Genomic DNA, 144,179 nt, shown 5'->3' with positions numbered 1-144,179 from the left:
AGCTGCCCTCGCTGCCAGCCTAAGCAACCGTTGCTGAACATAAACCGCAGGCCTTTCAGAAACTGGGACGGACATGGGAGTAAGTGCTGGAAATCCTGTCGCCGGTGTGTGTCCTGTGCTCCAGCCCAGGGATAGAACACCAGGTCAAGAATCCCACATCTGGCCCCTTTGCAGGTCAGAAACACTCTCCTGGCCAGCAGCCTGAATGGCAATCCTGGAGGGGTTCTGGACTTGAACTTCATGAAGATATGGCAAGGATTTAATGACATGATTGCAGCCATGCTTTTTAAGGAAAGCCGCATATTCGGGGCGCTGTATACTTCATATTTTTGTATATAATGAGCTGTATGGGACACGGAGGGAGGACGTTCGCTTTCCAGTCCCTTCTCACAAAGGGGCTGCACAGGACTTTTAGTTCTGGAAGCTTCTTACCAGGCCAAGAGTACAACTCACACTTCCCAGCAGGTCTGCAAGGCTTTGCGTGACTCGCCCTGCCTGCTTCCCTAGCTTTGTGACTCACCTGTCCCTCCTTGGCCTTTGTCCTGTACCTCATACCCATGGCCTCTTCCACGACGAGGCCCCCACACAGTGGCCCCTCTCCTTCCCCTGGGCGCTTGTCTTCCAGGTCTTCACAAAGCAGGATCCTTGTCCTGTTGCTCTCAAGGAGGCCTCCCCGCACAGTCCCCCAGCCCCAGGGCTGGTTCCCTGGGCCCTTATCACGGGTGGTCTCTCTTACATACTGGTTTTCCAACATCATCATCCTCACTGTTGTAACTTCCATGTAGGAGGGGCCTGGCTCTGAGCAGGTGGACTGAATACGGACGTTTTTACTTGTCGATGATGCAGATTTGGAACATTCGAGCAGAGACTTCAGGCAGACGTGCCTCCAGGGTCTTCCTGACTTGGTCCAGCTCCATCTCTCAGGGGTAGTCCCTCTCTGCCTTGGGCAGGTTCATTTTATGTCAGAACAAGGTAGTTGCAAAAACAAAACTCCAGGCTTCCAGAAGATCTCTCAGCTCCAGTGCCATTGATACATTGGGCCAAAAATTTCTTTGTTGTGGGGGCGACCTGTGGTTTGTAGGATGGTCAGCGGCAGCCTTGGCCTCCACCCACTAGATGCCAGTAGCGCCCTCCTTGGCATGACAGCCAACAAGGTCTCCAGACATATTCCCAAAGAGCCCATGAGAAACAGAGTCACCCCTCGTTGAGACTCCGTGGCTTACATCATGACTTTTCAACCACTCCAAAAGAAAAAGCACTTCTTTTTTTCCAATATTTATAAGAGGAGTACTTGGAATTGAGGCTCACTCCCTGACTTTGGTCACATGCCCTCCCCTGAACCTGTCACTATCGCCAAAGATAGGGGAAGCACAGCCTGAGTCATGTGCCCTCGAATTAGGTTTGGTTCTGTCACACTCAAACCTTCAATGGGTAGGAAGGAGATGTTCCCCAAAGGGGAGTGAGGGAACTGCAACCACAAGGGAAGAGTTATCGCGGGGTCTGGAGGAAGTCTTTTCCTGAGTGCATGTCGCTGTGCCCACACACACATTGGTCTACACTGGGTCTGCTTCATGCCCAGGGATGGTGGCCACCACGCTCTCACGAAGGGCAGATGACTGCAGTACTTTCATCCGTAGAGTGGCGATCCTTGGCTGGGGCTGGGTACTCTCTAAACTGCATAGCAAATTCCCTTGCATTTATTTTTCCTGGTGAGATGATCCATTTCTTCCATCAAATCCCCAAATTTATCATCACCCTGGGATATTAAAGGCAATTGTTCTAGAAACCGAGCTCCTAGTTTCAAACCTTTCACTTAAAAAGATTATTTTTTCCCAAAGTCCCCAAAGTATGTATCCTCATTTTCCCAATTTACCAGATGAGAAAATTAACAAAAATCACCTGTATATTTTTGAATAGCTTTATTGATGTGAAATTTACAAACGTAAATTTTGTGGGTTTTTTAATAAAGATTTTATTTATTTATTTGACAGAGAGAGAGCACAAGTAGGCAGAGTGGCAGGCGGAGAGAGAGGGAGAAGCAGGCTCCCCGCGGAGGCAGGGAGCCTGATGTGGAACTCCATCCCAGGACCCTGGGATCATGACCTGAGCCAAAGGCAGACGCTTGACCGACTGAGCCACCCAGGCGCCCCAAGTTTATTTGTTTTTTAAAAAAATTTTGAAACTGAAGGATAGTTAACATACAGTGTTATAGGAGTTTCAGGGGTACAATATACTGATTCTACAACTCTGTGCATTTCACGGTGCTCATCAAAATAAGTTTCAAACCTTCTTCTTTTTTTTTAAAGATTTTATTTATTTATTTGACAGAGATAGAGACAGGCAGCGAGAGAGGGAACACAAGCAGGGGGAGTGGGAGAGGAAGAAGCAGGCTCCTAGCGGAGGAGCCTGACGTGGGGCTCGATCCCATAACGCCGGGATCACGCCCTGAGCCGAAGGCAGACGCTTAACCGCTGTGCCACCCAGGTGCCCCAGTTTAAAACCTTCTAATAGTAAATCAAGTTCAGACCTAGGAAGAGTCGTCGTGCTTTCCCAAATGGTGCTCTAAACATTTACCCGAAATCTGTTGCTTTGGGCCCCTAGTTCATCCATGGGAAACTGACTCTGCTAATAGTTAGTAGATAAAAGAGTTACTAGTTTAGATAAACCCAAATATTCTCTGAATATATTAATCAAGGCTTTCAAACTTTTCTAATGAAGCCAAGAAATGTAAACTAGGTGATCCTGAACTTACTGTTTATGATTCTCTCCTCCCCGGGTGTTCCAGAAGATGTGATTTCAGGCAGAGAGCACTGGTGAGGGAGGTAATCAGCACCTGCCAGCCTGCGTCTGCTCCGAGAGGCTACGAAAATCCAGGTAGTGAGTGGGCATAGCAGTAGCAGGCACTGAGTCAACAGAATTATTTGTTTGTTTGTTTGTTTGTTCGATTCATTCATTCATTCATTCATTCATTCATTTATGTATTTATTTTAATTGTTTTATATAGAGAAACAGCCCTGTAGCATCTTCCATGAAATGGAAGCCATGGGGGGGGGTCAGATGCAAACATATCACCTGTTTGCATTATGATTTTGACCTCGTGTGGCCCCTTGGTCCTGCTCTGTGACGTCTTCGGCTCCTCTTGGCGAGTGTTTTACACATGGACACAGTTGGCTTCACAGGGTACGAGGGAGACAGTGTGAGTGGACTGGGGTAAAGCCAATGCCTGCCCTTTAGGTGGGCAGGACCCGTTCTGTGCCTTCTCCCCGGAGGAAGAGCCCTGGCTAACTCTTTGCTGGAAAGGGCAGCTTTGCTGTGATTTTCACCATAATCCCTGCATATACCCGAGAACTTTCACTAAAGAGAGTTTAAATAGTTTTCCCAAGACCTCTGTGACTTTGACAATTATGTCCCTGGATCACACGGTTCACACGGTTTTGTTCTTTCTTTCCCAGCCTCCCAACATGGCCCCTTGTCTTTTTTCTCTCCTCTTTCTTCAACCCCCCACTCCATCCACTTCCTGGCTCCTCTTCCATCCCAGAAAAAGTTCCAGGGAAATAGGAGAAATACGGACATACAGAATTCCTCTCCTACCCAGTAACTGCAAGAACAACCAGACAATCTTTTCCTAATATTTCTGGAGTGTTCCAGACACCATGACAGTGATGGGGTGCCAAGGAACTTGATGTCCCAGTGAGGCTGAAAGTAGCCCTGAGGGAGTTACCGGATGGAAATGCAGAAGGGGAGGATGCGAGTGCAACTTTTTTATCTTAGAAGGATTGCTCTGATTTGGCGGAGAAGGATCTGGATGGGGAGGGGGGCTGCCTGCAGAGAGACTGGAGCAGCGCAGGGTCTGCAGGCTGGTTAACATCCTTGGAGTGCTGGACAGAAGTGGAGAGAACAGCCCTGGGGCCAGGACTTGCCATGGCTGCTCTGGCCAGCACGCCGGCAGGGAGGGATGAACTTGAGCGCTGGGAAGGGTGACGGGGGGGGGGGGGGGGGGGGGGGGAGTCGTGGGCAAATCTCACACTTATCACAGTGAGATAAAGCCTTCGGTGGCAAAAAGCAACCTCCTGCTTGGAGAGGTGGGGGGTGAAATCGAGCCACATTGATCAAATTGTGGGTGGGCAAGATGAACCCACCTTGAGGTCAGAAGAGGGGAAAGTGACTAAGCCCAAGCGGTTGAGCCTGGACAGGGAAAGGCTGTCGGTCACTGGCGGGAAAGACTTAAATCTTGGGGTACATGAGAACTCGTCCACCAAGAGTGAACCCAGCAAGATGCTTCCCAGCAGAGCAGGGTGACACGTGAGTGATGGGAGGGTCAGGCTTCTGGATAAGGAAGGGCCAGAGCACTGGGGACGAACCCTTCCACCCCCCACCTCCTCCATGCCCCCCCCATGCCCCCCCCCCCCCCGCTGTCTCTTCTTGCTCATCTTTGCGCATGCTCCCTCTCCCCGAATGCCCCACCCCCATAGCCGCCTGCTGAGGTCTCCTTCCTCATTCCAGAACCATCTCAGAACTCAGTCTTACACGTTTTAGAGTGCCCAGGTCGAAGCTTCAGAACGCTTCTCTTTCTCCCCCTCTCTGGATGAGCTCCTACGGCCTCATGACTCGAGGTGCTGTGTCTGCTTAGGGTATCAATGGAAGTAGACGGCTCCCAAGGCGCACCTCTGGTTGACCCCTTCCCTGGGCTCCAGCCTCTGCTTGGGTGCACAACGACCACCTCACACTTAGCGTGCCCCCCCAAGCAACACCAAGCTCCCTATTATGCCATGCATCAAATTCAAGTCCAATGGGTTCTATCTTCAGAAAGTGTATGAAAGCAGTTCCGGTCGCATGGCCGCCAGCAATGCCCCTAGTGTGATCCCTCCACAGGCTGTGCAGCGGACAGCTTTGCTGACTACCAAACATCCCCAAGCCGGAGAGGCTTTCGACAGCCAACTATTGCTCATCCACACTTCATGCGTTCTGTGTCCGGCCCTGTGTTTGCTGCTTCTAGATCCTGGGTTGAAGAAGGGCCTGCTCTTTGGGACTTCCACTCTTGCAGACAAAAAAAAAAAAACCAACCAGGCAATGGCCCTTAAAACTCCTGTTAAGATGTGGCTTCTGCTCATGTCCCTCGAGCCAAAGCAGGTTACATGGTAAAGGGCACATCAGCAGGTTACCTTAATTTTTGAATAATTAACATGTTCTCATGATTCAAAAACTTGGAAATATAAAAAAAATTGGAAATATAAAATAGCATATAATGAAAAGCTTTATTCTTACCCTGTCCTCCACCCTCCCAGGCCGCCCTCAACATTTAATGACTATTGTTCAATTCTTGCGTATCTTTTTATACAGTTCTTTAAATGAATATACAAAAAACCCATGAATATGTACTTCTGTCTTCCTTCACCTTTTCTGTGAAACGTAGCAGAATATGTCCCCTGTATGCTGCTGTGTGTTTCACTGTTTCCACTGACAAATGTACCCCAGAGACATTCGCAACAGTTCCATGAAAGCTGCCTGGTTTGTTTTCACGGCTGCATGGTATTCCAGTGCTTGGATGTGCAATGTTTTATTTGACTTCTCCCCTATTAAAGGAATTTTTGGTTGTTGCCAACCTCTTCATTATACAAATAACACTGCAATGAGTAATCTTGGACACACAGAGGAGAATGAGCAGAGGCCAGAAGTGGTAGATGGATTCGTGTTTCAAAGGAATACTTTTAAAAATATTTAGGGTAAAGATTTCAACCCGAGATGCATATGAAATCACCTCGGAGCATCTAAAAACTAGTAACGCCCAGACCCAGCTTCCAGAAATTCCGATTTCACCCATCTGAGCTGGGACCCAGGGGTTGGTCCTTTTAAGAGGTTTTCGGGTGCATTGAATGGACAGTCAAGACTGAGAACCATGAGTGTGAGGAAGGTCAAGAATGCATGGAAAGGAAAGCATTTGGAGGGGGGGACACTGGAGGAGGAGGAGAGGTTTGGGACAGCTGCCTGCTGTGTGGACTTCAGCAAGGAAAGTGGGTAACAGGTTTTTACAATGTTTATGTAGTATATTTAGTTGTGTATTATGTGGCTCCGCTCCCCCCTCTTCAAGTGACAAGGAAAGGCCACATTACTTTTCCAGGGCTGTGGATTCCACTCCACATCTGTTCCATGTGTTGCTAAGGAAAGTCTGCCTTTCCTCAGGGAGACACATACTGCTGGCTCGTCGGGTCACCATTGGGAGGCGCACACTATTTAAATATTCATCTTGTGGCTAAGGAAGCTGGGACTCAGAGAGGTTAAGGGGCCCATCCAAGGTCACACAGCTCAGAAGTACGAGAGATTCACACCCAGGCCTGAGAGCTGAGGTTTCCTGTCAGATGGGACCAATTTCCTCCCCTGCAGCTGTCAGGATGTCTGTTTTCCTTTATCTTTTCTAAATCCTGTCCTTCCCTGGCCTCTTGTAACTGACTTCACATCAGCTCCCTGCAGGGTAAGCCAGGCTCTGTGAAGGGCGGGCTGTCATCGCTGGCCTGCAAGGGGACTTACCCGCCCCGCATCTCCCCTCTCACCGGCTTCAGCAGGAAGCACTCTCCCGCTTGGTGGGCCAGCAGCCTCCCAATAGGAATGCGGGGGGTGACCTGTCCCCAGGACCTTCCGCCACAACCCCATAAGGGCCCGGCAGGCAGAGAATGTGAATGCAAACCATCAACCTCCGTGGCTCAGGCTGGGAGGATCCTAGGCCGTGGCATGGCTCCCCCTGCCCCCCCGGGACTGCCCACCCTCCTCTGTAGCTGAGATTGGCAGAAAAGGACACTCAGCTTTAAACCAGGGCAGGACCTTGATCAGGCAGCTTGGCCATTAGGGCTCCTGGATGTAATGTTTCTCCCCCACTCTAGAACAGAGCAAGATCTGGGGGGGCCAGCGTGCAGCGTGCAGCCCCCTCCCCACCCTGGAGAGAGATGTGGGATTCAGCCTCTGGGCACACACTTCTCTTTTTCACTGTCTGTGGGTGTGTGTTGTGGGTCTCTGTGTGTGGGTGTCCTCATTTGTCCCTGTGTGTGTCTGTGTGTTTTTGAGGGTGTATCTGTGTCTGTGTGTCTGTGTGGATCCCTGCGTGTGTATGTGCGTGTGTGTCCCTGTGTCTGTGCGTGTCTGTGCGTGTTTTGTGGGCTACAGTGTCAGAGTTCTAATTCCTTTGAAACATGTTTTCCGTTCACATCGACGGGGAGAATTTGGAGTTGCTCCCCCTCCTTCCTGGAGCAGGCGCCCAGGTTAAACCCCTTCTAGAAGGGAGGGCGCGCGCTGGAGGGGAGCTCTGGGACGGAGCGCCGGACGAACCGCAGCCTGCCACCAGGGGGCGCTGGAGCCGCGTGCACCGCTGCTTCGGTCGGCCTCCTTCGCCTTCCCAACCTGGAGCGCTTTATTTTTAAGGTACCTCTCTCTCATCACTCCGGAATACAGAGACCACTTGTTAGGTCATCTCTGGGCACTCCCTAAACACCAAAACCCCGTTTTATGGACGTTTAAACTGAGGCCCAGAGACACCGTATCTGAGACAGAGTGAGGTGAGGTTCACTGCTTCAGATTATGAATGTAAATCGAATTTTGATCCCCTTGATGAAAGCACATTCTACAGGTTCTTAGAAAAATTTTGTCATATTGGCCCTGATTTCCAAAGGTTGGGTATTATGTGCCACTGGAGGTGGAGGGTGTAAGGTTGGGGGCTGTGCACCTGTCGGGTGCGGGGGAGACCGGAAGTAGAGCTTTGAGTGGGTGCCAGTCACACAAACCGGGCTTAAAGAGGGGACACAGGAGTGAGACTGGGCAAAGGGCTTTCGTGGCCTCTGCTTTACTGCAGCCATTCCCACCCCCCCCCCCCCGGCCTCCCTCTTCCAGGAACCTGAGACCCCTATCCCCGCAGAACCAGCCTCCTTGCCCAGCCAGGGTGCCTAGCCTCCCTCCTGGCTGCCTTGCTCTGGCTGTCTGCGGGGCCCAGCGCCCAGGACAGTGCAGTTCCCGGGCCCAGCACTGCAGGCCGAGTCAGTGCAGGCCTGGTTCAAGACCCCTCAGGCACCCCACCTAAGCCCTCCTTGACGGCCTTCAACGGGAAACGTCCTTCCGCTGGCCCCCAGTATACAGCAGCTCCACTCACCTGGCACAGGCCACATTCACAGCCAGGGTGTCTGTACCTGCCTGCCCACAGCTTCCCCGCGGAGAGGGAGGCACCAGAGAACCCTTCAATTCCCTGTTGTCTCCAACGGTCCTGCGACAAACCCTGGGCTTCAAGGGATGTAGGAAACGTTTATAGAAAGAGTTCATGTCCAAGCTCTTCCTTCCCCTACAGAGACTGTCTCTCAGCCCTCCCCTCCCCTCCTCTGTGTTCCTCCCTCCTTATGTGAAGTTGGCAGAAGAGGAGGGCAGAACCTTGATCAGGGAGCTTGGCCATCAGGGCTCATCAGTGTGACGTTTCTCCTCCACTTTGGCATATGGAAGATCTAGGGGGGCCTGTGTGCTCCGAGCAGCCCCCCACTATGAGCCTGGGCAGGGCCTGGCAAGAGACTTGGGATTGAGCTTGTGGGCATATACTTCTCTTTTTGAATGTCTGTATGTGCCCAGGTGTGTGTTGTGAGTCTTTGTGTGTACCCGTGTGTGTGTTGTGAGTCTCTGTGTGCCCATGTATATGTGTGTGTTGTGTCTCTTTGCATGCCTGTATGTTGTGAGTCACTGTGCATGCCTGTGTGTGTGTTGTGAGTGTGTGTGTGTTGTGAGTCTGTGTGTAGCTGTGTGTGTGGTGAGTCTCTGAGTGTGTCCACATGCCTGCATGTGTGTCGTGAGTCCCTATGCGTGCCTGTGTGTGTGTTGTGAGTCTCTGTGTGTCTCCATGTGTGTGTGTGTCCATGTGTGTGTGTTTGCGTGTGTGTGTGTGTGTGTGTGTGTGTGTGTGTGTTGTGGGCTGCAGTCCCAGAGCTCTGATGCCCTGGAACTGTCCTTTCAGTTCAGACTGATGGGGAGAACTTGGAGCAGGTCCCCCAGGGAAGAGCCACCGCTGGGAGCTTTGGGTCAACAGACTCCTGATGTCCCCTGGGGTCTGGGAGTATCAGGCACGGAAACTGGGAGCCTCCTGCAGACCCTGCCCCGGCTGTGACTTCAGGACACAGACATGGTCCCTTGTGGGTGCATTCGAATCCCTTCCTGTGTGTGGGCTGTGTGTTCTCCTGCATCATAGGAAGGAGGTGTGAGGTGCCAAGAAGAGCCCTGGGTTATCGACTGAGGGCTGCGGTCACGGTCACATTCCCCAAGAAGAAACAGAGAAGGATCTCCCTTGGTGGATCCCGGGTGAGAGCACGCAGGCGTGGTCCCCTGTTGTCACTGCCCCGGCCGGTCACACCGGAGGTGCGTTAGGAATCTGGCCCCGGCACACACTCTGAAGGGTAGTCTGGCTCCCCCCGCCCCTCAGTCAGATGTCCTTCAGTTTAAAGAGCAAGTCCACGTGTGGCGGTTGATGCAACAGGGAGACATTCCTTTGTTGTCAAACATCTTGAAAGTCGGAGCCAGAATCCCTATCACCCTCGCCAATAACCCGCTCCATAGATTTGTGTTGTGAAAGACCCATTTATTATTTCATCTCCTTTTCAGACAGAGTGCATGAAAATGGCTCAGCTCTAATAGGGAAAATGTATGCACATGTGTTCTTAATGGAGTAGGAAGAAGAAAAGAACGCTGAGATTGCCCAGTTGCCCTGAAATGTCCTATTATTTTAACATAATGTCCAGTCCATCTGGCATTCGTTCATTCAGAAACTGTTTCTTAAAGGAGATGGAGGAGGAAACCAACGTGAACCGAGCACTTCCTTCCAGGGGGCTGGGTGCTCGCTGTCTGCAGGTGTTGGGGGGCTGGAACGGTAGGGCAGTCCCTGCCCCGGGGGCTCCCAGGGGGAGCAGCCGTTCTAAAAATGAGGATGCAGACCTCCTGTATCCAAATCACCTCGTCTTTGTGTAGACAACGTGCATTCCCGAGTGTGGCCCTCATCCGCTTTTATAGCACGCTCTGCAGAAACGCTGGCCTGGTGGGCGACCCGACAAATCGAGTGAAATCCTGTCCCTGCGTGCTAAGTGCTGCACGAGAGAACAGCCACTGAAGACCGTTGACGGCATACACGTAGCTCTCAACCCGCCACGGACCTCTTCTAAGTGCCCTACGTAGTAACCCACCTAACGCTACAATAAGCATTCGAGGCGGTTTCCTCCAGCAGCTAGTTTTCTGGGTCAGGCAACTGAGGCACAGAGAGGTTAAGTAACTTGCCCAAGGTCACACAGCAGGAGAGGGACAGGGACAGTGAAATAGCCAGCCCGGCAGCGGAGTCCAGGATCTTAACTGCTCTGCTACTCTGCCCCTGCTAAGAGGCAAGAAGGAAAGTCCTTTGTGTTACAGGGCTAAACATAATCCTCTCAGAGAACTAGTCTTTGAAGGTTTGGGCTGAGTTACAAATTTAGAAAATAGGATGGAAACTTGGAGATACTGATCACACACCCGGTGAACCTAGGAAGAAGGAATGGTTTGGGTGGAAGGGAGGGGAACAAAGGTATTCGAGACCCTTATAAGGAAATAGTTAAGACCTTTTCTCTGGGAAGAAGCCCTGGAGTTCTGGGTTGAAAGTACAGGTGAGGGGCGCCTGGGTGGCTCAGTCATTAAGCGTCTGCTTTCGGCTCAGGGCCTGATCCCAGGTCCCTGGGATCGAGCCCCGCATCGGGCTCCCTGCTCTGCTGGGAGCCTGCTTCTTCCTCTCCCACTCTCCCTGCTTGTGTTCCCTCTCTCGCTGGCTGTCTCTCTCTGTCCAATAAATAAATAAAATCTTAAAAAACAAAAAAAAAAAAAGTACAGGTAAGAGGATCCCAGGGAGCGGCCAAATGGAGTCAGGGCCGCTCTCCTCCAAGATGGCGCTGTGTTCCCTATAAGGGAGGTTACGGAGGGCTGCCGCCTCGTTCCCAGGCCCCCCCCAAGTGCTTAGACTCCTGTTTTGTTTGTGGTGTTTTAGAACAGAAACACCTCTCCTGGGATTCCCCCCAGCCCCCCAGGGGGGATACACCCTCCTGCAGGTATTAGCTGGACACTGGGGGGGGGGGTCATCATCAAAGCTCTCGGAGCCAAGGTCTCAGGCCTTGGGGCCAGCCTAGGGTCCCCTTCACCTCGTGCAAAGGCAAGGATGTGGGAAACAAAGGCAAAAGAAAAATGTCCTTAGTCCCTCCAGCCCACTGACAAGTCCCTGAAGCAGGCAGAGTGACCTTCGTCTAGGAGCTCGGCTGCCTCGATGTTAATACTTCGCTAAGGGCAAAAGGCAGTCCTAGCCTGATCCCAGGATCCTGTAAGTCTACCTAAACATATAAAAATTCCTCTGGAAACTTCCTTAATCTCTACCTCCCAAGGTAAGTGTTGGCCGTCATCCTCCAAGCATTTGATGCGTCGATTTACATCTGCAGGGTCTCACGGCCAAGGTTTTATTAGACGGTAATAAATGACCTTCTCCCAACAATAGCCAGCCCCCCTCAGGGTCCTGGAAACCTTGCTTCCAAAATTCCTTAGACACTCATGCTCCCCCTGACCCCCTCTCAACTTGAAAGTATACAATCAGTCACTTCTCAGGACCCCAGTGCTGCTCTTTCTGCCCACGGGTCCTGTCCCTGTGCTGTAAGAAAATCACCTGTGTGCACCAAACACGTCTCGAGAGTTCTTTCTCGGCCGTGGGCTCTGAACCCTCAATTTTTGCTACCTCAGCAACCGCGTGCAGGAGCTGAGAGCGGTGCTCAGCCCCGTGGCCTGGCTACCAGGTGGACAGCCCCACAAAGCCTTCATCTTCCCAACAATGGCTCTACTGAATAGGTGATTACGTTTTAATCCCCAGTGCCTGGGCCAAGAAATCAAGACCGAGCGGTAAGCAGCTGCCAAGGGGACATGGCCCGTGTGTGGCAGCTCGGGATGGAAACCCTGACGCCGAAGCCAAGTCCCTTCCCGCCAGCACACCCCGCCTCGGAGCACTGGGACGTAGATGGCTGTGCCCCTGCCCCCAGCCCCAGCGGCACTCTGAATGTTACAAAGAGGAGACATCCCAGGTGCCAATTTGTTTTCTGGGTATTTGCTTTTCCCTGAAAGGTGGAAGCCAATCGGATTAATTGAGGGTTTCAGTGAGCTGCGTGCAGACTCACCCTGGGGTCTGATGTACTTCCTGCTCCGGATTGCTGGGTGACCAGTCACCCCTAATCCCCGCAGCTTCATATCACTTACAGGAAAGATGAATAAGGCCTTCCTTCTTAGGAAGTGGAAGGCAAACGAAGAGGTCTTTTGTTTCAAATTTCTTCAAATTCCCCACCCTCTGGTTCTAGTTTGCATCATGGAAGCTTATGTGGGGAAAAAAGAGAAAGAAGAAGAAACAGTGTGTCCTGTGATTTGCACTAAGAGAGTAGGTCTGGGCTTTCTGCGTCCCTTCCTCCCCCCTTCCATCCCCCCTTCCCCCCCCCCCCACCTATCAACTTCCTCCCTCCCTGCCTTCCTCTTTCCTCCTCCCTCCTCCCCTCCCCTCCCTTCCCTTCCTTCTTTACCCTGGGCAAGGGGTGGGAGAGTGCCTTTTCCAGCCAGCCTAGGAGGCAGAGGCCAGAGCTTCTCAAGCTTTAATGTGCTCACACATAAATCCCTGCAGGTCCTGGTTAAAGTCTGGGGTGAGCCTGACATTCTGCGTCCCCAGCAAACTCCCAGCCCCTGCCACTGCTGGGTGATGCTTTGGGCAGAAAGGCAGCGGAGGCATCCAGGAGCAAGAGTGGCTCTTGGCCTAGCCATCTTGGTCTGGCGAGGGCCCGCCTGGGGCTGCTGACTGACTGGGACGCAGCCTGGCCAGCTGGTGGTGCAGGACAGCCGGCTGGTGGTGCCCCTCGGACCCGCTCCTCTGAAAGCTGCAGCTTCCGTCTTGGTTCTTGGGGATCTTTTGAGCTCAGCAGGCTCTCATCAGGTTCTGGGAGATGGGCTGAGGCGAGCAGAAAGGGGGGAAAGAAAACTGATGTCCATCCTGTTGGGAGACCCTCATTAGATGGGGGGAGGGTGTGGGGAGGCGCGGGGTGCCCCTCTCAGGCTGGACACCAGCTCCGCCCGCTGGGCTTAGAACTCCTTGCATCTGAGGGGGTTGGACAACACTTGGGACAGGCAATGAGGGTGCCAGCAAGTGTTGTGCAGGGACAGAGGCAGCCCCAGACGGCACCGGAACCTCCAGGGGCGGGTCCCAGCTGCCCCATCTCTTGTCATACTGCCCAGGTGATTCCGACCTACGCTTGCCTCTGAGAGTCACCGTCACCGAGGTCACGTCCAGCTCTGCAAGTTTCTCTCTCCAAACTGGTCCAGCTGGCTTCCCCACAGTGGCTCAGGAGGCTCACAGGAAGTGGTGCTGCCCTCCTCAGGTTTCCCATGGTGCCATGGATGCTGCCCAGGGGCCGGAAAGTTCTCTGTGCTCGGGGGTGGGGTCAGACTCAACTTGCAGGGCCCACAGGCTCGCCCAGCGCCAGGCGTCCCGCAGGCACAGATGCACGTGCATAGGCTGGAGGAACGAACGCACCATCGAGCAAGTACCGTGCAAGGAACGACCCGTCCTGACCACTGGAGCTTCCAGATCTGCAGGGATTTAGGATTTTTCTGATTAGTGAAGATAGGTAAGAAATTTTGAGTCTTTAACCCAAAATATCAAGGCAAACGTGCCATGCCGTCAGCTTTTCTTTCTCTAAAGTGATAGTCAGAGACACAGGACATCACCCCGGGGCCCCCAACGATCCACCAGAGAGAAAAAACTAATTCTGATGGTCAAACAACTAACATTCTCTGCATTTTCCAGTCATTATGATGACTCCATGGATTGATCCAGAGAGACAGAAACCGTTCAGGCCTTTAGGCTACACCTGTAACCACCTAGAACCATCTTCGAGGCAAACAGTTTGGCTGACCTGTAATAGGCCGACCTTATTAATAGAGCAGGAAAATCAGTCCTTTGAGGTTCGTGGTGGGTAGACATCAGAGACCTGAGCAACGTTCTTCTCTAGGGAGTGTGGGCAACAGCTCAGATTAAGTAGCTTCTCTTCTTTCATTTCAAAGTCTAGCCAGGCTCCAGAAACCAGAACCTTCCCACCTCCCACCTCAGAGTAACTAACCGCATGCTCGGGCCGCGGAATTATCCTGATCACTGAGACAGAGTGATGTTTCCTTGGCTCAGGCCGTCTCTCTCGGTTGTTCCCCCTGCCCGCGTCCCCCAGGTAATTTGGAAACACTGTTCCACTTTGCTTCCTGTAACTCTAGCCAGAGACATGCGGGACAGTGAAGAGAGTCATTATTTCCATAACTGTCCACGAGCAATTTTCTTACTTAAACCACATCTCCGACCCTCCCCTCAGAAAACAACCCAAACTGAGAACATGTTTTCTTAGCAAACCTCAGTCAAATATCTTGGCCGGTTTGGCATATTCTTTTAGCAGATTCCAGGAAGCAGGGACGCAGGGGAGCCTTACGAAGCCCCCGCTTGTGAGGCTCCAGACATGGTCCTCCCATCCTGAGGAAGGGTAGCAAGGGGTCAGGTGCATGGTTTGGTTTTGTTTTTTCCTTTTTCTTCCAGTACACACAAAAGTGTAAGTTCAGGCTTTCTTTCCCCCTCTTTTTTCTTAAGAAAATGACTGTTAAAAAAAAAAATGAAAGAAAGAAAACTATTAGAAACTGTCCTCCCATGAGTTCTTGCTCCCTCTTTGGGGCAGATGGTGAGAATTACTGGGACACTGAGCTACTTATTTCTAATGCAAACAGTGATAGAATCTTGAGGCATCTCAGTGGACACGACACGCTTCCCTGTGGGTTGCTGGTGCTGTGGGCTGCAGGGAAGGGGAGCGCCCTGCTTGCAGTCCCTTCCCTCTGAATTCCTGTCCCCAAATCAGGCCTGGTTGTGCTCCCCAGGGCTTCCTACACAGGGACATTTTCTCTTCTAGGAATCCCTCTTTCATTCAGACCATTAGACTGTGAAGCCAGGGTCTAAGGGACTGAGCTGTCTCATTTCCTATCCTGCCGTCAAAGTGAGAGCTCTCCAGCATCCTGGGAGGCAAGAAAATGTGTGACTCAGTTGCCTGTTTTGTCGTCACCCCCCAGGAGGGGCCACCGCACATGGGACCCACCACTTTCTGAGACCAGTGTTAGTCTGGGAGCCTCAGCAAAGAAAATGCTGAATGGAAGCAAGACAGCACTGCTGTCTCTTTCGCAAGGAAAGACTCGTCGGGGTTCACAGAGGGTGCGGCCATTTTCCCTGGGAACCTACTGTGAGAAAAGAGGGAGTCCCTGCAGAGGGGATTGCCCTACCCATAATTCCCATCAGTTTCTGGGGCACTCTTCAAGTAGACTCCTTCCCCCCTCCCCTAAACTCTTGCTCTCACTGAGCAAACGTCATAGGGGGCTTCGTGTTCACACAAGGCAGCAAACGCCACACATGGTTGTGCCTGGACAGGGACGAACCATCTTTGGGATGATAAGCCGTCCTGTCTGGGAAGATACCTCAGAACTGGCTTCACAGCTCATGGCCACTGTTTTCGCAGGTCAGACACAGGATTAAAAGAATAAGAGCAGGAGGTCATTGGAAGGGATTGCTCTGGGTCCAGGGATCTGAGCTCTGAAATGCACAACAATCGGAGAGGGATTATTACTATACGTCCACTAGAGAAAATAATCTCTACCAATGCTTGACTACAGGCCGTCTACATCTTCTGCGTATTATCTCACTGTATCTTCACAGTGACTATATTCACAAGTAGAAAAACTGAGATTTAGAAAGATGAGTACATTGTACAAGGATGTAATTTCACAATTTGTAAATGTGGGGCTTAGAATCTGTTATGGACTGAATTGTGTCCCTCCCCCTTCAACATTTATATGTTGAAGGCCTAACCCCCAATGTGAATTTATGCAGAGACAGAGCCTTTAAAGAGGTAATTAAGGTTAAATGAAGCCATAGGGTGGGGATTATCCTAATCCAATAAGACTAGTATCTTTTTTTTTTTTAAGATTTTATTTAATTATTTGAGAGAGAGAGAGTGCAAGTATACGAGTGAGGGGGAGGGGCAAAGGGACAAGCAGACTCCCCACTCAGCTGGGCAGGGAGCCTGATGTGGAGCTCCGTCCCAGGACCCCTCCCAGGACCCCGGAACCATGACCTGTGCCAAAGGCATATGCTTAACCCACTGAGCCACACAGGTGCCCTAGGACTGGAATCCTTTTAAGAAGAGGAAGAGGCACCAGGGATCTTTCTCTCTTCAAAACACACAGGAAGGAGTCCATGTGAGGACATATTGAGAAGGTGGCCATCTACAAGCCAGAAAGAGATTCCTTACCAGAAATAAACCATGAAGGCACCTTGGTCTTGGACTTCCAGCCTTCAGAACTGTGAGAAAATAAATGTGATGTTTAAGCCACCCTGTCTGTGGTATTTGTTATGGTAGCCTGAACTGACTAACACAGAGTCTGACTGAAAATCCCTGCTCTGAACCATCCCTGTGTTCAGCTGTTTCCTCATTGCATAGTGGGGATTTTCATGCTTGATGGCGTGACTTCATGCTGATATCCGGTGTCGATGGGGAGTCCTCTTGCCCCAAGAATGAAACTTTAAGGGTGATAGTGGCCTCTTCCCTTGTGTGCACACTAGTTATATTAACAGATGAACATGTCAGATCAGATGGATCATAAACAAGCAAAATGGGCTGGAATCTCGTGAGAAGATGGAACCATGTCTCCTTTTGAGAATTCAATACTACCAGCTCCATCCCTAAGGCACCTCAGTGATCTGCAGGTCCGAATGGACTCTGGCTGTCCCCTGCCTCCTTCCCCTGCCCTCAAACACCACAACCCTGGTTCTCTACCCATGCTCCACGTCTCAGTGAGTGGCACCGCCCAGTTCCACCCTGGCCCTATCCCTGAGACAATCTCCTCACCTCTCTCTGACCCATCTGTGACTGAATTCTGATCGCTTCCTTTTTTTCTCTTTTTTAAAGTTTTTATTGAAGTATAATTAACCTACAGTGTTATATTCATTTCAGGTGTACAATATAATGATTCGACAATTCTGTACATTGCTCAGGGCTCATCACAAGTATACTCTTAATTCCCTCTCTCAGTTTTTTCTTTTAATATCCTACATATCTTCAGAATATATCTACTCCTCCCCAGCTCCATTGCTCCACCCAATTTAGATTACTGAAATAGCCGTCCATCTGGTCTACCCATAGCAGAGTGTTGTGTGGTGGTTAAGTGTGTGACTTTGCAGCCAGATAGCCTGGTTGGAATACTGGCTATTTATTCTCTCTGTTTTAATTTCTTTATAGTTAAAATACGGATCACAATAGTACCTGCTTTATCAGGTGCCTCATTTAAACACTTAAAATGAGTGTGCCAGACTCAAACTAAATCAATCACTCTGGCCTCCTCTCATCTGTCCTTCCCTGTGTACCCAGAATACTCATTCGAATGCTCTACATAAAGCCATGCTTGGCTCCTTCTTGCACTTAGGATACAGATGAAAGTCTTTAACTCACCTATCAGGGATTGCTCCACGTGGTTCTCACCTACCTCTCCAGTCCTGCCCCACAACTCACTCCCCCACTTCTCCAGGCTTCACCCTCATGCTTCCAGACTTTGTGCTCATTGCTCTCGTTACCAGGGGGATTCCTTTGCACTTGCATTTTCTCAGATTGGGAATCACCTTCCCTCCCTTCTTTGTCAACATAACTTCTGCCCATCGTTTATTTCTTAGTTCAAGTGCCACTTCTTCAGGGAGGCCCTCTGTGACTTCTCTTACTTGGCTCATTTCCATGCGGGAGGTTTTTATTTGTGTGTAAGATTCTTAATAATGCCCATGACCCCTATGTGAGGAGTACGAGGGCCTGGCCTGACACCTGGCAGGCAGGAGGGACTCAAGATTACCCTATTGCATAAGCGTTTAATGAGACGACAATGCCCCCCGCCTCCCATCACTTCCAGCCTCCAACTGTTCCCTGCAATCACCTTGCCATCCTGAGAATTGAAGGGCAGAGGAGAAACTCTTCCTTTTAGGCTATTGTTTTCAAGCTCCTACTGGTGTTTCAAGCTTTGGTTGGAGGGGAGAGAAATGGTCACTAATAGGTGGAGTGTCATGGTTCCCTGTACTCATTCCCAACATTACCCTACTAGACCCTCACAAAGACTCAACTGGAGGTGGGGTCATGAGTCTCCCCTCTTGCCAATGGGTAAACAGAGGCCCCAAGAGGTTGTTCTGTCCAGGATCATACAGCTAATGAGTGACAGAGCTGGGGTGAGACAGACGCCCTAGGAACCCAGCTGTGCTCCAGCGTCTGGCTGCAGCCATAACCCAGATGAGGACAGGTGACAGCAGTACCAAGGAAGGAGGTCTGTCCCTTGTCCTTCTCATTCTCCTCTTTGTCTTGGAGAAGTCCATCTGTTCTATTTCCTAGTTGTCACAAGTTGGGTTACCTGGGCACACTCTGAGATGGAGTTTAGGGTAGAAGCTGTTTATGAAAGGGTGACCTTGGGATGGACACAAGAGGAAGGGAAGGGAAGAAAAGCATGATTGGACTGGGGGAGAAGCTGAATTGTGGTGCAGGACCCTATGGGGAGCTTGGGAACTAAAATGGCCAAATGCTGAGCCATTATACTCCCTCCTCCATCCATCACTGGTTGTGGGCCATCTCTCTGTGACTGAGGCCATGCAAGGGAGGCTGGTAGCCGTCCTGGCAGCTGGGGCAATATATCCAACATCGAAGGGGAATCTGGGCTGGGCATCATCATGTCTACTTAGCTAGTCCCCACTTCCTGCTTTTTCTGCCTGATTTATGGTTCCGCCCGTTCTCTTATTCTTTCCCTGCTGTTCAGTCACTCATCAGTCTGGAAGGAATTTTCCTGAATGAGTCTCTAGTGATATGTGCCTATGATCCTGGGGTGGTTGTGTGTCTGAGTGTGTGGGATTTTTGAGCTATGATACCTGACACTAGAGTGATTGCTGGGCCTAAGGAATTAAAACCAAAGAAAGAACAAAAGCAAAAAGAACTTACCTGTCCTTTTCCATTAGAGGCTTTATATTCCAACCCATAACTCTTGTTCTTATGGGGATAAATTCTACAAAGCCGAATAATTACATAATGCATATCCTTGCAAAAGGCTCAGCTGTGAGAGGACTCATGCCCCATGGACCTTGCTTCTGTTTGGCCCTCTGCCCTTCTCAGAAGGCTTCCACATGTGCTTGATTTCTCATATCAAGGCAGGCACAGCAGATATCAATCCCTTCCCGAACCTGAGAGGGCATACAAAGGTCGGTACCATGCTCAAGACCATGGTGCCAAGTCATGGCAGAACCTGGAGGAAAACAATGGGTTTCTCAATACTCCTTTTGTGTGATAATTCACTTTTTGTGCAAATATCTGGATTCCTTTTATTGTCCAATTAGATTACTCAGGCTTTAAACTTGCGAGAATTTGCTTTCTTTTGGTGTTCAGAAGAGTCCAGGTTTTTGCCACGTCGCACCGGGTAACCTCAAGGGAGACAGAAAGTGTAGACACCAGTAGAAGTGAGCAAACAGCTCGGTGGATGTTTATTAATGTACAGTCATTAGATCATTATAATAATAACAATAATTATAGTAATACTAGTAATCACGATTTTTTTTTTTTTTTTGCCTTTCTGGAAAGACAGGCTCTAGTCTCAGCTGAGTGAAGCTTTAAGTTGGCTCTTATTTTCTTATTTTGTCTCCCTTTTTTCCCTACTCCCCTGCACTCCCAATCTGAAAAGATGTCTATGAATCCATTCCCCGGTCTGTGTTTTCAGACAGTCTGAAGATTATTCCAATCAGGCTAAGGACTGATTTTAATTTTCCACAAGTAGATACAAGCTCACAAAACCTTAGCAGCTGGCAACTCCTGAGACTTGGGACTGCTCTTTTTGTCCCTCCCTGTTCTTTCCTGCCAGCAGGCTCCTAATCTCTCTTGGCATAGGACTCGGTCTCTCGCTAGGGGACCTGCACTGGTGGACACACTCAGCCCGAGTGACCCTGAGACAGACTCAGCATAAACATGGCCCCTCGTGAGTCCAGTTTCTGGGGTAAGTGAACAAACATGGGGCTGGAAACCCGGAACTGGGCATTGTTCAAGGACTATCACCTGCTCCGTGGCTCTCTTTGTACCCTGGGGCTGGCTGGGTTGTAGAGTGCATGCCTCGTCCAGGACCACACAAAGGCCAACATTTTATCAACACTCAACAGCCAAGTAAACACTTGATTCACTTACTTTTTCCTGGCTTTGCTCTACTTGATAAAGAGGAAGTGTCCTGGGGAGAGAGAGTGAGGGCAGTGTCAGCAGAAATAACTGTTCTGGGCTCTCTTGTGGCAGAAATAGTGCGCACCAGGGCTTACATACGCTGTGGGGCCATTTTCACAGGTGGGAAAGGGCATTTCTCACCCAAGTCAACTGTGGCCTCTTTCACTGTGTAAAGCTGTTGCATTTGAATTCGTTGAGGTTGAGGAAGGGACTATTTAATTATTATGAAATGGAAAAGACTGAACAGAAGGATCGTTTCACAGTCTAAGTTACCAAGACTATCAGATTAAAGGGGCTGATTCTTTAATCTTCATACAATCCCCATCATTCTTGAAAAACCTTAACTCTAGTCTACTATGATGTTTTGGGGGTATTTATGAGGTCAGCATCTCTCAAGAAAATGCAAGGCCAATACTTTGTAGTTATAAATATGATTATAAATATGTTGATGACAATGTATTAAAGTAGATGGCCTGGTGTTTCACAGACACCTTTTAATCCTTAATTCTGTTTCTATTTCGTGATCATGTTGGGGAAGTGTGGAGTTTGAGGTTGGAAAATGAAAAGGAATTTGAGAAGATCATTGTGGAGGGATTGTTCTGTCCCTGCCAGCTCAGGAACTCCTGGGCTGAACCTCTCTATATATTCCTGATTGCATTTGGAGATCAACTGTGGGAGCAATGTAATAGAAGAGATTCAACCCATGTCACACCAGTAAGAGTGAGTGAGGTGGTCATTGAGTAGCATATTTGGAGACACTACCCTGGTAATAAAGAGCTGAAATTTTCTCCCGGGGCAAAAGACCTGACATCTGCTTTGAGAGATGTTCTGAGGCTGGCCTATCAGAAAGTGGGGCACAAATCAGGGTGAGAAACAGGATGAACACAACTTCATACTTTCATGATCCTACTAGAAACAAATTCACCTAAAGAAGCTGGAATTTTCTGATCTTTCTGGTCTACCTGGATCTTATTAGAAGAGGGTCTTCTGTAAGATGCATTGGAGAGCCTGAGTGCTCAGAATCAAAGGTGGTATAGGTGAGTTGGGTGAGGGAGATCACCATATCTTGTTGGGGGTAGTGATCAAGCCTTGGCAAGAAATCTTTCCAAACTCTGAAAAGTTAAAGCAAAAGCGGTAATAATCAATGGTCTCCTGTGTTTGTTGGAGTAAAACACTTGATAAATGCCCTTTCAAATCATAGTGATTGTTCATTCTGTCAATATTTGTTTAACACTTACTGGTGCCAGGAATGATCTAGGCATTAGGGATAAAATGGTGATGAGACGGATGTCCGTGCCCTCACTGAGCTAATGCACTGTTCCATGGATAGCAGTAAACTGAAGATGTGACCACCACAGACAATGGTGTGTGCTTTTCTGGAAACCTATCAGGTTTCAAACCTTTTGGTTGAGAACATAAGAGATCTGAGTGTGAGACTTCTCATGCTTCACTACTTGTACGACATCAAGGGTCAAGATGCAACGGCGAAAACTCAACATCAGATGTGTCCATTTAAGCCTACTGACTCTTGACTCGAGGAAATGGGAACTCTCGGTCACTCCAGGGACACCTCAGGCTCGACCAGGGTTGTGTTTGGAGCAGTAGGGACTGTTGATGACTTCATGTCTCTGTTCTTGGCTTGGGCTTGTTGCCTTTGGCCCTAGGTCTAGGCTCTGCCCACATGTGTCCTCTGGCTGAAGTTCTGATGATCACATGAGGCACTTTTCCTCAGAGGCCAAAACAGAGTTGTTGGTTAGTTAGCAGAGTGGGCTGGTGGCCCACTAGCAAAGATGCTGGCTGTGACTTAAAGCACCAGGAGTGGGCAAGGGAAACCCTCCTTTATGAAAACCAATGAGGGTCCTCGGGGAAAAAGAACAAAGACTTATGGTAGGGAATCTGCAACTCTGGGCAAAGATACACCTGGAAGCAAAACACAGGCATAACTGCCAGGAACCAGGTCTGCTGGGAACTGCCGGGGATAGGGCCAGCCAGGAGCACCTGGTCAGGAAGCCAAGGACAGGAAGCTTCTGTGTTTCAAGGTTCTGTAGGCTGGAAAAGAAGGTGCAGGGTTACTACAAGAACTATGTGTTCCATATTCCTTTCCCAAGGAGGACAAGTTATCCAATTGCCCTGCATGCTCTTCTAAGGGTAATAGATCAAAAGAGTGGAATTTGGGATCTACCCAGAAAATCTAGAATATGTGGCTGTCATGTTGTGAGTGAGGTGATGCTCCTTCCCCGCCCCATGTGGAGGGATACCTCTTATGTACTTTGGCCTCTTGTTTGTCGTCCTCTTTTTTCTTATTTACTGATTGCTTGAAAACATGGGCAAGTACGAGTGGCATGATTTTTCCTGTTTGTAGTTACACTTCATATTGTTCACATACACCTTAAAAGAAAGATGAAAACTCTACCTACCCCTGTGTATATTTGTAAGTTAGGACCTAAATGTTTTCATCATAAGTTTGAAAAGTTATTTCTTGGCAACAAATAAGACAAATACACAATATTCTATAAGCTGAAATAAGATGATGATTGATTATGATTAGAATATATGTTATGTGACTTGATAAAATAAGTTTTAACTATTTTATTGAAGAAAATCCACCAACTATAAAAGGAATCTCATAAAATCTTTCTCTGCACATTTTATATAATGTATCTTGAAGAATTTGCTCATTCCACAAAACATTCTGCTTATACACAAGAACAAGTGGCAATGACCTGAACCTCTTTGGCTGTTCTACATTCAGAATATCACACAGGTCAATACGCCATTTCTAATACCAAGCTTCATCATTAACAGAAATATCTATCTATCAGACAGGGAAAGACAGGAAGCCCTATGGCTCAATGGTCTTTGTTTAATCATCAAAATGGTCTTTTTTTTATGCTGCCATAGCTGCATTTTGGCCAAGGGCAATGAGCCACAGTAATATTTGAAGTGGGTGAGGGACACCCATTTTTATTGTGGGAAAGGACTATCCTGAATGAAGGATCACTCTCAGACAGACACATCTTAGGTAAGGGTACCGTCTTAGCATAGGTCCTTTGAAAACAGACTCAGAGAGTGGGATGGAGAAGTTTACGGGGGAACATTCTGGGGAAACCTACATCTAAGGAAGTGAGGAAGACAAGAGTGAGCAGTAGGAGAGGCCGAGACTCAACAGCTACAATTGAACTGATACTTATTGCCCCCTTACCCACTGCCCAGTATAGATTCCCTCCTTCTCATCTGTACCTCTGCTGGTGTAGACCGATCACCTGATAAGATGATCCAGACTCTCGTCTCTGACGAATCTAAGTGCCTGGGTACCCTACCCATTTAGGCCATGGCTGCTGCTCTTTGAGCATTGAAACTGAGCATAAGAGCATCAAGAGACGCTCTCGTTTGTTACCCAAGTGCCAAACATATTTTTCCCTGTGCCCACTTCTCTTGAAGACCAGGACTTATCACTGGCAGTGTGGCACCCCCTTTCTTCACCTGCTGGCCCTTGGCATAAGGAAGTTACTGGATGGCAGCCATAGCTTGAGTTTCAGTGAGGCTTTTCATATCCCCTGGGGGAAGCATTTCGACACTCTGGGAACTAGGACCTCTAGACCCAGAAATCCTCAAACTGTAGGCACATCAAAGCACAAATTCCTTACGTTGGTCATTAGTAGCAATGGTGAGGGAAGGGCCATCCTACTGCCCACCTCTGGTTCCCAGACTCAGATATTGGACCTGTTTTGGACAGAGCACCATATGCTGGTCATTAGTTAGGGTGTACCACATCCTGCACGTTGGCACCCTATCCCTGCAGCATATCCTCTCCAAGTCTGTGCCTCAGCTTCAGGAGACCATTCCCGTTTCTCAGGCCAGTAGCGTCTGGGTGGGTGCCGTATAGGATACTCAGCCCTGCCTTTGTTCGCAATCCCTGCTTTATGGATCAAGCAGTCCATAAATACTCAGATAGTGGGGCTTGCTGGGGCCCTGGGGGCGGGAAAGGTGAACCCATACTTGCAACATATGTATATGTCCGAAAATGAAATGATTGCTTACGTGCAAATATCTCCTGGAAATCTCGCCCTCTGGTTGGTTTTGCCTTCTGTGCATGTTGTTTAAGCTCAAGCTTTTGGCTGCCTGTCTTTTTCCTAAGTGTGAGCCAGAGAAGGGTCTGGAATAGTCAGTGAGGTTAATGTCTTATATTAACCTGCTTTCAAACTGGGGCATTTTTACTACAGGGCACACAGCCCTTGGTGGGGCAACACGAAACCACAGGGCACAGCTTCCTGGGGCATCAATATTTTTGAGGTTTTGGGCAATCACTAATTCTATATGCAATATAAAATAGACATCAGTATATTATGGAGTGGGACATAAAATTATCACGAATTACTAAGGTAAATACAAGACTTCAAAGACATTCCATGTTCATTATGGGACAACTCCAAGCTATGCTTCCAGACCCTGGGTGTCTATTCACCCTCCTTTATAGCTGGAGGTACTCAGTAGGAAATTAAAAGAAATGTGGCCCCATATACACCAATAGCCTTGCAAAACTTGGCCTACTATCAGTGATCCTTACCTAAGTCACAGGAGCTAGACTTATGATAAGGCAGGCATTTGGGGCACTGTGGAGATTTAGTCCAAAGTGGGGTGCAGAGTCACAGACTCCTGAACTCCTAGCTTCACTTGGGGTCTCCTGGGGGGACTTGGGCTCCAGAACCATCTATGTTATGTGGGAGACCACTCCAGGCAAACCACTGGTATGGGCCTGCCTCTGAGGCTGAGGTGGGGGATGAGCCTAGCCTCCTGTCTGCCTGGCCTCTGCCTTCTGAGATCCACGCAGTAAGGGCACATGAGCTGGGCCTTCGCTTTTGGCGCTTGTTATTCTAGCCAAGTCCTGAGCTCAAGCATGTTCTATGCTAAATATGTCACCTAAAATACATTCTCAGTTACATACCCAAAATGCAGCCTTAGGAGAATGTACTGCATGAGATTTACATATGTAGTTATCTCGAAGTACCGGAAAGTGCTCCCTGACTGACTGAGTGTTCCCTGCCTGGGGTATTTGAGATCCTGGGCCCAAGGAAGGCTGGCCTTGACTCATGGATCCCGCAGTGCAAACCCACAGTTTGGTAGAGAGAAGGGAGAAGAAGGAGACGGAGCTCAGAAATTTCAGTAACCACTCTCTTTGAATCAGGAACCCCCACTTTCACACAACCTGTCTGCCAGTGAAAACGAGAAGGCAGCAAAAAATCAGGTTTGGGCTGGTATTTCCTGGAGCTCTCTTTCTGGGCTTCCGGCCTCACAGTTTCCTGGCTGTGCGATCTTGGGCAATATTCCCATATTCCCATCACCCCCCCTCCCAAGCCTCCATTCCTTCATCTGGAAGGTAGGAAATCATGCATACAAATAATAATAATAATAATAGCTGCCACCAGAATGAATAAAATGAGTGCATGTAAATCCTTAGCAGCGCGCTCAGCACTTTGGAAGTGATCAATACATCTGAGATTTCACTTTTTCCTTGATCACGTTACGCTCCTGGCTGTGGGATCGGAAGGTTGGCAGAAGCAAAGCAACGAGTATGAACAAGTATGCCACCCAGGCGAGTGCCTGGGCCCGCTGGCCTCTGAGGTCCTGTGGGTGTCTGGGGAGGGTGTTGGGCTGGGTGGGGCCCCAGGGAAGGTTGGGTGGGAGCAAAGATTCAAAGATGAATGAGGGTTCCTGCCCTCGAGGAGCTCAGGCATTGAGAAGAAAGAAATACGTTCTAAAGGAGGAATGACTGGCGTTGGGCATATTCTAAACTAGAGGCTTGTAGGAGGCACGAAGAGAGGCAGGAAGAGGAATTCACTGCACAACCGGGGAGGCAGCAGGTGAACTTGAGTGTGAGGAGAACAAAAGCTCAGGACCAGGCGGTGGGATGAGAGAGGCAGGGAAGAGAGGAAGGGAGGAGAGTCACAGGAGGTGCCTGAAGGGGGAGCCTGGTATTTGATGGGAGTAGAGCTCTCAGCAGGCACCAGGCTTCTCCATGGGTGGGAGGGATGGAGTGGGGTGGTTGGCCCAGGCAGGAGACAGAGGTGCAGGCAGCCTGTGAACTGGGCCAGGGTAAGCTTTGAACTGGTGGCAGGGCTAGGGCACAGTACTGGAACGAATCCATCTCAGGCGCTGACATAACATAATATAGATCATCCCAGGACCAAGGTCCTGCTGAGAGGCCTCCAGTGGCTTCAGAAATCCTGAGTGCATGAACCCAGATACCCTTTTGAACTAATCTCCATAGAGCCCACATTGCCTCCAAATACCTCTCTTTCTGTAAATCAAGCTCCCTGGGACTTGATTAAACCGTGAAAGATTGAAGGTAACATTGTGATTGATAACAAAAATGCCTGGACCTGGAGAAGCAGAGTCTAAGTCATGGGCTTGGTGCAGGGGTTGAGGTTTGACAGTGATGCTGCCAGGATGTCCGACTCCAGGAATGACATCTCATGAGTACCGTGATGTCCGGGCATGACATTAGAGCAGATCCACCAGCTGGAAGGCTGAACAAGCAGGGAAGAGACCAAGAGGGCCTTACAGCTTCACTCCCCAAAGTGCAGTCTGTGCACCAGCAGCATGGCCACGCCCTGGGAGCGTCCAGAGATGGAGTCTCAGGCCAAGTTGCCTTGAGATTCTCCTCATGGTTGAAGGACACCTTCTCTGGCTTCAAGCATCATGTCCTCAAAGGCCATTACAGAAGCCGGGGAACAGGGACTGAGGTCTAGTGTCCTAGGGCTGCCATGACAAAGTAGCATAGACAGGGGAGGTTCAGCAGCAGAAACTTATTGACTCACAGCTCTGGAGGTTGGAGGTCCGAGATGAAGGGGTCAGTAGGCAGGGTTGGTTTCTGCTGAGGCTTCTCTCCTTGGCTCATAGATGCTCTCTTTTCCATGTGTCCTCGTGTCATCTTCTCTCTGTGTCTATCTGCATTCTAATCTCTTATTAGGATAGCAGTCCTATTAGACTAGGGCCACTCTAATGATCTCATTTTAACTTAATTACCTCTTTAAAAAATATGCCTCCAAATACTGTCACATTCCAAGTACTCGTGGTTAGGATTTCAGCATAAGAATTTGGGGGTGGGGACAGTTCTGCCCCAGACAGGTGGCCAGGGAACACAGAGCTCTCTTTGCTTGCCTCTTTTCTTCTATCAGAGAGGAAAAGTCTGTCCCAGATTCCCTCCAGCAGATTCCCTCATGGCATCTCTGGAACTGGGTCATATGGTCACCCGAACTGTGAAGGTCTTTGAAAAAGAGAGCAACTGCCTTCTTTGACCTTTATAGTGAGAGTGCTTACTGGAGGAGTAAGTTGGCAAAGGGTTAAGAAAGGGATTCAAGCAGGTCCTGCCCTAACTGGCTTTGTGACCTTGAGGATACCACATAAGCTTAGTTTCTTTTACAGTGAAACGAAGGGGTTGGATTGGATGAGATTTAAGGTCTCTTTCAGTGCAGAGGAATTTATTCTAGAAACCCAAACCCCATTGGCATGTCCAACATGCAAGTGCAAAAGGGTGACTGATTCAGGGCAGTCCCTGGCTTGGGAGTTTGAACTACTTGGGAGCTGGTTGATCAGCTTGGATGGTTTCTCTTCCCTGGACTGTGTAATCAGAAGCGTGTCTGGAACAGTTGGGCTTGTAGGCATTTCAGGGACCACTGATTAATGTACGAGGTTGGACATCTGAAGTAGAGCCTGGCTGCTAGTGGTCAGTGGGGCCATGTTATTAACCCCGCTGCCTTGGGGACGGTTGTGTGGGACTGGAAAAGTCAAACGGTGGGTGAACAGAGAAAAAGGCTGTGTTTAAATGGAGCTTCATGGGTATCGGGGGAGGGGGCGTGTGGTGTATTTGCCTATCTGCGTTCATTCTTTCTCTTCTCCTCTCTCAATCCACTTCTAGGGTGAACTGTTACATCTGCCCTGGAAGCAATGGTTTATGGGGTCAGGCTCCAGGATTAACAAACAGATTTGAATAACACCTCAGTCACTTACCAGCTGGCCCACGTTGGACGGTTTGCTAAGCTCGATTTAAGCTCCGGATCCACCATCTGTAAAATGGTGCCATGATATTTCACAGGAGCATTTGATGATGACGTTACTAGATGTGTGTGTGGCATAAGGCCTAAAACTGGGGCTTAGTATTATATGCTGCCTTAAATCTGTTCAGATCAGGGGAGCCTCAAATGGCCTAACCTCTAGTCCCTCCCCATTCTGTTCCTGCAGATAAGGTCCTCCTGAGAAGCAACGCTTTTTATCAAGTGGACCAGGTACAGTTCTTGCTTCTTCCTCAGTAGTGGGCTTCATTCAGTTCTCTGCCAGCTCACAGAATTCTTCGAGCAAGGCAATCACGTCCTGGTGCCTATTCACTGATGTCATTGGGGTATTAAAGTCCCCAGCTATTATTGGATTGCTGTAAATTCCTGCCTTTAGGTCTGTTAATACTTGCTTACATGGAAGCCTCATGGTAACCACAATGTCAAAATCTATAATAAATAGACAAAAGATAGAGAGAAAGGAACATAAGTATATCACTAAAGTATGTCATCAAACCTCAAAGGAAGAGAGCAAGAGAAGAAAGGAACAAAGAGGAACTATTTAAAAAGATCAGAATCTTTTCTATTATCCTTTTAGTCTCTATTTTATTTTTTTTCTGCTCTTATCTTTGTTCTTTATTTCCTTCTACTAATCTTGAGTGTCATTTGTTCTTTCTCTAGTTCCTTGAGATATAAAATTAGGTTGCTTATTTGAGACTTTACTTGTTTCTTGCCGTAGGCATTTATCACTATGAACTTCCCTCTTAGAATTGCTTTTGCTGCATCTCGCAAATTTGGTATGTTCTATTTCCATTTTCATTTGTGTCAAGGTATTTCTATTTTTGTTTAAAGATTGTATTTATTTATTTGTCAGAGAGAGAGAGAGCACAATTAAGGGGAGCAGCAGGCAGAGGGAGAAGCAGGCTCCCCACTGAGCAAGCAGCCCCATGCGGGACTTAATCCCAGGTCGCCGTGATTATGACCTGAGCTGAAGGCAGACGCTTAACCAACTGAGCCACCCAGGCGTCCCTGTGGCAAGGTATTTCTTGATTTTCTTTTTGATTTCTTCTTTGACCCATTGGTTGTTGAGTAGCAAGTTTTTTCATCTCTACACGTTTGTGATTTCTAAAGTTTTCTTCGTGTAATTAATTTCTAGTTTCATATCACTGTCATCAGAAAAGATGTTTGATATGATTTAAATCCTCTTAAATTTATTAAGACTTATTTTGTGGCCTAACATGTGATCTGTCCCGCAGACTGTTCCACATGCACTCGAGAAGAATGTGTGTTCTGCTGCTTTTGGATGACATGCTCTGTATATATCTGTTAAGTCTGTCTGGTCTAACGTGTCATTCAGAGCCAATGTTTCCTTATTTTTTTTTTTTTCTGGTCTGGATGACCTATTGATGTAAGTGGGGTATTAAAGTCCCCTACTATCACTGTATTGCTGTTAATTTCTTTCTTTAAGTCTGTTATAATATTTGTTTTATATGTTTAAGTGATCCTATGTTAGGTGCATAAATGTTTGTAAGTGTTAGATCTTCTTGTGGGATTGACCCTTTTACCATTATGTAACACCCATCTTTGTCTCTTATTACAGTCTTTAAAGTCTACTTAGTCTGATATAAGTATAGCTATTTCAGCTTTCTTTTGGTTTCCATTTGCATAGAAAACCTTTCTCCATCCTTTCACTTTCATTCTCTGTGTGTCCCTACATCTGAAAGGAGCCTCTTATAGGTAGTATATAGATGGATCTTGCTGCTTTTTTCCCATTCAGCCACTCTACATTTTTAAAAAGATTTTATTTATTTATTTGAGAGAGAGAGCAAGAGAGAGAGAGCAACAAGTGGGATGAGGGGTGAGGGACAGAGGGAGAAGCAGGCTCTCCACTGAGTGGGGAGCCAGACGCGGGGCTCGATCCTGGGACTCGGGGATCATGACCTGAGACGAAGGCAGATGCTTAACGGTCTGAGCCACCCAGGCACCCCATCCACTATACATTTTTTGATTGAAGATTTTAGTCCTTTAACATTTAAAGTTATTATTAATAAGCATGTTATCTATTTCCACTGTGTTCCTTGCTCATGGGTTGAAAAGATCAATGTTGTTAAAATGTCCATACCACGAAAAGCAATCCACAGGTTCGGTGCCATCCCTACCAAAATTCCAAAGGCATTTTTCAAAGAAATAGAACAAATAATCCCAAAATTTGTATGGAACCACAAGAAACTCTGAATTGTCAAAAAAAAATCTTGAGGAAGAACAGAGCTAGAGGCATACTGAATCCTGATTTCAAACTATATTACAAAGCTATAGTAATTAAAACAGTATGGTATTGGCATAAAAACAGAAATGAAGATCAATGGAACAGAATCAAGAGTCTGGAAATAAATCCGCACATATATATGGTCAATAAATTTGTGACAAAGGATCCAAGAATATACAATGGGGGAAAGACAGTCTCTTCAATAAATGGTGTTGGGAAAACCGGACAGCCACATGCAAAAGAATGAAACTGGACCACTATCTTACATCGTATGTAAAAATTAACTCAAAATGGATTAAAGACTAGAACATAAGACCTAAAACCATAAAACTCCTAGAAGAAAACATAAGCAGTAAGCTTCTTGACATCTGTCTTTGTGCTGGGTTTTTTAATCTAACACCAAAAGCAAAAGCAAAAATAAATAAGTGGAACTGCATCATACTAAAAAGCTCCTGCACAACAAAGAAAACCATCAACAAGATGAAAGGCAACCTACTGAATGGGAAAAAATATTTGCAAATTGTGTATCTAATAAGGCGCTAATATCCAAAATACATGAAAAACTCCTACAACTCTACAGCAAACAAAACAAATAATCCAATTAAAAGCTGGGCAGAAGATCTAAATAGACATTTTCCAAAGAAGACATATAGATGGCCGACAGGTACACGAAAATATGCTCAACATTATTAACTATTACGGAAATGCAAATCAAAACCGCGATGAGATATCATCTCACACCTGTTAAAATGTCCATTACCAAAAAGACGAGAAATAACAAGTGTTGTAGGGGATGTGAAGAAAAGGGAACCTTTATTTACTATTGGTGGGAATGTAAATTGGTGTAGCCACATGGAACACTGTATGCATATTTCTAAAAAAAAAAAATAGAATTCCTGGTGATCCAGCAATTCTACTTTTGGGCATTTGTCCAAAGAAAAAAAAAACACCAACTTGAAAAGATATCTACACCCCCATGTTCACTGCAGCATTATTTACAGTAGCCAAGATATGGAAACAACCTAAGTGTCCAGCAATGAATGAATAAAGAAATTGTGGTACATATATACATTTCTAGCTAGCTAGCTAGCTCTCTAATGGAATATTATTCAGCCATAAAAAAGAACGAACTCTTGCCATTTTTTAAAAATTGTTTTTAATTAATTAATTAATTAATTTGAGAGACAGGAAGAGAGAGCAAGAGCAGGGGGGAGGGGCAGAGGGAGAGGGAAAAGCAGACTCCTTGCTGAGCAGGGAGCCCTATGCAGAGCTTGATCCCAGGACCCTGAGACCATGACCTGAGCTGAAGGCAGATGCTTAACCAACTGACTCACCCAGGTGCCCCGAAATCTTGCCATTTGTGACAACATGAATGCACATTAAGGACATTATCCTAAGTGAAATACGTCAGGGGAATACAAAGACTTTATGATATCTCTTACATGTAGACGTTTTAAAAACCAACAAAACAAAACAAAAAAACCAAAAAGCAAGTTCATAGTTGTAGACGACAGATTGGTGGTTGCTAGCGGCAGAGGCAGAGTGTGGGGTATGAGGAACAGGTGAAGAAGTTCAAAAGGTAAAAAGAAAAAAACATTAGTTGATGTAAAACAGACGTAGAAATTTTAAATCATTTTCAAAATATTGGCTTCACACACACATTTATATAGTGAAAAAAAGAAAATAAACTATAAACAAACAGACAAATAAAACGTTCCCTGAGGCGCCTGGGTGGCTTAGTTGGTTAAGTGTCTGACTCTTGAGTTTGGCTCAGGTCATGATCTCAGGGTCATGAGATCGAGCCCCGTGTCGGGCTTTGGGCTGAGCATGGAGCCTGCTTAGGATTCTCTCTCTTCCTCTTCTCTTGCTCCTCCCCTCACCTACACTTTCTCTCTCTCTCTCAAAAAACAAACAAGCAAACAAAAAACAAACCAATAATGCTCATGAATGATGATATAAACAAAACAAAAACAATAAAAACTCAAAACTTCCCTCAACAACCTGCACCATCTTCACCTACTCAGCAGTCTCTTTGGTCTTCTGCATAGCATAAATTCTTGAAAATATCTATGCTCATTGGTTTTATTTCCTAATCTTAAACTTTCTCCTCAACCCATCCCACCCATTATTTATTTTATCAAAACTGTTCTCCTGGGATCATGAGTTCCATGAGAGTGAAGTCAATGGAAACATTTGGTCCTCATTTTTTGGCTTTTCAGTGGCATTTGAGACTGTTAACAGTGACCTTGGCTTCTGTGACATCACACGCTGCTTTTTTCTCCTCTTGATATTCAAACAAACAAAGAAACGTCAAACCAGGATGTCTTACTTTATCAGTCTGTTGTCTCAAACTTTAGCAACCAGTGCTGCACATGCCCAGATGAGAAGGAAGTTCATTTTCCCCTGGCTCCTTATCTGTCTATTTCTAGAGAGAGGAGACCAAACTCAGCTATGTTCCCTTGAGGCTGGAGGACTTCACAGCATGACTACTGGCAGCTCAGAATGAGTGTTGCTATACTGCTTATATTGTCCCAGAGCCTAATGCTGCTGCCCAATCTGGGATGGGGGGGGTGGGCAGATGGCCACCAGTAGCTCCTAGGGCCTGGCAGGCTAATGGGACATAGCCAACTTGACCACACTCACCAGCTGTCTCCAATGGCTGCTTTCCCTGGCTGCTGAAGAAAAGTATGGTATCTGGCTGCGTAAACACCATCAGCCTGAGAAAGTGCGGCTTGACTGAGCTTTCATCTCTGGCGTTTGCCCTGCCTTTTGGTGCAGATCCCACAGTGGGCTCAGCCAAGGATGGGCCACAACAGAATTGGATTAAATTCCAATGTGATCCCTATATAGGCACACACACAACCATTTCCCCAGGGTGCGAGCCTATCACTAATATGCCCAGGATGAGAAGTCTCTGACACCAGCAACGTAACTTAGAACTTGAATCACTACCTTCTCCTCCATCATGAGTGCTATCTCATTCAATGAATAAAAAAAAAATTCAACCAAGTGCTTATTACGTAGGGCATACTCTCATAGACACCATGGATACAGGAGGGAAGAAGGCAAATCCCAATCCTACGGAGCTAGTATTTCCAGTGTTAGTGCTATTTCCTGCTATTGAGCTCAAGTCAAGACCAGCTTCATCCGCCTGCCATGTTTTGTACAAAAGGAAGCATTCTTTCTATCTATCCCATTCTATTCTATTTTATCCTATCCTCTTATGCAAACTGCCAGAACTTGTCCCAGCAAGCAGCATGCTGTATCACACTGGGCAAACTGGGAAGTTGGGAGGTTGTGGATATGTCAGAGAGAAGCTACCTCTCCACTTGCCTACACAACCAGGGTCCCTGTTTCATAAGAATCCATTTCCTTTGCATCGTGTCAAATGCAGCTTGTCATTCACAGGGTAAATGACCAGCAAGCCTTCTATGCTCACCTTGACATCTCGGTATGCAGCTGCATGTCAGGGACTCAGTTTATTTAGTCTCACTAGAATGGCTTGACCTTCTTCCTTTGCTCAGGAGACCAGGGAATATGGTAAGAAAGGAGTAGTCACATAATTAAACTCCGTGAACCTGATCTATGATGGATCACTGAAGCCCCTCCCCTGCAACCTTAGGTACGACACATTGTTCCATTCCCCTCAGCTACCCACAAAGCTGTCCTGAAGTGTTGGGGTGGGTGTTGTCTAAAATATGGCCACAGGGGCGCCTGGGTGGCATAGCGGTTAAGCGTCTGCCTTTGGCTCAGGGCGTGATCCCGGCGATCTGGGATCGAGCCCCACATCAGGCTCCTCCGCTAGGAGCCTGCTTCTTCCTTTCCCACTCCCCCTGCTTGTGTTCCCTCTCTCGCTGCCTGTCTCTATCTCTGTCAAATAAATAAATAAAATCTTTAAAAAAAAATAAAATAAAATATGGCCACAGATCCTTTGACACTCTCTTGAAAAGGTGGAGTCTATTCCCCTCCTCTTGAGTGTGGGCTGACTTAGTGACTCACTGCTAGCGAACAAGGAAACAAAGCACAAGTGACAGAGGGTAATGTCAGGGGCAGGGCAATTGAAGGCGTGGTGTCTTCTTGTTTGCTTTCTCTCTTGGATCACTCTCCCTGGAAGATGTTAGCTTTCATGTCATGGGAATCACTATGCAAAGGCCCATGTGGTGAGGAAGTGAGAACTCTAGCCAATAGCCAGTGAAAACTCGAGTGCTCCCATCGATGCCGTCTTCTTCGGTCCCAGCTGAGCCCTCAGATGACTGCAGCTCCTGCCAACACCTTGCCTGAAACCTCATGAGATACTTGGAGTCAGAACCACCTAACTACGTCACTCCCATATTCTTGACCCTCAAAAATATTGAGGTAATAAATGCCGGTTGCAATAAACCACCACCTTTCAAGGTAATTTGTCATGGAACAGCAGATTACTAATATAAGGCACCATTACATTTTCAAAAACTTCTAAGAATCTAGCATAAAATCACCAGTTTTATTAATGTCAGCACATCATAATGACATGTCTTAAGTCAGAAACTCGAAGTTTACAGCTTGTGTTAGTCAGGCTAGTTGTTACCAGCTATTATAACAAACAAGCCTCCCCCGCCCACAAATCCCAGTGACTTATCAGAATAAAGGCTTAGTTCTCCTTTGCAAGAAGTCCAACGTAGCTAAGCCATCTGCACAGCCATCTGCAGTCCCAGATCACTGATGGAAGGGAAGGAAGGAATGGAAGAATTAACCGCCTTGCTCAGAAAAGGAGACACATGATTCGTGCTGGTACTCTGTTGGTCAGAACCAATCACATGTCCTCAACCCAGCTACAAAGAAGACTATGAAATGCTGGAAAGTCTAAGAATATTGATGACTGCTATTGCCACTGCAGCATGGCCCTGTTGGGGTCTTCTAATTTCAAAGCTGGAGTAAACATGGTTTTAAAGAGGTATGTAATCTGTATTTGCTCTTTGTACACAGCCTGGGGATTGAAATGGGGGACATATTAACCATAATAAACCTTATTATCTTATTCTTTGGATTTTGTCAGTATTCTTTGGATATTGTTTCCTGTATAAAGTCCCCACCACAAATTGTTTTTCTGAGAATCCTGTAGGCACTTGGGACAAACTTTATCAGATACCCAAGGAGTCTGCCATTGCTTTCCTTTCTCCTACTGGCAGCATCCAGCACTCCACGATCTGCTCAGGCCAGTAGGAACAGAAGTAGGTGCATTAGGGCTTGGTGAGTACTGTACCTTCAACAGAAGGCAAACCGACTGTTCCATGAAAGGGGAGACAACTGCCTGTCTCCCCTTTGTGTCATACTTGGTCTCTTGGAACCTCAAACTGAGCTTTAGATGAAAACAGCTCTTTAGGACTTACATGTGAGTCTTCGCTTGGAACCACATCTCTGAAACAAAGATGGCGCTGGCATTCCCCCTGCACTCCTCTCCCTTTGCACCCACCACCTCTAAAACATTTTCCCTACCATCACTGGTCATGCGTCCACTCTTAAGCAGTCCATAAGCAACTCTCTTATCACATGTTTTTTAAAACAAAGAGTTTCCTGGAGAATGGTGGAGATCCATGCTGGTGGGTGATGTTAAGATGCCATGGTTCTTTTTTTTTTTTTTTTAAGATTTTATTTATTTATTTGACAGAGAGACAGCAGGTGAGAGAGGGAACACAAGCAGGGGAGTGGGAAAGGAAGAAGCAGGCTCCCAGCGGAGGAGCCTGATGTGGGGCTCGATCCCAGGACTCCGGGATCACTCCCTGAGCCGAAGGCAGACGCTTAATGACTGAGCCACCCAGGTGCCCCAAGATGCCATAGTTCTGCTTCATTCTCTTATGGCTGCTAGGGATACACAGCCTGACAGCTAGAGATGAGGGAACCTGGAGTGATCTGACACCACACTTTCTAGACTCCTCCAAGCTTGTCCTTATTGAACTTACCCACATTTCCCTGCACTTTCCAAGAGGTTTTTGAATAGACTCCTTTAGCACATTGTGACCGTGCACCTAACGGGTATGTAATTCTGGGCCCTAGAACTACCTAAAGTGTGACCTTTAACCCCAACCCACATTTTCTGGCATACAATTTTCCCAGACGTCCCCATTGTCTCCTTTCCCAAAGTTAGATGTTTGAAAATAAAAGTTATAAAGTATTTCTCAGACCTCCAAGAAATCTTATTAAACATCTTGATGAGTGGAATATAAAGAAGTTGAAATATGCAGATCAAATTCTCTTTAAAATACGCGAAGACTCATATAAATGTGGAGAAACACGCTTTACAGAACCATGATGTTGGTTTTTCTGAACCAAAAGCACTTGAACAAAATAGTTTGAGACATTCAGTAATTCCAAACTGTGGCTGGGCTCACCCATCCCTAATTTCAAGGGAAATTAAATCCATGTGTTTCTCATTCATTTACACTCAGCTCACCAAAATACTGTTCCATAAGAGCGACGGGACTACCAGGAAGCTGCCCAGGCTGTTTTTAAGCCATGTCCTCAGCTGGGAAGTGGGCCTGGCCAACGTCCCCTTGGATCAGCTTCTCCGGCGGCTGATATTCCACTTTGTGGAACCCACAAAGTCTTAACAGACTCAAAACTCTCTGAGGTAGCCTCGTAGAAATGTGAGGGCTTGGAGAGGTCAACAGACCAGGTCCCTGCCTCAGAGAAGACAGTTAGAGCCCTTGTTACTCCAGTTTGGTTCTGTCTTCCTTGCTAATCCGTTCTTATCAACAACAACCTTGCCCTTCAGGAAATGCCTCTTTCCAGCTGCCCTGACAGGCTCCTGTGCTATACTGGACACCGTCAAGGCTTCACTCAGATGCCCTTGGACACCGTCCCCAGTTCCCAACTTCTACAAGCTTTGCTGCTAGAGACTCACCCTGGGAGCTTGGAGTTCTCTTACCCTCAGTCCAGGCAGGAGAACCATGTATTGTAAGGAATAGTTATGTCAATTAAAATGGGTTTCTTTGGTGACTTATCTGGGTAGACACAGAATAACACAACAGAGAGGCATATGAAAGTAAAGAGGACTGATTATCCTTGCAGGTCCTGGAGGAGGGAGGCACAGCATGCAGCGGCCACATAGGCAGAACACCCGGGGAGTGGGCTCAACCAGGCAGGTGGGAAGCTCAGAGGGAATGCCACCCATGGACAAATGCCTTTAGTGGGGTCAGGTGGAGTACACCAGGGGGTTTTACTGGTGCATTTGAATGTCCCTAGGACACAGTCAGGGAGGACAAGGAAGGGAACTTGTGGCAGGGGCCAGCCTTATCACCCTGGTGCACCTGATCTCTTGGGTGGGGTACTCACAGCCTATTTGTGGGCATATTGAGACAACAGGAAAACAGGAAGTTTTAAAAATTTACAATCAAGAGGCTTCTTGGAGGGCAGATGATGAGCCCAGGGTGTCAGCTCTCTCCCTAGAAACTGACCCGATGGAAACGTTTGATAGGCCTCTAGAAAGAAACTCCAGAGTTTTCCCTGTCTTCTATCTCACCTAACAGTCTCCCTTACAGCAAGAATCTTTGATCAACACTCCATTCCATTGGTAGCAGGGATTGAAAGATCAGAAGTCCCCAGAATCTCATATCAAGGCTCTCTCACAGCCTGGGCTCTGGTCCGAGGAGACACTAGGGAAAAGCGTGGTGCTGATTCTGTTCTGACACAACACCAAGACTAGGGGAATGGAAGAGGGGTGAGGAATGTCAGTAGGCATTCTCAGCAAACTGCTCAAAGAGCAAACTGCCAACGGATGCCATGCTTTCAGGGGAACATGCCAAGATCACCACCATCTCGTGGATAAAGACTGACACATGGCAAGTGCTCAATAAATATTTGATGTTGAAATAGGAAAGCTCTCCACAAAGAATGACAAAGTGGGAAGATTCTTGGCACAGATCAGCAGCTCTGACTTTCAGGCCAGAACCTGTCACACTTGGAAAATGGTAGTTCTTTTGAGGAGAAGCCATAAAACACAATGATTACGTGAGCAATGCCTGGGGCTCACTCTGCCATTTCTGGGCATCAGCTGGTTGATCTTGGGCAAGTTCTGTAAACTCTCTGTGCTTTGGTCTTGACATTGATTGTGATGGGATAATAATAGTACCTGGCTTTGCACTGAGGATTAAATGAGAAAATTCCTGTGCAGCTGTGAGGACAGTATCCACACTTATATGCGCTTAATTAATACCAGATATGATTGTTATTGCTATTAAAGTCTCACAGATTGATAAGGCTGTATAGGAGAGGTTGTGGGACATGTCACAGCTCTACAAGAATGGAATTGGTGAGCCAATCACACATGAGAAAGGGATTTATAAAATGCTCCTTGACAGTATCTTATCTAGATTTAGTCAGGTAGTCTCAGGCTCCCTTAAGGGTAGAATTGGACTACCAGCTTCAGCATCATCTGGGAGCTGGTTACAAATGAAAAATCTCAGGACCCATGCCAAGTCTAGAGAATCAGAATTTTCATTTCAACTAGCTCCCAAGTGGTTAGCATGCACACTAATTCTTTAATCCTATTTATTGTGGCAAAATTAAGATATAATAACTTCATTCATTTAAGTTGTCCTGGTTGAGGTGTGTGTGTGTGTGTGTGTGTGTGTGAGTGTGAGTGTGCGCGCACACACGCACATGTGTGTGTGTATTTAGCTTATTGAGATATAATTGACATACAAAACAGCATACATTTAATACATACATCTTCATGAGTTTGGACACGTGCACACACATGATACCATCACCACAGCCAAAGTTCTAAACGTATCCATTATCTCAAAAAGATTTCCTTATGTCCTATTTTATGGAGATTTTTTTGTAAGACCACTTAATGTGAGATCTACCCTCTTAACATATTATAAATTTCAGAATAGTGTATTGTAAATTATAGGTTCTATGTCATACAACAGACCTCTAAGACTTCGTTTTGAGATATAAAGACTATGAACAATCATCACAACAAAAATTCTGAATATTTCCATCACCCCCAAGAGTTTCCTCATGCCCTTTTGCTTTATGTTTCTTTATCCACCTTTGACCCCAGGCAGCATCTGATTATCTTTCTGTTAGTATAGATTATTTGGGATATTTTAGAATTTTATATGGAATAAAACAGTATGTATTCTCTTTATCTGGCTTCTTTTTTGTTCCTCACAATGACTTTGAGATCCATCTATATTGTCTTCATCAGTAGATCATTACTTTTTATTGTGTTCCATTGTACAGGTAGGTTACATTTTGTTAACCCACTCACCTATTGATGAACACTTAGGCTGTTCACAGATTTTCTGGCTATTACAAATAAAGCTTCCATGAGCAATGATGTATATATGTCTTTGAGTGGATATAGGTTTTCATTTCACTTGGATAATGCTTAAAAATGGAATGATTGGGTCTCTGCTTGCCTGTAAATTAGGCATTTAACATTATGCTACATGTCCCTGGGCTTTGTTAACTTTTTAAAAAGTCTTTTTTTGGGGCGCCTGGGTGGCGCAGTCATTAAGCGTCTGCCTTCGGCTCAGGGCGTGATCCCAGCATTCTGGGATCGAGCCCCACATCAGGCTTCTCCACTAGGAGCCTGCTTCTTTCTCTTCCACTCCCGCTGCTTGTGCTCCCTCTCTCACTGGCTGTCTCTGTCAAATAAATAAATAAAATCTTTAAAAAAAAAAAAAGGTCTTTTTTCTCTCTTTTCTTTAGTTTGGATAATTCTGACATATTCAAGTTTACCTATCCTTTCCTTTTTCACTTTCATTCTGCTATCCAAGCCATTAGTAAATTTGTTATTTCAGATATTTCCCTTTTTCAGTTACAAATTTTCAGCTTGGTTCTTATTTATATATTCTATATCCCTAGTGAGTTTTCTTATTTTTTCATTCATCACCATCATATTTTCTCTACCTGATTGAGCAGTTTTAATATTTTGAGTCATCTTAGGGTCAACCTCTGTTAATTGTCTTTTCTCTTGAGTACAGTTCACGCTTTTCTGGTTCTTCTGGTTCTTTAATTTTTTTTTTTAAGATTTTATTTATTTATTTGACAGAGATAGAGACAGCCAGCGAGAGAGGGAACACAAGCAGGGGGAGTGGGAGAGGAAGAAGCAGGCTCATAGCAAAGGAGCCTGATGTGGGGCTCAATCCCAGAACGCCGGGACCACACCCTGAGCCGAAGGCAGACGCCTAACCGCTGTGCCACCCAGGCGCCCCTGGTTCTTTAATTTTGGACTGTATCCTGAACATTGTCAAGGACATGTAGCAGAGAATCTGAATTCTGTGTTCTTCTTATAAGGCGTGCTGATGCTTTTCTTTTAACAGGCAACAACTTGGCTAAGATTAAACTTCAAACTTGATCTCACCAGTGGTCATGCAGTGCCTGTGTTCTCAGTTTGGACTTTTTAGTCTGCCCCATGTGTGAATGGTTCAGTGGTCACCCACAGACTTTTCTAGATTTTATGAACAGAATTAGAGATTCCCATTCCATGCTCTCTCCTTAGATTTTTTTTTTTCCTCCTTAGATTTTTGCCACCCTCCAGTAACCCTGGTTGCCCTGGGCACCTTCTCTTTTCTCCTGGTGACTTTTCATACGAGTTTTAGTTGACCTATGATATACCACAACTGCAGTTGCCTTCGGGTAAGGCAGCAAAGATGGGAACTTCTCCCATGCCCGTTGCTTCCTGTGAGTTTCAACTCTCTTTAAGAGTTTACGTGCTTCTGTTCACTTTGTAGAATCCTTGGGTAATTGATTTTATGTATTCTTTTCCCAGCATATGTAGCTGTTATCTGTGGGAAATTAAATTTGTTACCTCAAATAGAACTATTGTTTGTGTACTTTTTATTTCATTGATTTCTGTGTTGTTTTTGATATTTCCTTCCTTCCATTTATTTTGGGTTCAATTTACTATTCTTTTTCTAACTTCTTGAGGCTAGAGCTTAAATCTTTGATTTTAGGCTTTTCTTCTCTAAAATAAAGACCTAAAGCTATAGAATTTCCTTTGAGCACTTTTGCTGATTCTATCTTTATTTAAATTTTTTATAGTTTGTCCATCACGGATTTTTTGCATTTTGATTTTAAAAAACATTGCTTCAAAATATTTGTCTTGATTACTTAGCCTTTCAGCACCTCTTACATTTAGCACCCAAGGCAAATGTCTCATTATCTTACCTCACCCCACCCTAGTATTATCAGAAGAATCCCTGTTGAGTCACTTATCTAAGTGACCCAAGGTCTGGAAACAGCCCAGTTGCAAGGCCTGGCTCTGGAGATACAGCTGGGCAATTGTGGACTGTTATCTAGAGGCGTGGTAAGTTCAGTCACGTGACAGGGAAACCTTCTGAGAGGTGGGAGCTCTGCGTTATGGGGAGTCAATAAAGTGGCCAGGAGCCCTTATTAGGGATATCATAGACATTGTCAGGAAAGCTATTCATATAAGGCAGTGAGCAGACCTAGCAGGACTTGGCCAGGGACATCCCAGACAAAGGGAAAAGCATAACCAAAAGCCTAGAGGCTAGAAAGAGGAGGAAGCATTCAAGGAATTGCAAATGGTTCAGAAAGTTTGAAGACAGAGTGCAAAGCAAAGGGATGACAATGCAGGAGGTTATCGGGAGCTACACCTCAGAAAGCCATCAGTCCCATGTTAGGACACTTGACTTTTATTTTGAAGAGTCAGGTTTGGTGTGAGGATGTAATATGATCAGATTTTACTGTCATGTATTCTAGAATGACCACCCTGAGTACAATGTGGTTGGTGGATTGGAAGGGAAAAAGACTAGATACAGTGCAGCCACTGCAAAACTTTATGGAAAAACCAGATGAGGAAAATGGCTGCCTAAGTGAAGGGTGGAGCGATAGAATGAGACCCATGTCTGGGTGCCGTGGACAGGGACTGGCAATGGATTAGATGCTGGTGGAGAGAGGTGGGAGAAGCAAGGTGGGTCTCAGGTTTCCAGCACTGGAGGAGGAAATGGTTTAGGAATGAAAACAATGTATAAGGTCATCATTCTCAGAACATGTGATGCCACTTGATTCAGCAAAATGATGCAATTCCAAGAACCCAGCAGGTGTCCCTTAGCTTCTAAACTGATGGTCCCTGTAGAGCTGACTCCATTAAGCATGCCTTAATTGAAAGAAGGGTTTTCCCTAGCCTTTGTGGTAGGAGACACAAAATGCCAAAAAATTATAGACACGGACTTATGAAATGCATCTAAAAATCAAGTACTTTCAAGTCTTGGGAAATCAGCAAGCTCTTCGTGATAACAGTAGGGGTGGCGAAGAGCCCAGTATATGATGAACTTGTAGAGGCTACAGCTAGCCTCTGACTATTTGAAAACCAGTGTCAAAAAGTCCTCCTGTGTATGAAGCAGTGGAGACGATTCCTAGGAAGAAGACTTTTTGTTGTCTACGCTGAGAACCAGAAACCCTCTCAGAAGGAGTGTCTAGGAGTGTGCCCTGCCATAGCTTGCACACTGCTGTGATCAAATCACCACAGAACATCTGCCAGAGGTCTGCTTTGTCTGTCTGTCATGCAGCACTGGGAGATCTAGGGCAGCCACTATAACCGAGGGGATCCTTCATCTCATCCAAGGAAGAGAATAAGAGGAGGGTTGAGTATAGACAAGCTGGTGATGAAGTCGATAGGAAAGAATAGTGTTATAGGTTGAATTGTCCCTTCAAAAAGATGTGTGGAAATGACAGTCTAAATTAACCTAAGGCTTAGATTCCAGGATGCATGATTTCCATGAACTTCCTCCAAATAAATAAAATACCTTTGCAAAAAAAAAAAAAAAAAAACATGTGGCGGTCCTAACTTCTAGTACTTCAGAATGTGACCTTATTTGGAAATAAGGTCTTTATAAAGATTATCAAATCAAAATGAGCTCGTTACGTGGCCCCTAATTCAATATAACTTGTGTCCTTAAAGAAAAGGGAAAGACACACATTGAGAAGAGACAGTATGAAGACACAAGGAGAGGCCATGTGAAGACAGGGCAGAAGTTGGAGAATTGTGGCCACAAACCAAAGAATGTCAGGGGCTCCCAGAAGCTGGAAGAGGTCAGGAAGGAAACTGTCCTACAGGTTACAGAGGGAGCACAGCCCTGACCACTGATTTCAGACTTTTGCCTCCAGAATCGAGACAACAAATTTCTGTTGTCCTAAAGACCAAGTTTGTGAAAGTTTATTATAGAAGCCCCAGGAAAAGAATACGAAGAGCGTGGCTCTTTCAGGAAACTGCTTTTAACTCCTTAGAGCAAGGAATGTTGTCAAATCAATCGTAAGGTGGAGGTCATAGCACTGCAAGGATGTGGCTTTGTAATCAGGTGATTATTAAAGTGTCTGGCTTGGCTGAGCAAATATTAAGTGAAGCAAGGAACCCCTTATTCTGTCAGTAAACTACACACCAAGTCTGGAAGGGTGTGGCTTGCCTTCTGGCCTCCCAGCTTTGCCTTAGGGAGCACTGAAGCATGAGCTCTGCTTTCCAGCTCTGACTCCTCCTACTCAGGGAAAGTGAAGATGTGATGGGCCATTGGGTCCTTGACCCTGGTCCTCCTCGCTTTGAACTCTTCTTTCCGGGGAAGAAGCCACAATATTTTACCCAGTACCATTTCTATCTCAGCCAGCCTCTTTGTGCTGGAGTTCTAGCCTTAGGTTTTTTGTTCCAGAAATAAGATTTGCTTTGCTTTTCTTCTTCACTGACTCCCTCTTAGGGACAGGGTTCTGGTCCTGATTTGGAGAACCTGGGCCTGCTCCTGAAACTTCACTCTCTTGATCTCGTCCTCTGTTGTGGATTCATACCACCCTTCCCTCCCATTTGCCCATGAAATGGGGAGATTTGCAGACCTGTCTTCCCTGGTGTCGGGACCCATCCTTCGGAACTTCCCTCTGCAGTCAGCTTCTAGGAATTCCCTTGTGATCTTGTGCTTCTAGCTTTTCTTGGTGTCTAGGTCCTAATCACTCCCACTCCATGGTCATTATTACAGCAGTGATGGCATGTGCTGGGGCCATTCATTTGCCCCCAACAGGCCCCATCTACTCAGTATCAGATTCCAGAGAGGTCTGCTGATTCTGTAGTGTTTGCTCATATCTACAAAGCTCTCTTTGTCTCTTGCTCAATTAGCCAAGATCTTGAGTGATTATCCCCACCTTACAGTTCCACTGAAGATCCCAGTTTCAATCCTTACAGCTCAGGTCTGTAGAAGTCAGCAAAATAACCACATGGAAACATACTGCTCCATCCTCAGTAGGCAACTCTTGAGCAAAATCCTTGATTATCTGTGGTGTTCTTCAGCATTAATTCAGCACTCATGGGCCAGTTCTGTGGTGATACAGCAACTCAACCATGCTTTTGTTTTCACTTGGCAAAAACACTTGAGGGCCAAGCAAATGCTGCTTTGCTCCAAAAACATCAACCACTAAATCCCCTGGGTTCCTTTGAAGGCCTTGTGTAAGGGCCCACCCGGGATGCAGGATAGAGCCTGGGGAAGAAGACAGGCTTTCACTGTGGTCAGCCCTGGGTTTTACTTCTGGCTCTATCACTTACTAACTACGCAACTTTGGGCAAGTTACTTAATTTCTCTGAGCCTCCGTTTTATCTTCTGTAAGATGGGGCTCCTAGCAATGCTTACCTATGTTGAGATAGGATGCAATTATTCATTATGACAATGAATATGAAGAACTTTGAAAGAAGCAAGGTACATTTGCTTGGTCACCATGACCTTCCTTCAGGATTTCTTGATTCTGGCCACTCCCACATCTATTCTTTGGCTGTTTGTCCCTACTTGGATGAGCAACAGGGCTGTGGATTCTGTTTCAGTCTTGGCGAGTGGCATCCATACCCCTCTGTCCTTTCCTTCCAGGATGATTGCTGCATGTCATTCATTTCTGCCTTCTAAATCCTTATCCTGTGTGCTCAGCTCCTGAATAATGGGCCCCTGGCCGCAGGCTAGGCCCTCATGGAATTCATCCAGACTCCCAGCCTTACGCTTTCCCTGAGTGATCCATTCTGCCCAATTTTGACCTATACCCCATAGACATCAGCTCTGTAATGACATTCCATGTTGTAAATTGAGCGGAACGTACACGAGAGCAGGAAGGAAAACTGTAGATGACTGCACTGGCTTGCTAGTCACTGGGTGAGGCTCTGTACCTCAGTGAGCAGTGGGGTCCTTCTCCTGTAAACTATAGGTGATCAGACATGTCCTACCTCCCTCACCAGGTATATAATGGACTAGTAAATGTTCGACATTGTTGAAGTGTTCAGAACTCTACAAGCATAGTATGGTTTGTTCTCTGCAAATTCAAGACATGGCCGGAAGTCATAAAGCATGTGTGTGTGTGTCGGGGGGGTGTTGTATGAGCAGAAGAAGCATACTGACAATAGAACATATGCTATGACACGCTTCATGTGTAGCAGGTCAACCAGATGCACTGGGTGGAGGGGTAAAGAAAAGCACACAATGTTCTGTGTGTCCTGGGATCGAGCCCCGCATCGGGTTCCCTGCTCAGCGGGAAGCCTGCTTCTCCCTCCCCCATGCCCTCTGCTGTGTTCCCTCTCTCACTGTCTTTTGCTGTCTCTCTCTGTCAAGTAAATAAAAAAAAAATATTTAAAAAAATCACACGTAAAGGGAGTTTATAAGAATGTGTGCTACCAAGAGCAAGAGTTTCTGACAGATTCAGAAAGGCTAACGAAGAAATACAGAAAGCGGTCCTTGGGTGAAAATACATTTGGGACATTCAGATATGCTACAGGCTAGGCACTGTAAGGGGTATGTTAAACTCAAGTAAAGATATAGAAAATTTGGCGAAACAACTCAAATGAGTAAGAATTTCCAGGAAGAATATGGACTTTTGCATGAAACATTAAACCATTAAACTTGTTTGTCTGACATTTTTGAAGGCAGGTTACCAAAACCCAGGATTTCTGAGAAGAGAAATGACAGCTGCCAGGATGCCTTGTTTTCAGCCCAGAAGCAAAACTTCCCATGCTGCTGTGACAAATGCCCGTATTCACTGCCCCAGGGATATGGTGTGGTGAAGGCAAAGCTATCTTATGTCTTCAATTCTTGGCCAAGGTGACCCCACGAGGGCAAACAAATCCTTGAATAATGGCATCAAAAAAAAATATATATATATATATGGGTCTGAGAAATTCAGTGCAAATTGAAATTAGTAAAATGTTGCCTGCTCCCAAGCCTCATTACTTGTTCTAAATTACTGTGCACTTTCTGGAAAACATTTTGTTTTCTTGCCCAGACAGCATCCTCAGTTTGACTTCTTACTGTATGCACCAGTCTTTTTTATTTCCAAGTGTCATGTTCTTGCTCAAAGAACAGAGTCTTGCCACCACTGAGAACACTAGAGTGGATGAACCAAGGTCCCAAAAGAGAAGGTTCCAAAGAGAAACCTGTAGCAGGTTTGGAGCTATGGCTACTACTCTTTTGTATGTGTGTGTGTGTGTGTGTGTGTGTGTGTGTGTGTGGTTTCCCCAGCAAGGTGATTCCAGGACAACAGCTGTCCCCAGTGCCCATCTCTGCTGTGTGGCTTTTAATAGTTGTGTTGTTCCACGGTTACCCCCAGACTGATGCTTTTAAGGATTATGTAACCATGTGTTTTCTTTCTTTTAATCCATCAAAGTAAAGAGCAATGGAACATAAGGCACATTGGTAAGGGATGAGGTGCCGAAAGAACGTTGTTAAATAGCTACTTGATCTTTAATCAGTGACGAAAATGAACTGGTCGCTAGAGCACCGAGGCAAAAGAAAGAGATGAGACAGGGGTTTCATTTTCTTTTCTTTGATTAAAAAGGAAGGAAAATACATTCTTTCAGGCCCTTACAGACAATCCCATCTTCGCAAGGTTTTAGGACCTACTCAGTCCCAAATTAATGTAGTTGCTGTCATCGGAAACAGCCTCTGAGCTCTCCAAGGAAATACTAGATCCTTCTTCACCAGAACCCCCTGGTGACACCATTACCATTCCAGTGAAATGCAAAGCAACTCAAGACCCTAAAATGAGCTTTACTGTATTTGCTATTGTTTCACAGACTAGAAGGATTCCGTATATAAACAGGAAAAGGAGGAGATACCTAGGAAAACAAGAAATGCCTTGACGAATAGAGGTGCGGGTTTCTGGAAGATGAAAGTACATATTTTGAGTTGATTGGTCATAGTCTGTTTGGGCTTGGTGGTGTCAGAGTTTACGTATCAGTTAGTGTGAGATTTCCAACATTCACCAGTAGTAACTCAATTCTGAGAAATGTAAGTCACGATTCTGCTTAGACAAAGCCAAGCGTAAGACCAGTTCAGAAGTCAGAGGGAAGCAAGGGCAATCACCTTGTGACACAGTGGAACAATCGGGCGTAGGGTCGTAGGGCTGTACGTAGCAAGAGACTGAGGCGAGATCGAGATTTCGCTATGCGCGTACTGCCAGGGTTTGTAAGTTGTGGGACTGTTTGCTTATAAAGTCTCCATGTCATTTGGAATTTTGATCTCCATAACATTCTCGTGGATTTGATTTAGTGCTATTTTGGAGTGGGTCCTTTTGGAATGGAGATGTCTGTTTACCAAAGCATACTTTTTGTAACTTACAATTCCATGACACCCTACAGAAATAATTCTTCCAAAATAGATCCAAGTTGGCTATTATCCTGCCTTCCTGTCCTGCCTGCTATTTAATACTCTGTCAGCACACACACACAGCTTCCTCTGGTGATCTGGAAGTTTGTTTTTGTAAAAAGTCCCTGATAGAGTCATACTTCCTGCAATGATTTGATTTAATACAACATCCTTAATCCTAAGATTTGATTGCAGATGAAAGAGTATAGTTAAATTACAGTGAATAAAAAGAAAAATCACTCTTTTGAACTCCCCTCCAATCACCTTCTTGGAAGCTTTTTAGTTTTTCCATAATATTGAGGACATTCGCAATAATAACAATAATAGTAATGATAAGCTAAGAGGTCATATTTCCGAGCTCAGAATCAAGAGCTTCTGATTTATTTTATTATTAATTATTATTATTATTATTTTAGGGAATAGGTACTTTTTAATCAATTGTGGTTGCTTCCTTGAAGTCTAATTTTGAGTGGGTTCCACCTTTACTTGAATATTTTTGAGGGGTGAAATTGGGTGTCTTCAGGGGGTGGGAATGCCTGGATACTAGGTATGGTTTGGCCTCGAATGAAGCAAAGCCCCCGGTGAAGTGAAGTACCCATCATGAAGTGGGGGCTGCCAAGCAAAAGCTGGTGATGGACTCTCCGGTTGACTCCCCCATCTTTGGCTTCGCCCACCCAGCGGTCATTGGGAATCCATCCTAACCATCAGCCTGATTCTCTAGCACGGGTTGGGAACCAGGACTCCTGTATACCATGTGGCAGAGGGCTTTGAACCCATTATTCTAGGCCTTTCCTCGATAGACAGCCTCAAAGAACATGCTGTTTTGTGCTGCACAGACTGTATCAAGAACCTCCGTGTTTTGCTGAAATTTACTTCTTTAATGGAGCAAGCCAGGGAAATATCTTTCTGGAATACTCCCTTTCCTTACTGCCAGTTGTATGAAAACTGTTGCTTCCAAATGAAGGGACATTTGTTTGCTGCTCTTCTAGAGATGGGCATAGTTTAGGATTATGTAAGTACTCTCTGCAGGGGTGTCAGACTTAGCAACTAAAAATACAAGACATTAAATTTGAAATATTTTCTAATTGGCTGTGCAATGTTGTAATTTTTTTTTTTTGGAAGGGGGAATGAATACAGGACATTTACGGCATCTTAATAAAGTCCCTACAGGATGCAGGACAAAAATCATTAAATACAAGACATATCCTGTAGACACAGCATGCCTGGCATTCTTTGCTCTGGTTTTATCATTATTATTCAGAGTTACATGGCTTTACCTACACATATGACGTCTTTGGCTTTTGTACTCCTGTATCATTAGGTCCTTTGACTGCCACAATCAATTATTGTAATTTAATTAGGAATTAACTAGCTACTGCAATTTTCAGCTGTTTCTTGGTTTTCTATTTCCTATACAACGGCAACATACCAATTAAAAAATAAAAATCCTTGTCCCTAAATTTTGGCCACCTAAATGTTCCCAAATTACTAATTTGACTTAATTCTTCTTAATCCACAGGATCATTTGATTTGGTAGAGTAGAGAACAAAGATGAAGAAGGGCCAGTGAAGCGCGTGTGAAACAGAAAGGAAATTGAGCTCGGCAGAACTGGCAGAAGATACAGCTGAAATGGACTGGCTGAAGCCTTATTTCTGCCTCCTGTTTCTTTTCCACTGAGTATTCATCGGAAAACTTTGGTGAAAAAGTTGGACTTCAGCCATCAGTGTTTCTTAAAGGCTAGAAAATTGCTGTCCACAGGCCCAAAGAGGGGTGGGCGGCCCATTCTGAGTAAAGATAAACTGAAGTTCACAGAGGGTGAAATGTAGGTAGTTAATCAATTGGGAGTGAAATGTTAAACTTTAGACTTTCAAGTGTGTCTTCCCAGAGGAAGAAAGCTAAGTGCATCTTGGACCTATCCAGAGTCAAATGCTGGAATTCAAGTGCACACCACAGAACATGGAAACCAGGAGTTGACATGCTAACATTTCATTAAAAAAAAAACACCATCCCAGTAGGCTTTGATAAAATAAATTGCATTCAAAATGACTTGCTTCAAATGTTTAACAGGCAAAGAAAATTCTAGCAAGAATGAAAAACCAAGATTGAGAGACTAGCAGTCTTCATGATGCCACGCGGTCAAATGTCTGACCCTTTGACTATAGTGACAAAATACAGAACCAAACCCAAAGGTGAGGATGATTCTTTACTGAGCTACCAAGGCAAAGGCCTAGAGCCTTCTTTGCTTTTTGACTCTCTTTCCTTCTTTCTCCAGATGACATGAGCACTGAGGATCCAACCAAGGGAGAAAGAATCATACAGGAGTAGAAGTGTCACTTATTTATATATCTTAATTTACATTTAATGGTATCAAAATCACCGTCAATTAAAATAGAAGATTCAATTCAAAGAAAAATCAAATGAATCATTGTTTAAAGTCATCTCAAATCTGGTCCACTGGTTCACGGCATTTTTCACTTTAAGCCAGTTATTTTACATTTCTGGAGTGCCGTCTGCTGCTGTGATTTCCCCTTGTGTGAGGAAGGGAACCAACATGTGACTCCGCCCCAACTCCAAAGGGGTCTTCTTGGGAGGATCAATGAGTGAATCTTGGCTATGCTGTGTGGGACCACCGACGACCAGGTACCAGGCACGTACAATATATTTTCTTATTGAAAGAAGACACAGCTTGCAGATTTACACTGATTTGCTGCTATTTATTTTGCGGTTTTTCAAACGGAACGGGGCATTCTTGAGTGGTCTAACTGAGAAGACCTGATGCATTGGAAATGTTTCAAAATGCAAAAGCCTTTTTGGGTCAACAACATTCCATTAGTTTGATTACTTCTTCGTTAGCTGTTGAGCGTGAGTCTGTTGCCGTCAGAAGACTGCCCAGATGTAATCAAACAAGTTTGCCACCTCCATCTTTTGTGAGTATGTTAACACCGGAGTATTGTGTACAAAGTAATAATAAGTAAGGCAATGCTAACTTTCAAACCAGATGCAAGTTTAGAACTATTTACAGAATATTATATTACAATATGATTTATTGACTTATACGAGTTTTGGCTTTTAAGATACTGCATATTTGTTTTGCGTATAGTGCAAAAGATCAAATGATCAAGTCCTCCAGATTTGGCTGAAATAGTTATGCTAAATGAATAAACCAAAGATTTCTCCATCTCACGCTACATCAGTGTACCAAATACAATGTAAGTATGGAGATTCCTAATCTTGATCACATTCAAATTAGCACTGATGTAAATCGCGTAAAGAATTTAATAGTGCAACAGAAAACCTGTAAACATGCCTCTGGCATTATTTTCCTGTCGATTATAGCACAATAGACAAAAAAAAAAAAAAAAAAACACCCCACATATAATAACTAAAAGAGCTAATGTCTAACTAAACTAACACAATTTCTTTTAAGAAATTAAAACAATCTGCCATTAAATTATCAACAGAATGAGAGAAAAAATTCCTGAATAATAAAAGAAAAAGCCTCTCGTGCATTGAAATTGCCCCTTCAACCTCTAGAACCAACTTTACCCCGGCTGTTCTTACATCTGTGTTAGATGGTCGGCTCCAGGTCAGAGGTATCAGCCACATCTTCTCTTCCATGGAAGGACATTTGAAAATGTGTAAGCATAAAGATAGGACCACATTTGCTTTAATCCATAGCATCATTTCACTGATAACCTGAATCCAGATTCATGTCCCCTTTTTCTGAGCCCCAATGTCCCCATTTTTATAGAATAAAACATATGTGAGCGTATTGTCGAGGACTTGCTCTCTTAATGGCAAATGTCTTTCAACTTCCACAATTATGCTTGAAAAGCCAGGGTGTGCACGCATGTGTGCGTGTGCCTGTGTGCACATGTATGTGGGCTCACGTGGACGTCTATGCAGTGCCGACCCACCTACAGTCACGTTCTTCTTGCGTGAATACACAAGTCTGTCCTGGTTTGAATGAAATGAGAATTCACTCTCTACACAGACAGCCAATCCCCACCCATGTATATTCTTTGCCCTAAAGAAATGTGGCTCCTGGCCCCTAAGCTCTGCCAGGAGCAAAATGTTACCCTGTACCACTTGGCTGCATGAGATTTATTTAAATACTGAGCGCATTCTTCACATAGCATCAGATTTTCAAATTTGGTTCATGCTTCAAGGAATCACCTGTATATGAATTCATTAACCTCAGCTGTTCTTGTTCCTCATGGCCCCGTCCAACCCTGTGGACGTCAACATCTGAGCAAATTTCCGATTATAATGTGACTTCATTTTTCTTTTGTGCTAACTCTAGTCAACAAGCATGTGCTTGGCATGAGTGAGACAACCATTGCTCTCGAGCAATTTTTCTCAATCTTGGGATATCAGTGGCAGTTCCTCGGCAGACAAGGTATTTTAATAGACAAGGAGCGAAATGGCTGATAAGACTATTGGCCCATAATAATAAGCTGCAGAGAGAAGGACAGGTCTGGAGGCCATGTGGGTTTGGGACGCAGAGGGCGCTGTGGCTTCAGGAAGTTCCCTGGAAAACTTTCCAGAGTGGACATTTTTCAGACTTTCATTTGTATACATATGACTTGGCGGTCTCGTGAAGATACAGGCTCTGGCTCTCTAAGTCTGGGTGAAGCCTGAGAGTCTATATGGCTAATAAGCTCCCAGATGGTGTTGATGCTGCTGGTTTGTGACCTAAGGTTTGAATAGAAAATGGCTAGCACATTCCAACAAAAAATTACTGTGGACAAAAGAGTCAATTCCATTTGTATATGTTTTCACAACTGTTAAGTCCTGATTTGTTCAATTTCACTGTGTACAATTAAACCTGATGAAAACAGGTAAGAATGGAATTATTATTTTTGTGAGCACAGGGTCCCCTCGACTCTATTACCAGATAGCCTCCAATAAAGATAATATTTTCTGCTTGAAAAGAGGGTGTTGTGAAGCAATGACAAAAGGGATACTGAACTGCATTTCAACTTTCGTCTATAACGTCTTTCATACCTGTTTTGAATAAATACCTTAAGTTATAGCTGATATCCAGTATAGAAATGCATTTCCTTTCAAAACCAGCATTGCTAAATGCCTGTCCACCCAGAATGACATATTTCAATTGTCCTACACCAAGGTTTTGGAAATATAGCCCCGTATTAGAAAATAGGAATTTTGAGAGTGTGCTTCAGACAAAGCATTTTAAAAAGGAACCTTCTCAAAGGTGGAAATGCTTGCTCAGGCACCAGATCAAAGGGAAAAAATGGATTTTATATGTCTGCATAGTTTTTTAGAGTGAATCCACACAATTTCATTTTCACAGTGACCTTTGCATTCGAAGGGAGCTCAGACGTGGAAACAGCTCACAGAGTTAAACCCGGGGCGACCACCGCCATCAGACGTTGCTCTGTTGTAACAAAAGTGTTCTCAGTTCCCTCTCCCTCTGATCCTCCTGCCTATACTTCTCCTCAAGTTTCTGCTTCTCGGAATCCGCGCAGTAAAAGGTACAATCTGGGCTCTTTCGGATCTGTTCAAACTGACTGAAATCAGCCACATACTTTCCATTTTTTGAGAGAGAAACCACAGGCACGAACTCGAAGCCCCAGTAGATCTCCTCTGGAATATAAGACGTGCGGCTCTGGCATACAGCGCTGGTGGATTCCACAGTGGCATTGAGGAGGACCACGAGCTCGAACTCCTTCTCCTTCAGGTTTTGGGGTGTGAGATCTCTCAGGGGGCTTGTCTCATCCAGTACGTGGTAGAATGTCATGGGCAAAATGAGGAAGGGGCTCTCCGAAGAGGAGTCCACGTGGAATTTGACGGTGGCTTGGTTGAGCAGAATCCGTTCCCCCTCCTTAGTGACGTGGGTCTGGAGGAGCTTGCCGGAGAGCTGGCACTGAATCAGAAGGCTCTTCCTCATGTTGGCCACCTGAATCACCAAGCACAGCTTCCCATTCTGCTTGGTGATGACCGCGCAGTGGCTGAACTTGATGGTCTCTGCCCGCTTTTTGGGTCTGGCGATCTTGGCCAGAAAGGTGCCCGTGATGAAGATCTCAATCAAGGTTGTGATGACCAGCTGAGCAACCAACAGGAAAATGGCATGAGGGCATTCTTCCGTGATGGAACGGACTCCGTAGCCAATGGTTGTCTGGGATTCCAGGGAAAAGAGAAACGCTCCAGTGAGAGAGTCCACTTTCATGATGCAGGGGGTGTGATTCGAAACATCCTCCCGCAGTTCTAAATCCCCATGAATAAAGGCAATGGCATAGTAGATCACTCCGAAAAGGAACCAGGTCATCACAAACGTGGCGGCGAACAGGGTGAGCTTGTATCTCCACTTCATGTCGATGACGGTCGTCCACAAGTCTTGAAGGTAGAGTAAGTATATGCCATCCACTTTGTCAATTCTCACGTTGCTGTGCCCACTCTTGGACATGACTCGGGGTCTGCTGGTCTTGAGTCCAGCTCCTGCAGTGTGCTTCACCAGGGGAGCACTGGACATGCCGATGTGAATGGCGTCCATTGTCAGGCTGTGAGAACCACCCAAGGAAATAGCAAAGAAAGATGTTCCATTACTGTCACATGTAGCAGAACATCCAGAAAACAGAAATAGGATAATCACGTGAAATACGTAAGAATGTATACAGACGTATGTAAGACAGGAGTATTTGGAAGGCAAGGTTGGTCTACTAGTACTTGAGGAAGATGGGAGGGTGGAATGGGGAGCATGGATTCTGGAGACAAGCCAACCTGGGCTAAATGCCAACTCTCCAATTTGTTTGCTGTGTGACCTGGGGCAAGCTATTTAACTTGTCTGGATCTCAGCTCCCTAATCTGTGAAATGGGAGTACAACCTACTTCTCAGGTTTTTGCGATAGTTAAATGAGATCATAGCTAGAGAGCCAAACAAAGCCTTATGCTCAAAAAATGATGCCAATCTTCTCATTGCGAAATCACACTCACATGCACCTAATCCACTGAGTATTATGAATATTTACGTATAGTCAGCAAGCACAGATTTCCAATTCTAGAAAATTTACACATAAGTTGAGCATAGGGTCAGTACTGATATAACTAAAATGTACTATCTATAAGATAATTTTGATATAGCAATAGAGAATATTAATACAAATTTTTAAAAGTTCAGTAATATTAATAAAATCTTTAAAAACTTACCCTTTCGTGTGACATTCTCTGCAACAGAAATTCATTCCCCCCTCCATCCAATGAATAATTTAGAACCCATGACCTCTTTAGTTCTTGAAGACATTAGAAAGGACTAAGTTATCAACCAAGCAACAACAAACAGATAGCAAAAACACAACCAATCAGTAGTTGGTTGATATGCTGGTTATCAAAATGTCACATTAGGTATGATGTTTAGGTATGTTACAAAATTTCTGCCTTACTCCTTTCGAACTGACTAGAACCCACATAGGAATCTCTCGTAGGGGCGCCTGAGTGTCTCAGTCATTAAGCTTCTGCCTCCCAGAGTCCTGGGATCAAGCCCCATATTGGGCTCCCTGCTCCGCTGGGAGCCTGCTTCTTCCTCTCCCACTCCCTCTGCTTGTGTTCCCTCTCTTGCTGGCTGTCTCTCTCTCTGTCAAATAAATAAATAAAAAATCTTAAAAAAAAAAAAAAGCTAAAGAACAAGTAGGTAAGGACAGGCACCCAACATTATGGCAGAACAGACCCACCTAGAATCTGGGCTCCCACGCTGAGTGCCAGGGAACGCTCCCCTCTGCACCAGCAGACAGGAACAGGCTGGGCGTGAGGCCCTCCAGCGTCTTATACTACCTGCCTGGTGACTGAAATCAGTCACCCTACGTTCCTTGAAAAAGATAATGTCAGTGATTACAGGGTAACCCTACCTGGTTGGCATGGTTTTGTTCTGTTTGTTTTGTTTTTTCACCTCATTGGTATTTTAAGGATAAAGGAAAAATCCCCCCTTTAAAAAGGAACTGGATACAGTGGTCTGTGATTCATGCAATAATCTTTGCTGTTAGAGCAGCATTAGCTCAATAGAAGTTTTGGAAGTAATCTTCTGGGCAAACCCTTTCAAGGAAACTGAAACCATCCATCAGAGGCTAACACTTGTTGAGGGTGCAGGCAGTTGTTGTGCTTTTTAATTTTCCTGTTATATTAAGAGCGTGTCATTTACTGAATGGCCCTTGAAATGATTTTTTTTTTTCTTGGAAAGGAAAGTTACTTTTTCATTTGCATTGCAAAGAAGGACCCGAAGCAATTCAGAATTTATTTTCCTTGTTGAAGGCTATTCCACTTCCTTGGAGATCAGTTTAGAAGAAAAACACAGGCTGTAACTGATGAGCCTAGACTTTACCAGCCCCTCAGCAGCATTTCTCAGGAACCAAGAGGAAAGGGCCCACCACGGAAGCTTGGGAACGAAACGCCATGCGGCCATGCCCAAACGCCTAGGCAAGCTCAGAACACGAGCACCGCCAAAAACAAACGCATCTTATGCACAAGCAAATGCATGCACTTTTGAGAGAGAGAGAGAGAGAGAGAGAGAGAAACTGCTAGGGGAAAGTGCATGCCATTCAATCCACTGAATAAAAACAGAGACTTATGTTTTCAAGTGTGAGTGACACACAAGTGTCCTGAGGGCACGAGCGAAGCTCCAAGCTCAGCTGTCTGCCAGATTCTGGAAAACTTGGCCCTGTTTACGTGAAGGCAGTGCCATGAAGCTTCTGTTTTAACCTCTCATTAAAAGGGGCAATGGGCCAGGCTTGGGGTGAGCTGGATCTTTTCCCTCTTTCCGCCGAAAGCTCTTTTGTTGCACTTTTGCACGTCTAGTGTTGGAGGTAGAGACCCCAATAGCTACCCGAGGTTGGTGGTCTTATAGGGGGAACAGACCTAGAGCCTCTGGGGCGGGAGTCTCGGTTTTAGCATCTCTCTCTGTGGAAAAGAGTGGCTGCAGGACCACACTCAGAAGGTAAACACCTTTTCCCTCCCTCTCAACACCCTGTGCCCTCAGACTGTTTACTACCTGGTCACTCCCTCCGCGGGTCAGAAGGCGTCTTCTTCAAGGCAGGTAGGACGTCCTCGCTCCCCTTCACTCACCTGGCTACCATGGGATTCTGCTTCTGCCTGAAAGAAAGAGGCACGTGTGGAGTTCACAGGTGTTTACAAGGAGACCGACCCAGGGAAACTGACCCTTAACCGTTCCCCCAGGGCTAGAGCCCTAACATTCACCTTTCAATCCCTGATAATCTGGCATGCTGCCCGGAATAGACCAAAGGCTCAAGGAATGTTTTAAGAATCAAATTGAAGCCCCAACCACTGCCTTCCCTATAGAATTCCCACCCTCTGGAGGGATCTCAATAGTAAAACACCCTGGAAAGAGTGGGTTAACTCACCCCCATTGAGGCCCACTATCAACTGACCAGCAAACAGGGAGGCAGGAAGGGGAAGTGCAGAGGAAGTAAACAGTGAGCATTGGAAGGGAAGAGTCTAGAATATTTTTACCGCCTGTGGAAATGCATTATTACTGTTGAGTCACAGAACATCAGAGCTGGAAAGACTGTCAAACCCGAGGCATCAGACCCACATTTTTCAAACAAAGAAATAGACCTGGGAGGTTGGAGTGACTGGTCTGCATCACAAAGATGGTTCCAGGCAGAAAGAACAAGGTCCAAAGTCTTTAAAAGGTAGACCGGAGTTCTTGTCAGTACGCCACAAATGCCCCTTCAGCCTCCAAAGTTTAATGTAATGTCTTCTAAATTCAAAAGGCTCTTTTGCCTCCTCCTTAGATCTCCCCACATTTTTGTCTGTCTTACACATAGGGGTACACATACCTTTCACACTTCCTTTCTGATCCACCAATTATTGTAAATAGTTACAATAAATACTCTCTGATCATGCCAATAGTCCCCGTTACCAACCTGGGTAGCCTCTCGCACACTCAATTCCCCCAGTGTGTTTGCGGTCTTTGGCCAACAATGTCTCATCTATTTCCGGCTGCATCTATTCTCACTGTAATCCTCATCTGTGAAGATCCAGCATCTCCTTCTATGTGCCCATCAATCTTCCCCATGTGCTTTGTCATTTACACTTCGCCATATGCTCTGAATTTACAGTATTGTGTTCTGCAGCACCCTTCCTTCGTGAAGTCTGCTTCATTGTTTATACACACTCTCATTTCATATAATTTTATGTCACTGCCTTAGATATTTTTTTCCTTAGTGATTCTTCAATCTACCTGGCTTCACTTCTAAAGCGTTAAGAAATAAGAGCAGTTTCCCAAAGCTAAGGATGGAAAGAACACTAAAAGATATTCCCCTCTCCTCTAAATTCCCCGATCCTATCTCCACAAATAAGCAATAGTCCCTAGAAACCATTACAGTTTTCTTTAGTCACTGGAAATTGTATTTATTTCTCCAGTGTTCATTATATTTGTTCCAGCCTGTGGGTTGGGATTGTAATCTTACAACGGTGATATCTTTATTGAAGTGAAGTCCTGGAAACTACTGAATGGAGAGGTCAACATTCCTCTCCTACTTCAAGCCAATCACACACACATGGAATGAAGTCATTGATTGCCTATGCTGTGGAGCATTTGTTTTCTAGAGATTAAGGAAAGAAAAACATATTTTGAAACAGAACTAAAGGGTTGGCACATTGAAAAAGGTATTTAGTTATATGAAGAACCGAACTTCCAGTCTTGGGGACAAAACAATGAGAATGAAAAAATGAACGAGAGTTCCCAACATTTCCTCAGAGAGGACAAAATTCTGTCAAAGAAAGAGGGTCTTAACGAGAAGATGATCAAAGAAATCAGCCACACTGAGCCCGAACACTCTGACCTATCAGAGAGAAATCGGTCTATAAATGACCAGGAAGCCACTGACCAATTAGAAGAAATATGCATGCCAATAATAAGCATGAATAGAATCAGAATAGAGTCAGAAGTGGTCCAATGTAGGAAAGATGTCGATGAATAATAACAATGACAACAATAAAATCAAGATTCTGATAAGTTACCATCATCGTCATTATAAAGAGATAACACTACAACACCGTGTGCGACCATTGTTTTCAATGCCTTCCGTGCGTGAACGTAATGAGCCCTCACCCCAGCTCCATGAGGCAAGTGCCATCATTATCCCCATGAGGAGGAAACAGGCACAAAGAGGTTAAGTGTCTCACCCAAGTTCCCAACAGCTGGTATGTGGCAGCAGCGCCCCTGTGAAGCTCCCAGGCCTACCCTCCCTGCCCCCTTGACAAAGGTGCTCAAGCTTTAGCTGCATCAGAATCACCTGGAAAGGTCAGAGTTTCCGATTTCAGTAGGTTTGGGATGGAGCCCAAGAATCTGTGTATCTAACAGCTTGCAGGTGATGCTGCTGTTCCAGGAACACACACTGAAAACTACGCACTGGGATACACAGTTCAGATGATAGCAATAGCTTTCCCTCTTGCTGAAGACCCTTAGCCCTCATTTCCCCTGAGCATCCTAAAATAGCACTGTTGCGCATAGGTACGGAAAACGTCTGGTTGTTCATTTTCAGAAATGTCCTATCTCCACCATCCTTATAGATGAGTGCCAACTACCCCGTGGGCCAGTGATAAATACTGATTTTTTAAAGCATTAAAGAATGATTTTTTTCCCCCTCCTAGTTAGTACAACACTGATTCCTTCTAAAAACTTAGTGCTCTGTTGAGTCAAACTTTGGGAGTTTTCAATTTGCCCGTCCTGATAAAAACTTCATTCTGTGTTCCCTGATGGGCAGAAAAATAACTCACTTCCATCTACAGAAAAATAGCTAATAACAAACTAGGGAGACGGCAGAGTTCCTCAGCCAAAGCTCGAGACATTATTCCACGTACCTTCACAGGGGTGGGGAGGCACTAAGTGATGAAATCCAAATCAAACCATAACTTTGGATTTCCAGATGCAAATTGCAATTTGAGGGGATCTGACTTTAAATCTCTATCGAAACAGTTTCCTGTTTGTAAGAAAAGTTGCTTAAAAAGCTTCTTTGGACATCAAGTATTTCTAACAAAACAGTCTTGGCATGATCTGTCTCTTAGCCATGGATCCCAAATACCTGGATTAAATTTCACTTTAAGGAACCATGGGTTTAACTAGTAAGTAGAAAAAGAAATGCTCGACAAGAATGTACTTGGGGTTCACTGAACTCAAGAAGTTTAAAAATAATTGAAAATAAAATCAGTGAGGCTTGGCTGTCCTTTCTTTGGATCCTGTGTCTGTGGCCACACAAATCTATGTGCTGGGACCTTTGGCTCTGGCCTCCCGCCATAGTCTTCCCTGCTCTTCAAAAGCAGTCTAAGACTTGCTTCAGTGCGGCTGGTCTGACTGTTCTTTATGAAGTCGTCAACTCCATCCATGTCAGCCGAGGACACGGTTGCCTGCCCAGGTGGCCTCAGAAATGGGCATGTCTACTGAAAACAAAGATGGTGGACAAAGTTGACTTTCAGCAGATTCCCAAAGGGTGGCTCTTGAGTTCTTATCTATTGGGGAAATGACTCTTTTCTTCTACAAACTCATTTTTCCCATCAGGCCATTGAGTACTGAGGATGTCTGGGAGTAATGACAGCTTCTGGGAAGCAGTGGAATCGGTCCTTCTTGTCAATAAGAATCTTAAGGATCTGAGGGGAAGCACCTGTCGAGATGATGGGAAATTTGCAGTTGAGTTTCCTCTATCTTGCTCTGTATTTTGAAGTTAAGAACCTGGATCCCAACTGACAAAGTTAGGGTCATTGTTGGTTATTATAGCTGATTGTGGCTTCCAGTTATGCTGCTCTTCTCTGCTGGGTCCATCTATAAGGAATCCTTCCCTGGACCTGCCCTTGGGGGTGGAGGGTGGAGAATCTGTTTCCACCCTTTTGTGTCAGATGTAGTCATGTGACTGTGTTGGCCAATGGGGCGTGAGCTGCAGTGACTCACGCCACACCTGAACAGAGGTGTCAGACTCCTGGCAGGGTCTCAGGTGGGTCTCAGATGGGCTGTTTCTTCTTCTGGGGAATGGGGAGGAGGAGGCACTGAAAGCCGAGCTGCAGCTGAGCCAAAGCTGACTTGCAACACGAGTGACAAAAAACTCTGGTTGCTTAAGCCACTGGATTCTTGGAAGTGATTGTTACTGAGGCAAAATCTAGTGAAAGCCTGACCACAAGGACACCCTTGCTACATGTTTTTGTGTCTTAGGATTATATGCCTGACCTAAAAGATACTGTATTTTAAACGAAATATGGAAAGTCTTGAAATACCCTAATGTAAACTCTGAATGTTGGTCTATGACTAAACACTGAATAGAAAAAGAAACTCAAATCTAACAAGATTCAAGTAGGAAGAAAGATCTGCCTGATCTCTAAGGACAACATAGGAAAGGCGAACAAATTCTCACTAAATTACTTCTAAATCAACATTTGAGTTTATCTTGACAAGACAGCTTTGCAGGGCGAGACAGAAGGGCCTTAGATGCTATCACTCTAATATTCTGTCGAACAGGAAGCCCTCAGTTAAGGCGATGAGAGACACACGTTATCATTATATCCCTGACAACTTTCATTCGGGAAGGGGTACTTAAAAGGGAACAGGAACTTTCCAAAGCAATTACAGCATTTCATCCTTCTCTTTACCTTGTGAAGAAAGTATTTTCTCAATTTTCTAAGTGAGGAAACGAAGCTTAGAGATATGAGATAATTCACACATTTCGTAGAGTTAATCCATGGAGGGCCTTGTTGGCAAACCAGGTCTACCTGTCTCTATAGCTGTGTTCCTATCTGGCCACTGTACTCCTAGGTCATCAAATTCAACTCAAAAGAGCATCTCTACTCGTGATGAACTTTGGTGCAGCATAAGGTAAGTTCCTGCTCATTACATGTTAGTATCCGTTACAGAATAAGTTGTTATATTTGATTTATTGTTGATACCATGGTAGACATTATAGAGGTGCCATATATTACTTTAATTCTCACATCGATTCTGAAAGAGGTACTGCTACTGTTTGAGGATTCCAGGTTAGGAAACTATGATGCAGCACGAGGTTTGCTGGAGCCTGTACCCCATGCCTCTCATCTCTAATCCATGACTTCTCTAACTTCAGTGGGCGTCAGAATCACCCAGAGGCCTTGAAACAGGGCTGGGTCCCACCCAGAGTTTCTGATTCAGTAGGTCTAGAGTGGAGCCTGAGAATCTGCATTTCTAATGAATTCCCAGGTGACGCTGACCCTGCTGGTATCGAGACCACACTTGGAGAGCATGACCTGTGCTCTACTCCACTTAATGAATTATAAACATACGTAGGAAATTCGTAAGCACATAAATTGGGTTGTCTCAAAGTTCAATCTCATTACCTTCAAACAAAAGACTTAGCCCTTTGGTGTAAGAAAGAAGAGAAAGTCAATGGGGTTAAACATACAAGTATGGTAGATGCCCGGTAGAGTTTTCAATTGCCGGAAGTGATCTAAGGGATAGAAGTTCAAGTATGTGATCGTGGGAAAAAATGAGAAATTTGGGGGGAAAGGAAAGCAACTGATTGAAAATTGCCCAAAAGTTTCATCCTTCGATGGTGGGTATCATCCTGGAGTTGGATTTCAGGGTTCACTGGCCAAGAACTCAGAGGCCTAAAGCATGAACCTGGCCTCTATGGCTGAGCGAGCTGGAGCTGAAGGGCGTTAGCAGTCCTTTGTTAAGGATTCTCCCAAGTGTGTGGTGCAGGCATTCCACAAATAAAAAGATTTGTACTCAGATAATTTTGGGAAGCTTTGCTTACCAAACACCCAAACAGCTTGCGGTCTGTACCCATTTGAGATGGATGCCTCATGGCTGTCTATTAAAGGGTCTGAGAAGTCCTGCTGAACTCTATCTGGCATTTATATAACATTTGAGAAGTGCTGAACTGGTCTAAGCTCTGCACTTTATATCTGGGGGAAAAGAGGATCAAAAAGTTGGGTGACTTGTTCAAGGTCACTGAGCTAGTGGCAGGATTTGGGGAGGAAGCAAGGCTTTGTGCTTCTCAATCCTTCTGACAGGCAGCTGTCTGTGTTTGTTGTCAGAAAATACCTTGAGATGAGCTGTCCTTCTCACTGGATACTGATGACAGGGGAGCAGAGAAGAGGGTGAACCCGCCCCCCCCCCCAACAACTGCAGCATCAGTACCACTTAGAAGCTCATTTGAAATGGCAATTCTTCAGTCTCACACTTCGGCTACTGAATCAGAAGCTTTGCAGGTGCTGCCCAAAACCTGTCTTAAAAAGAGCCCAACTTCTCCAAGGATTATGTGGCCAGAGCTTGTCAGTGATGGCTTGGTGGGTTGGAGAGGTCTTTCTTTTGGAAACCGATGAGTACTCCTTTAAAGACAAATCCCACATTTTGCATTGCATGTGAGTGTCTGATGATCCAATTTGCCTCTGCGGTCAAATATTTAGCCTTTTCCCTATGTTTCCATTCCATTATTATTGTTTCAAATTCCATAAGTACGAAAAAAAATCCTTTTCCATCTCTAAATGTGGTTTGCATAGTTATACCCTTTCTTCCTCAATGCAGGTTCTTTTTTTAAAAATTTTTTTCATTCCGTAGAACATCAACCTTTCTCTACGCGGCAAAAATAAGTTTAAACAGACGCAGGGTTCAACAGGAGACTCATTTTCCATTTTCCATGGCAAAGAATCTGAGCACTGGAATAAGGCAGAGGTATCATTTGCAGAATATTTTTGTAAAGACAGTTTAATTTCAAGCCCTTTATTTGTGAAAGAGCTGGCTAACCTAAATAAAACATTATACATCTGTCTGTTGTTACAAGTGACCAATTTCAGCCGAACGTTATTACTTAATAACAGCGAACTTTCCTGTAGAGTAAGAATGTGCAGCAGCTAAAATGGAAATTTCCTTTGGCGTACTGCCCTTCATCTCCCCGTGCCCCAACATGTGAAGAACTTGGGTAATAAGCATACTCTCCCCTCTAATCACAGCATGGCTTGGACATGCATTGTTGTGGAATGACTGGTAAAACAGGAAAATTTATGTCTGAGGGGAAGAAAAAAAAAAACCCAAGGTGAATTGTGTTGCGTTAGTCGCCCCAACGACACTGCCCCCGATTTTCTCTTCAGGGGACAGAGTTCTTTAACTAGCTCACAGACACTCGCTTACTATTCTTGTCTGGATTCGTTCAAACGTAACACAGAGAAGGTGACTCAACATTGTCCTCTTCAGATTTTAGATAAGGAGAAGAAAAGGCAGAGCTTTGGGATTGTCTGACCGTGACCTAGAATCATCAGAACGGAAGGCATCTGTCTTTGTAGACGGTGCTTGTAGAGGAACAAATATTTTATTTGGTGTATTCTGCTTAATAAAACTCAAACTGAGCATAGCTGGAGCATTAAGAGAGGAAGAGAAACATGGGAAGCAAGCCAGGACGTTCGTTTTCTCTCACTTCATCTCCCTGCTTGAAAAGTCGCTTGAGACTAGAGCACTCTGTTATCACAACATATCATTATGTAATTTGCAAAATTTCAAGTTGATTTTCCCCTTAATAAATCTCTCACTCACCGAGACATTGAATCCACCACCTTTAGCCCCTCACATCTTGCTTTGCCGCACATCTGTAGTATTTTTTATTCTAATGAAGGCATAGAAATATAGAAAGAATATCACATTATAAATATACATACCGATTTCAGGCTGGCTTGTTTTTCCGGCTGCAAGCTGACGACTTTTTCTTCTGTTTAGAATTAATTTGGAATTGTTGGTCTCCCTCAGTTGGTGGTTAATGGCCTTTGGTGTGACTCACCTGGAGACAAATGTGGAATTCTTGTCCTTGGTGATTTCCATGCTCATTATTATCGTGATTGGAACCTCATCGCAGACAAAGGAAATTAGGACTTTTGCTTGATTTGGAACCAGGTTATTTAACAATGGGACAAGCGTCAAAAGGTTTTGAAATTCAGTTTCACGTCGTTCTGAACCCTGACCACGTTCTCTGATAGAGAAACCGGCTGACACAGTATCTCAAGGGGACACCGTTTACACCCCAAATCTTGGATCTGTGGTCAGTTTACTTGAAGAACTGGTCATGTATCTGAGTTGTCCGCTGGTCCCAAAGTCGAAAACATAGATGCTTATGATCACTGAGTGATATTAAGAAAATCTCAAACCTCAAAATCCCTTCCCATTCAATCAAAGTCTTTGAGACTTTTGGAGGTTAATGAATCTCCATCAGTAAACAGTGTAAGGAGACACTTTCTAGCCATCCATAGTTCATTAGCTGGAGGACTACCGGCCCAGTTTTGGTGTTTTTAGGGTTGCTAGGTAAAATAGGAGATGCCCAGTCAAAACCGAATTTCGGATGGACAACCAGTAATTTTCTAGTATAACTACACCCCATGCAATATTTGGTATATACTTATACTAAAAATTATTCATTTTTATCTAAAGTCCATATACATGTACTATATAGATATAGTATAAAGGAGACCTATATATTTTTTTAAAGGTATTATTGATTGATTTGTCAGAGAGAGAGTGCGCACAAGTAGGGGGAGCAGCAGGCAGAGGGAGAAGCAGGCTCCCCGCTGAGCAGAGAGCCCAACGCGGGACTCGATCCCAGGACCCTAGGATCACGACCAGAGCCAAAGGCAGATGTTTAACGGACTGAGCCACCCAGGGGTCCCAAGGAGAACTCTATTTTTATTTGCTAAATCTGGCATCCCTCGGGAAGAGCAAATGTATGCTCGTTAGTAGGTCAGAAGGTCAAAAAATGTAGAGACGGGGTTTCACATACAGATGACATTCTTAGGAGGAAAACCACCCAGACTTTCCCAGTGCCGGGAACCCTGAAGACAAAGGTAATCACTGTGGGATGAGAGTGTGGCCATTTCACGCACGGCTCACCAGAGAGCTCAGAAAGCATAGCTAGCTAGTCAGTCTCATTTTTATCTTCCAGCTCGGGGTTCCTTGACCATTTTTGTGTTGTGGTCCTTCGGGTCGGACTGCCTTCTCAGAATGGGTTTAAATAGATAAAAATAAGCTCAAGAGGAGTACAAAAGACACCAGTAATAATAAAATGCACTCATTAAAGCATTAAAAAAAAAAAACCAAAACTGGGCTTGTCTTTAAGCATAAATAACTAAGGGTGGGCATTTTGAAGGTGTGCGAGCTGAAAGCTTATTTCAAGGTGTCTGAAACACATGCGTTGTGAAGTGGAAAACCATGATTGCTGCTCTGACCAAGTCACAGTTGGGGCTGGTAGGATTGCAGTGTGTTCCCCATTCATAGTAGAAAAAAGGTATACATTTTAGTTAGAGGTGATTGACAACAAACTGCTCCACCCCCTGCCCCAGCCTAGGTCATGGACATGCCTGAATTCTGCCCCCGATCTCTCCAGGCTCCGTGGACCTGGGGGAAGCCCCGTTGTGAATGAGGCTCCAGAGTTCAGTGCCTGTGATCCCGTCAGAGAAATAAGGCCAGTGTCCTAAATCCTCCTTGCCTGATTGTAACATTTTTAGTGATCCTTGTTTCTCTTAGAGGAATAGCCGGGATCCCTAACAATTAGAACCACAGCTCGTTCTTTTCCAGTAGGACATCACTGCATGGCCCAGCGCTGGCAGTGACCATGCCACGGGGACTGGAACGACCGTACCCCTGGCGAGACAGCCCAACACCCCCTACTCAGAAGCAACGGTACACTTTCTTCTTCCATGGAAACAAAGGAGGAAAAGACAGCTCAGATACACACACCACCCTCTGTCTTCAGAGACTGACACGTTGCACTTCTCAGAATTGTGAAGCTGGATTTTTACAGCAAATATACCGTTCAATCGCACCCAGCTTTATCTTGCCGTGATTTCCTCCTCATTCTTACCAGGAAGAAAGCAAGCTACTCATCTACAGAAGTAGTCATCCCGAGAACATTCCCCTTTGTGAATCCTCCAGCAGCCCTCACTGCTGACAGCACCGGTCCTACACACTTCTGCACAGCCAAGGACTCGAGGAAGCCGGGCTCTCTCTCCCTCTTTATCTTTGCTCCCTTCAGAATGTAGCCTGGGTGCATACTTGCCTTTTCCCTGTGCCCTCGATGCCCTCCGACCTCCTTGTCTTGTACATGCCATTCCTTCCTAGAGGTCCTCATTCCCCTTCTCCATTAACTTCCACCTCTGAATATTATGTCCGCTGTACTTGAAAAAACAAAAAATAAAACACAAGCCCTTCTTCAGAAGCATCCTAAAGGTTAAGAGTACAGAGTCCTGCTTCTGTTAATAGTAGCTGTGTGACTTTCGACAACTTACTTAACCCCTCTGTGCCTCAGTTTCTCACCTGCAGAATAGTGACAATAAGAACTCCTACACACGATAGGGTGGTGTGACGTTATAATACACAGAGCACCACGAAGCTGTCTGCTCACGCTAATTATTATATAAGCGCTATTATCATTATGTGTTTGCAAGAAACAAAACATACAAAATTTGACTTACCAAAAGGAATTCTGTTTAACAAACATAACAGCAGAGGGTTAATATTTTGGTTATAGAAATTCTTGCAAGTTAATAAAAAAACATTGCCCCTCAAACAGCAACCTTTATAAACATACACCTCAAAAAAATTAAAAAGCTGAAAACTCTGAAGATACTTCGACAGTGTTTGTTCGTTCATTTGCACACCGAGAGATTACTGAGCACCTGTTATGTGCTGAGCCCTGCACTGGGTACTGGGACTCCAGCAGTGAATAAGACTAGTTTGGTCCTTGCTTTTCTGTGGTTTATAGTAGAACAGGGAAGGGAGGTATTAAATAAATTATTAGATGAATTTTTAAAGATATTTGTGGAAAGAATTAGGGAGAAATTCAAGAGTGAATGAGAGAATAGAACATGGGGCGTTTAATACATCCTAGTCTGCGGTCCCAGGAAGGCATTAAGGTGGAGACATAAAGAATGTGGAGCACCAGGCAGGTAAGGAGGTGGGCTAGGAGTGAGAAGAGTGTCCTGGGCACAGGGACACATGGCGTTTGCCAAGGCCCCAGGCAGCACGGAGTTCCCGCCTTCCAGGAAGTAGGGAAGGGTGTCGAGTAGGGGGAGTAGAGCAGGGTCAGGCAAGAGCTTGGGGCAAAGCCACACCATGCAGGGCTTGGGGGGCTCCTTGAGGACCGTCACCCTTGCCCTAGGGGAACGAGAAGCATCTCAGTGTTTCAACCAAGGAAGAGAGGATCAGACTTGCTTTTAAAGTCATCATTTCTGGGACTTCTGGGTGACTCGGTCAGTTAAGTGTCTGCCTTCAGCTCGCGTCATGATCCTAGGGTCCTGGGATCAAGTCCCACATCGGGCTCCTTTCAGGGGAGCCTGCTTCTCCCTCTGCCTGCTGCTCCCCCTGCTTATGTGCTCTCTCTCTCTCTCTCTGACAAATAAATAAATAAAATCTTAAAAATAATAAAGTCATCATTTCTGGCACAACATGCAGAATGAAGTGGAAGGAGGCAAGCACAGATGCTGGAAGTCTAGTTAGCAGGTGCTTTCAGCAATCCAAACTCTTAAGTCCCGATGCACGCACAAGGACAGCATCAGTGGACTGAGAGGAGTCAGGGGCTCTGGGTGTCCTGTTCCAGATAGTCAATAGATGCCTCTAACAGGTGGGGGGGCAGGTGAGGTCTCAAAAATAGCTCCTGACCTCCTGGCATGAAAATGAGGTGGATGGGACAGAGGTGACGGGTTAAAGTAAACGTATTGATTCAGAGGACACTGGATCTCATTCTGGAATTTAATAATCATTCATATGTTCTCAGGTCCCATCTCAGAACACTGATATTCTATGTGTGTGCAGCCCACTCTGGCACACAATCTCGGTACAGAAGGAGGACCCAGCCCCGCCAGAGGTGAGGTCTGCGGGAGAGCTCTGGGGGAAGCATAGGACAAATGTACGCAGAGATAAGACCTGGGGTCTGGGCTGATGTTCAGAGGAGAGGGCTAGGCAGGAGGGCCGCCTTTATGCTGACGCCTGCAGACGGAATTGGAAACACGTAAGTGGATGAGATTCTCCCAGACGAGGAGAGTGGGAGAGGCAGTCCCAGTCTGAGCCTTGGGCAGCCCCGGCGGCTGGCAGAGTAGGAGACCCGGGGCCACGGGGCCACGAAACACAGCTTGTCATTGGTCGGGTCATCAGAGATTTGTAAGGACATGTCAACAGTCCATACTGACGAGGTTGCCGAGATGAATGGATGAAAGGCTTCATATACGGCTTCCAAGGGCGTCATTTGCCCGCTTTTTCTGGTACCAACTGACAATACGTTCAAAGTTTAAAACTATTTATTTACACTGTTCGACCCAGTGACTTTACTTCTAAGAATTAATAAGCAGTGTGCGTTGGGATTATGTACAAGAATGCCTTCCATGTTAGTTATAATGTTGAAACATTCAAATCAACCCGCATCGCCAGTAAGGCAGAAATGATCTTAAATTTATAAAATATTTGTAATCTGAAATATTGTGCAGGCTTTAAAAACCATGGCACAGATGCTAACCATGTTGGATTAAAAACATGTATTTGAAATCACTTAAAAAATAAAAAATAAAAAAATAAAAACATGTATTTGATAAACCTGGACATACAGTGTGTTTGCTCCGTGTTCCCTCTCTAGGTAAGATTAAAATGAAATGCCTCTAAAATGTTAATAGCAGTTATCTCTTCAAAGGAAAACAAAATTAGGAAGGTTTTTCAACCACACTTTCCATTTTTATGCAGTTAATCTGAAAATTCAATTTCCCTAGTACAGACCATTCCCAAACATTCCAGATTTTACTGTAAATGAGAAATACTTACTGTGCCCTACTGAGAAACTTTCCACACACCGCTGTGGCCAAACCGTATGAAATAATTTATGTTCAGAGACGTTTAGATCGCACAACTCCAAGAACCCAGTGTTCAGTAAGTGTTCAGGGTTGTTATTTCATGTCAACTTAAGGCTTCCTTTAATTGAGTGAATTAGAAGAGTTTGCATTTCACTCAAGAGGCATGCTGATAATGCGGGTCCCTTTAGCCCCAATTCCTGGCAACCTCCTATTCATCCCGCAAGGCCCAGCTCAAACACCACCTCCTTCAGCTTCCAGGGAGAGTTCCTCTTGCTCCTTTCTTCTGCTTTTTGCAAGTTGTTCCTGCCTCACGATGACGTTTAAATGTTGCTCTACTGATGCATTTACGAGCTGATTCTCCTTAAACCCGGCTCAGCGTTAATTCATCTTTTAACCCTAATGCCAACACAAGTCCTGCCACATGCAGGGACCCTGACTGAGGGAAGAACAGGGCAAAGATGTCACGCAAGTGAACTCCCAGCTGTCCAGATTTAGTAACCGGCGAAGCTCGTTTAAAGATATGCGAACTGACGTCGTAGGTCAGAGGGGAGGCCAGTCCAGAGCCAGGCACCTCGGAAAGGAGAGGGTACAAGTACGCCATTGACTTGAATCACCGAACTAGAAATGAAGGTTTAGACTTTCTATTTTGAGTCATAGCTCAAAGAATATCCTACAGGTTCCTGCCTTGAAGAGAAAATGGGTTTTATATTTCTCACACTGATGCAATTGACAAGCACGAGAGGCAACAATATATCCGACTTAGCCTAACAAATTACCTTCTATGGTTTCATGTTCCATGAGGCTCCAAGCACACTGGCCATCGTATATAAAAGGCTGTAAGATCCCTTTCAGCAATAGCTCTCTGTTTGCTTCCTGAGAACGGGAGTCTCTGACGTTTTGTGTCTCAGGAATCCAAGAGCAAGGAAGGCATAGAAGTACTCAAATTGAGTTTCCACTTCATCCTTTTCAGTGTTTATATGTTGCGTATATTTTAAAATGTACATAATATATTATTACAGGACAAAAAGTGTGTGCATCATGCCTGCAGGTCCCAAAGTGTCCGTGTGTGTGTGTGTGTGTGTGTGTGTGTGTGTGTGTGTGTGTAGGGGGACGGTTCATTTTTCAATCCTTTGCTGTAGACCAGTGCTTATTAAACCTTAATGTGCAGACAGATTCCCTGGGGCTCCTGTTAAAATACAGATTCTGATTCAGAAGTTCTGGGCTGAGGTCCGAGAATTTGCATTTCTAACAAGCTCCCCAGCGACGAGGCGGCTATACTTGGGGTTGCAATCAGCATTTTGCAACCACAGTTCCTCATCGGAATGACACAACACAGAACACAGAAAATGATTTCGGGGACTGAGTTCTCTCCCATGGATGGCCATCACCAGCTGTGGGGGCCAGGAAGGCTGATTTCTCTCACACGCCTCTGTTGTGCAAAGAGCTTTACCTATAGGAGAAAGTTCAAGATCACTAGCTGACCTCATTTAAAAAAAAAAGAGAACATTAAAAAGCATCGTAAGCCAGCCTCGTAGTCAGTGACTGTTTTCCTGTGTTGGCTTATATTAGGAAACCTCCTTTACGAGAAGCAGAGCTAGAAACCAACGCCTTGACCACTCCTATCTTGGTAAGTCGAAGAAGGCTAAGCCAGAAGTTTCTGACTAGTAAGAGCTACTTCCACACACACTCACCCCGATGGGACCCTGTTGTTAGTGGGTTACAAACACTCTTTGTCCAAAGGAAGAGGAGAAAAATACATATAGTGCTCAATGAATATTTGCAAGTGAAAACACACACACACACACATTATTGACAAAATGATTCTCTTAATTCGCAGAGTCTACCCGGCCATTCATGGTGGTGTGTCCCAGTTCAACCTTCAAAAGACTACTTTGGTCTAATTTGAACCACATGCCTTAGCTTAATTTCTGAGCCACCTTGTGCTCGGCAACCGTGGTTGTGAACCCATTTTCAAGTATCTGCATCTTCTGTACTGTGTGGCTGGTGTCAGGGAAAAGTGACATGTGATGAAGACGATGCTTCCTCTGAGTCTAGGCCCACACCCCACAGACATAATGCAGCCCAGCGGGACTCAGACTCGAACACCCCGACGCCTGGGAGCACGTGTTCAGGACTAACAAGGATGGTGGAGAGGACGAAAGAGGAAGTTCTAAGGGGCAACGACATTGGCCACTTGACATGAGTTGCCCCTGAATTACACCTAGTTTGGCCAATTCCTAATGTTCTATCTTGGATCTGTCTTTAGCCCTATTTTCCAGGAGAGAGCCCATCTTCAGAGGCTGGAACTGGGAACGGGACGCTGGTTGTGAAGCCCAGACACAGCACCCTTGTGCCCCCTGTGCCATCTTTTGTCTCCTCTGATCACTGGTAAATAACCCTCATGGAACGAGAAAGGCCACATCGCTGTCTTTGGATTGTGGGGAGGGACAAAAAGTTCGGCTTGGGAGAATGCCTTGCATCACACGGCCAAGCTGGGAATAACCCTAGTTTATCTCAATGTCCTTGAAGCTGCCCCCTCCCTTCTCACCTCTAGCACCTCGGTTTAGAGGCACATACTCTCTTTCTTTGGCGACCACAGCAGGCTCATAACCAGGTCCCTGTCTCCAGTGGCCACCCCTCTAAGTCATTCCCCGTGGTCCAGTCTCGTGATCTCCCGAAAGCACTCCTCCACTGCCCAGCTCAGGGGCCCGGGTTGTCTACAAACCAAGACCTGAGCTCCTGACCTTCTGCACATGCACGCATGCCCTTCAGGAGCTGAGCGCCTACGTCGGCCTTGGTACCAGCGGCGCCACAGCCCGCGCCAGCCGTGCTGAATGACTCACTGTTGCCCCAGTGGGCCGGTCCTCTGTTGACCGATTTGATGCTTCCAGACATGCCAGGCCACCTGCTAGAAAGCTCTCTCCCTTTCCTCGCCTGCTTTCTCATATCTATTCGAGACACTGCTCCTTCTGGGCAGGTGTTTGCCCTGTTCTCACGGTTCCGTGATTTCCTTGTAGGCTCCCCGGTCGGTCCCTGTGCTTCTGTCTCTCGGAATATCTACCTCGGTATGGTGGAACTGTTTGCTTGCTTCTGTATATCTCACCGCAATGACACTTATCAAATTATCAACAACCACTAGCCGCGAACATACACGTGACCAGCACTACTTAACTCCCAACGGCAGAGTAGCTCGGGAACTCCGGTAAAAATAAGGGGCTCGGACAAGTTAGAAAGTTCGCCTAAGGCCACACAACTCGTCAGTAGTGGTGACAGTATTTAGATCCTGGTCTGACTCAAAATCCAGCTCATTGTGCGTCGCACTCCATTGTCCCTCATTGGAACAAAAGCTGTCATACCTTATATCACATGTGCTGATGCCAAGGTTCCAGGAGGGGCTTGATGTTGATGAATGAATGAATGAATGAATGATGGAAGCAAAGGCAGCTTAGAGTCTGGCAGTTCTAGAAAAGCAGCCACGGGTCTCAAAGTGAACACTCCTGGGTACTGGTGTATTGACGAACGGAGTGGACAAAGAGTTACTGTGCCTCTCGGTCCCCTGTACCACACAGCCCCGCTCACTGGCGGAAGACGCAGGAGCGATCCCACCTACGATGTCGGCCTTCTCTGGAAACACGCTGTGCTGAGGGCAGCGCCCCCACCCCGAAGTGCTGCTACCCTTGTGTCCTTTCTGGGAGTGGCTCCACAGTCTCCCAAGCCCGATGCCAGTCCACCTCCCTTCCCCCCTCCTTCATAACCACAACACAAGGTCTTTAGTTCTGCCTCCAGGATAAGCCCTGTTTTCATCCCCGGCTCCGCTGCCCTTTCAAGGCTTTACCCTGCCCCCTGCGTCCCTGGCCTCCTTTTGGCCCCTCTTCACTCTGGCTCCCTCTTAGTGCCGATCTCCCTTTCAAAAATGAGAATTTGTCTATGTCAGTTCCCTGTGTCAGCCCTCGAACTGTTTTTCGTTTCTTGCTGATAAAACTTAAGCTTTTTACCCAATGTCCGAGTATTCCAAGTGAGAACCCCTGGCTACCATTTTGGTGACATCTCTGGATGTTCTCTCCATCGTCCCTGCTTCCATGATGACGAACTGCTGTCCCTTCTCTGCACACTGCATGCTGCCCCAAGCTTTTCTACTTGCCTTTGGCTTCCCAGCGTCTCAGCTGCCCGAGAAGCCCATCCTCGCGCCAGATCCCCCAGCTGAAGCCCCATGGTTCACCCGGCTAACTCCTCCCACTGAGGCTTCATTGAAGACCCTGTCTCTCCTTCACCACTCTAACACGTGCTGGTAGTACCCCACTCCAGCATCATGACTTTCTCTTAATGCATCCATCACCTTTCTGGATGGTGAGTTCTTTGAGAGCAGGGATTGAGCCACATTCATCTTTGTACCCAGAGTAACACAGTCCCTGACATACAGTAAGTGCTCAAAAAACTTTTTTTGATGACTTATACTGACCACTTTATAAATGAGTCACAAACGAATCAAAAAAATGGATTAATAATCCATCTATAAATTAAAGAATGAAGGTCAAAGACATGACCCAAAACACGTGGCTGTTTCAACCCATTTATCAGTACACGTGATGTTTTCTGAATTCCTTCTTTGAAGTGACTTATAGTTACACATTGTTCTACTTCTATGGGAAGTGAGTTTCCACCGTGCTACAATTCTCTGAGTTAAGGAACACTTCCCTTTGTCTGTCCTGACTCAGATGCTCCCGGAAGCTGGGCTGAGCACTTCGGCTTCCTCCGCTGATGACCCTTACGCTGTGATTCACGAGTGTCCTCAAAGAGTACGTGGGGGTTCAGATATGGCTCTTCTCCCCGAGGATGCCTTCCTTTTTAGGGAATGATTAATCATACCTGTAGTTACTCAAGGGCTCAGAGGTTTCCACGAAAGAAGTGTAATGACTTTCACATGTCCTCTGTTTCCTCCCTTATTTACCCCACCCACCCCGTACACACACATGCACGCACACACACACACACACACACACACACGCCTGAAAATTGCTGCCGAATCCTATTTGCCTTCATTAACTTGGTGACCATTGTAGCAGATTTCTCAATAATATCTTTAAGAGGCCCGAGGACTTAAGTTGAAGACTGTGGTAAGGTCAGAAGGAAAGGAGGGAAGGCTCATTGGACCCATAGGGTGGGTGGCAGCTGTTTCTTCTAATCTCCTCCAGTTCTTCCCTTTATCCATTAAACCATCACATTTGATCTCTAGGATTTACTTATTAAAACCAAAGGAGCTGGGGCGCCTGGGTGGCACAGTGGTTAAGCGTCTGCCTTCGGCTCAGGGCGTGATCCCGGCGTTATGGGATCGAGCCCCGCATCAGGCTCTTCTTCTATGAGCCTGCTTCTTCCTCTCCCACTCCCCCTGCTTGTGTTCCCTCTCTCGCTGGCTGTCTCTATCTCTGTCGAATAAATAAATAAATAAATCTTTAAAAAAATAAAAAATAAATAAATAAATAAAACCAAAGGAGCTAAGTATTAATTTTGGGTAGACCATTACCCCCTTCTAGGTCATGAGAAATGGGACCTTGTTTCTAGTGCTATTCCTATTACTATTTTAAATAAACTATGGAAAGGAAGATTGAAGAAAACTGTAAAACTCACACATAGCCTAGGATTAAAAATGATGACATGGCTTTTAAACTCCAGTGCGACAACACCTCCATCCCGGCCACTATTTCCTGGAAGCTGTTACTATTCCCCAATGATGCCTAATCACCAGCATGTCATTCACTCACTCACTCGTTCACTCACTCACTTATTTAGGAAACAGTTAACATATTATAAGAAAATGCGATCTTATGGCTGGTCTTGGTCCTCAAATTATACCATCTATAGAGGAGATGACATATACGTGAACTGTTATAACACCAAGCAGAATAGAATCCTTTACGGCTAACCGTTATCTTGTGGACACTTACAGACTTCTATCATAAAACTTATGTTATTTACTGGCTCATGTGTTTCTCCTATCCCACAAGACTGTAAGCCACATAAAGACAGGGACTTTGTCTTATTCTAATACTCTATGTTGTCCTTATCTAACTTTTCAGTGTCTCCCCAGCTGACATGAATGAATGTAATATACAGAAACATACAGAAACTTCCAGGAAAGGATTGATTCTTTCCATCTGAAAGAGTCACAGAAGTCTTCATGCATTTTCTGTAGGAAGAGGAAATAGAAGAGAGGGAATTGTCTGTGAGGGGAATTGCCCAGGCAAAAGCATGATGCGGTGACAAAGTACTTTCCTGAGTACGTTCGTTTGATTGGATCATAGGTTATATCAATAATTCTCAACAGTGGCCGAATCTAGGAAACATCTGGGGAAATTTTGAAGGGCCCTCCTACCTTGGCTTCCCCACATATCAATTGCATTAGAATCTCTCATTAGGAGGAGGGAAAGGAGGGATGTATTATTTGGAGCCCGAGTTTTGGCACTTTTTCAAAATTCCCTCGTTTCTTCTAATGTGTATTGATGGTTGAGAATCTCTGTGGTACTTCAAGAAAGTTAGTGTGAGGCTAGATTAAAAGCTACACTGGCAATAGATTTTAAAAGGCCATGGAAATCAAACTGAAGAGTTTGAACAGGTAAACAGAAGTCAGGCTCATGTAGCAAGACAGACGGGGACGGGACAAGAGCTCCACAGAGATCATTCGCGATGCTGTTAAATTCACGTAAGCAATGCATGAACTCAAGGGCACCACCACCTTGGCTTCCTAACAGGTGAAACTCACACAACTATTAGATGCCGAGTGGTGGCAGGGGAACTGGAGCCGATAGGTCTCTGGGGTTTGGTCCCTGGGTGAGGAGGAAGACTTACACAAAAAGCGGAGAGTATTGAAGGCAACATGGTGAGGTTGATTCTCATCACGTTTGCATCGAGGTGCTCATCTCTAGGAAATAAATTTGGGGCTAGTGATGAAGATTTGGGAATCACTGCACAAGGAGCAGACGTTAGCCACATGAGTCCATGAGATCTGTATTAAAGAAAAATACCAAGAGCAGAAGGCCGCTGAAGACAGTCTTGGAAACTGGCTGCACTGGGGAGAAGGAGAGGGGACTTGCCGGCCAAGCAGCTGGAGAAAGGGCAGCCAGATGGCTGGACAGCCATGTAAGTTTGTCAGAGTGGACAACTAAGGAAATGAGATGTCAGGAAAACGGACATGATCTAGAGGTCAAAGATTTGAGGGTGGACAGGAGACACTGAAGCTCCCAGGGGTTAAGTCCTAGAAAGGAGGGGGAAACCTGTTTCCCTAAGACAGGAGGGAAAGAGGAAAGGTTATACCCACTGCACATGTATTTATTGAGCACCTACTATTTTCCAGACTATTCCAGACACGGGGGATGCCAGTGTACAAACCAAATGCTTATTCTTGTGAAGCTTCTGTTCTGGTTGAACGGAAGGGGAGGAGAGATAAGAAAAGCTATAGAAAAATATGAAGCAGTAGAGGATGAAACTTGATGAACTGTGCTCTTAGTCCAGGGAATGATGATATGATCCTCTGGGGTAAGATGAGCAGGGCTGAAGGACGTGGAAGGATCTGGGCTGGCTCCCGAGAAGCCAGGAGAGCAGACAAGAGATGAAGAAAGGTGTTCAACCAGCTGCCGGGCCCATGAGCCCCTCACACAGGAAATGGTCTCTCGGGTGCACCTGCTATGGCGTTGCGGGTACTGTGCAGCCTGGGAGCTCTGGCTGGGTATGGAAGAGGGGAGGTGCCCAGAACTGGGGACTGGCAAGGCCTCCGCGGTAAAAGGTTACCGGGCCTTGGGATTACAAATACCACGTTGGAGACATAAACATCTGAAAACCACAGAATGTAAATGGTCAAGGTCACAGCACACTCATCAGCTCGTGGGATCCGTATGGTAATTGAGCACATTAAGAAGCCTACTAACTCTGCTATTGAGTTTTAGAAGGGCTATAATTTAGTATTGCCAGCTATCAATTAGGCCTGTTTTCCTCATCTGTAAAATGAGAGGGTTGGACGAAATGGCCTCCAAGCTCTCTTCAGCATGGGCAGAACTGAACGTCAGAGCGCACGCGAAATTCTGAAACTGCGCTTACTTTTTAACGTGTGCAAGGACTGTGTCTCTGTTGGTGCTCAACAACACAGCTGCAGGGCTAACACAGCTCCGGGCTAACTGAGCCCTTGGTCTGATGGACCATCTTGGTTTTAAAAATACATTGCCTCGTGAAAATACACAACCTAAATTCTGGTGGGAGAGATCTCAGGTGTCACGGGTAATTGATAAGTTATTCATAGGACATCGGAACAGACTGACTAGAAAGTTATTAGAGATGAATAGGTTCTAATATTTGCAAGAAATTGCAAATTTCTGGGGAAATTGCTTTGTTAATATCGGAGAAAAGGAAACACTGGTTAAAAGATACCAAGAAAAGAAGGAAGGAAGGAAGGAAGGAAGGAAGGAAGGAAGGAAGGAAGGAAGGAAGGGAGGGAGGGAGGAGGGAAGGGAGAGAGGGAAGGAAGAAAAGAAAAGGTGCTTTTCAGTATTAGAATGAATAGCTAGGGATATTAAATACAGTTATACACAAGTGGTCGTCTCTCAGAGCTAAGACGGATCTGTAGCAATATACGTAGGATCTTTCTCACTCTCAAAAATTGTGGATAAGAGTTATTCAGCCTTAAGTAGGTCCTAAAAGCCCAGGGTAAAATGTGATCCACCAGACAGGCAGTAAGGATAACTAGGTTACTAGCTAGCTACTGTCACTTAATATTTTAAGCATCTTATCACTTTTCACATGTAATGTGGTTTGTGGATAATATGATACATGATATTGAAAGAAACAAACCCAAGAATGTGTTTGTTCACACAGCTGCCTTTGTCACATACCGTGTCACTGAGATCAAGATCTTTAAGGCTCGAGACTCAGCAGTAATTCTGCAAGTTATTTATTTGTAAATTTAATCTGAATTAAGAGCTAATTGCTATTTTCAGAAGCATGCTTGATGCATTACTAACAGTTTTATACCCAAAGCCTTTGTTTATGTAAGTAAACTGGGGTTTCAGTCTTTACAGTATAGAATACAAGTATTACTCACTCTTTTCCCTAAAAAAGTTAATGCTGTATTTTATTTGCAATCTCATAGCGTCGTACTAATCCATATTTAAACACTAGAAATTTCAAAAGTGGAAGTTTTCTTCAAATCAGTAAGATCCATACTGGTGGAAATGAAATAGAATAGAGAGTAGGGAAAACATCATGCCTGAGGTCAAGATGAATCATTTTGGTTGGACCTTCCAGAAATTCCCTGGTCTTTTGAGGTTTGGGTGTTTTATTTTTCCCTTCCTTCTGTACCACCCTGGGTGACCAGTGGGAAGCACTCTGGGGATCTTACCTCACTCGAGTCCAGGTGCTGGGGCCCAGCTCAACTGAAGGTCCCGGAGCTCCAGGGTGGTAATGACGGGACCTGGCTCTGCAGGAAAGAATCCTGGGCCTCCCAGAGGGCGTGTGCTGTCCAGAACTTATGCTCCATGCTCACGTGGTAGCTGAGAGAATGGGCGGGAACCTGCCCTCTACCCCAGGAGGCAGAAGCTGGGCTTTTAAGCCGTCCTCACCCACTTCCCGTGGTGGATGAACAGCAGAGCCCTTGGGCCACAAGGATTTCCAGCACAGGACTTTAGTTTTTATGGGTAAATGACAGCCCCTTCACCAAAAAAAGGTATCTGTATCTGATTTTTTTAAAAGCTATCTGGCCACAGGAACTGCCAAGCAGAACTACCACGTGTTCGGCAGGACGGCATTTTCTCAGTCTTCACAGGTGCTGGGGGGCACTAGAAATTCCTTCTCCCTCTTGAATTCTTTCCGAAGGCTCTGGAACGTTGGACAATTATCTGATCCAGAATCACATTTTAGGGGACGCCTGGGGGCTCAGTAGGTGAAGTGTCTGCCTTGCCCTCGGCTCAGGTCATGATCTCAGGGTCCTGGGACTGAGCCCCGTGTTGGGCTTCCTGCTCGGCGGGGAGTCTCCTTCTCTCTCTCCCACTGCCCTTCCCCCCATTTGAGCTCTCTCTCAAATAAATAAATGAAATCTAAAACAACAACAACAACATGAATCACATTTTAGTAGCTCTCCAAGCTGTCATGGGCCTCACACTCCGTCATGGGCCCGATTCTGGTCCTAGGTCACAGGTTTTATGGTTTGTTTTTAAAACACCAGGCTACGAAGCAGCCCGTTGTGGTGGATAATTATGATAAACGAATGGGAACACACTAGAAAGTTCCCTGACATTGGATGGATCTCATGCACCTTCGTTGCCCATGACCCCCACATGCACTTCCACAGATGTTTCTTCTCTGCCAATCTGCTCCCATAACGACCTCTGGACAGGATGTGGACTATCTGCATGAAATAATAATGGCCAGGCCCGCAGCCAGGGTGTGGACGATTACACTGTGCAAGCAGTGTAGCCCACAGCCTCACTGCTTTCCCACTAGAGAAATACCGAACGGTGCTCACCTCAGTCCTCAGGGGTTTTCCTTATAGGACCACCCTTAGGAATGACAGTTCAGGGAAGAAACTACTGAGAAATGTCAACAGTCTAGGGACAGTAGGGATGGTTCACCTGTGTTAAACCTGTCTTCTCTCTCTCTGTACACACACACACACACACACACTCACATGTTCTGGTCCAATTTACAGATTTTTGTCACCTTCCCTTGATTTTGACAAAATTGGATGAATCACCATGTATTCATTTATTATCATCCCATGCTCAGCTTTGTCTTGAGCATTTTGGTGCTAGGGAAGCAACATGACAGAGTGGAAAGGTATAGGGTTGGAGCCAGACAGACTTGGGTTCAAATCTCAGGTCTTCTGGTACCACAGTGTTGGGGGTGGGCAAGTCCTTAAAGTCTGAAAGCTTGTGCCAAGACCCACCTGACGGGCGCATCCTGAGGATGGAAAATGCCCCGTGGAAGATACTTGGGCTGGTGACTTGGGACAAGCATCCAGTCTTCCTGATTTTCAGCATCCTCCTTTCAAAAAAGGGAGATAAAAGAGCTCGCCTCGCATGAGGCTAGGATCACAGAGAGCTGGCTGAATGCACCCAGTGCAGGGTGCAAAGCAGGACTTTGAGGACGGTAGCTGCTTGTCACCTGGTCAAATGTGATGCCCACCCCCCCACCCCGACCCTGCCGTCAGGGGCTTGTCATCTGATTAGGGTGGGGGGCAACACCTGCATTGAACAAATGCACACCCAGGGACCCAATATATGAAAAGGTCTTCATGGCACAGACACATTCTGGGTCTGGATCTGCCCAGAGAAAAGGAAATTCAGGGAGACTGGAAGTGGTGAGGCTCCATGGAAAGGGAAGCTGAGCCGAACCGGCCTTGAAGGAAGGGTGTTGAAGGTGGATGACAAGACTGGGAGGATAAGGAAAGATGTGCTGCTTTGAGGAAGGAGACCACACAGGCAAAGGCAACAGGTGAGGACGAATCCAGAGCAACCGAGCAGGGGTCCTTGGTAAGGGAAGGTGGGGGAGGAGCGTGAGAACCTGAGCTCAGGGATGGAGGATGCCGGCTAACAGGTACCTTCGTTGATGCTTATGATCATCAGGGTCCATAAATCCAAGCAAGACCACTCCTAACTGCAAACGTCCCCGACTCCCAGGGACACCTGGTGTGTTGGTGCCAAACTTCCTCTGTCGCCTTTTCCCTGATTTTAGAGAGCACTGTGGTTACTTTCCATACCAGCCTGTGCAGTATGTACTCAATTTATAGTTTACAGGGATTTCTCACACACCCATGTATGTTTTCCACTGAAGTCTGTACTTTTTCCTAGACCCACCCGAATTCCAGAGCATGGTTCATTTGTATGCCAAGTTCATAGTATTTCTCTTTGTCACTCTCCTCTCCTTATGAAACCTAGGGGAAAGTTACCTTTTTAATGTGTTGCTATGTGTTTTTGACAACAACAACAACAAAAAGAAGCGTGTCAAAAAATAATTACAAGGGTAATTTCTGATTGAATTTACATTGAGAACAACCCAGTAAATCAGCTTCTGCCAAATCAAAATCGTGTTCATCCCAGTTTGAGTAGCTATAGGAGTAGAATCCCTTTTATAAGTAAAAGAATAATAAAAAATCTGTTTGAAGATTTTGTAAGGGTAGTGACCTAGACTCTGGAATTCTGAGTTCCTTTATAAAGTCGGGGTTTTTTTTAAGATTTTATTTATTTATGTGACAGAGAGACAGCCAGCGAGAGAGGGAACACAAGCAGGGGGAATGGGAGAGGAAGAAGCAGGCTCACAGAGGAGGAGCCTGATGTGGGGCTCGATCCCATTACGCCGGGATCACACCCTGAGCCGAAGGCAGACGCTTAACCGCTGTGCCACCCAGGCGCCCCTATAAAGTCAGTTTTTAAAACACAGGACTGTATAAAAAGGGAATTAAGTCCCTAAGGAGGAAAGTAAGCTCGTCCCGGTCATTTGGAGAATGCTTGCTATCTGTTGATTCCTAGAAGACACAAGAGCCTTCCCGACACTTTCACAGAGAGCATCTCATTTAACTCCCCGGTATCCCTGTGGCAGGAATTCCTCCCAGTTTACAGAGAAGAATCTGAGAAGTCAGATAACTGGCGGAGGATCACACAGCCCTCTAATCTAGGGCTTCTGCCTCCAAATCTACCCTTTTACTCTCCAGCCACCTTAAGGAGAAGCCTCTGTTCACCTTGGGCTGGGGCAGGGGGCGGCGGGGATGCTGAGAAATCCATGCGGGAGGTGGGGACCTTGAATGGAAACAGAAGGAATCAGTATCCCTTGATTGATGGCTTCCCATGTGCCCCCAAATGTGCAAAGACACCGGGGCTCAGAGCGTCAGTGAGCCTTACCCAAGGGCTCTGTGGCTGGGAATCTGCATGCCTGGAATTTACATCTGGGAATGTCGGCTTCCAAAGTCCAAAGTCTCTCGTCATGAGCTCAGCCTGCCTCTCTTAACAACTACCAGCCTGGGGCTTGTTCTCGCTCATCTTCTGTTTCTGTAGGGCTTCAAGAACTCTTATCACATATGTATGTTCTCCTATCCAGAAGTTTCCAAAATATTCCTCACTTGACTTTTGCTAAGAAAACGAAAGCTTCCATTCTTTTAATCCCCCTATATTTTTCAAGATGACTATAATACAGCCCTTTACGTTGTGCTGAAGTTTTGTTTAATCACAGCACAGCACCAAGAAACCAGAAGGTAGTCCCAGCAAAACAAACTTTAAGCTGTCTGTTCAATGCCAATAGCAGCTAATTGTTCCGAGGGAACTGGCATTGCTTGCTCATTCTCTTTCCCTCGTTAGGACTGTCTTTGTCAGATCCTGCTTGTGTTCAAAAGGTCGCTGATCTTATGAAAGAATAAACTTGAAAAGTCTTGCTTTAATCATTGCAGTAATTAGCAAATTTGGACACGGCATTATCTTTCCCTTTTTACTGGAAACACATTCAAGAATGGGCTTGTCGTTTATCCAGAACGGCTCGGGAGAACTGAAGCTCGTAACTTGCAAAAACCGGGTGTTCACCCAGGTGTGAAAGGGCCTGAGCTGCTAGAATCTTCCTTCAGGAGCACATGTGAGTTCCCCTCCACACTAAGCCTATACTTCGAAAATCGTGATAGAGGTGAATTTATTGATTCACTTGGTTGAGTTTCAGGAGGAAAAGGAATGGGCTAGCCACCTTTAGAGTGGAGCATGGAGGGAAAGAAACTCACTCTCAACAGTCTCAGAGCCATCCTGCAGGCCTCTGAGGACTCTGATTTGCCGTCCAAATGATAATCTCTCAATCCTCTGATTTTTTTATCTGCAGTGTAAGTTGGGAAGAGGCCATCAAGTCCTCTACACCATCTGTTCTTGTTGGTACTATCAGACCACCAGAAGCTTCTTTCTCTCAACTTCCAAACCTGCTTCTCACCCGCTATGATAAATGAGTCAAGGTGGTGTCAGCAAGAGCGTCTCCAGAAAGTTCCTACTGTTGGTTGCTACTTTGGTCCTCTATCTGCTTCTCTGATGATTCATTCTCTTTCTGCATGGTAGACTTTCCCTCTTCTCCCCCGAGGCCCCCACCAGCTATGTTCCCCCAAGGTCCTATGCTCATCCTCCTTTATTTCTCTTTATACTGTCCCTTGTGTCCTCCACCTGACACTCTGGACCATGCCTGGTCCCATCACGTTAACTCCTGTTGACTGACAGCACTTCCTCTGAGATCTACTCTGTGTTTCCAGCATCCCCTGGGACACCTTTCCTAGAGAACTGCCCAGAACTGACTTGTCCCAAACAGAAATCATATTACTCATTCTCCCTAAATGCAATTACTTCTCCTGATTTTTGGTTCCAAACAATGGCATCCTCATTCCATCACCTGTCTGTAAAATCCTTTGCTCCTGCCTTATCTAGAGTGAGCCCCGAGATTCTGCCTTCCAGTGCACCTTGTGAGCACCTTTCTTTCCCCTTCTGCTGTCACTCTGGGCTCCAGGTCTTCATGCCTTTTAAAACCTGGTCTCTCGAAACACCCTTCCTGCAAGTCACGTGGCCTTCACTGCCAGGCTGATATTCCTAAAGTGCAGCTCAGATCCCCCAAAACCAAACTTCGGTGACTCCTCACTGCTTACCAAACCTAACCCCAAACAGTCCCTGGCAACCAGCCTGCCTTTGAGTCTCATCTCTGGAGGCTTGGCACTGAAAGGCATGGTCTCTAGAAGCCAATGACTTTGCATCGAAGACGGCTTCACCCCTCCTGAAGCAAGTTACATAACCTCTGCGCCCTCCTTTCCTCGTCTCGAAAAAAAGACTCATAGTAAAGCCTACTGGATAGGATGGACCTTTGTTGTTAGGATTAAGGCAGACCTAGAACCAAGTGGCCTTCAGTGAGCACTCAGAATCACCACCTTGACTACTGCCAGCACGGCCCCTCCTTCTCTCCCTGGTGCACCTGCCATTCATTCTGATGGCTTCTCCTCCCATCCTGACTTTCAAAGTCCTGTTCATTCTCCAACACTCTCTGGAATGCCCTAGGCCTTTGCCAAGTGTCCCAAACATACCTAGTCTTACCTCTTGACTATCTCCAGCTGTTTGCCATGGCTCCTCGTGCAGTTCTCATGTTCTGCCTGGTACCACAGATGTTCTGCTCTTAGAGTGGTTTTTACTATTTCTCCACCTCTGTTCCCACACACATGTCCTCACAGAAGCAGACTGGGGGCTTCTTCAGATCAAGGACTGATTCTTCTCCCTCGGCCACCCAGCTTCCTGCCAAGCAAGCTGCCCGCACACATGTGCTGAGCAAGGGGACTGGGGCCGGAGGCCAACCATCCAAAATCCTGATCGGATTTGATTAAAAACTCATTAAATATGCATTTCCACCGACTTTAGGGCTAGTACATCATAGACCGTTTCTTCAGATATTGAAAACTAAATGAAGTGTGCTACAAAATCATAGTTTATAGAACATCCCTGGGAGACTGGATTTGACAAGCTAATATCCATCGCTATAAAATTTATTTTTCAATATACGTATGCTCACATGGCCTTAGACTCTGAAACACCATGTGCCGGCATAGACTGCTCCCAGTCGGAGCGAGATGCCTTTGATGGCGATCCCAGAAAGGTGGCTCTTGTAAAGTTTTAGTCCTAGACTATTTCATCCTTAAAATGGGAAATCTTAGAAAATTCTCTTGAACTTAAAATTTAAAACACATTGAGAGCCAAATACCTATATTGCCCCAGGTATGCTAACACAGGCCAGATCAAAACCGAGCACTTGAGGGCACTTGAATGATGTGAGGTTAGGGCCTGGTTCCCTGGATTGGCCAAACCGGAGATCAAAGCACCCTCTTCTTCCCCGGGATTGCAGCAAATTCCTCCTATTCTTTCCTTCCCTTGTTTTCATCCCCAGGATCAAACTTTCAGTCCACACTCCCATGCCAAAACCATGGAGTTTTGTTTCAATTTCCTTCTTCCCAAAATACTCTGCATGCCACCTATTTTCCCTATATGGGGTTTACTCAGCTACTTTTGTTGTAGGTATGGGGTGTCCTGTAGAAATTCATAAAAATATGTCTCCCTTCCATAATAACCCCACTTAAGCAATTCTAGCGGTCGATCTATCACTTTATAATGTTCACCAAGGGGAAAAAAAAATGCACCGGTTCATAGTTTTCAGATATATGCATTTTTAAAACACTTTGGATACAAAGTTCTTTGTTGGCATAAATGCAGGTTGTGGTTCAGCTGAAGACGTAATTATAGCAAAAATTCCACCTTCATGTCAATGCGTGTTGATTCAACAAGCATTGCCCGAGGAATGATTTGGGCCAAGCTCTGGGAGCCCAGAGCAGGCTTCCGGTAAAATCTCCATCGTCATGGAGCTTGCAACTCCGTAGGCAAAAGACACAAGTAGGTGCGCTCTTGTAATGTGGGGCCAAGTGGGATGAACCAGCTAGCCTGGGGTGGGGAGGGACGTCTAACAGGGCTTCTAGCCTGGATGTGGTGGGTCATAGATGGCTTTCTGTTGCTGGTGCCAGACCTGAGTCTAAACCAGTGGAGAACATTTGTTTCCTCACTTGTGGACAATTAAATTATAGACGTAGTGATGCAAAAAAAAAAAAAAAATCCTAAGAGGGAGAATAGACATTGTCTTTCAAAGGAATTATAAAATATGGCGCATGATAAGGCTAGACACAGCAAGAGCCTGGTTGATTCTCAGGTTCAAATATGAAGTGTTTTACAACTCACATTTAATTCTGAAGTCACAAACAAGACTCTGTCCCTGTAGGCCTGTGTATACTTAGTTTGTGTTTTGTAAAAAATAAATAAAACTCATATAAAGCCAGCAGATGATTTAATCAAATTACCTCTCTGAGGCTTACCCGTATTTTTCTTTCTCATCTACTTTTAGGTCATGTTGTATTTGTGTGAGGGTATGAGGATGTGCCTTTGACAATCCACTTAAATCCTGTGGGAATCAGATGAATGTAGAGAAACAAAGAGTCGAAAAGTAAGTACATTCTTAGGGGCTATCTGTGGTCATGTTGCAATCCCGAAGGCTGGCCAGTCACCTGCAGGGACAGCTCAGGTCCCAAAGGTCCATCTCACAGCCAAAGAACACACGAACATCACAGCATGTTCTTTCTTGGAGCATGTGACACCTTGCCACCCCATACCAATCATGGCCTGGAAAGGTGTCCCCGGTGGGGCTGCACGAAATATTAGTCAGAGGAGTGAATCATAGTAGTAAGAAAGTAAGAGGAGATGGGAGGCAGTTCTGTAGTCCAAAATAGTTGTACGACTTGGGACTCAAAGTTAAAGGATGTCTCTGCTGTGGGATGTCTCAGGGATTTTGCATGCCAGTGACGACTGTGAAGGCCGAGTGGGAGTTAGAGACTATGGTAGATTCCTATCCAAGGACAAGCCGCCTTACTTTTCCCTGGGTGAGAGTGCCTCTCCCAGGAAAGAGGGTGCTTTACTAGCAAGTTCTATTGTGGTTCAGAAGAGCCCCTCCTGCCTTTTGGCCAGAGGAACCACTCTTGCCCCCAGAACCATGAGCCAGGAAGTAGAGGGCCAGCACCTAAAGGGTCTCCCCAGTTCCCAAGAGATGGAGTCATGGAGGCGCTGGAGTGGTGTCCTCACCTCCCCTTACCTCCCAAGGCAGCTTTGGCTTGCCTGGGAGAAGCAAGTTCTTCTGTTCATAGGGGCCAGGTGGGTTGTGGTGTCAGGAACTGGACCCTGAGTGTTTCTTGATCAGATTATCCCAGCATTCTCCTTAACAAGAATCGAGCCATGTGACATAATACCCAACTCCTTTGCTAAGGACTGTTGTTAAGACCAATATCACGGGCTCCAGGGTGGCTCAGTCAGTTAAGCGTCTGTCTTCTGCTCCAGTCATGATACTGGGGTCCTGGGATCCTGTGTCCAGCTCCCTGCTCAGCGGGGAGCCTACTTCTCCCTTTGCCCCGCCTCCTCCCACTGTGCTCCCTCTCTCTCTCCCTCTGCTCTCTCTCCTTCTCTCAAATGAATAGATAGATAAAATCTTAAAAAAAAAAAGAGACCAATATTACTATGACAGCATTTTTGGGACACTCTTTAGATGGCAACTTGGGGGCTGTTTCAGCTTTAATATGCAGCTCAGGTGGAAATTACAGATTTGAAATTCATTAAAATAGACAAGATGTTGAAAATAAAGCAGCACTGTGATCTTGTCAACACTGGACTATTACTTCTATACCTACACAGATTCATTCTTAATGTTGGGGCTAAATGCACACCCTTGCCTCATTTGTCACTTGCATGTCTATGTCTGTATGTGGTGTTGCTCACTATCTGTTTATGTATAAATTCTTTCCGTGGACTTTTGAAAACATAAAGAAGACAGGGCGGGTTCTCTTTCCTTAGTATTTAAAGAATTCTAGACAAAGGAACCAGGTGCTCTAGGGTTATAGATTTTTCTTCAGCCTCTAGCAGCTAGGTGGGGATGGGGTTTTTAGGAAGAGTACAGATGATGCCAAGTTTTGTGATGTTTCAAAGCAGAGGATAAACTTTTCAAATGTGCTCTTAAACGGCAGGAATAAAGGGTAACTCAGGAAGTAAGAAAGCCAGATTTGGGGAGCTGACCTTGTGTCCTTTGGCAGAGTGACGTAGGATGGGGCAAGATATCCATCTGCCAATAGTTGAAGGCATCAACATCGCTGAGTGAGAGCATTCTCTGGCTTGGTAGGCATGGGTTTTGCAAGCATCCGTACCAAGAAATGGCACAGTTACCTTGCCTGGCCTGGAAACAGCATTAAGGGAAGAGGCTGTCCCTTGTCAGACCCGTGGACGTTTCATGGACATTTCACGGGGGCAAACCCTCCAGTCTGTTAGAAGAGAAGCACGTTCTCGATGCCTTTATATCATGCTAGGTTCCAGGCTCATGACTAGCACGGTGTTCTTCTGGTTTTAACTTGAGTGAGGGCTTTCCAAATGGAAAAAGTGCACCACTAATTTCAGTGCCCACACAGTCCGCTGTAGGAAAAACAGACCTTTGATAGCATCTTGCCCTTGGGCCTAGTTATGGCCCCAAGGTTTGGCCACAGCACAAGGATCTACATTGCACGGCAACCTGCCAGTGAAATGAGAAACATTCTACGTATCGCCCAGATCAATTTTCCATATATCACCGATCATTAGATATGTATAAGCACGATGGTATTTTTGCTTATCATTTTCCAGTTACTCAGAGGGCAGCCAGCAGCTAAAATTTACATAAGTGAATGCAACCATTCTTGCAAACAACAAGGATTGGGTCTTTATTATGTATGACACAGAGTGGATTTATCATGAAGGTGATGAAACCAAGCTTCAGGGAGCCTCGCTTATGCCCATACCCGCCCTCTCCAAACTTTGTACCTAATTTTCTAGTCGTGATTTTGCATTCATTTTCCTTAAACAGGGCCCCCAGATTGTATATTCTTCAAGCTCCAGATGCTCTTGATCAGACCCCAGTGCTGGTACTGGAGGAGAAAGCACCAGAATCTCAGAGTTACCGGCCTGATACCAGGGCAACTTCAGCTGAAATAGGATGTAGATGGAAACCCAAACCTGCCTACCCGGGTCCTCAAAGCCCCCTGAGAATTGGATCCGTACTGCAGGAGTCCCCCTCAGAGTCCCCTGTATATTCCCATGGCCCCACGGTGAGCTGTGATCCCAGGGACATGGTCAGGTGGAGAACCCGGAAACGTGGGTGGGGGCATAAGTGACCAAAGGAGCTGGTGGCTGTAGACCAGCAGGCTCCCCGCTGAGCAAGGAGCCCCATGCGGGACTTGATCCCAAGACCCTGGGATCATGACCTGAGCCAAAGGCAGCCGCTTCACCGACTGAGCCACCCAGGCGCCCCAAGGATTTGCTCATTTTCCCCCTTTCACCTCAACCAAGTAACACTTACGAAACACAACTTTTAGATGATATGTTATTTTCTCTCATTCTGTGCCCTCATTTCTCCCTTTCAAGGTGGGGAAGCAGGCTACCCTTTTTTCCTTTAATTGAGGGAAGGTTTGGTATTTCAAGGGCTGCTCATTTCTGGCTACACAGTTCCCTTTACCTGCCTGTAAAATAGGCACAGGAGAGCTACCCGAACGGCAGCAAAGAGCCAGGTGGTTGGGTCAGAGCTGTCCCCTTCCAGGGCACTGCATCCTTGAGGGGCACACAGCAAGGCCTGGTTTGGTTTGCTTTGCTCCTCTGCTACCCCACTTCCCAGGCCTGCCGCACCCCACTCTCCAGCTGCACCAACAACAACCCCACAGCCTAGGGGGCTCCATGAGACGGAGGTGAAGGGCGGGGGAGAGAGAAGATGGATAATAATAACCTCTGCCTGATATGCCTCCTACATTTACCCATTAATCCGCAACAACCTTGTCTTTGCAAGCCTACCAACTAACATTAACTCGGCTCCTAGCTTCCTATTTTTGGAGTAAATTTCCTTTGACTTGAAAGACGAATTAAAACACATTTGGAGATGCCCCCATTTCCTCCAGTGTGAGGTGCCTAAGTTGTTGCAGACGGAAAGACGGTCGCTGACTGACTTATATATGAAAGATGGCGGGAAATGATTAGGGAGGTCGCTGCGTCCCGAGCAGGGGCTCGTCATCCGTGCGCCGTCACGTTCACGGCCCCGTCCGTGGACTGCTGTGTTGGCTCTCAGACACAATCCACAAACAACGAAGGACTCTGAAGTGGGGCATGCAAGGAAGTCAGAGGATTGCTGCACGTCTCTAACCGAGGAAGGGGTGAGGCAGGAAAGGGTATTTCAAGTGCTTGACATTTACTGATTACGTCTGAAAATGTTTGCCTCTGCACAGTCAGTACCACACATCGGTGGTTGCTCTTGTACCGAGCATGTTGCTGTCTTGCAGGTATATAATTACACGTGCACACACACACACACACACACACACACACACACTGAAACAAGAAAGCGCAGCCCTTCCCTGATTTCCTCCACGCAAGGGCAGAGCAGCAGTGGGCTGAGCCCTGCATCAAGGAGCCAACAGACCTGCTTTTGTTGGCTCTTGGGACTGCTGGCGTGGGAAGCCTGGGGTCTCGCTCTCTTTCCCCCCAAAAAACGGGCTGTCTGCACTGGTTTTAAGTGTGAAGAGAGGAAATTGGGGAAATAGCACTTTCCGTAAAATGACCACAACTGTTGGTGGAGGAAGGAGTGGTAAGAGGGTGGGAGGGCTTTTTAAAAATGTGTTTTCCTCAAGCGACCAGAATCACAACATTCAACCAAGTCTATTCCTAACGACCCCCCAAAGTACTTAGGCGTTTACTCAGCTCAGTGAAGGCGGGTCAGCTCGGTTGTTTGATTAGCATTTCTGAGATACGACTCCCTGATCTGGTTAAGCTCTTCTACTTTCTAGCCTTTTCTGAAGACTGGCCGTGCGACCTCTGGGTGGCTCCCTGCATGGTCATTGATTCTATTCCCAGCTAGAAGAGGAGGAAAACTGCTAAAAAATCAAAACTAAACAACACAAAGAATAACCACCCCCCAGAACCCAGGGACGGAACAGCAGAGGGAACCATGGGTGAGGTGAGTGCTCACTCCTTCCACGGCGAGCCTCCTGACCCGGTTCCACAAGGGGACGGCGTCTAAACTCGCGGGGTGGCCGCAATTGACAATTTTCTTTGGATTCTTCGGACAGCTTTAAATTGAGAGAATGTGTTACCTAAGGCTATTGTCGATCGTTACACAGTTGTTGAAACATTTACGAGAGAGGACAAAATGGGGTAAGATCCGGAATCACTGTCGATTGTGCGTGTGTGTGTGTGTGTGTGTGTGTGTGTGTGTGTGAGAGTGAGTGATTTGGAGGTTTCAGAGAAAGGACTTTACAGATCAGTTGTCATTTTTATTTTCAAAATTCTTCCTTTAGGTTCAAAAAAAAAAAAGAATGAAAATATATTCCATTCAGAAGACATAAACCTGCCTGTGTGCACTGAGTGGGGCAAATCACGTTTCTCCTTAATTTTCCCCAGTTGAACACGACGTTTGTTGTCCGTGTCCTAACCCGTGGCTTTCAGAAGCTGAGAGGTCACGAAACACCTCATCTAAAGACAAATTCTTATTTCCTTCGGGCGACTGAACGCGGAAGTGCAGAGACGAGATAAGAAGCCAGCTCCACGGGAGCAGCGTGTCAATTCCACCCCGAGTAACATTTCGGAGCTGAGAGAGCTAAACTCACAGGAAATCACACACAGGTTCTAAGACACATTCCCCACAGGTTGTGAACAAAGGTTCATAATGTTTCCAAAGTCAGAATTGTTTACCTTCCTCCACCTACCGCGGAAAACTTACGTAACTTTTTTTTTTTTCCTCCTAAGGATAGGTAACAGATTTTAAAATATTCTGGTGAGGTTTCGCCTTACGGCAACCTACCCTGACTTCTCCCCGGACAAAGGAAACTGACTGCCAGAAAAAGACCCAAGAACTCTGGAATCACTGAAAATCAGTAACAAACTTGCTCTGACAGCCACTGCGAGAGCAAAACACTTGCAAGGAGAAGTCGGAGTCGTTCCTTCCCTCCACCTAGATCACTTAAACCCACAGCAAACAAGACAACATCTGGATATTGTTTCACAGGCAAGAATAAAGCACTTTTTTTTTTTTGCCCCATCATTAAGTAAAAAACCCGTTTTCCACATGCAAACAGCTCTTGTAAATTTCCCCCAGATAAGCTTGGAAGTTTTGAATGATTTCAGTGAGTGTTAAGAGAATCACCCCTCGTTCATTGCCTGGGAATACAGTGTTTCAGAAATCTCTCCAGCCGGCTGAGTGCTACGGTGTTGACCGAAGCGCATACCTCTTACCTGCAGAGACGGATGCACGGACGCCTGCCTAGATGGGAAGTTATGACCAGGCAAAGAAACGATCGGCCGATGCAGGTTGCCTTGGGAAAGATAGGTGTTTAGGTTCTCTCAAAGTGAAGAAAAGTCTCTCGCTGTTCGCTGTCAGTCAAAAACAAGTTGGTACAAGTTTGAGTAGGATTTACCTGAAGGAACTGAAGAGAGGAGGAAAGAGATTGGGAGAGATTGAGCAGAGGGAGGAGGGACGAGGAGGGAGGAGGGAGGGGGAGAAGGAGAGAGGGAGAGGGAGAGGGAGAGAGGGCTCCATGATGTCAGCAGTGTGCCTTAAGGAAATCTACAGACCAGCAAAAAATTCTAGTGGACACCCAGTCCTGAGCTCTGTGAACACCTGTAGGAAAGAAAACTAATGCCCTTTTAAAGAAAAGAGCCAGTTAATCTTTGAAGACTTTTGGCCACTCTTATCAAAGCCTTTTTTTTTAAGGCCCCTTTGCCTAAATAAACCATAAATAAATAACCAGATGATCTCTTCTAACCAGCTCTCCTCTACCCCAAGTTCCCTCCTCCTCTTGCCTCTCCCCACTGCAAATGAATGTTACCAAAACTCCCTGCTCCTTGGGAAAAGCAGAAAAACCCATACAGAAGATATACATCCCGAATATATATGAGCCAAATGTCACAGAGAAAAACCTCTGTGTTTTTAGTTCAATCTCCCTGTAGCCTCCGTTTTCCCTGACCAAAAAAGCATAAAGAAGTTAGATAGGTAAAATTGGGTTCTTCTGGATCGTGGAAGTTGGGATTGAGGCTGGTTTCCAGCATTTGTGCCCAGTGTCCGCGGTTTTATGAGAAACGGTCAGACTTCCATCCCTGAAGCAGAAGTCTAAGGAGAGGTCTTGGTCTCTGGAAATGGAGGCAGAGTTTCTTTCTGGACTATAGCTGTATGTCCTCCCTACACCAAGCCATTTCTTGTGGCCACCATGCCCAGGCCTGTGTGGGTCGCCAACCTTCCTGTGGCCAGGGTGCACACAGACCCTGACAAGCCCTCAGAGGAAGGTGGCTTTCCCACAGGTGCCTTCCCCAGTGAGATCCCCTGCACGAGTCCAAAGGCAATGCCAAGGGAAGCTCAGGGTCTCTGTCACAAAGGTGGTGATGACACCTCACGTGTCTTCTGCACAGGGACCGTGGCAGCGTCAGGGCTCTTCAGCGCATTAAGCTGGAGGGAAGAAGAGGTGACTCGACTGATGTGTTGGCAGCAAATGATATGTCCCCTCCCCTGAGTTCTGGGTTCCACACTCCCGTGCATTCCCTCCACTTCACGCTGGGGGCAGCCGCTGCTTTCCGGGAGCTCGACCTAAATGGGGGCCGGGAGGGTGAGGGACTGTTCTTTTTTTTTAAGGGGGAAAGTCTTCAAACTGCCTACTTTATCCAACCTTCTCCCTTGACTCCAAGCCCTGGCATGAATCATGCCCTTTTTCTGGTTCCCGGGGGGGGGGGGGCTGGTGCATCAGCCTTCCCTTTTGTCCTTCTCTTTCCCAGGGAGCAGGGGCCTCCTCTTCAGCCTGCGAGAATAGGGTGACCCCTGGGAGAAGATGCTGGGCTTCCGGGGGCTTAGGGCTGAAGAGAATGAAGAAGACATTAGGGGAGCAGACGTCTTCAAGCGGCTCTTACTCCAGAGCGCAGAATCAGACGCACGTCAGAGGAGGACGTGATGAAAGCCCCATAGAAAACAGGGAAACACAGAGGTCCAAAATAACGAGAAGGGGAAAACCCAGCTTCAAGGCCTGACCGTATCCTACCCCAGGTGATTTGCAGAGGCTGTCCCATCGGCCTGGAATGTTCTCCCTCAGGTCTTCATTCGCCCAGATGACCCTGGTCAAGACTTGGCCCAAGGACACCTCTTCAGGGGGACTGGGCCCCCCCCTCATACGGCCCCAACCCAACTGGGTACCTAGTTCTCCCTTTCACTCTGTATGCCAATTTGTACTGTCTAAATTGTCCTGACTGTATCATTTGCTGTCGGTTTCATTCAGCACTTGACTGCATCTGTCTTGTTCACTACGTGTCCCTCGAGGGACAGCTGGCCCATCCCAGTCCCTAAAACAATTAATCATCAAGTAGATTGATAAAAGATTATAAATGGACAATGTGATTTGTTACAATTGAAATTTAATTCCTATTTTCTTACTTTTAATGAATATTTCCAGTCTCAGCTTTAATTAGTAAACTAACATTTGAATACTTTTTTTAATTTATTCAGTTCTTTCAGAAATGTTATTCATTTGATGCCCCGACCAAAAAACCACAATTAGCTTAACAGCAAAGAAGTGGAAGCCAGAGAGGTTAAGTGATGTGCTCAGAGTCACAGAGCTGGAAGGGGGTGAGGGGTGAGGCTCAAAACAGCTCTTCTCTCTCTCAGTCCATGCATTTTTCATTAGGCCACATTTTTCTCAAATTAGTCGATTGTGGGCATACATATGCACGTGTCAATTCCTTTGAATATCAAGTCATACACTACGTGAATGATAATCACGGCCTAATACTCCCGCAAGTTTTAGTTCTTACAGGACCGTACACGGCAGAGCTCATCTTCCTTCATAACACACTCTTAAAAACGACAAAAGAAGAAAATGAGTTCAAAATAGTGTGGCTGCATGAAGTCATTTAAAGGTTAAGACAATATGCTTCATGTTGGTGATGTTTACCTGTTTTTGTTCATTTTCATCAACTGGGGCTACGTCAACAATCAGATGTCGAGGTTGTAGATACGACAGAATTCACAAAAGGAGGCGAGGTATTACGCATGCATGACGAAGTGTTGAGTCATGGGTGGGAAAGCTCTAGAAAAATATCTATGAGATTTCTGTCACAGGCGACAGATTTTCCTTGGCATGTTTTAGTAACTGAATGATCTAAGTATTTCCAATGTTGCATGAGAGACAGACAGGGGACAAATTATTAATGTTGACAAAAACCATTTTCTGTCACCCAATCTCCCTCCCATCCAGTGAGTGGAATCTGCTTTACAACCCACTTCTAGGGAGGAGGGTCCAGAAGCTACAATCAGATTACTTCAAAAAACATAGCTAATCATCTTGTAACTGATGATGGTCAATGTGATTGATCTTTTAGCCTAAAATACAAAACAAACATGAATGAATATTCAGTAAATCTCCCTTCCTTCCTTCCTTCCTTCCTTCCTTCCTTCCTTCCTTCCTTCCTTCCCAGTTAATTGAAAGCAAGACTCTTAGGGGTGTCAAATTTTAATAAAGTATACATCTAAAATCTGAAGTTTTATCCAAATTTCTAAAGTGAGTTCTGAAAACTGGACAGAAAAGACCATAAGAACTAGCTCTTTCAAGAGAGCCATTTCCCAAGAATAATTTCCAAAAAAGAAAAAAAAATGCCATAATGCTTCCAATTCCCATCTTGGCTTAAATTGAGACATAAAAATCCTTCACGTGTGGTAAGAGGAAGAAAGTACATTTTTTAACCTTCGACTAGATCTATTTAAGTTGCGTTAGATGTGGGACTATTTACAGAGGATTATGTTAGTTTTTAAAACTTCCTGGAAACCTCCTATGACCCCAGTGCCTTCGAGTGTCCTCCACAGGCCAAGCAGGACTTGGTCAGGTGTCTTGTGTGCTCCCACAACCCCTGCCCAGAGATACGTAAAACATCCTGTTGGAATGCAGATGAGCAGTGGAGAATGAAGAATGCCCATCTCAATCCTTTCAAGACTCTGCAGGCCAGAGCTGGGGGCCTGCTTGCCTTTTGACCTTGCCAGTGGGAAGCTTGTCTCAGGAAGCCATGAAGTTGAAATCTCGTCTTGGAGTGGCTCTCTAGAAGCAACTATGGCAACAAGGATGCATGTGCCATGTATTAATGTGCTCCTGGGAGAAATCTGAGGGAGAGGAGAGCAGGCCAGCAGGGGAGGGATGAAGTTAAGTTAGGAGGAGGTTTCAGGCTCAGGCTAGTTCCCTGCTTGAAACTGGGACGGGGTTTTGGGGAGAAAGTAGCATCCTGGATGAGGAAGCTGGACTTCCTTGCTCCTGCCCAGCCACCTTTGCTAAAAGTAGAAGGGCTGACAGGGTATCCCACTGGTGCTCTGGCTTTCTGTATCCATAAGGAAGTGACTCTTGTAGCCCAAGGGCAGCCTTACGAAAAGGCGTGGGGGGGGGGGGGGCGACGGCAGAGCATCAGAAGTAGGAGGCATGGAAGCCTGCAAATGCACACCCAGAACGGGGGAAGGAGGTCCAAGGGGATCTGCACAGACCACGAGCAGCGTAGCTCATCCTGAGAACACTGGTAGTGTTCCCTCCCACTAGTACATGTTCTTTCCTTACTGTGAACCCTCACTCCCTCAGCACCCTCTGCCCTCCTCCTCCCAGCCTCTGCTACACCATTTTCCCACTCAAAATAGAATTGGGCAGGGGAATGCCTGCATGGCTCAGTAGGTTAAGTGTCAGCCTCTTGGTTTGGGCTCAGGTCATGATCTTGGGGTTGTGAGATCAAGTCCCCCATCGGGGTCCACACTCAGCTTGGCATCTGCTCGAGATTTTCTCCCTCTCCCTCCCCCTCACCTCCTCCCCCACTCACATGCGTGCACACACACTCTCTCTCTCTCAAATCTTTCAAAAAGATAATGAAAAAATAATAAAATAATAAAATTGGGGATCTCAACACTAAAATTTGGAATTTGACTTAAGATGCACATGGTCTTTCTATGCACATGGTCAGTTCCTCCAAGTGCCAGGAGGATCCCAGCAGGGCCTTCTAGCACCAATAGAACACTTTGTTATTGATATCATGTCACTCTATCAGATTCATCACTAAACTGGGTGTTTCTCTTTGCTGGGTTTTTACAAAGACCCCACAGTCCCAGGACTGGAGTAAAGGGTCGTTCAGCAGAAAGATCGGGAATAGCTGATTATAAACAGTGTGATAAGTGCATATGATGGAAATATTCTAGAAGCCCACAGGAAGGGCAGTGGACTCTGCCCAGGAGGTTGAAGGTAGGCTTTCAGAGGAGGGAATGATGGAGTTCAACTGACAAGGTTTTCACAGGCAGGGACAAAGACAGGCTGTAGGCATTGTAGAGACAAGGAACAGAACGAGTAACGGTGAAGATGAGACAAGCCAAGTGAGCTCCCCCCGGGACAACTCAGCAACGCAGCTCTAACCTTAGCCTCGTGAAATCTTGTCCAAAGAGCAAGAACCACAAAAACAAAAACTGATTCCGTTATTCATTAGGGTGTTTCATTGAGTATAAAGCCTATATGTCAGGTTGGCCTTAGTACGACATCATTAGCCTGAAAGTTACCTTCCTCTTAGTAACATCTGAAGAGTAAAGGCCACATTTTTTATTTATTAAGGTTAACATTTTGTTGATATTAATTTTTTTAACTAGATGATCCGAGCTCACATTTGTTCTCTATCATTTCTACCTTCCATTCGGACATTTCAGTCACCAAAGAGAAATAAGCTTGCCCAGAACTAACCGCATAAATCCCATTTTATCCAGGCAACTCACCAGCTTTCCAAGCCATCTCATACTTGAACACCTCGTCTCTCCCCTTTGCGGTCCCGCCTCTCCCACCGAACATCTCTTCATGATGTGGCTTTGAGGCAGAGGGAAACTTTCACCAGCAGTTACATTCCAAAAAGGAAGCAAGGAGAAAAGTCAGCAAGGCTTAGTTATAGCTCGAAAGATCCTACAGGTCATCCCATCCAGTCTCTTAATATTTGAGTTAGTCTCAGAAGACCGGAGAATAACCTTCACAGTGTCCACAGGGCCTGAAACCCAGGATCTACACCAACATCGCATTGAAGGTTCTCGTACACTGTGCTATATTATGTTAGTCCCTACTTTTACACATGTTTGTACACATATAATTTATTCAAGTGGCAGAAACCCACATCAAAGCTTGTATTGGTGTAAAAAGAAACGTGGGTATCAGGTTGACGCTGTCAGGAGGTGAGAACATGCCGTTTGACTCATTCCCTTCCCAGATTTGGCCGACGGGCTTGGAGGCTCACGCTGATGAAGTGTTAGTGAAACAGTAAGAATAATTACTCCAAAGGCGCGGGCACGAGTATCCTAGTGGATACTACACCAGATCAGGCTAGAAACAAAACAGTGTCCCCAGGCATTTGACGCAAAATGGAAGCAGGTGGCAGCCCTTCCCCCAAAGCTCACCCTTTGCTTTTGGGGCTTCATTGATGACGCATACAACATCTCCGAAGAATACAAAGATTCAGAATCGTTTCATTTTGCCTTTCAAGGATTGTGACCAGTTCTAGCATTCTCTATCTTTGCTCCTTCTTCCCAAAACATGCCATATGGCCCAGACAAGATCCCTGAGGCATTAACTTCCTCCTGCTGCCTCTTGCCTCAACCCGGAACTCACAAGCCACTCAATTTCTTTTTCCTTAATTGAGGTTGAGACAGATAGAGAAGCAGATAAACACACAGGTCTGGCCCTCTTCTGTTGAATACAGTCATGATCAAACATGCCAAGTTTTAGGACATCCTTTAGGGCGAGGAATGTGGCTGTTCTGTGTTCCATGAAGGACCTCAGAGATTTTGAAATTATAACGATGACAACACATTCTGAAAAGGAGCTTAACAAGCCAACTACTCAAGTCATAGGGGCTACCAACTGAAAGAGTAAGGCAAAGTAACCAACCATCTTTCTGTAAACCTAGGGGACAAGCTGGCCTTGTAGGTAAGCTGGCCTTAAAAGATTTTCAGCCCTTGTCAAGGCCACTTACTCCCATCTGATGGAAGTAAGTTTTTTTTTTTTAAGACTTTATTTATTTATTTGACAGAGAGAGAGACAGCCAGCGAGAGAGGGAGCATGAGCACGGGGTGTGGGAGAGGAAGAAGCAGGCTCCCAGTGGAGTATCCCGAGGTGGGGCTCGATCCCAGAACGCTGGGATCACGCCCTGAGTCGAAGGCAGATGCTTAACGACTGAGCCACCCAGGTGCCCCATGACGGAAGAAAGACTTCTTGCACAGAACGGGTGAATGGCCCTCCCTGAATTACTGAAAAGGTCATATGTTCTTGAACTTGATATCATGTACTGGTTTTTAAACCAGGTCCCATAAGACACAACCCTTCCAATTAGTAGATCATTTGCCCTGTTCACTTTTCCAGAAGATTTCCAAAATTACCTGCCTCTCCTTGTCCTTCATGCTCCTGGGGGAGAAGCAGATGGGACTGACAGCAATCTCCAGTTGGTCACTGGAGGGTTCTCCATATTCCCACCACCATTCCGAACAAAAAAGAATTCCTCCTCAGGACAACACGGAGGCTTTCTCACATGCTTCTTTATTGGGACGGCACAAAAATTATCCTAAAATGCGAAAGTTACTTAACAGAAATGTAATCTCCAATTATTCCTCTGGGGGTGAGCAACCATCCTGGTTTTCCCATCATTCCCCGAGGTTTTGCTCTGAAAGTCTTGTGTCCTGGAAAATCCCTCAGTCCCAGAAAAACTGCTGCGGCTGGTCACCTATTCCCACGTGTGTCCTCAGCTCTTTTGGAGTCAACTGCTAAATGTTTAAAACTTGATTTGATCTGATTTGAAAATAGAAGTGGTAGTATAGGCATGATACCCTCATTTGTCAGCACCAAACTGACCCTTGCTAGGGCGTGTGTAAAATCCAATTTTGTCAAGGGCGCCTGGGTGGCTTAGTTGTTAAGCGTCTGCCTTCGGCTCAGGGCGTGATCCCGGAGTCCTGGGATCGAGCCCGACATCAGGCTCCTCTGCTGAGAGCCTGCTTCTTCCTCTCCCACTCCCCCTGCTTGCGTTCCCTCTCTCGCTGGCTGTCTCTCTCTCTCTGTCAAACAAATAAATAAAATCTTAAAAAAAATCCAATTTTGTCAAATGGGAAAATGTGTAAATAAAAAGACACAAGAAGTGCTCAGCACTCTGTTTAGAGGCTGGACACCTGCGTTTAAACCCCCACCGGTGTGAGTTGGTGATTGTAGGTCCCCACCTGTAGCATGGCTTGAGAGTTGGTGAGTTACAGAGCAGTGGTGACATGAACCCAACACCCCTTGCCTTATTCAAGCTGGACTTTGGTGCTTTGGCTCATGTTGGTACAACCTTATACCTCATGTTAAATACACACAATTTGTTTCTGGTTCACTTCAGAGCCACTTTTACTAAGTGAATCGTGGCAATTCCCACCAGTGAAAGGTATAGCATAGTGTCTGGTGCTCAGTGTTGACAGTATGGGCCGGTACACAGAAACACAGCTACAGGGTAGACTCACCATCTCCAGGTCACTGCAACCGATACGAGGCCACCTTCCCTTCAAGGCCTAACCGTACACCGATCTGGCAAAGTGTTACATGCATTAATTCACTTCTTTTATTGCTAGCTTATTGTTTAATCCTGAACCGACCACGCACCAACTATGCAGATAATCTGCCAGTGAGTGATGCGTGGCCACGGCCCCAGCTCCACCAGATGGCCAAATGCAGTATTTTACACATGGTAGGTTGAATCCGTGTCTGAGACCCCAAGAGCAACATTTAGAATATTTAAAATACAATAGTACAGAAAATGTTAGTATCCCCCTGAATAATTTCAATGATCCATTGGGGAAGATAAGAGCAGTGAATTATTCTACTTTCCCCCGTTTTCATATTTTAGCGATTGCCCCTTGGTTAGTGACAAGCTATATACTTCTGCCTTAAAAAGAATCACCAAGTTGATTGAGGGTGCATCTTTCTTTGGGGGCTGGAAATACCGAAGGACAAGCAAGGCGTGCGCCTCCATCGGCTGTTACAGACACGCCCCTTCCTCACCACGCTGCATCAAACTGGCCCCTCGCTACAGGCCTCATTGTTCTGACACTTCTAGCCCTGATATTTGGGTTTCCTGAGCACGCACAGAGACTTTTCCATTTCTGCCAAGTTCAGGCCCTGGCTTCTGGCTCAGCCCACTGGGTGCGCATTGCATGCTTTCCAGCCCTTTATTTGATTTAGCAGTTAGTGATATTATTATGCTGTAACTCTTTCATCTCTAATGCCCCGGGTTATTTCCCTGGGAGCCCATACAGCCCCTATCTCTGATAGCCACACGAAAGAATGTCATAAAACGTTCTGCTTCTGCCTCAGTACCCCTATTTCTACATGACATAAATGCAGGAGGGCCTAGGAGAAGTCTCAGGACTCATGTTAGGTATTTACTGTTAGTAGAGCTGGGTAAACAACGAAGGTTTTGACTTTGGGATCTTTCCCATTGCAGAAGCGTACCTTTTGCCAAATATTCTAGTTATTGTGGAAAAAGTGAGTGATGCAGATTGGCTAAGTTATGCAAAGTGCAAGATCCCAGCCGAGTTGTCATCAACTCTGAAGGACTTCACACCAAAGATGTAGTATGAGTGTAGAAAGAGGGTGTTGAGCGCTCTTAAAACATCAGCCGTAAACCCCATCCGTTCCTTGTCAGCCTCAGCAGAGGGGCCGTGCTGCTCAGACGAACGCTACCCGGAGATGGTGCCCATGTACCCCAAACTACACACGTGCGTGAAACAAAAAATGGGCTCAAAGGGAAGGCTGTCCTCGGTCACTCGTGTCCTTGCGTGGCACTTCGTCTTACCAAGTGCCCCTGCAGACACTGCCGCATATAGCCAGCAGAACAAAGAAATGATAAAGACGGCCAATAAAAGGATGCTATTTTTTTTTCTTACTGTTCTCCTCTTTGATGGTCCAGCCTGAATAAGAGAATCTGGTGAATTCTGAGGCAAGCCTGGGCTCCTGAAAGCCAGGTTGTGTTACCTTCGATTTCCACGGCGGTTGCCAGCCCCTATCCAGGCTTGAAATGTCACGAGTGGATTTGCTTTACTCCCCCACTAAGAAATATTCCTGGAGTTATTTGTCATTCATGCATTTACTTTTGGCCACGGTCTCCCTCATTTCTTCTGTCCCACGAGCTCGGGTTCGGCGCTGTGGTCACCCGCGTCCAGAGAGAGCGCTGACTGATAACTTGCCCCTCATCACTCGACTCGCGTTGTTGATTTTCTGCTAATCACTGAACATGTGCTCGAGCCCCTTCCCTTCTGAAATCCGTGCGTCCTTACTAGGCAGCGGTGATGGCAAAGGCACAGCGTCCTGGTCTATCGGTCAGTAAACAGCACTTATCACTCGGCGAAGCGCGCACACCAGCACGAGTACTTGGACTATCAGCTTAAACTCACACTGAGCTCCCGTGCAAACATCGCCCTGTTTTGTTTTTCAAATTGCTTAATCGTGTATCTTATCTTACTTGTCGGGTCTCACTTTACAGCACGAGACTAACAGAAGAATGGAAGGCAACATGTCATCCCTGCCTCGGAATGTCGAATTGTTGAATTAGTTCTTTCTGGCAAGCAGGACAATGTAATGGGGGAAAGTATAGGTTTAGTCTCAGACGGGTGTGGCTTTGGTTCTAGAATGGCTGTGTACTAACAGCATGACCAGGGGGAAGTTAACTCACTTCTCAGAGCTGGTTTTTGCACTAGGAAACTGAGAGAAGCAAATTTACCTCCTGGGTTCTTGTGCAGTTTACGTGGGGGAGGGGGTGGGAAGGGTCTGACTCCATGAGCACTCTCTCGGGGGACACTGGGGAGCAGAGTTCTCTGGCGAAGGTGGCTGGTATCAAGACACTCTTCCTGCCCCTTGCGCTTGGCCACTGTGACGGATACTCATTTGTTTTGCTGGAACTCACACCCACTAATGGTCCTGTGAAAATCCCTGTTCCAATACCTAGATTGTCCTTTCTTCTGTGTTTGCACTGTGGAACAGATAAACGGGATACTCTAATTCCTTTAAGATCTATTGTGTTGGGTTTTTTTTAAAGATTTTTTTTATTTATTTGAGACTGAGAGAGACACAAGCAGGGGGAGCAGCAGGCAGAGGGAGAGGGAGAAGCAGGCTCCCCAATGAGCAGGGAACCCAAGGTGGGGCTCGATCCCAGGACCCTGGGATCATAACCTGAGCTGAAGGCAGATGCCCAACTGACTGAGCCACCCAGGCGCCCCAAGATCTGCTGTGTTTTTACCAGTCCTTATGCAGACACCTTGAGCTGGCTCAAAATACCTTAAATGACTTGCATTCCCTAGAAGTCCTGCTACTTCTTCCAAGGGCATCAGTGTAGGCGCGAGGGTTTTCTGAGTATTACTCTTTTTTTTTTTTTTATCGAAAACCACTTGAGTAGTCAAATAGTTTAGATTACTTGAATAAATAGAACTTAATTAGCTCATTCCTAGGAAACTCGAGTTTTATCACACCAATTTTCCTGAAGTGCCTTGCATTGCAATGATAAGCTATAAGGTTTAGGCCACTTAGTTAAGCATTGTTCCTTGACTTTCATGGGACATCAGTATTCCCAGAAATCAAGCATAAGAATCTATCTCCTATCTTGGTTATAGAACCTAAGATAATATTCGACGTTGCCCAAACACCCCCTTCTGTTCCTTGTTTGCTTCTGAAGTGCTTACTCTGCCTGATGTTGATTCAAATACAACGAACTTGCTGGCGTGTGTAAGCAAGGAGGGGCGGAGATTAAGGGGTGGGGAGTGTATGGATGGTGTCACCTGTCCTTACGATGCAATGGGCTCTTACCCGCAATGTATACAGGGAAAAGTGGGACTGTAGAAATCACATGGGCAGGGTCAGCGGGGGGCAAATTTGGAAACAGGGATGCTTGTCAGTTCACTGAGTCCTAGAGATGGAATTTCAGTTAAGAGGGAAGCCTGCATCAGCAAGGTCCTTTTTGGTGTGAGTTAGGGGTTGGGTTCCCTCCTCGGAGTGCAGTGAGAGGGTGGCAGGCAATGAAAAGCTTCTGTTGCATGCAAAACCACGTGTGCGTGTCCCTGACGCACATGGGGAGATCAGCACGAGATGGAACCAGAATGAGAACAGCGACATTGTCCTTCCACTGAGAGGCTAAGTGTACGAGTAGCCTGGGCAGCATGGCGTACAGAGTAACAGGGATTTCTTTTAACTCCAGTGTTTTATTAAATCTACCTATCATCTGTCTATCTATCTACCCATCCATCCATCCATCTGTCCTTCATTTTCTGGTTTTATGATGGAATTTTCTCTTTTTCTTTAAACGGAAGCTCAGGATAACTTCCGACTTTAAATGGCTCCTGTCAAAAGGACTGAGTTCAAGCTTGGTTCTCAAACATGCATGTTCACATACTATTGTGAACAGCAAATCCCAGATGTGAAATTTGCGGAGTAGGACTGGTTCTACCAGTCTGATAGAGAAGTAGGTAAATACATGCCCCTTCAACACACCACACCACACACACACACACACACACACACACACACACACACACACACACACCATACTGGCCAGGGAGCTAGTATTGGGGTCATAAGGTAGGGCTACATGAAACATAATTTATCTCCTAAAGATTATGTTGAACTCCACTTGCTTTGTAATATATTTCTGCTTTATTTTTTTTTTTATAATTGAAGGCACTGGAGAGGTTCATACTTCGTCTTAAATGATCAACACTTATTTTAACCAAGATTTTAGAAACACTCCTTTCAGGTCACTGTAACTCATCTCGTAACCCCCAGCAGATAGTAGGGAATATGGAAATAGCCTCATCCCTCGTATGAGTTTCTGTGAATTCGAAGAACATCAAAGGCGGCCCTGGATGCCTTATCTTTGGCTTGCATTGTACAGAAAGATGCCTCCAAACGTTTGTCTTCATCGTATACCGACAGTAACCAACACTCCTGGATCTGACTGAAGTTGGCAACACAAGCCAAGTCCAGTGAGCTCACTGCTCAAGAAAAGTCGAGACTTTATTAGTGGGCATGATTCTCATTCTGGAGCCATTATCCCACATGACAAGAAACTGAGACTCTGGCCCAGACACACAATTCATTTTGGTTTTAATCATAAAAACTGCCATTTGTGGAAGCCTTACCTTGAATTAGGAATTTGATGTAGGTGTATTATACCCACTATCTTGTTTAATTATTATTAACTATTAAGTCATTTATTCTAATAGTACATTTACTACCGTATTTAACAAATCAGTGTCTGTAAGATAAAGATGATTCTTTCTACTTTATGGATGAGAAAACCAAGCCTTAGATTAAGTCACTTGCCCAAGACCAAATCGCTGGTAATTTGAGGCACAGAGATGCAAATCTTGGTCTCACTTCAAAGCTCACACTTTGACACACTGTATTTTACAGCCGCCCATGAATTCATAACCCACATGGGTCATCTTAGGGCTGACTGAGCTGCAGTCATGGGTCACACCGTAAAGAAGACAGAAATGGCCAAAAATGAACTCATGACATTAGACCAGAGTCCTGTTTGATTTCTAGCTATATACTTCCTTCATCTTTTTAAAAGAATATAGAAGTGTAATCATTCACAAGGTGATCTCACAGCCTAGTTTCAGATGAGGGGATTCTCAAGTGAAGGGACCATGGGGCAAATAGGAGCCCTTGGTAACTCCCTTCCGGTAGTATTTTTACCATCGTGATGATAATAAAATAGAACAGTGGTCCCTAATCCCGACTACACATTAAAATCACCCAAAGACACTTTTCAATGGCCAAGGGATTCTGATTTAATTGGTCTGGGGCGAGGCTGGGACACCAATATTGTGCTTATAACCCTGGGATGATGAGAATAAAAACAGGGTTGAGAAACAGGGAAGCAGACAGAGAGAAGATGCTGGGCACAGACCCAGCATGAGGTAAACTCAAAATTCCAGTCCAGGTTTCCAGCCCACTACCTCTTCCCACTGAGCCTCCCCCTGTGACTTCCTTCTGTTTTCAGACCTTGCCTGTGATGGGGCTGCCTATAGAACCCTTCCATGGCCACTGAGAGTCTTTCCCTGTACCTTTCCCAACCTTGAAAAGAGCATCTCAGACCCACAATGTCCATGAGGTCATCTGCCTCTGGATGTGTCCAAGCCCCTTAGCTGGCCCTTTGGTCTGCTCCCAGTGTGCCACTCTGGTTACTTTGATGACCTCTTCTTAAGAATGGAAGCTATTCAGGGGGCGCCTGGGTAGCACAGTCGTTAAAGCGTCTGCCTTCGGCTCAGGGCGTGATCCTGGCGATCCTGGATTGAGTCCCACATCAGGCTCTTCCGCTGTGAGCCTGCTTCTTCCTCTCCCACTCCCCCTACTGTGTTCCCTCTCTCGCTGGCTGTCTCTCTGTCACATAAATAAATAAAATCTTTAAAAAAAAAAAAAAAAAGAATGGAAGCTATTCTTAGTCTGGAATTCCTACTGGCTCCCATTCGCTCTGCAGAAAAAATACTTAAAAGTTACAAGACAGGGGCACCTGGGTGGCTCAGTCGGCTGAGTGTCCAAGTCTCGGTTTCAGCTCAGGTCATGATCTCAGGGTTGTGCGATTGAGCCCTGCCTTAGGCTCCGTGCTTAGCTTGAAGATTCTCTCCCTCTGCCCCTCCCCCCACCTGCCATTTTTCTCAATCTCAGTCTCTAAAAATAAATAAATCTTGGGGGGAAAAAAAGCTACAAGACAAATTCCCACTGTCTCGTTAGCCTCCAGTGCCATTGTCCCTAGGGCCTGGATGAGACACAGCTTTTCCAGGGGTCAAAGGAAAATGTTCCTCTTCCCCTACTTCCCAAAGTCATTTTGAACTCGGGGTTGTGCAGGGTTGGGGTGAAGCCAGAGGTAAACATCTTATTGGCTGGGCTTAGATCTGTTTAGAGGGGGCAGTTGGAGACCAGGGGCCTCTGGGTGTCCCCCTGCCAGGGGAGTTAAAAGCTCTACCGACAATCTCCAGCCTGCCCCAGATGAAACAGATGGAGCATTTGCATGAAGCGGAAGGCACAGCTGTTTAGAGGGTGGTTTGGTAACCACCAGATGAGGAAGGACAATGGTCTATGATCAGGTCCTAAGGTTCCGTTTACGTCAAACGTCTGTGCCAAGGCTGGAATGGGACTCATCTCTGCTTTCCTGGTATTTTTAGGGTCTCAACTAAGGGACCAAAGTCCATCTCTTTGTGCTCCCTGTGTACAACCTGTATATGAGAACTAGTTGTTGTCAGGCCCAGGGAGAATGAGGAGGTGCAGTCTGGTTTATATTACATATCAATCCCTCCTCAAAATACATCGAATCTGGTACAGTCCTTTCTTTCTCCCTCCCAGACTCTGGTGGGTGAGAAACCAGTTTAACCACAAAGAGCTTAGTGCGCCAGCGCCGGGAGCTTTGTCTCAGGTTCGGTTTGTGTAAACAAGATAGTCACAAAGATGGGGTATTATTTAAAAGAAAAAGGAGGAAAAAAAGAAAAGGTAGTGCCTTGGTGCATTTCTGAAATGGGTCAAGCTTCATACCATCTAAAAATGAAATAAATAAGGATTCAGGCTTGGGAGTCACTGAGCAAGTCTTTATTTAAGTAACAAATGGATAACAATAGAAATGCAACGAAAAAGATCTCACATAGTTGAAGTCCAATTCAACACAATAGAACCAAACAGTTTGCTTTGCTAATGGTTATTTTATGGTAAGAACAGTCTAGCACAGGGACCGGCAAACCACAACCCAGAGGCCAAATATGCCCCACCCTGTGTTTCTATAAATAAAGATTTATTGCAACGCAGCCATGCCCCTTTGTCTACAAACTGTTTATGGCTGCTTTCATGCAGAAGGGGCAGTGTCACAGAATTGTGACAAGGAAGTATGGCCCACAAAACAGGAAATATTTACTGTCTGGTCTTTTTGAAAAAAAAAATTTGCCAACCCTTGATCCCGCAGATCAAACAGTATAAAATGTATCATTTGAAACAACCTTTCTGGTCACAGTAAGTACAGGAAGTCTCCAGAAAGAAAAGGGGGTTCTTTCCAATAAGTAATTACTGAGCACCAAGTACCAGGGTTTGTGCTATGAATATAAGAGAATAAAAAGGTGCTCACTTTATAATCCTACCCTACAGTCCAGTAGAAAAAGTCAGAAAGAAGATAGATGGTCCCAAAACGTTGTAACTTGAAAACTCATCCAAAATCTTAACTTTCTCAAAGTTTAGCCCAACTCTCACGAATGGTGCAGACAAGGGCAAGAGACGTTCAATGTTTCTGAATCAGACACAAGCTACATCAGCTACTTTGAGCTGCACTTCCGTTGCTGGCCATTCATTACTTGAAAAAAGACTTGGTAAAGTGACTCTCAAGGGCGAGTCCTTCTTTATTTCATTTTTAGGCTGGACTGGGGTCCCAGAGCCAGGTGAAGGGCAGGGAATCGAATCTCTACTCTTTGTTTCCTCCTCATGCCCTGCACTGTTTGGCTCGAAAATTTTGTTCGTTCAACATTCACCAGGTTTACTGAAGCAACTGCTACGGGCTGAAGACAGCAGCAAATAGAACAGACCCTTCGTGCGGTCGAGTTTTCTTTCCTCTTTCCTTGAAGCTTCTAAGTGAGCATACAGATGCCTCATTTGTCAGGAGGAGAAGAAGACAAGGAAGGCAAGTGACAGTCGTGGGGATCGATGAGGTGGCTGGGAAGCTGGGCACGTGCCCCTGCAGAGGTTTGGACTGAGACCCGCAGGGCTGGAGGAGTTGCCTGAACAGATGGAGAGAGTCCTAAAGGGGAAGCAGGGGAAGGGAAGGTCTGAGTGTGTGCAGAGGAGCAAGGATGCCAGTGCCGTAGGAGGGCTGAGCAAGAAATCCTGCAGGGCCTGCAGGCACGGTAAGAATTTGAAAGGAAGTTACCTGGGCACTTAAAATGATAACACGTGTTGGATGGGGCCCTTTCTCTTTAAACTCCTTGCCCTGGGTGTTTGGTTTGGACTCAAAGGGTGCGTGCTCGCATGTGTGTGCCGGTGTGTGTGTGTGTGTGTGTGTGTGTGTGTGTTGTGTGTACAGGGAGGGAGTCTTTTCCGCATGCAACCCCATGTGAAATGCTGGTGCTCGGGTATCCCCAAATCACTGTCCGGAAGAAACAAGCAGCAGTGGGACAGCATGGATTTCGGAGCCACTTTGGGTCAAACTGGGAAGTACAAAACCACAGTAGTGTTGGCTCCCTGATTACATTCTCCGTTTGGGTAAAGAACCAAGAAAGAGCATGGAAAATGCACCATTTGGGTCTTGCCTGAACAAAACAAAAGGACCAATGCACATAGCGTGGGGGTAGAGGTGACCACAGGTCCAGGTACGCTTGTGCTCGTAGAGGATAATCCCTCCCTGGACAGAAGGGAGCGGTTTACACACAACACTGGGACCAAGAGAAAAAAGAGAGCAAGTCTTTCTTGAAACGTTTAGACTAAAGCAAATGGGATAATCCATGGAGGGTGAAAGTCCCATCTTGCTCTGCCCAAATCTATCTAGGCAGTTGCCTCAGCCATACACATTGTCACAAATTTGCTGTTCGTAGCAGAGAGTCTGGAACTGGAGAGCCAGTTCATTTGTACAAGATGAAAATTCCATGGGGCTACCCCCATCCTTGCCGCTCAGCACGGATGGGGAGGTGTCCAGCAGGTCTCACCGCAAAGGCTGCAGGCTCACGCTGCCCACTGGTGAGCTGAGCTCCAATGCCCCAGCCCTTGATGAGACACCGGGAACGAAAGCCAGGCCCCACTGCGTCGGAAGGTGACCTGGCTGCCTTGCACTTGGGGAAACTGCAAACCTGAAAATTTTCAGCAAGAAAAACATGTCTTACCAAAGCGCAAACCAGACACTTGGCACCCACTCTCTGTGACGCAGGGCTCCCCGGCTGGCAGGAAAACCACAGTAAAGAACTGATTAGGCTGCTAGAACACATTCCATGGGCTGTCCAAGGCTATTTTTATTTTACAATAAGGTACAATATGTTCCATGATGCTGTCTATCCTGGACTTCTTTTCTTCTTTTATTGCATTTGCCATACTCATCAATCCTGGTAAATCACAGAGGATCTGTCAATCATTTGAACAAATTAACTAGTTTGGGTGTGTTCATTAAATTCAAGAGCAACAATGATACACTCATGTTATCTTTACTGTGAGCAATGCACAGATGGCTCATACCACCTGTTGACCATGGAAATCATTTGTGGGAGATGGGCCTTTCTAGAAACTCGGCCCCTGGAAAACTCTTGAGTTTACAGACCAAATGCTTGCATTTTTTAAATCTTTTTTTTCTTTCTTTCTTTCTTTCCTTTAAGAGAAGTCAATTGTGAAAACAATGTTTGGTCAAGTGTTATTTGGTCAAGAAATGTACTAACTCTTTGTAAGAGAGCATTCCAAGAACTTTACCCATAAGAAAATAAATGTGCCTGTTTTCACTTAGACTCCATAAAAATTACAGTTGTTTTGGAAGAAGGAATGGCTTCCCTGTAACATAATGGATATTCAACAACTCATATGCATGTGGGGAACGACTTCCCACCCACCTCTGAAAGGAAAACAGACAACCGGTGTAAGATTACTAGTAAAGCCCAGACCATGCATTAAGACTCACGCTCAAGAAAAACTTCCTTGCTAATGCTTAACTTGTTATCATAATCACTTTTGATTTTTCAGAACCTCCTAGCTACTTTTTAACCGTTTTCAATCAGGAAAACTGGACAGAGTGCATCCAATCCAGTCGTCAGGCCCTCTGAAGAAGGTCTAGCCTCGACGCGCTTTGAGAATTCCCCATTTTTTTAACTCTTTGCCAACCTTGAAAAATCTAGAGGTCACAAGAGTTTAACCATCACATTTCTTGATGGCTGTTAAAAAAGAGGGTGGGACACAGCAGTCCCTGTGATAAAGTGTATCTTAGTACAGTGGTCCTTGGAGATACAAGGGTGAGGGCTGGTAGAAATGACGAGTACATTTATTCATAACAGGGAGAAAGAGTAGGCAATATACCCCAGAACCAGAAGCTCTGCAAGAGACCGCGGTAAAAATAATGCTCCTACGCGCAAATTTACACCTAAGAAAACATACATAAACCAAGAGTCTTATTCTAATGTTTTAGCATCAATTTTGCTGACAAGATCAGAAGACGTGAGCCAAACATCTGCATCGAATGGTAAAGTTGTGGCAAAAATGTCCTTTTTCCACTGTCAGTCCATCACAGAGAAGCAGACACACAGAATGTTTGCTGCTTTCACCTCAAGTTGAGAGGAGAGCCCAAGGAAAGCTCTTGTGCTGTGAGCGTTGGTGCTGGTGTTTCCCTGGTAGCTCTAATTTGTATTGTGAGATAAGGCTGGAGGAATGGACTTTTCTCGTACCTTTGGTTTGCTCATTAGCCTGCAAAGATCTTGCACATCTATGCAGGACCTCGTGCATTGGTTAACTACGATTTTTTATTTAGCTTTTATAGGCTCCCAAAAATGTGGTTGGAGTTAAGTACCTTTTCTGCTTTTCCAGCTACAGTGGAAATTATTTTTGTTTGAAGCTCTTCAAAAGAAAAAAGTGGGGGGGGGCAGGGAGGAAAAACATAAAAATAAATCAGGACCCAGAAGAGGTTTTTCAGAACCCATGTGTTCAGATTCCCTGCCAAGGGAGTCCTGTGGGTTGCCCATGGGTTGTCTGGGAAAGCAGGATGCCTTTGCTGAGCGCCCTAGGTGGCTATTAAATTTGGTGTACTTTCTGGCTTGGTGGCTTTGTGACCTTGTGCTGGTTAGATAGCAATCTCGTGGGAACTGAGCGATGGCTACAAATATCAAAGTTGTAAAGTAAATGTTGAATCAAAGAGATTTCTGGTTGAATTCTTGTAGTAAGTGTGAACATACCTCCAGGAACATCTGACTCCCCGAAATATTGAAAACAAAAACAAAACCAAAAAACTAGTTCTGAGTTCTTCGTCTATGTCATGTGGATAGGTCACTTCTTCCTCCTGTATCAGCAAGCCAGGAACCACAGCTTCTATGGTTCCGTGGGAAGTGACTTGTTACCTTCATCCAGGAACACCCTAGATGTCCACGGTCACAGTTACGAACCTCCTGTTAAGGTTTGAACTTACAGACCTTCCCAAGGGACTTGCCTTCCAGTTGCAGGGTTGTCTTTAACCAGGGAGTGACCTCTGAGTACAAAAAATGCTTTGTAAGGGAAAGACAGATAAAGAGATTTAGAGAGCCAAAGGCAGAAATGTTTTTCTCCTACAGTCTTGTTTTTCCATACCAAACCCTGGACAATATAGTATTGGAAAACACTTTTATCTAATTATTCTATTCTTTCCTCTTTTCCTCCCAGTGGGGAAACTTTCTTCCTTTTATGAATAATCTTCCAGAAGACTTCTTCCTCAGGATTAAAGCATTATAGCCTTCAACCCAGAAGTTATAATTAGACTGGTTTTTAAATAATGTGTGTTCATTTTGTCTTTGCAATTAACAAAAGGAGATATCGCTGTGATCAAGCTTTAAGATGACTGTATTCATATGCTTGCCATTTTTAACTGAACACACACTGTGGGTCCAGCTATGGCCCAAAGGGTAGCTTCTCAGAGTTGCCCTGTTGCTCCTCCAAGCCTTGGGAAAGCCCGAATTGCTGTAGTTCACTGCATCTGCTCATTTACCAAAAATGAGCAGAGTGCCTGAACACCACTGATCTTGATGGAAAGCCAAGATCAATTTTCATGTCCAAATGAAGGACAGCAGGAAGAACTATTTCAATAGTTGTTGAATGAAGACAATAGGAGGGAAGAGACTGCTGCTTGCCTAACTCACCAGCATCTTCAACTCTTTATGCATGAAGAATCAAGCCTCCATTATAGCAGCTAAAACACTACACTTCTCAGCTACCTATGAGAAATAAGCAGAAGATAACTGAGATGGTATAATAAAGGGTCTGACTCCATTTCCGATATCTGACTGCTTTCAAGCCCCACCTCCCTCCTCTTCTGCCCCACATCTAGGAAGCTGATAAGAAAGCCTAGGTCCTCCCTCCTTTGGTGTGGTGGAAAGTGTCAATCCCACAAGCTCCTACCCATGTGCGGGAACTCTCACCCTGACTTCATCTCCTACCATTAATAAAAGACAAGGCAGTCTCCTTTCTCTGCTGTCTTAAGCTATTTTTGAATCTTCTTGGGAGCCTGCCTTGCTCACCCCATAAAGCCTCATTATGTCAGTAGTGAACATTTCCGTACCCTCCTGGGGCATGCACATATGGTATCATCAGTTTCAACACCTGAACCAAATTCTGGATAGGGTGTCCATCCACCTCTGGAAGACCTCATTACAAGAGTTTACTTAACCGGATGTGTCATTTTTGCCCTTCACCCTTTCCCTATTCCTGCTGGTGGTATAACAGCCAGCCCTCTTGCAATGTGGAGAACAAACCTGTGCTAAGAATGGCTGAGTAGAAAGAAAGAGGGAACCTAGGTCCCTGGTGACCTTGTTACCCTCCCATCCCTACACTGCCTGCTTCTGAGTCTCTCAAGTCATGAAAACAAGACAAATTTGTTCAGCTGCTTGTAGCTGAAGACCATTCCAAGTATAGGACTGTGACTGAGTTGTGTCTCGACGTCATAAGTGGAAGTTAGTACTTTTGCCAGGATGTGAACAGGTGAAAATCAAAATACTTGAAACACCTATGACTAAATCATTCTCAGTGGAGTGCCCTTGTAACTAAGGACATTCACTGGGTATTTTCTGCACCAGATTCCTTTGGGGAGAAACAAGCCTGCATAAGCTCACAGAGAGGACCTGTTTTCATAGCTAGAAAATGGTCTGGTTATTGGCCTACAGTAGAATTTGGAGAGAGGTTCAAAACCCAAGCATTTTGGTTGGGAAGCCACCCATGTATCTAGCTCATACTGTGAATGTACCTAAAAGAACCAAAGTGTCAAGAAGAAAGGGGACAGCTGGGGCACCTGGGTGGCTCAGTCGGTTAAGCGGTTGCCTTCGCTCAGGTCATGATCCCGGAGTCCTGGGATCGAGCCCCACCTTGGGCTCTCTGCTCAGCAGGAAGCCTGCTTCTCCCTCTCCCTCTGCCTGATGCTCTGCCTACTTGTGCTCTCTCTCTCTCTCTCTGTCAAATACATTAATAAATAAATAAATCTTAAAAAAAGAAAAGAAAGGGGACTGCTTATTGAGTACCAATTCTTTTTCTGGTTATATGTTAGATGTGCAAAGAGAAGAGAATATAAGTTTCCTTCCCTTAACACTTGGTGGAGGAGTTAGTGCAAGCATGCTGAAAGGTCATGAAGGGAATGACAAGAGGCTTCTTCAAATATAATTAGAATTTGATTTGAATAAATTGACACATGAAGCCAGTGCAAGTGATGATGAAGAAAACCATGGGAGCCAGATACAGGAAACTGACTAAAGCTAGATCCCCATCACCGCCCTCAATAAGCTAAACAGTATGTCCCATCCTGACCTGGCAGATAATGCAGAAAGGGGAGAGAGCTGGAAGCAGGTCCCCTGATGGTGTGGCTTTTCTATGTAAGCACTGTGATGAAACAACATGACATTTATTTTTTGAGGAAATGAGTAAATACCAAGTTTATAGGCAAAAGGAAGTACCAATATAATTGCAGAATGGAAATGTTAACGTAGTCTAAATCACCTATCTTTACAAAAATGACATACTTGTTCTAGAGATAATCATCTCTGCCTGGAGCTCATCAAAGATCCAAGTATTTTATCTTCACATTTCTCTTTGTTGCTGGTAAAAGTTAACAGACAATTTCCAGAGTGCATCACAGACCAATAGCCGCTGACGTGAAGCAGTTTTTAAAAGTAGTTTTAAATACTCACTATCTTAGCATTTTTGATAGTTCACATGTCAAAAACAAAATGCTAAACATTCATGCTGTTGATCGAGGAAGCACACAATCAAAGAAAACAAGGAGGAAAATCCCCCTCACAAGGCTTCCACCACAGTCCTGCCTGGGGTAGCAGTGGAAGTTTCTATACCTTCTTTTTCAGGAGTAACAAATAAGCTCAAATTCCAGCTCAGTTCTTTGGGCAAAAGAAGAGAGAGTTTAGTCAAAACCTGGAGCGGTTTGTTGACAGATTTTTCTAACAAACAAAGGTAAAAGGAAAAGGGAGGAAACTTCCTAAACTACTTCAAGAAAGGCCCCAAACTAGAGTCTCGGTGTCCAAAAACCTGTTAAATCTACTGAAACCATTTGCTGACCATATTGATTTTTTCTGGAAAGTGAAGGTCTCAGTTAAATTCCCAGCTTTTCTTTATTTTAGCAGGAAACTACTTTACGTGGGTGTCTGGACATCACCCTCTGCTGAAGCATGGAGAAAGTGATCCAGCAACACGCCCAGCCTGCCTGACGGGTACGACCTCTACCTGGATGGCTTAGTCATGAGTCAGAAAACACCTCTGTTGCCAGGCCTGCATTTCATTTCACTCTTAAACTGGTCAGACTTGGGATGCTGAACAAATTTTGAAATTCAGCAATATGAATCATTGTAAAAACCAGTCACTCACTACTCAGCTTTCCAAAATAGCAGATGTCTTTATGCATAAACTCCTATTTATTGAAATGTTTATATAAGCAAGAAGGAACCCTATAATAATACTAATGGCAGCACTCAAGCTGGGTGTCTATACCCACAGGAATATCAGACATTGAAGCTTTGGTTGTAATGATTTCGGGGCATTGATGGCCCATTCAAAAGAAGTTCCCGGTTGTGAAGCACTCTTTCACGGACTGGAGATCTTTAGACCCAGCCTTAGTCAGTCCTTCAAAGAGATCACAAAGTCATGGATTTCCTTAATTGTCATCGTTATATCTTGCTGGAAAGAACTTTAATTTGGATGTTTCTTTTTCATCTACATGGGACCCAGGGCTGCAGTAACTAATCACTTCACCATATTGTGTAGAACTTTTATTCAAAATATGATTCAGGGCTTATTACATATATTAATGTAATATATGTGACTATGACAGCGTGAAGGAGGTGGAAAGGAAAAAAGCTGGGTTACAGAGAGGAGATGACACCAGATGGTAACTTGAATCTACAGGAACGAATAAAAAGAACAAGAAATGAACAATACAAAGATTGATATAACAAAGTCTTTAGATATATACTTTCTCTCCCTTCTTAGCTTCCTTAAAAGATATAAAATTATATAAAGTAATAATTACAGCAATTTATTCTTGGGTGTGTACCATATAGAGAGATAACATGTATAACAATAATATTACCAAAATGGGGAAAGAAGAGCTGTGTAAGAGAAAAGTTTCTATTTCTCACTGGTATTAAGTTAGCATAAGTCTAAAGTCAATTTCGGTAAGTTAAGACATATACCATAAACCCTAGAAAATAACTCACCCTAAGCCACTAAGAAAATAAAAAATATAGTTGAAAAGTCATTGGAGGAATTAAAATATTACACCAAAATATGCATTTAATACAAAAGAGAGTAGTAAAGGAGGAAGAGAGGAACAAAATGTGACAGGAGACTTACAGAAAGCAAAAAGTAAAATGGAAGATGTAAATCCAACCATATGAATAACAACATTAAATGGGAATGGATTAAACAGTGTAATCAAAAGGCAGAATTGTTAGATTGGATAAGAAAACATGATTCAGCTATATGCTGTCCACAGGATGCAAACTTGAGATTCAATAATACAAACAGGTTGAAAATAAGAAGGATGGAAAAAGATATAGCATGCAAAGAGCAACCAGAAATGATCTACTCATATCAGGGAAAACAGATTTGAAGACCAAAAATATATATATTACTAAAGATAAATAGGACATTTCATAATGATGAAAGTGTCAATTGATAAAAAAAATATAATAATTGAAAACATATATGCAACTAGCAATAGTGCCCCAAAACACATGAAGCAAAAACTGACAGAACCAAAGAAGAAATAAACAATTCAACAATAATAGTTGATGACTCCTTTATCCCACTTTGAATTGTGTAGAGAACAACTAGGAAGTAGGTCCAAAGGATATGGAATTGAACATTATAAACAAACAAGAACCAACAAACATTTATAGACCATTTTACTTAACAAAAGAATATATATTTTTCTCAAGTGCACAAGGAACATTTTCCCAGATAGACCATATGTTAGGTTCAGTAAATTTCGAAGGTTGGAAATCATGTAAAGTATGTTCTCTGAACCACAATGGAGTGAAATTAGAAATCTATAATAAAAAATAATTTGAGAAATTAACAAATATGAGGAAATTAAACAGCACACCCCTAAATAACCAAAGAATAAATCGCAAAGGAAATTGGGAAATACTTTGAGATGAATAAAAACTGAACACAGGATACAAGTAAAGCAATGCTTATAAGGAAATGCATAGCCATAAACACCTACATTAAAAAGGAAGAAAGATCTCAAATCAATATAACCCAAACTTCCACCTTAAGACATTGGAAAAATAAGAGAAAACTGAAGCTGAAGTAATCATAGGGAGTAAATAGTAAAAATTAGAGTGGAAATTAATTAAATAGAGATTAGAAAAAACATGTAAAAAATTAATTAAACCAAAAGTTGGTTCCTTGAAAAGACCAACAAAATTGATAAAGACTGACTAAGAAAAATAATTAAAAACTCAAATTATTAAAATCAAGAATGAGAGCAGATTGGCCATCATTACCAGTCTTCTAGAAATAAAAACGATTATAAGGGAATAATATGAAGTGCTCTGTGCCATGGGCATATATGACATGGACAAGTTCTTAGAAAGACACCAACTACTGCAAGTGACTCTAGAAGAAACAAAATAGGAAAACACATATAACAAGTAAAACAACTAACTTACTAACTTAAAAGCTTCTTGCAAAGAAAGGCCAAAGACCCAGATAACTTGATTGGTACATTTTACCAAACAGTTGAAACAAAAATTAATAGCAACAAGTCAAGGGGCACCTGGGTGGCTCGGTCGGTTAAGCGTCCGACTCTTGATTTCAGCTCAGGTCATGATCTCAGGGTCATGCGATCCAGCCCCACATCATCCGGCTCTGCACTGGATGTGGAGCCTGCTTAAGATTCTCTCTATCCCTCTGCCCCTACCCCCCCCCCAAATAAAAAATAATAAATAGCAACTATTCAAAAATTATTTGAGCAAATAGAAAAAGAGGGAACAATTTTCAACTCATTCTATGAGACCAGTGTTACACAGATACAAAAACCAAACAAATACATCATTAAAAAAACTCTTAAAACTACAGACAAATGTCTTTTATGAATACAGACCAAAAAAAAAAAATCCTCAGCAAAATACTAGCAAACCGAATCCAGCAATATATAAAAAGAATTATCCACTATGACCAAATGAAATGTATCTCCAAAATACAAGCCTGGTTTACCATCCAAAAATCAATCAATGTATTACACCATATCAATAAAATAAAGGACAAAACCACATGATCATTCCAAAAGAATGGAAAAAGCATTTGACAAAATGTAATACCCATTCACGATTTAAAAAAAAACAAAACACTCAACAAACTAGGAAGAGAATAAACTCTCCTCAACACAATAAAAGGTATCTACAAAAAATCTATAATACTTAAGGATGAAAGATTGAATGCTTCTTCCCCAAGATTGGGAATAATACCAACACGTCCATTCTCTCACCATGTGTGTTTGACATTATACTGGAGGGTCTAGCCTGGGAAATTAGGCAAACAAAAGGAAGAAAACCCATCCAGACCGTAGAGGAAGAAGGAAAATAATCTCTATTTGCATACGGGATTGTCTTATATGTAGAAAATCCTAAGAATCCACTAAAAAATCATGAGTTCAGCAAGACTGCAGGATACAAGAACAATTTACAAACCTCCATTGTATTGCTATATGCTAGCAATGAGCAACCTGAAAATGACATTAAGAAGGCCATTTTTAATAGCATCAAAAATATTTAGGAATAAACTTAGCAAAAAATAGTATAAGACTTACACCCTGAAAATTACCAAAAAGAATGTTGAAAGGAATTAAAAAAAAGCAAAATAAATGAGAAAGTATTTCATGTTCACGGACTGAAAGACTTCATATTGTTAAAATGGCAGTATTCCTCAAATGATCTGCAGATTCAATGCGATGCCTCTCAAAATCTCAGCTGGCTGTGTTTCAGAAATTGACAATTTATATGAAAATCCGAAGGACACAGAATAGCTAAAAGAATATTGACAAAGAGCAAAGTTGAGGAACTCACATTTCCTGATTTCAAAACTTGCTACAAAACTACAATAAACAAGATAGTGTAGTACTGGCATAAGGACAGACAGATCAATAAAACAGAATAGAGGCTCCAAATAAACTCTCACATTTTTGATCAATTAGTTTCACCAAGAGGCCAAGATAGTTCAATGGGGCCAGAAAAGTCTTTTCGACAAATGGTGCTGGCAGAACTGGATGTCCACTTGCAAAAGAATGAAGTTGGATGCCTTCGTTACACTACACAAAAAAATTAACTCAAAATAGACTATAGAGCTAAATGCAAGAGCTAAAATTATATGACTCTTGAAAGGAAACATGAAAGTAAGGCTTTAAATATGATGTAAAAAAACCCATAAGTAACAAAAGGAAAAAACAGATAAATTAGAGCTTAGCAAAATTGAAAACTTTCACGTTGCAAATCACACCAAGAAAGTGAAAACACGACCCACAGAATGAAAGAAAATATTTGCAAATCACAGATCTGATAAGGGACTTGTGTCTATATTTTTAGCAACTCAATAATAAAAAACAAATAACAGAATTTAAAAATGGATGATTGATCTGAATAGACATTTCTTCAGAGAAGATAAGCAGCTGGTCGATAAGCACATGAAAAGATGCTCAACATTATTAGTCCTTAGGGAAATGCACATCAAAACCACAGTGAGTTACCACTCGGCACCTGCGAGCAAAGTTATCATGAAAAAGACATGGGATGTGAAGAAATTGGGACCTCCTATGTTCCTGGTGGTGATGCAGAGGGGTTGCACTGGTTTGGAAAACAATTTGACAGTTCCTCAAAATGGGAAACGTGGAGTTATATGATCTAGTAATTCTACTCCTTGGTATGGGCCCAAGAGAAATGAAAACACACATTCACACAAGAACTTGTACATGAACACACAAGTAGCACTATTCAAAATCGCCACAGAGTAGAAATAACCCAGATGCCATCAACTGATGAATGCATAAGTGAGATATAGTTTATTTATATACCATGTTATTCATCAATGAAAAAGGATGAATTACCGACACCTGCTACAATATGGATGAACCTGGAAAACTTGATGCTAAGTGAAAGAAACCAGACCCAAAAGGTCACATACGGTATAACGCCATTGATATGAAATATACACAATAGGCAAGTCTGTAGAAATAGCAAGTCGATTGGTGATTGTCTAGGGCTTGGGGATGGGAAGGGCGGTGGCATGATGCTGAAAGTGGATGAAAATGTAACTTTTGGGGGGATGATCAAAATGTAAAATTGATTATGGTGATTGTACAAGTCTGTGAACAAACTAAACGTTGTACGATGCACTCCAAATGTGTGCGTTTTTTGATATGTGAACATCTCAATAAGGATGTCAAAAAATCTAATCTATACACATCAGTCATGTAGTATGAGTTTTGGTTTCCTGAGAAAAATTATTACAGTAGCATTTTTCAATGTGTTGCCACTATTGACATTTGGGGCTAAATCATTATCTGTTGTTGGCGAGTGTTCTTTGTCCTGTGCATTGTAGGATGCTTGGCTGTATCCTGGGACTCTACCCACTGGGAGCCAGCAGCGTCCCGTCCCCTAGGTATGACAACCAAAACTGTCTCCTACCTTGACAAATGTCCCTGGAAGGTGCAGAATAGTTCCACTGGAGAACCACTGTGCGGAGGGCTTAACAGCAGTAATTGTATGACATCAACATTTCAGCTCTTACTAACCCTTTAGGCTGCTAGAAACTTAAACACTTGCCCCTTATTTCTCACAACAAAACTAAATAGATTGTTTTCATTACTTTCCACTTTTGTCCTGGAGCTCAAGGGGAAGCCAGTGAGGAAAATGGTCTAGGTGCAATCATAACTTTCCCCAGACCGGTGCCTGCATTGTCTCTACTTAACGGCTATACCCGGGGTTGTAATGTAGCCTGTGTCTAATGAAATGTTAAATTTGCTTGCCACACGTTTGGTAGACAGTCCTCCTAAATAAGAAAATATTTAGAGAGGTAAAAATCATTTATCTTTTATTCTATTACTGGTTATGGAGTTAATAGCATGACTGTCTATGCAAAGTAAGAAAAAAAAAGACAAGCAGGATTCCATGGAGATCTAGATAAAAATGTTTCACTTGAATTTAATTCTTTTTGGCAACTCAGCCAAGTGAACTTCTCAATCTGTATTCAAGGAGTCCCACAAAAACTTCAGTGATTGGAAAACACGAAAGTTGATTTCCAAGTAAAGCAAGAAGGCATGTGATTGATTCTACCACTGCTTAACACAAAGCTGAAAAGGAAGGAATGAGAAAGATTAATCATCTTGAAACCCCAGGAGAGGCCAGAATCAGAATTGTGAGTCCCGGGGAGAAAAAAAAAATGAGAAAAATGTGACGAATGTGACAAGAGGGTGTTGAATCAGTCACTGATAAAAGGGAACGGGTCGCTCCCTCACCAAGTTGCAGCAATAGAAACAAACAAGGAAAGCCAAAAGCCAATGCAATGGGAAAACATGTCGGTTTTATGCACACATCCTCACAAACACATTACTCACCACGGAGTAGTAATGCTCTTCGTCATGTACTCACTTCATGCTACGAAAACTGGATGTCTCCCATTGACTGACTTTCCCTGCACAGCAAAATCATGCAGTCTTTCCATTACGGACCTCCCATGCTAATGCAATGCCCCACCGTGTCCTCCCGGACGTCTAGAAAGGACATCAGGATGGGGGTGCGTGGGTGGGAGGTGGTCGGAGGCGTGCACTCTGCCTTTCCACATTGCCCGGGATCAGCCGGGAGCACAGCCAGTATTTTCCAGCTCGTTTGTGTTAGTGATTTCTTGCTGTGCCCTGCACTGATTTCTTTTTCCAATCTATCTGATTCAGAGGAACGGACACCATCATCGTCGTGCTCCAGTACTGCCCTTTACACTCACACCCTGATCTGAATATCTGGCATCACATTTTTTCCTCTCCTTGTGACTACATCTTATCCTGGACTTTTTCATCGTAAAGTTCTGCCCGCTCTCTCATGCTGAGCCCCCAGGTCCAAAAGCCCGAATGACCATGGCCACGTGTTTGGAGAACGGGAGGCCTCTGGCCACCAAGCTGGCTGTCGTGCAAAGCCATTCTGCACCCCTCTTGGCTTTAACACTTACCACTCGGACTGGTCCTGTTTTGTTCCTCGGGGAAATCCCGGACTCCAGGGTTGAGGGCAGGAGAGGACGAGGAAGCCCTCCGCGCAGAGCGTGTGTGAACGCCAGGTGTGCGCGCCCTCACCTGCGCGTGTCCCTGTTGCTACGCGTGGAGTGCGAGGTAGAATGAGAACCTCGAGTCACCTCAACGAAGGCACCAGGGCCGTGGATGTTCAAGCTCTTCTCCACAGACTTTCTAGTCTCACAAGGAATTTCTTCCACGTCTTGGAGTTGACAGGAATTGGACAAGCCTTGGTCTTACCACAACCCAGCGCATTGGGCAATCTAAGGGCGGGACTCTCCCTCAACGTTGGGGTTGCCAGTTCAGTAGGGCCTGAAGTTCCTTTTCTGAAAAGGAAAGTTCACGCTGTGGCAAAACTGACTAAACACGGTTTTTTTGTTTGTTTGTTTTGTATTTGGTGGGGGGTGGGGGTTCCAGTTTTAATCAATCTGAGTGAGCAAAAAAAAAAAAAAAAAATCAAAGGAAGAATCACCTGGTGAAAATGTTCCATAAAATGCAGACTTTCCTCAACTTTGGATATTTTCCCCTCTTTGTCCTTCTGCTCTTCTGTTGGGACAACCACTTTGTTGTTGAGGAAGTTGAACAAAATGTAAATGGAGTTGTGTTGGCAGAAGGTGCTTTCCTATGTTGTTTGGGAGAGATTACAATACATCGACTTTCCTGACTGCCTCAAGCTTCATACAACTTCAGCCTTCCACCAAAACTCTCCTTTTAATGATAAATGGTTCTCCTATGATTCTGAGCCTCACAGAGGACCTTCCCTGGAAGCGGTTTGTATTTACGCCATCTACTGGGTGTTAGTGGAACTGCAGATACTGCTGCTAACCACGTTTATCCTTGTTCTGTGCCCAAGGCTTCCAAGAAAATAGAGGTCTCTCTCAGAAATGATGAACAATTTAGGAAACACAAATATACGGTATATCACTTAGATCATCAGGTGTTCCTGAGATGTTAATTTTATTTTTAGAAGTGTTTTTTTTTTTTCAGGAAAGGAAATGTTCCATATTTTAACTCTCCAGTTTTTCATGTTGAATCTAAGGAAATATCCCTGAGATCAGGTCGTAAACCTCATGGTCCAAATATTTAAAAATACTGCATAGCATTTAAAAAAAAAAAGCAACGCTCAAAAGAGGTTCCAGAAACATGTGACCTGATATTAAAGCAGATGGGAGGGAGTGGAGTGGATTTTGGCTTTGGAAATGCAGGAAGCTAAGTCTTCAATACCCATACAGGGACAGAAGTTGAGGTCTTGGAACCAGACAAAGCAAGAGCAGGAACTGAGATTACCCCATTAGGACTGGACTGTGAAAGCTGGACTGGAAAATCACCTACTCGTTAATAAAGGGTTACAACAAGGAAGGCTATTTCTTTCTGTCCGGATTTAGGTGCAAAGGTAGAAATATCCTTAAGAATCCAATAGCATAGCCCTTTCTGATCACAAGGTTCAAATTTGCATTCCCCCACTTTGTCCAGGAATTCCCTAGCTACGAAATAAGCACAAAACTTGTTCCAGACCAATGTGTCCCTTTGGAATCTTAGCAGATAAGCAAAACCAAAACCAAAAACAAAACAAAAACAAAAACAAAAAAACCCAAAAAACTCTCTTGAGAAAAACTCTGATAACCCAGACCACATGGAAAAAAGACAAACCCCAATGAAGATTAGTTCCCATTTAAAAAAAATTAAAATATTCAAGGACACAATACACCCCACAAGGTGGTGAGCAGGCACACAGTGCATATCAGAATTAGAATTCTAATAGCAGATATATAAGAAGATAATTGAAAGAGAATATCAGATAAGAGTGTTTAAAATGATTGAAGATACAGGTTAAAAAATGGTAGAGAAAAGGAATAAACAGATTAGGAAAAACCAAGCTATATCTTTGAATATAGATATAGCTTGAATATAGAACTGTGAAATAAAACACAGTTACTGAAATTAAAATCTCAGTTGGCAGGCTAAGTTAACAGAAGAGATATGGCTGAAGAGAATATTAGTGAACTGGAAGACAGGTATGAGAAAATTACTAACAATGCAGCAGGGAGGGAGAAAGAAATGGGAACTATGAGAGGATAAGTAACTCTAACATATGTTTTATAGCTGTTCCAGAAAGAAAGTAGAAAAATTAAGGCAGATGTAAAATTCAAGGTAATAATTGGTGAGAATTTTCTAAAACAGACAGAGAAAGACAAATACCATATGATTTCACTTATATGTGGAATCCAAGAAACCAACCCAACAACCACACAAGCACAAACTCAAATATAGAGGACAAACTGATGGTTACCAGAGGGGAGGGGGGATGGGTAAAATAGGTAAAGGGGCGTAAAAGGTACACATCTCCAGGTACAAAATAAACACGTCATGGAGATGAAAAGTACGTATGGGAAATAAAGTCAATACTGTTGTAATAAAGTATGGCGGCAGACATCAGGGCGAGCACTGAATAATGTACAGAATTGTCAAATCACTATGCTGTGCGCCTGGAACTAACACAACATTGTACGTCAATTATATTTCAAGAATTTAAAAAATCAGTTAAATTCTTTTAAAAAAGGAAAAAAGAGAAGGACACTCAGACTCAAGAAACATACTGAGTTTGGAGCAAGAAGATATGAATTTAAATCTACCCCTGGACACATTGTAGCAAAGATCAAATACTAAAAAGTACCAGAGAGAAAAGCAGATGAACTATAACCAAACAACAACTAGTGTAGTGTAAAGCAGAGTTCTTGAAGCAATACGGGAGATCAAAAGATGGTGAGGTAATAGAGTTAAGGTCCTCAGGGGAAAATATCAGCATAGAACTTTATATACAACCAAGCGATTGTTCAGGAGTAAGCATGGAATAACATTTTCATTTATTTATTTTTAGGATTTTATTTATTTATTTATTTATTTATTTATTTACTTATTTATTTGAGACAGAAAACACGAGTGGGGGGAAGGGCGGAGGAGGAAGAGAATCTCAAGCAGACTCTGTGCCCTTGATCTTGAGACCCTGGGATCATAACCTGAGCTGAAATCAAGAGTGGGATACTCAGCCAACTGAGCCACCCAGGCCCCCCAATAACATTTTTATTTTTAACTTTTTTATTTATATAAATATAATTCTATCCTACATGTAACAAATATGATATGTTTTTATTTATATAAAACCTGAGGAAGAATCACAAACTTAGGGGCGCCTGGGTGGCTCAGTCATTGAGAGTCTGCCTTGGGCTCAGGGCGTGATCCCGGCGATCTGGGATCGAGCCCCACATCAGGCTCCTCTGCTGGGAGCCTGCTTCTTCCTCTCCCACTCCCCTTGCTTGTGTTCCCTCTCTCGCTGGCTGTGTCTCTCTCTGTTAAATAAATAAATAAAATCTTTAAAAAAAAAAAGAATCATAAACTTAATTGAATATGCAAATAACTACAAGTGATTTAGGGACCATTAAAAAATTGCAACTAAATATAAAGCATAATGACGAGGCTCAACTAAACCAGGAGATGAGCACAGCATAGAAGGTGGGAGGGGTGATCTGGACTTCAGTCAAACCCCTGTGCTTCTGCAGTTCATGAGAACGGCTGAGACAATCATTAACATTAGAACCCAGTGAAGTATGCATACTAAATATTTAAGTGTTACCAGTGAAAGACCAGAAGTACAATATATAACTTACAAGAGTAGACAAGAGGGAATTTTAGAAAATATAAAACAAAACAGAACTTAATTTCTAAAAGAAAGGACTAGAGAAGAAGCCAAAAATTATGGTATGTATAGAATTTAAAGGGACACGGTAGAAATTCATTTTTAAATTGTTAAAATGGGCTAACTTTATGAATTAAAATATAGGGATTTTTAGTTTTGATTTAAAAAATCCAACTATGCTATTTAAACTAAACAAAAAGTAAAGATATAAAGAAGATGGAAGAAAACTAATGGAGTTATTCATGCCAGACAAAATAGGCTTTACGGTAAAAAACAAAATAAAACAAAAAATGTTATTTGAAATCAAGAGGGTCACCACATCATGAAAGAGGCATAATTCAAGAAAAAAATATGTAAAAATTCTGAGATTATGTGTATCAGACTATATAACCTGAAAATAAATACAAACAAGATGAGGAAATAATCAGGTTAAAACTGAAACATCAGCAAGAAGAACTGAAAACTTGAACACATCCATCTCAGAAAAAGATGAGCTAAAAGGAACTGTTAGGTAGAAAAAGAATTTTTAAGTGAGAGAATTAACAACTTGACATAGTTAGTATCCATGGAAACCCTATCTCCTAATGAGAGAACGTAACATTTTTATGCATCCATGAACACGCAAAAGTTGACCTCTTAATAAGTCACAAAGCAAATCTTTAAAATACCAAAGAACTTCTATAATGGGACCATGTTCTTTTGGCACAATATTTTTAAAAATAGAAAATAATTATTTGAAGTTAATTTAAAACATCTGTTTTAAACATTTGGAAGTATAAAACACACTTCTAAATAAACCCAGCTCATAGAATGGGTCAAAGTGGATGATGGTTAGAAAGGCATGAAAATACAACTACTACACCCCAAAAACGGAGCAGTATTTTGAAGGAAATGTATTGACTTCAGTAGAAATATATATCACAGTCATTAGGAAAAAAAAGAGCAAGTCTTAAAATTAATAAGCTTTGCAGTCAGTGTGAGAAGTTAGAAAAAGGACAGACCTAACCATAAAGAAAGTAGTTCAAGAAAATAAAATTTAAAACCCCAAATAATGCAATGACAAATGAAGAAAAAGTAGGTAATGTCAACTATGTTAAAAGAATATTTTTAACACCAAAAAATATATACAAAGAGAGAGAGAGACAATATTATGTCAGAATAAAAGATAAGTCACATAAATTGAAGAAATGGCTTTATGAAAAATGATTATTACATTTTTCTTATTATCTTACATTTTGTCCTTGACCCTTGAAAATTTCTTTATAGACTGGCCTGACGTTTTGAGTTGTTTTTTGGAAATGATTGCATCACACCCTGAAGTTTCCTATTTTGATAGCATATGCTCGATATACTTCTGAAAGCCAAGCGATTTTTATATAAAATAACATTTTTGTGACATGCCCATAAACGAGTTAGAAGTTGTGCTTCATTTATCTTTGAAATATCCATGAGTTTAAAAATTAACAGGAGAAACTGTTTAGCTCAACACACCTAGTGCTTGGAAAGGACTTTGATGTGTTTAGTGACCCCTTACGGGGGGCACGTCTAGAATTTAGATCCCGCTCTCTCTTCTCTGACAACCATCTGACATATGCTCCCAGCTGCATGTTAAAAAAACCTCTCTTATTCTATGATTTTAGTCGCACAGTCGAGGTGACCACAATAGGTAAACAGTATTTTATTCTTACGCCAACAAGGCACTTTTATGGTCAATCTTTTCTCTTCTACTATTCTAGATTCCCTTTACAAATTATCAGTAGTTTCATTTGAAAGTAAACTCACAAAACCTACTATGGCCAGAAAAGTATTCATGACCCATATATTCTGAATTAGTAAATGAAAGGCATGAACAAAATCCTCGACTCAGATTATGCTCACGTGGAATCTTCTGGACACACAGGTTAATTGAAAGAGATGCCGAAATGACCTGTGTTCATAGTTCTATTTCTTACCAGTTAATGAGTTACCCTACAAGTCAGTTTTCTCATCTGTGAAAGTGAAATAATAGTGGTACTTCTCCCTGAGGGTTGCCGTGGGTGAAATTATGAGACACAATATTCTTAGTTTGCTGTTGGTGCTCGTGACGTATTATACGCACTCCCTCACCTCCACAGATGTTGTAGCAGCATCAGTGAAAGTAACAACGATTAATAATAAAAATAATAAATATTATTATGAAATTACTAAAATTTAAAATTAAAAATAACAGCAACAATAGTAGTTATTATATTTATGGAATATTATATAGCAGGTACTATGCTCAACAGTTCCAACGTATTAACTCAGCCTTTGAACTACCACTTTGGGTAGGTACTATTATTATCATGCCTATTTTACATATGAAGAAACTGGGGAATCCAGAGGTTAAATCAGAGGTGGGCAAATGGCAGCCTGCAGGCAGATCAGGCCACGCCCATTTGCTTCCCTATGGAGGCTTTCATGCTACACTGGCAGAGCGGAGTACTTGCCACGGGGGTGCATATGGCCCACAACGCCTGAATACCTACTTTCTGGTTGATCCTTTACAGAAAAATCATGTGGGCTCCTGAGTTAGATAATTGTCCAAGTTCACACTAAGATCAGTCTTTAGAGCTAAATAGTTCCTTCAAATTGAGAGCCTTCGTCTTAACCGTGGTTTTATGACATAAAGAATGTATTGCCTCTCTCCTGTTTACTAACTGTGACATTCCCAGTATTGAGAGCCTCTGTAACAAGTGAACCTGGGAATCTTGAGGCTGACCGTGATAGAAGGGTATCTCACAGAGTCCACGGATGTTCGGTGAGGGGGTAGCTGGGCTGGGGGTGGGAAGGAAGGACTCTACCCCTCGCAGTCATTCTGGGGTTGCGGCTTCCACAGTTGCGAAGGCCCCTTGAAGGTCAACATCCAAGGCAAAGAGAGAGTGGAGGGTTACATAGGAGGTGTCTTGGGGCCGGGCCCAGACGCTGCATGCATCACTTCCATCCATATCTCCTTGGCCATAACTCAGAAATATGGCCTTATTTATGCAAAGGATGCTAAGAAATGCAGGCTGTCAGGAAAAGGGAAATGGGATTAGCGTACAATGGGCCAGTTTCTGCTAAAGGATGATTCTACAACTTCTTTTTTCACTTGACTATTACACCTTCCACATTTTATCCATGCTGATGGGATGGATATCCATGTAGATGGAATTTGTTCGTTTCATGTCCACGTAGTATTCCATTGTGTGGCTTTCCCACAATTTATGTGTGCATTCTCCTGTTGACAGGCCTCTGGATGGCTTCCAGTTTGGGGTTATTGCAAACAATGCTGCCAAGAATGCATCGAACTGGTCTCCTCGGACACGTAGAAAGGTCCCCTATAGTAATATGAACAAGGAGAATGGCTGGGCCCGTGGTTCATTGACCTGTAGCTTTTACCAGATATCACCATACTGCCCTGCACCATATGTGAAACAATTGACGTGCACAGCAGGAATTAGGACTAGTTTCTCACTTGCTTCTCATGTGTTTTAAATTTTGTCCATTGGATGGGTATAAATAGCTCATTATTATTTCAATTGTTTCAAGAAATTTTGAAAAGGTTGACTTGTATCCAGCCTCTATAAAGAACTCTTCCAATTCAACACTAAAAAGATAAATAATTCAATTGAGAAATGGAGAAAAGTTGTCAATAGGCAGTTCTCCCAAGAAGGCATGGAAATAGCCACTAAGCCCATGAAGACAGGCACGCCTTCGTTAGTTACTGGGGGAAAAAAGTAAAAACTATGACAAAATGTCACTCCCCCTCTAGGATGCTTCATTGTCCAAAGGCAGGTAATGACGTGGGCTAGTGGGGTTTTGGAGAAATTAGAACCCCCGTGCATTGCTGGTGTGATTGCAAAATAGTGAAGCTGCTTTGGAAAACACTCTGGCAGTTTTTCAAAATGTTAACATGGAGTTACCATATAACCCAGCAATTCCAGTTCTAGGTAGATACCTCGAGGAACAAAAATATATGTTCACCCAAAAATGTGTACATAAATGTTCACGGCAGCGTTATTCATAATAGCCAAAATGTGGAAACAACCTAAATGTCTATCGACTGATGAATGGACCCATAAAATGTGGTCTATCCATGCAATGGAATATTATTCAGGCTTAGGAAGGAATGAAGTGCTGATACATGGCATAGCATGGATGAACTTTGAAAACATGCCACTAAATGGAAGAAGCCAATCACAAAAATGCTATGTACTGTATGATTCCATTTATAGGAAATGCCCAGAATAGGCAAATCCGTAGGAAGAGAAAGCAAAGTCATGTTTTTCTAGGGAGGTGAGGGCAAGGAGGAATGGGGGGTGACTGTTAGTGGGGACAGGGCTTTTGGGGGGAGAGATGAAAATATCCTGAAATTAAATAGTGCAACACATACAGTTGCAGAACGTGAATGTAACAAAACCCACTAAACCGTATGCTGTAAAAGGGTGAATTTGATGGTATGTGAATAAAGTTCAATAAAGCTGTCATTTTAAACAGTCTGGAAAGGTAGACAGTATTTCCCTATATCATTCAGCTTTTCAAGTTGCTCATCTGTGATTTACCTATAAGTATTTGCCAAGTTTGATCAGTTATTTGTCCTCTTTTAATTGATTTTAGGTGTTTACTTAACATCCAGTGGAGTGAATATCAACTCCCCTTCTTCTCTGGTCTCTGTTCTTTTGCTCTTCTCCTTCCTTTTCAAAACTGTCTTGATAATTCCCAAACTCTTCCAGAGAAACATGGAGATCAGCTTGTCATTTTCCACCAAAAACTCCTGGTTGGATTTTGTCTGAAATTAGATTAAATTCAGAGATCAACAGGGAATTCTCCCCTTTGAGAAACGAAGTCTTCTCATTTGTGACCATGACATGTCTCTCCACCTAGAATTCCTCTGTACGTCTCTTGGTGGGTTTTGTTTTTGTTTTTTTTACTTTTTCCACCAGCGCCTCTGTGCTTCAATGTCTTTTATTCCATATAGGTATTATTTCTAGGTGTAATATAAATATAATGTGTGTTTGTACACAGATGTGTCTATACAGAATTCATCCTCATTGTTCACAGATTCCATATTCGTAAATTTGCCTACCTTCTAAAATGTATCTGTAACCCCCAAATCTAGACTAGGGGCAACCGCACTGTCATTTACAGACACACACACCCGAATCAGTGAAAATTCTGAGATGTAGAGTTTCAATCTCAGTGGAGTTTAAGCAAGGCAACGCCCTGCATTTCTGCTTCGGTGCTTGCCCTGTACATAAGTGTCCTTGCGGGCTATTTAGTGTGCATTTTCCACATTTTTGTGCTTTCCGTGGGTGATTTCACTGTTTAAAATGCCTCCCATCCCCAGCGTGGTGCTGAAATGCTGGCTGGTTGGTGTTCCTACGTGTAAGAAGGCCATCAGCTGCTTTATAGAGAGAATATGTGAGTTAGATAAACTTCATTTCGATAAGAGTTACAGGGCTGTTGGCACAAGTTCAATTTTTTTTAAGATTTATTTATTTGAGAGAGAGAGAGCGAGCATGAGCAGGTGAAGGGGCAGAGGGAGAGAATATCCAGGCAGACTCCTGCTGAGTGTGGAGTCCAATGCGGGGCTGGATCCCAAGACCCAGGTCGTGATGTCTGAAACCAAGAGTCAGACGCTTAACCGACAGAACCATCCAGGTGCCCCCCACGAGTTCAATGTTAATGAAATAATATATGTTAAATAAATACAAAATTATGTATCTTTAAACAGAAACACACACAAAATAAGTTTATGCATCTATCTATTGACGAGAACACCGTGACCAGAGGTTTCGGGGATTTTAATGTGTATTTCCCTAGGAGCAATGACTCAGGATGGACTAATTCAGTGTTCATGGTGACTTCATAGAATGTAAGTACTGTGAATAACTAGGATCAACTGTGTGTGAAAATACGCTTAAGTACATATATATGTATAATTATAAATATATGTAATAAAAACATCTATGGGAATCTTAGAATCTTGTAAAAGGAATATTTTGATAAATTTAAATGAAATATTTTAAATATTTCATATAATGTCTGTTTCCTATGTAAAGGAATGAGATTTACTTTTTTGTACTATTCTTCTCCCTGGCAAAATGTGTTTTCTCTAAAATCTTCCATGCAATATTGAACAGAAAAGAGCGAGCACCTTTCCTGGTTTTAAGGGAAATGCTTAAAAAGTTTCACCATTAAGCATCATATTTGCTTATGATCAATACCAGACTTCTGTTAGATACATTCTATTATTTCAACTTCATTAATAGATTTTTTTAATGAATGAGTCCTAGATTGTTGAATTAATTTCCTACATATATTAAGATAATCATGTTTTTCTCCCTTAAATCTGATAATATGGTGAATCAGGTAATAGATTTTCTAAAGTTAAACCATTAATACACTCCTGTGATAAATCCTATTTCGTTATGCTGTATTTATATGTGAGTTCTATTTGGTTTGCTGATATTTTATTTACATTTTCATATGTACTATTGCTTGTTCCTATCAGTGATATGGATCTTATCATTTCCTTCCATGTACTGTGCTTATCTGGCTTTGTTATCCACGTGTTTTGTTTTATTTTTTGGTGTCATAGAATACATTGTCAAACTTACTCTGTCCATTACTCTTCCGAAAATGTGATGTGGAAGTATCTATCTCCTGAAAAGTTGATTTAGGTTGAACTATATAATAATGTGCCTTTTTCATGTAGGGACAATCTCGCTATCAGTTTTATTTCTTTAATTGTTCTAGGTCTATTGACATTTTCTTTTCAGTCAATTTTGGTAATTTATTTACAAAACTACTACCATGTGATCAGTCATAAAAGACTTTATGATCAGTCATAAAGGACACCATTGTGGCTCCCTTCTCACTTGCTCTTGGGTCCCTCCTTGGGGGTGAAACCACCTGACATATCATGAGGATACTCAAGCAAACTTATGTCTGAAGAGGTCCACGTGGTGAACTGAGGCCTCCTGCCAACAGCCGAGCGGGTGAACCGTCTTGGGAACAGAGCCTCCAGCCCTGGTCAAGCCTTCAGCTACCTGCCGTGCCAGCCAGGACCCCGACTGCAGCTCTGCAGAGATCCAAACTAGAGCCCAACAGCCAAGCTGCTCTGGGATTTTTGACCCGCAGAACTTGTGAAAAAATAAATGTTTCTTGTTTTCTTGTAATTTGTTATGAAGCGATAGGTAACTAATATAATCATAGAATTTTTTAAATGTCTACAAAAACTATTTATATCATATATGATAAACACAGGTATAATATCATCGAGGCCTTATACAAACACCAAGAGAAGCACTAAAACTGGAATAGAAAAATAAGAAGCGTACATGAAAAAATAATTTGGTGAAAGAAGTGTCAATGACCAAAATGCACATATATTCAACTTCCCTAAAAACGCAAAGAAGTGTAAATAAGAAAAACTGTTACAATTTTTACCTATCATATTAGCAAAGATTTAAAATATTTCTAAAGAAAAAGTGAACTATGGCCCATAGACTTTTTTTTTTGGTTGCATTTTCTGATTGCTTATTTTCTTCTCTCTTAATGTACCCTAAGTTCTTCAGATATTGTTTGATCTTACATATCTATATGTCTACCATCAGCAGTAAGACTTGGCAAATCAATTATCCAAATGAATTATCCAGGCTTGGCTTTAATTTCTATTTTAAAATAGAATGCATTGAATTAGAGGTATCAGCACATGAAAATATTGCCTATGCTTGTTGCTAATTTTAAATGGGAATATTTCAAATTCACACATAGTTATAGATATTCAAACACATTTTCTTTTTTTTAATAATAATTTTTTATTATGTTATGTTAGTCACCATACAGTATATCCTTAGTTTTTGATGTAGTGTTCCATGAATCATTATTTGTGTAAACACCCAGTGCACCATGCAATATGTGCCCTCCTTAATACCCATCAACCCCACCCCCCTCCCCTCTGAAGCCCTCAGTTTGTTTCCCAGAGTCCACAGTCTCTCCTGGTTCATTCCCCCTTCTGTTTACCCCCCCCCCTTCATTCTTCCCTTCCTCCTCCTACCAATCTTCCTGCCCTTCCTTCTCCTATCGATCTTCCTGTATAGCCCAAAGCCTTAATACCACTCTTGAAACTAATATCTCTAGGAAACTCCCCTTAGGAAATTATGAAGTCAATCAATCAATTGATTAGTTTACCAATAATTAATAAATTAAATATACATTGAAAGAAAATACATCTCAGCATAAATGGTGATTTTCACTTGGTGATTTGGGGGATGTTTCTTTAGAAATTTCTGTATTTTCCCACGGTTTTCCTTTAATATTATTTCGAAAACAGAAAAATAAGCAAGTATTAATTTTCAGTGCAAACAGATTATTGCCTGTATATAAGTATGAAATTGTCTGGGTGTTACGAAGTCAAGAAACACTCAAGACACGCACAAATGCACAGTGCCCCCGTTTCCTGTTTTTTTAAAGGTACATCTTTCTAGGTCTCTTCAAGGCTCAACACATAAAAGTTAAATTCACTTAGGGAAAAATGAATTTTGTGCTTCATACGTGCCAGCCACTCACCTCCCCTGGGGGAGATTTCATTTTCCCACGTTTCAGATGAGGAAAGCAGAAATCAGCAATCACTTGATTATCTCAAGATTAGATAGACTGAGAGCCGCAGAGCAGGGACTGACCTTGGAACCTCTAAATACAAGAGTGGAGCCCTTTCCAAAACCCGCAGACCCTCTCAGGCCCTAAATCCTACAGGAATGGCCTCCATTCATAACCACTGGTGGTCACAGGCTAGAAATTTTGCTGCAGGACAAGGGGAAAGCTTGAACTAACCGGGAATGAGGCCTGTTCATGGCAACTGCCAGGTGCCTCTTGGTTTACCATCGTTCATCTTTATGCTCCAAACCATGGGTTTCTAGTGCTGTTTAGTGCAGATTACCATTCCTGACCCCAGACTTGTTGCCAGATTTGTAGAACATATATATATATTTTTTAATTTTTAATTAAAATTCCATTTAAGTAACATATACTGTATTATTAGTTCCAGAGATAGAATTCAGTGATTCATCAGTTGCATACAACACCCAGTGCTCACTCCATCCCATGCCCTCCTTAATGTCCATCTCCCAGTTACCCCATCCCTCCACCCCCTCCCCTCCAGCAACCCTCAGTTGTTTCCTAGAGTTAAGAGTCTCTTATGGTTTGCCTCCCTCTCTGTTTTCATCTTATTTATTTTCCCTTCCCTTCCCCTATGTTCATTTGTTTTGTTTCTTAAATTCCACATATGACTAAAATCATATGGTATTTGTCTTTCTCTGCCTGACTTATTTCGCTTAGCGTAATACCCTCTAGTTCCACCCACATCATTGCAAATGGTAAGATTTCATTCTTTTTGGTGGCTGAGTAAGACATGAACAGACATTTCTCCAAAGAAGACATACAAATGGCCAAAAGACACATGAAAAAAATCCTGAACATAATTTTTTTAATTCAAAATTTTATTTTATTTATTTTTTGAGAGAGAGAGAGAGAGAGCACGCAGGTGGAGAGGGGTAAAGGGAGAGGGAGAGCGAGACTCCATGGTGAACGTAGAGCCTGATGCAGGGCTCGATTCTTCCTGAGGTTTGGATTGTTTCCAAGACTTGGATGGTCTGGAGGAACAAAAACTAAGCTTTGTTTCCAGATACATTCGAGTTGTATGCAGGGCTGTCTCCTCCATGTACGCGCGCGCGCGCGCGCACACACACACACACACACACACACACACACACACACACACACACACACAGAGTCTGGATAAGAAACCTCACCTTACTGGGCAGGTGGAATAAATGAACGCGACTTCTTGGGAATGAGTCTTTCCAGTAAACCTGAGTGTCTCGAGGGAAGAGAGCTCACCCAGAGTGGAGACCATCACATTTCAATTTGTGCCCTGGAGAACCTATCCAATGTCACTGATTCTGAGCACGTTCCCGAATATTTGGGCAATAGTAAGCACATAGTCCTATATTAGAGTCCTAAGCCTAAGGTCTGTTGCTTTAATGCCTTGCTGCCCAATCTGTTCCAGCAACGCCCTGGAGCAGTGAGAACAGCCCACCCTTCCCCAGGCTACCAGGAGTTGAGCTGTGGCCTTGTATGCCAGAGGAGGTCCATCATGGCGCCAGTACTGACCTGACGCTGAGGGAGCAGATGGCTTCATCAACTGGTCCTGCTGGGAAAGACTTCAAAGGAAGGATGCTCACTATTCCTGGACATGAAGAGCAATACTCACGGGAAGTCGATGAGGTACGTTATGATAGGTGGGAAATTTCACCTCCCAGTGACGGTTAAAAGTCATATTCCTTTTGGTTTCCTCTGAGGTGACAAGAGGGTAATTCTTCTTCTTCTTTTTTTTGGTATAAACAAATTTTTAAAAAATTAAATCCTGGCATCTTAAGGATGATGGCTGCTATCACTATTATCATCTTAGGTAAAGATGGTTCTGTGAGGAAAGTGAACTCTTTGATCATTGGGTATTTGAATTTTAACCTTTTATTGGACAAGACCTGGAGGCAAGATCCAAATATCCCTTCAGAGGTACGAGTATAATTGTTTCTAAGATCAGACACAATAATAATAATAATAATAAATAATGATTTAATAAAAGTCACAGTAAGGAGAAATCTGGTGAAATTAGACTCTGAAAGACCATCTGGGGCTCACTTGTCAGTTTTCTAGCTTGTCGCGAACATCCGGTTGAGCTCTAATTTCTTTGTGTCCCTGCTGTGATTAGCTGCCTTCACTGGACCCCCATAAGTCACCGAGCAGTTACCGGGATCCTTCACAGGGCTGTGGGGGTACCGAAGAGAGGTGTTTGCTCAGCTGTTCAGAACAAAATGGAGACCCAGGTACAGGACCAGGTGCTGTCGCCAGCCACCAAGGGCACAGGGAAGCATGGCTGAGACAGACCCAGGGGAGAAAAGGGTTATAAGCTGAATTGTGTCCCCAAAAGATGTTGAAGTCCCCAGTACCTGTGAATGTGACCTTATTTGGATGAAGAGTCATTTGGTCGCAGTTGATCATGTTAAGACGAGTCCATTAGGGTGGCCCTAATCTAACAGGACTGATGTCCTTATAAAAAGGGGAAATTTGGGCACAGGACAGTGACACACAGAGGGAAGATGGTGTGAAGCACAAGGAGAAGATGGTGATTAAGCCAAGGAATGCCCAAGGCCACAGAAGCTGGGGGAGAGGCCTGCAACAGATCATTCCTCAGGGTCCTCTGAAGGAACCAACCCTGCCGACACCCTTGATCTCTGACTAATTTCCAGAACTGTGAGATGATAAACTTGCTGCTCAATCACCTGGTTTGTGGGTTTTGTGTTATGGCAGCCCCGTGAAATTGACGTAGGAGGCAAGTAGCTCCTCCCACCATTGGTCTCTGGCCTGGTGAGATCAGCTGAAGCACCCTCAGAATCGGCTTAAAAACAGCTGGCCCTGGGCCACTCTGTGGGGGCTCACGCCTGAGTGAAGGACGGAACTTCGGGTGGGTGGTAAGGCTTAAGTTGTGCCATGTAAACCCCTTCCTAGATGAACAGAAGGGGACAGAACGGCCCAAATATTTGTTTTTGTCTCTTCACAGTGCATTTATTCCAAGTACACAATTATTATACCCTCTCTGAGAAAGCACTTCATAGATGACCACTCCATGAAAAATCTGGCTTGTTCAGTGCCCTGTCCAGACTCCCCTTTGTCCCTTAGTGATGGTCACTGAATCACTCCCAGAGATCATTAAGTATCTCCTCTACTCTCAGAAAAGATTCATAAATGCGGTCACAGTTATTGGTTCTCAAATACTAATGTTCATAGAAATCTCCTGGGGGGCCTAAAGTTCAGATTCCAAAAGCCCTCCGCAGAGCTACAGAATCAGAATCTCTGGGGGTGGGCTTAGAAATATCCAATTAACCATGCTCCCTTCTCCCCCTCTCACCTCTAGGTTACTGGTGCAGGCAATTCAATCATCCCTCCTCTAGAAACACTCTGGCAAATGACTGATGAAAGTGTATGACTTGGCCTCTGTGACATCTGCATCTTTGTAAGCAATACAACCTCAGCAGTCTAAAGCCAAAGGTATGAAGATCTGACTGTGGAATGTTAGGCTTTGGTGACTTGGATGGTGGGGACATCTTCTCCAATAGCCCCTCAGCTGGGCTGGGCTCATTTGTAAGTTACTGGGTAAGGAGTTGTTTCTGCATACGTTTTTCTGTCGCCCAAATACATGGGTGGTCCCGACGGTGGTGACTATCAGTCTAAATCAGGTGGCACAATGGGGAGTTATGACATTCTGTAAAATGAGTCATGAAATATTGACACATTTAATTCCATCTTCGAGGCACCATGCCTGCGTCTGGTGAGAATGTGACTTTATCGTGTGCAATAGAATGTCGCAGCCTGGAGAATATGAGGACAGCAAGCTGCCTTGTCAAGCACGAGTGACACATTCATGGCTCATCTTTTGCCATATGGTGATTCATTTCCTCATAGGCCAGCAGGAAACCAAAGAAACTGCATGACATTTAGTGGAGGAAAAATTTTAAGTAGAAAGTTGTGACCCACTGATGTTATTTTTTTTTCTTATAAATTGATAAATTTATGTGTAGTGAAGGGGTACCTCAGACCAACTCGAGAGTTGGGTTGGAGATTCTTTTTTCTTGAGGAAATCCACTTCCTCCAAGCCTTGGAATTATGGCCAAGGAGTCTCTAATTGGATATTAGTTCTCCCATGTGTATGTGTTGGCAGGGTGGGCAGGGTTACGGATAAAAATTACCAATGAGTTTTTTCCAGGGACATAGAGTATTTTAAAGATCTTATCTAAAATTAAGCAAAAAATATTCTTGAGTGTGTATAAGTGTTTATTTATTTATTTACTTATTATTTTAGTGTCTAAATGGCATAACCTAAAGTGTCAAAGAGTACAAACAGCAGCTTTCATTTACATAGATCAAACCATTTTTTATTTTTATATCTTTTATATATTATATATTTTATAATTTTATATTTTCCAAAATATATTACATTTTATGTTATGTATGTTTATTTGCCTATAATAAAGTTTACATTTCATATTTATATACTGCATATTAACTATTAAAACAAATATAGATATGTTTTAGAGTAGACTGTGAAGTTCAAATAAATATTTTAGAAAAAAACTCTAGATTTCAAAGGACATTACATGTGCAATGGGTGTCCTAGGGATTCCGCCACTCAGATACCAAAATATAAAAATATAATTAAGTGAAAAAGCACAAGACAAATATGTATAATTCATGAACGCAATTTTGTAGAAAAAGAAAAAAATGTGTACATCTCAAAAAATAGTTATCTTTCATGGCAGAATTTGGTAATTTGGATGATTTTTATTTTCTTCTATATGCCATATTTTTATTTTTCATATTTTCCACTAAGAACATGTATATTACTTACATAATCAGAAAAATATATAATTCCCTGCCAAATGTCCCATGCAGTTTTGTATTTACTTAATTCTATTTGTAAATCTCTTTTCTACATGGTGTTGCAAGCTCCTGGTCAAACCATGAGCAGAGCTCTTCAGGATGCAGCAACACTGGCTACTGGGTCGCACCACCACCCCTCTTCAGAGCTGCTATTATGCTCCCTTTTACGATCTGGCTCTCAAGGTCTGTTGCACTATTCCCAGCAGACCCTCCTCTAGCTAAGAGAACATTCGTGTATGTGTGGCTTTTTCATCATAGAGTAAGTAATTGACGTTAATTCCAAGGAACTTTGTGAGGCAGTCTTGGAAATATTTGCTCTAGCGTTTCAAAATAACAGTGTTTGCTCTCTTTTAAGGTTTCCAACTGTGGGACGGACTGCAGAGTTCAAGGGCATGTCTCTCTTTGGCGGGGTGTAAAATGTGAGCTCACCCAAAGAGTGAAGAAAAGTGAGTTGGTTGGAACCCCCAAAATTCTGGTGCCTGTTAGTCATGCTAGGTGCCATGTCCTGATTCTCTGCACCTAGGGAACTTGCTAGAAGTGGCAGCAGTGGCCATATTTGACTGAAGCATTACAAGGAAGGTAACCTCAGAGACCGCCTCCTACTTTGGAAAAGATGGTTAAAATCGACTGGAAAAACAAATTCCTTTATACCTCCTCTTAAGACTTTCATTAAGAGTGTTTATTCTTGGATGATGGGGATTAGGGGAAAAGGTATTTCAGATGTTGGTGTGGGGCCGAGTGCAGAAATGCCGGCTTTCAGCTTGTGACGAAATTATATAACGCACACTTCTGTAAGAGCTGTTTAATCCCTCCTAGTTAGGGACCTTGCTAACTAAAAACAGACTTCCTTATTGATATTTATGACTAATGCTTTGGTAGTCATTACTTAACTTTTTTTGTGTTAAAAAAATTTTTTTAAAACGTCTGTTTTCAACATTCTTTACAGTGGTATGTTGAGAGAGATGATTTCCTTCCATTTGGAGGGCATGAATCCAAGCACAAAACGAGAGGTGAGTTTCCAGAAGGCAGAGCATGGTCAAGCTTGACAGCTTAGAGAACAGCCCACCGCCTCTCTCTCCAGACACTCATTCGTATTGCTGCACACCCACTACGCCCCAGCACGGCCGAGCAGAGGGCTCGCACACTGGCCGAAGTTTGCAAAGTTCAGCTTTGCCACTGGAGCCCGGTGCCAACCCTGTTCCCAGATCAGAGTCTCCCAAGAGGGGAGAGAGAGCCTGCTACTGCTGGGTAATTCTGTTCCATGAGAAGCTTCAAGCCTGCTGCACAATGTACGTCATTTCTTCAATCCTCTCAACTTGACTTTGAGGTTGACATTGCAGGTGAGTAAACTGAGGCTTGAGAAATTAAGGGAAGAGCCTGACATCATGTTTGTAGGTGAAAGAAGTGGATTCAAGTGAGGATTGCTCTGGAGCCTAAGTTATTCTCCATATACCATGCTATCTTGTTGTTTTTAATTAGAAACTAATAAATAGTTATTCCTTTTCAATAGAAACAAAAGGAAAACAGAGAAGGATCAAGGCAAGAGAGGAGTTCACTGGGCGAGACAGTTGGTTTTCTGTTACAGAAAGATTAAATTCTGAAGATTCCTCTCGGTCCTTTGGAGAGCCTTAAACAAGGGTATGAGCACATTGTTTATACCTGTGCCCAAACTATGTACGTACGGGACCATGCGAGAAGCAAACTAGCAGGACCGTTTCCTCATCTGTACACGAAGCTGGCCCCTCCATATCTCGTGGTGCAGGTTCTCCCGAGACCACGCCTGGAACAGATTTGTTGATTACCAAGCACCAGAGTTACCATTACCATCACTGTTGTTTTTACAAACTCTGGCCTTTGCGTAGGCACAAAAAGAAAGGCAGCCAGAATTTCTTCTACGCAGCATGAATGGGAAAACCATTAATTTGCTTCCCCTGGGCAAGTAGTCCTAATTGATCAAGACTCAAAAATATACAGTCTGGATTTTTTTTTGGTCAATCAAATATGCAAGTAATTAACTTTTCTTTATCATAGAGCCAAAATAACTAGAACGAGGTTGAACAGAAAAATGCGGTGATTCTGAGTAACTCAGCAAGGCCTAGTCCTCTGTGAGCAACAGAGAACCTGGGAGCGGGCACCCCCACGTACCCACCATGGCCATTCTGTAACCTCCACAAACAGGGCCACACAAATCTTTCCTTTTTCAGGATCCTGTGTAGAAGCCACACGTGGAACACGCGCTCTGTTTAATACGCCCAGGCTATGGGAGCCAGTGTTGGGTGTGCAAGCGGCATATTTATCATTGGGGGCCGTGGAATACAGAAAAAAGAAGCTGAAAGAGGAATGGGGAGTTTCCTGGGGTGGGGGAGATTCTGAGAGGTACGTGGAGGGAAAGAGCCCTATGCGAAGGTAAAATCTAGAATCAAGAAGAGACAAGACAGACTCTTTATCTTGACGAAGTTGAAGCCACAAAGCCCCCTGACCCTTTAGACATTCTCGTGTATCCCTGCTCTAGTACGATGACCAAAATTGGAATTTAGCATGGACACGATGTTTTTCTTTCTTTCTTTCTTTTTTTTAAAGATTTTATTTTTATTTATTCGACAGAGATAGAGACAGCCAGCAAGAGAGGGAACACAAGCAGGGGGAGTGCGAGAGGAAGAAGCAGGCTCATAGCAGAGGAGCCTGATGTGGGGCTCGATCCCATAACTCCAGGATCACGCCCTGAGCCGAAGGCAGACTCTTAACCGCTGTGCCACCCAGGCGCCCACGACACGATGTTTTTCCAATCCACTGTCCATATTCCCATTTTTTCAGTTTATTAAATACTATGACCTCTAGCTGCTTCTTTCCCGTGGTCCAGGATCTAACCCAGGATCATGGCTTGCATTTAGCGGTCCTGTCCCCGGAGTTTCCTTGACTCTGAAACAATTTCTCAGGCTTTCTTGGTCTCGGGTGACGGTCAGAGGTTTGAAGCACGTGGGCCCGTCATTCTGCTGGATGTTCCCCACCTCAGGTTTGTCTGGAATCTCTTCATAATAGGATTCCTGCTACGCACGCTTGGCAAGAGAACCACAGAGGTGATGCTGTGCTCTCTTCGGTGCCTCATATCAGGAGGTACGTCAGGTTGGCCTGTGCCAATATTAGTTCTTTTTTTTTTTTTTTACGTGCAGTTACATCATTAGTTTTTGATGTAGCGTTCAACGATTCATTAGTTGCGTATAACACCCAGTGCTCATCACCCCATGTGCCCTCCTTAATCCCCATCACCCGGTTACCCCATCCCTCCACACCCTCCCTTCTGTAACCCTCAGTTTGTTTCCCAGAGTGATGGAGAAACTTCCCACTGTGTGCAGACATATGAGCTCCATCTGTGAGACGCACAAGCTCTACAGGAGGATGACCCATGATTTGGACAAAGAGCTGGAGAGAAACACCTGTCACTATCGCAAGGCTGTCCTCTTCCATCGGGACAAAGCAGCCAAAAGCTGTGTGGCAGCTGCGTCCAGCGAGAGAAAGTTCGAGGAGCTAAGGAAAGAAAACGATCGCGTGAGGCAGATGCTGGCCGGCGTGGAGTCCCACTGCCCGCCTTTCCTGAGTGACCCTCTGGCTCCTGCAGCTCCGCCTGCAGCCCACAGAGGCTGGCAAGTATCAGGGGGGTCCCTGGGGTCATCAGGGCGCCAGGAAGGAGGGAGGTCCCCCTGGGAGGGCGCAGAGTGGGGAGTCCCCTGCAAGTGGGGCTCAGCCCTGTGTAGCCAGGCCTTGAACAGATGCATCCGAGGCACAGCATGTGCGTGGATTTTCTCTCATTAAA

At 44.5% G+C, this 144,179-nt stretch overlaps 1 protein-coding gene across 6 annotated transcripts; it reads right to left on the bottom strand.

The window, feature by feature from the left end:
* Positions 1–36,256: 36,256 nt before the first annotated feature.
* On the bottom strand, positions 36,257–123,341 carry KCNJ15 (potassium inwardly rectifying channel subfamily J member 15). 6 transcript variants are annotated; one of them, XM_045813542.2, is made up of 3 exons: positions 123,114–123,341; positions 57,261–57,361; positions 36,257–54,783 (listed from the first exon to the last, which is right to left on the bottom strand). In XM_045813542.2, exon 3 carries the CDS (start codon positions 54,774–54,776, stop codon positions 53,649–53,651), a length of 1,128 nt encoding a protein of 375 aa, XP_045669498.1. In that variant the 5' UTR covers positions 54,777–54,783; positions 57,261–57,361; positions 123,114–123,341; the 3' UTR covers positions 36,257–53,648. The 6 variants fall into 6 exon arrangements, with proteins under 6 accessions (XP_045669498.1, XP_087717931.1, XP_087717930.1 ...); XM_087861805.1 differs by lacking the exon at positions 123,114–123,341 and adding an exon at positions 93,256–93,332 and having other exon boundaries at positions 57,261–93,054; XM_087861804.1 differs by lacking the exon at positions 123,114–123,341 and adding an exon at positions 64,904–93,249.
* Positions 123,342–144,179: the final 20,838 nt, after the last annotated feature.

This window comes from Ursus americanus, chromosome 4, assembly GCF_024610735.1.
Source record: "Ursus americanus isolate L20-20 chromosome 4, mUrsAme1.1.p, whole genome shotgun sequence".
Classification (NCBI taxonomy): domain Eukaryota; kingdom Metazoa; phylum Chordata; class Mammalia; order Carnivora; family Ursidae; genus Ursus; species Ursus americanus.
Note: the sequence above shows the minus strand (reverse complement) of the source record. Positions and strands in the feature narration are given on the sequence as shown.

What these genes read in the sequence shown, in the direction of transcription:
- KCNJ15 (XM_045813542.2), bottom strand. Translation starts at nt 54,776, where the DNA reads ATGGACGCCATTCACATCGGCATGTCCAGTGCTCCCCTGGTGAAGCAC.